This window comes from Oncorhynchus clarkii, chromosome 10 (genome assembly GCF_045791955.1).
Source record: "Oncorhynchus clarkii lewisi isolate Uvic-CL-2024 chromosome 10, UVic_Ocla_1.0, whole genome shotgun sequence".
NCBI classification, from domain to species: domain Eukaryota; kingdom Metazoa; phylum Chordata; class Actinopteri; order Salmoniformes; family Salmonidae; genus Oncorhynchus; species Oncorhynchus clarkii.
In genome coordinates this window covers 36,258,406-36,381,728 of record NC_092156.1, presented here as the reverse complement: position 1 = coordinate 36,381,728, position 123,323 = coordinate 36,258,406, and the positions used below count along the sequence as shown (strand labels likewise).

The 123,323-nt window shown below is 43.3% G+C and overlaps 3 protein-coding genes across 4 annotated transcripts; 1 reads left to right on the top strand and 2 right to left on the bottom strand.

The window, feature by feature from the left end:
- Positions 1-3,161: 3,161 nt before the first annotated feature.
- Positions 3,162-73,890, bottom strand: LOC139418391 (nectin cell adhesion molecule 3b). 2 transcript variants are annotated; one of them, XM_071167792.1, is made up of 8 exons: positions 73,773-73,890; positions 26,460-26,807; positions 24,660-24,959; positions 23,003-23,120; positions 22,741-22,892; positions 12,598-12,742; positions 5,626-5,728; positions 3,162-4,796 (listed from the first exon to the last, which is right to left on the bottom strand). In XM_071167792.1, the coding sequence occupies exons 1-8, from the start codon at positions 73,876-73,878 to the stop codon at positions 4,629-4,631; spliced, it is 1,440 nt and encodes a 479-aa protein (XP_071023893.1). In that variant the 5' UTR covers positions 73,879-73,890; the 3' UTR covers positions 3,162-4,628. The 2 variants fall into 2 exon arrangements, with proteins under 2 accessions (XP_071023893.1, XP_071023892.1); XM_071167791.1 differs by lacking the exons at positions 3,162-4,796; positions 5,626-5,728; positions 12,598-12,742 and adding an exon at positions 18,677-19,759 and having other exon boundaries at positions 73,773-73,889.
- Positions 73,891-77,346: 3,456 nt separating this feature from the next.
- Positions 77,347-86,191, bottom strand: LOC139418390 (diablo, IAP-binding mitochondrial protein b). The gene is made up of 6 exons (XM_071167790.1): positions 86,120-86,191; positions 85,676-85,808; positions 85,392-85,517; positions 81,086-81,196; positions 80,780-80,876; positions 77,347-78,442 (listed from the first exon to the last, which is right to left on the bottom strand). Exons 1-6 carry the CDS (start codon positions 86,158-86,160, stop codon positions 78,249-78,251), a joined length of 702 nt encoding a protein of 233 aa, XP_071023891.1. The 5' UTR covers positions 86,161-86,191; the 3' UTR covers positions 77,347-78,248.
- A 24,033-nt stretch (positions 86,192-110,224) lies between these two features.
- LOC139419223 (odorant receptor 131-2-like) lies at positions 110,225-111,196 on the top strand. Its single transcript, XM_071169200.1, has one exon. The coding sequence runs from the start codon at positions 110,225-110,227 to the stop codon at positions 111,194-111,196; it is 972 nt and encodes a 323-aa protein (XP_071025301.1).
- The last annotated feature ends 12,127 nt before the right edge of the window (positions 111,197-123,323 follow it).

The window sequence follows — 123,323 nt, the reverse complement described above, 5'->3', positions numbered from 1 at the left end:
TTCGGAGAATGTCATATGGTCAGATGAAACCAAAATATAACTTTTTGGTAAAACTCATCGTGTTTGGAGGACAAAGAATGCTGAGTTGCATCCAAAGAACACCATACCTACTGTGAAGCATGGGGGTGGAAACATCATGGTTTGGGGATATTTTTCTGCAAAGGGACCAGGACGACTGATCCGTGTAAAGGAAAGAATGAATGGGGCCATGTATCGTGAGATTTTGAGTGAAAACCTCCTTCCATCAGCAAGGGCATTGAAGATGAAACGTGGCTGGGTCTTTCAGCATGACAATGATCCCAAACACACCGCCCGGGCAACGAAGGAGTGGCTTCGTAAGAAGCATTTCAAGGTCCTGGAGTGGCCTAGCCAGTCTCCAGATCTCAACCCCATAGAAAATCTTTGGAGGGAGTTGAAAGTCCGTGTTGCCCAGCAACAGCCCCAAAACATCACTGCTCTAGAGGAGATCTGCATGGAGGAATGGGCCAAAATACCAACAAAAGTGTGTGAAAACCTTGTGAAGACTTACAGAAAACGTTTGACCTCCGTCATTTCCAACAAAGGGTATATAACAAAGTATTGAGATAAACTTTTGTTATTGACCAAATACTTATTTTCCACCATAATTTGCAAATAAATTCATTAAAAATCCTACAATGTGATTTTCTGTATTTTTTTTCTCATTTTGTCTGTCATAGTTGAAGTGTACCTATGATGAAAATTACAGGCCTCTCATCTTTTTAAGTGGGAGAACTTGCACAATTGCACAAATACATACATGCACAAATACACAAATACACACACACTGACTTCGGAATGTATTCAGACCCCTTGCCTTTTTCCACTTTGTTACGGCCTTATTCTAAAATTGTTTAAATAAATTACAATCCTCCTCAATCTACACACAATACCCCATAATGACAAAGCAAAAACAGGTTTTTACACATTTATACAAAAATAAAAAACAGAAATAGCTTATTTACATACGTCCTCAAACCCTTTGCTATGACACTCAAAATTGAGCTCAGGTGCATCCTGTTTCTATTGGAAATGCTTGAGATGTTTCTACAACTTGGTTGGAGTCTACCTCCGGTAAATTCAGTTGATTGGACATGATTTGGAAAGGCACACACCTGTCTATATAAGGTTCCACAGTTGACAGGGCATGTCAATTCCAAAAAAGCCATGAGAAAGAATTGTCCATAGAGCTCAGACAGGATTGTGTTTAGGCACAGATCTGGGGAAGGGTATCAACACATTTCTGCAGCAATGAAGGTCCCCAAGAACGCAGTGGCCTCCATCATTCTTAAATGGAAAACGTTTGGAACCACCAAGACTCTTCCTAGAGCTGGTTGCAAGCTTGAGTGTCATAATTATATAATTTATAAGTCCAAAAATGGATGTTTTAACTACAGATTGACCCTTTAAGTCTATCAAAAGTGTGCGAGTTTGAGCATGTGTCCATTAGGCCTATGGATGTTTATTTTTTATCAGCATGAATTAGATTGAGCAATAAAACCCCACTTTTCTTCCATGGGCTTAGATCCGCACTATGCAGCTGTTGCAAGAGGAGCATTTTTCACTGGCTGTCCACTGGTTTAAAAAACAAATGATTGATAGGCAATTTAAACTTCTTGAATTCAATCATTATTGGATTTATATACGCATTTAGATTTGTGAACAGCCAACCACAACCACCACTATCCTTATGGCAGAAATAGCTAAATGAGAGAGCAGCAGTGTGATTCACATCAATGCACTATATAGATATCAATAACAAGTGATATCCGTATCGCCGTAGACTACACCACTGCTGTCATCCTTACCTCCAAGCCTTTATTCAAGTTGGATAATCTTTGGATGCCGACAGCAGTCGCATCATTGGAAGACATAGCTTGGACTGTAGCCTACAAAAGCTATTTTCCCACGACCCATCAAACACGTTTGGTTTGTCATCGTAGTGGTCGCTCAGGTGGAACAAATTTAAACTTGCGCTTTTTTCAATGATGATTTGAATGTCATTGAGAAAACAGAGAAGTGTCAGATTCTTTTTTTTTAAACATCCTTTCTGAATTCAAATTGAATCCTCAAAGTAATCATCTAGCTTTTCAAAAGTATCTGTAATCTGATAACAATATTTGTGCTGGTAAAGTAACGGATTACAGTTACTGTTTTTTTGCAATAATTGACATGTAACAGATTACTTGTAATCCCTCTGTGAAGAAACTAAGTACACATTTATCCTCAAACTCTCAAATCACTCACATCCACAAACTCACAGTGCAAAAGGCATGTTTAACAACTAAGGCTTTCTTCTTTAGCCTCCATTCATAAACTCATATTTAATTTCTAAAATGTCTTGTCCTTTAAGACGTGAACCGTTATATTTAAGTATGAATGAGCTGAGGATGAGGTAGGCTTTTTAAAAATGTGCCGAGATCAGATCCCAAAACACCAATGCTACTCTACACATACAATCATGACGATACTTAAGTTGTACAGAAGAGCTACAAAAGTGTACTCCTCTCATCCCTCAACTTTGTTTTGCAGTCCAATCCCAAACCACCCTCCCTAACAAACCAATAGGCTACATGACATCCAAAACAGTCCATAATATTCAGCCCCTCAGGATGGCCTGGTAAAACTTACCCTGTACATACTCTACTTCCAGCAGGGCAGTTTGTTAGCTGATGGAAACTGACACATTTTTATATTTCAATAGTTAATGCATTCCTGAGAGCTTATTCACTAGTGGCAGGGAAACAAACAATGGCCTTATTGTGGGTTGGCTCAGCTAGAGCCCTGGTCCCCACCAGGACAGGAGAGGAGAGGCACGGAGGCCTAACTCATTAACACACTGCTATGTGGGGCTAACGTCCTTAGCAGATGCCTCTAAGGCTGCGACTGCTCTTCCGAACGTTTGCCCATATAAAAACGTTGTCATGTACACAGACTACCTATACTGTAGAAATATGATGGTTTAAAAAACTCCAACCCTGACCAATGTGTGAAAAACAAACACTGCATATATATTATCTACTCACAATGGAAGAATGAGAACACAAAATCATCAAGAGTTAAGATCCCCTTCAAATACATAAATGGCGCTAGAAAGACCTCTACGAAATTGCAGTGAAATAACACAAATAGGATTGTTCCACTGATGTATGAATGATTTATGTTTCAATTCCAAGTGCAAAAGTTTCCTTTTTCTAGGATTCAGTTAACTTCTCGAAGCATTAAACCACATTAATCTTTTCCCAACATTTAAATGACATGATAGTAACATATAATGAAATTCGCTGTACTCTATCTGGTATACTGTTGCTATCTGGTATGCTTGATCCTGATGTCCTGGTGCACGGTCCTTCAGACAATGTTACCATCTCTGTTCAGATCCTGATGTCCTGGTGCACGGTCCTTCAGACAATGTTACCATCTCTGTTCAGATCCTGATGTCCTGGTGCACGGTCCTTCAGACAATGTTACCATCTCTGTTCAGATCCTGATGTCCTGGTGCACGGTCCTTCAGACAATGTTACCATCTCTGTTCAGATCCTGATGTCCTGGTGCACGGTCCTTCAGACAATGTTACCATCTCTGTTCAGATCCTGATGTCCTGGTGCACGGTCCTTCAGACAATGTTACCATCTCTGTTCAGATCCTGATGTCCTGGTGCACGGTCCTTCAGACAATGTTACCATCTCTGTTCAGATCCTGATGTCCTGGTGCACGGTCCTTCAGACAATGTTACCATCTCTGTTCAGATCCTGATGTCCTGGTACACGGTCCTTCAGACAATGTTACCATCTCTGTTCAGATCCCGATGTCCTGGTGCACGGTCCTTCAGACAATGTTACCATCTCTGTTCAGATCCTGATGTCCTGGTGCACGGTCCTTCAGACAATGTTACCATCTCTGTTCAGATCCTGATGTCCTGGTGCACGGTCCTTCAGACAATGTTACTATTTCTGTTCTTATACCATGAAGTTAGAATCCTACCTAATTGGCTGTGTGTTTACCAGAACCGTACAAAGATATGCCTGGTGTTTACCACAATCCTAAAAAAAGTATTAGTTCTAACTAATTCAAAGAGCATAACTGTACACAGGATTATCACATAGCCACAGTGACATAGTAACACATTCAACTACTATACATAGAGCTTAGTATGGTGTTTTCATATTATTCCACTCCTATACAGTACACAGCAGAGCTTAGTGTTCCATTTTAAATAATTACTTTGTGGTACAGTACCAAATCTGTCTTCCTGCTCTTCCCTATGCTGTTATCCTCTGTTCATTGATGTGGTTGGGAACAGAACAGGTGTGTGTGCGGTGGTTCGGAGAAGGGGAGTGGAGGGGTGTTTGGGTTGTCGTTCCTCAGAGAAACTCAGCAGTTTATGCTTCGGCCTCATTAGTCTTGCTTCTTACAGGTGATAACTGCTGCTCTCAAATTATGTTAAATGTGGAGTAGACTCATCTATGAAGGCTTGGTCAAGTCATAAACTATTTCGTTGCCTGGGTTCTTCACATTGAAAAGGCTGGCATCTGTGAGCCTGCATGGCGATGGGTGGGGCAGGGTGAGTGATTGATTGACAGGTCCATTGAAGGTTTAGGACGTGTCCGTCACACATAGTGTTCCCGGTGGTTGATGTAGATACGATCCGCCCCGTTCTGGTGACACACCCACTCCTGATAGGACAGAGGCTGGTGGGAGGGGCTTCGGGGTTCCCGGGGTGTGAGCCTGGTAGGTGTTCTCTCTGCCATCTCAAACTGCCGCACAGCCCTGTGAGCCTGCAAAAATAGAGGATGGGATGACTCACTGTGTCGCTGTTGATACAAAATAAATACATATTCCGGAAATTAGTCATATCAACTTTCTAAAAAAACTCAAAACTTTTCATTTCAACCCTAAATATATGCAGTTGAAAAACACATCAAAGATGAGGGAGTGAGTTGAAGAGAATTGGCACTGAATCAGTAGAGGGTCTCAGAGGAGAGACGCTAGATGGATAGAAATGACTGTTCTCCCAGTAGTCCAGACAGACGACAGTCTTTATTGGGAATACTAGACTCTGTAGCTCTACATACACAGAAACACAGATAAACTCCATTTTACTGGTGCTGTTTGAATAGTGTGAGGTAGGGTTCAGGCCAAAGCCATTACATTCCTTTTATGGACCTGAATACTAATAACACTCTTAAATGAACCGGTAAACGAGGTAAAGATAGAAACAGAAGGGAGAAGGGTAGGATGAAAGAGCGAGAAAGAGAGAGCGAGCGAGCGAGCAAGAGAAATGCATGGTTGGAAACAGTGGACACTGAATCATTCAATGATCTTAAAATACTTGCTTTTGCATCTCACTGAGCTGAATGAATCTAACTCCATTTTAACCCCAATCTGGCACTTCTTCTTCCCCAGAGCTCAGTTTATTTAAGGTTTACTTGAATGAGAAGTTGACCGGTTAGGAGCAGTGTGGTGTAGTGCAACAACCCTAACCCTAGCTTCATGTCCACATCCCAGTTTAACCCCAAATCTGGCCCTAACCATAACCTGAACTCCAGATATAACCCCAACCTTAGCTCCACCTGCAACCCTACACACAATAATAGGAGTGTTTACCTGTGAAAGGGAAGCCACCTGTGGTGCGTGGACAACCAGAGGGATGACTGACGGTCTCTCTGTGTAGGGAGGAGGAGGCTTGTGCGTCGGAGGTAGATCAATCCTGCAGGGAGAGAGGAGAAAATAAAAAACATTGTCTGTCCCTAAAATAAAATGTAAACTGACAGTGACTATAACGCACACCTTAAGACATGTTACTGTGCGATGGCAAACCAGGTAATTGCAAAGTTGTAGAACCAGAGGAATTAAAATTGTGTTAGGAACGGTTTCCACTGTGAATTAAATCAATTACAGGCTAGAATCGACAGGCGCTAAGCCGAGTTAAATAGAGTGATTAGGTTAACAGCCGTCCCCTCATCAAGGTCCAGCTCAGGCCAATCAACTTAATCTCCTCCCACATCCTTCAAGTGTTGCCTACCCCTGCCCTACACTCTAATCCGGTTTTGGAGAGCTCTAGTATCATCTCTTTTGCTCTAACGCCAAATCTTTGTCCGTCACCCTCTCTCTGACCATATTTCCATGCTAGGGCATACACACAGGAACATGTCATATTAGGCTGTGGATGTACTTCCTATTATTATAGTGATCACCCTCACACATCAGAGTGAGAGAGCAGCTTGAGGTCATAGTTCATTATTGCAACTTTCCCCCAGTGGTCAAAAACATATACACTTTGACCTGTGTTAATTTATTATCTCATGTCATAATCATTGATTTCTAAAAACATTGATCACTCTAAAGCAGTGTGTCCCAACCCTGGTCCTCCAGTACCCTCAACAGTACACATTTTTATTGTAACCCTGGACAAGCAGACCTCATTCAACTTGTCAACTAATCATCAAGCCCTCAATGAGGTGAATGAGGTGTCAAGGGCTACAACAAAACTGTGTAGTGTTGGGGGTACTGCAGGAACAGGGTTAGGAAACACTGCTCTAAAGTGCAGCCCAGCATAGCCAGGCATAAGAACTCATAGGTCTCCTTTTCCTTCTATCTAACTTGGATGAGACATGGAGAGAACACATATCTGATGTATAGTTAATGACCTTGCATGTGTTTCCCACAGAAGGCTGTGGGACTGTAGAGTGCACCTGATCCATTAGAAGAAGAGCTGGGCTTTTATGTGTGTGTGATGACAGAGGGATGAGGCCTGTATCCATTCAGCCAGGCCCACAGGGTCCACAGGGATGCCCTCAGAGACACACAGCCAGGGCCACACTCAGGCCGACTGCCTTTCATTTGGCATCAGACACAAAACAGAAAGGCCCAGAGTAGAAAAGACACACCACTCTGGACCTGAGTAGTGGAGCTATGCATGCAGGCACAGAAAGTCTCTCTTCCACACAGCTGTTCACTACTGGGTTTCAGATCAGGGTTGTGTTTCTTTTGGCCAGACAGGCTGTATTAGAGTCCTCTCCAACAGTCAGTCTGAGAATCTGCTTTCACACTCGTCGGCTCCAAGGCAGCGGAGACAAACAGCTGTAGAATCCAAATGTGAATCTCCAGTGAAAGAGCGAGAGAGTCAAGGACATGGTCGAGGATTTAACAAAGTGACCAGACTGCTATCATAAATAAATAATACCTTGGATCAATGGCAAAACTAATTTAAAAAATCTAGGCTTATTATCACCATTATTGACAGGATTAACCCTAATGCTCTTTATCAGAAATGGGTAGAATGCATACATATACGCACATACACACACAGGCACAGACACACACCTAAATGCTTTCCACCTGATAGGGTTGTTTGGATTTATCTCCCACTAGCTGAGTCTCTCTCCATAGGCTGTATCCTAAACTGCTCCCATGACAGATAAACAAGATCCTTTAAGCAGAACTACAGTACCTGCACCCCAACAACTCCCATTATCTTCATCTGTAAAGTACACACATGCTCACATTTGTTGGTACCCTTACGTCTCATTGAAATACTTAATTCCTCCTGAAAAGTGATGAAATTAAAAGTTATTTTATCATCTATACTTGCATGCCTTTGGTATGTCATAGAATAATGCAAAGAAGCTGTGAAAAGAGATGAGTCACTGCTTATTTTACAAAGATATTCTAAAATGGCTGAACACATTTGTTGGTACCCCTTAGAAAAGAAAATCAATAATTGGATTATAGTGATATTTCAAACTAATTAGTTTCTTTAATTGGTATCACAAATGTCTCCAATCTTGTAATCAGTGATTCAGCCTATTTAAATGGAGTAAAGTAGTCACTGTGCTGTTTGGTATCATTGTGTGCACCACACTGAACATGGACCAGAGTAAAGTAGTCACTGTGCTGTTTGGTATCATTGTGTGAGCCACACTGAACATGGACCAGAGTAAAGTAGTCACTGTGCTGTTTGGTATCATTGTGGTCACCACACTGAACATGGACCAGAGTAAAGTAGTCACTGTGCTGTTTGGTATCATTGTGTGCACCACACTGAACATGGACCAGAGTAAAGTAGTCACTGAGCTGTTTGGTATCATTGTGTGAACCACACTGAACATGGACCAGAGTAAAGTAGTCACTGTGCTGTTTGGTATCATTGTGTGAACCACACTGAACATGGACCAGAGTAAAGTAGTCACTGTGCTGTTTGGTATCATTGTGTGCACCACACTGAACATGGACCAGAGTAAAGTAGTCACTGAGCTGTTTGGTATCATTGTGTGCACCACACTGAACATGGACCAGAGTAAAGTAGTCACTGTGCACCATTGTGTGCATCACACTGAACATGGACCAGAGTAAAGTAGTCACTGTGCTGTTTGGTATCATTGTGTGCATTGTGTGCACACTGAACATGGACCAGAGTAAAGTAGTCACTGTGCTGTTTGGTATCATTGTGTGAACCACACTGAACATGGACCAGAGTAAAGTAGTCACTGTGCTGTTTGTATCATTGTGTGCACCATACTGAACATGGACCAGAGTAAAGTAGTCACTGTGCTGTTTGGTATCATTGTGTGAACCACACTGAACATGGACCAGAGTAAAGTAGTCACTGTGCTGTTTGGTATCATTGTGGTCACCACACTGAACATGGACCAGAGTAAAGTAGTCACTGTGCTGTTTGGTATCATTGTGTGCACCACACTGAACATGGACCAGAGTAAAGTAGTCACTGTGCTGTTTGGTATCATTGTGTGCACCACACTGAACATGGACCAGAGTAAAGTAGTCACTGTGCTGTTTGGTATCATTGTGTGCATCACACTGAACATGGACCAGAGTAAAGTAGTCACTGAGCTGTTTGGTATCATTGTGTGCATCACACTGAACATGGACCAGAGTAAAGTAGTCACTGTGCTGTTTGGTATCATTGTGTGCACCACACTGAACATGGACCAGAGTAAAGTAGTCACTGTGCTGTTTGGTGTCATTGTGGTGCACCACACTGAACATGGACCAGAGTAAAGTAGTCACTGTGCTGTTTGGTATCATTGTGTGCACCACACTGAACATGGACCAGAGTAAAGTAGTCACTGTGCTGTTTGGTATCATTGTGTGAACCATACTGAACATGGACCAGAGTAAAGTAGTCACTGTGCTGTTTGGTATCATTGTGTGCACCACACTGAACATGGACCAGAGTAAAGTAGTCACTGTGCTGTTTGGTATCATTGTGGTCACCATACTGACCATGGACCAGAGTAAAGTAGTCACTGTGCTGTTTGGTATCATTGTGTGAACCATACTGAACATGGACCAGAGTAAAGTAGTCACTGTGCTGTTTGGTATCATTGTGGTCACCACACTGAACATGGACCAGAGAAAGCAAAGGAGAGAGATGTCTGAGGAGATCAGAAAGACAATAATAGACAAGCACGGTAAAGGTAAAGGCTACAAGACCATCTCCAAGCAGCTTGATGTTCCTGTGACAACAGTTGCAAATATTATTAAGAAGTTTAAGGTCCATGGAACTGTAGCCAACCTCCCTGGGCACGGCCACACGAGGAAAATCGACCCCAGGTTGAACAGAAGGATAGTGCGAATGGTAGAAAAAAACCCCAAGGATAACTGCCAGAAATACAAGCTGAACTCCAAGGTGAAGGTACGTCAGTTTCTGATCGCACCATCCGTTGCTTTCTGAGCGAAAGTGGGCTCCATGGAAGAAGACCCAGGAGGACTCCACTTGTAAAAGAAAAGCATAAAAAAGATAGACTGGAATTTGGATAGCATATTGACAAGCCACAATCCTTCTGGGAGAATGTCCTTTGGACAGCTGAGTCAAAACTGGCGCTTTTTGGCAAGTCACATCAGCTCTACGTTCACAGAGGGAAAAAGGGAGCTTTCAAAGAAAAGAACACCATACCTACAGTGAAACATGGAGGAGGCTCGGTTCTGTTTTGGGGATGCTTTGCTGCACCTGGCACAGGGTGCCTTGAATCTGTGCAGGGCACAATGAAATCTCAAGACTACCAAGGCATTCTGGAGCAAAACGTACTTCCCAGTGTCAGAAAGCTCTGTCTCAGTCTCAGGTCATGGGTCCTCCAATAGGATAATGACCCAAAACACACAGCTAAAATACACAGCTAAAAGCACACAGCCAAAACACACAGCTAAAACACACAGCCAAAACACACAAGAATGGATAAGAACAAAACATTGGACTATTCTGAAGTGGCCTTCTATGAGTCCTGATCTGAATCCTATCAAACATCTATGGAAAGAGCTGAAACTTGCAGTCTGGAGAAGGCACCAATCAAACCTGAGACAGCTGGAGCAGTTTGCTCAGGAAGAGTGGGCCAAACTACATGTTAACAGATGCAGAAGTCTCATTGAGAGCTATAGAAAACGTTTGATTGCAGTGATTGCCTCTAAAAGTTGTGCAACAAAATATTAAGGGTCCCATTTTTGTCCATGCCATTTTCATTTGTTTTATTATTTACAATATTATGTTGAATAAAAAAATTATATTAAATATGGAATAAATAAATGGTGGATTACAATTACTTTTGTAAGTTTCTTCAGAGAAAATTGTGCAATCTTCGTTTTTTATGAGGGGTACCAACAAATTTGAACACGTCTGTAACGGAACCCTACCCTGTTTGTTTAACAGTGTGTAATGTAACGGAACCCCATCCTGTTTAACAGTGTGTAATGTAACGGAACCCCGCCCTGTTTAACAGTGTGTAATGTAACGGAACCCCGCCCTGTTTAACAGTGTGTAATGTAACGGAACCCCGCCCTGTTTAACAGTGTGTAATGTAACGGAACCCCACCCTGTTTAACAGTGTGTAATGTAACGGAACCCCACCCTGTTTGTTTAACAGTGTGTAATGTAACGGAACCCCGCCCTGTTTAACAGTGTGTAATGTAAGGGAACCCCGCCCTGTTTAACAGTGTGTAATGTAACAGAACCCAACCCTGTTTGTTTAACAGTGTGTAATGTAACTGTTTAACAGTGTGTAATGTAACGGAACCCCGCCCTGTTTAACAGTGTGTAATGTAACGGAACCCCGCCCTGTTTAACAGTGTGTAATGTAACGGAACCCCGCCCTGTTTAACAGTGTGTAATGTAACGGAACCCCGCCCTGTTTAACAGTGTGTAATGTAACGGAACCCCGCCCTGTTTAACAGTGTGTAATGTAACGGAACCCCGCCCTGTTTAACAGTGTGTAATGTAACGGAACCCCGCCCTGTTTAACAGTGTGTAATGTAAGGGAACCCCGCCCTGTTTAACAGTGTGTAATGTAACAGAACCCTACCCTGTTTAACAGTGTGTAATGTAACAGAACCCTACCCTGTTTAACAGTGTGTAATGTAACGAAACCCTGCCCTGTTTAACAGTGTGTAATGTAAGGGAATCCTGCCCTGTTTAACAGTGTGTAATGTAACGGAACCCTACCCTGTTTAACAGTGTGTAATGTAACAGAACCCTACCCTGTTTAACAGTGTGTAATGTAACAGAACCCTACCCTGTTTAACAGTGTGTAATGTAACGGAACCCTGCCCTGTTTAACAGTGTGTAATGTATTAGGGTAATAAAGTCTGTAGCACCACAGACTGGCTGTTCCCACATCAGACACATCCTCCTCAGCTCACTGTGTCTCTCTCTGTCTCCCTCATGACGAACATCATCTGGGAGTGATGGTCCGCTAGGGGCCTCCCACCGCCATGGAACGGGAGTGGCTGATTGGCCAGCTTGTCCTGGTTGTCAGAAGCTGAATGTGTGAACGTACAGTGAGGAAATGCAGACAGACAGGGGAGGAATGGGATTGAAGAGGCCTTTCAAGAACAAAAGGAAAACAGAGATGATGTAATCCCTGTGGGGATATAGATGCCGGATGGAGCTCCATATCTATGGTGTAATAGGAGGATAGACCAATGAGAAACATATGCGATTGTTTTGCTTCACATCCTGTGTTGGAAAATGTTGTTTCAACTGGAGGGTAGACTGGTTAAAGCGCTCTGTTTTTATTGGGTCATATGTGTGTGTCTGACATGAAACTGCACCCTAAAGGAAGGACAGGAGGATACACATAAGAGTTGAGGAATATGTTAGCCACTTGCTTTGAGGCATCCCAATCACTTGAACCCACCCACCCACCCACACACAGGGCCAGATGTCAGTCACAGACCTCTTGGGCAGGGAGTGACCCAACTCTTATGTAAATAATTTACTCTAAAAGTTCCTTCCTTCTTTTTGCCCCAACGCTAACATGAGTGCAGGTCTAGCAATAGAAACTTACTCAGCAAAACAAGACAAGGGACTCGTGCCAAGACTGCAATTACTTGTCACCCCTCAACCTTGTACCACCACCTCTCTACCTCCCTGCACCAGACTCCATTTTATGGTACACTGCAGTGGAATGACTCCATGTGCAGTATGTATAGGAAAGCACTTTGGATTTGAGTTAGACTGTAACTCCATGATGATATGATAGTCACAACATATCAGTTGACGATATTAACTAATGGATGAATTGATCCAATACAGCTGCAGTATTCTGTGACAACACTTCCACTCACACTTTGTCTGTGTACGTTGGGGCCGAAGTCTTCCGTGCAGTGAGGATGACGATGGTGAAGACGGCTATGAGGAAGAGGGCAAGGACAGCCCCCATCACTGCCCCTGCCACAGCAACAGAGTTCGCCCTCTTTTCCTGAGACTGGTCTGGAACAGAACACAGACAGATGATATGAAACAGCAGACACAATCCCACATATCAGAGCAGTGTAGAAATCATGCGGCAAAACATTTGACTATACAAATCCAGGAGCATTCTAACAGTATACAGCCGCATTCACACAGGCAACCCAATTCTGATATTTGTTTCACTAATTGGTCTTTTGACCAATCAGATGCACTCTGAAAATGATCTGATGTGAAAAGATCTCAGTTTCGCTTGGTCAAATGATCTGTATTGGGCTGCCGGTGTAAACACAGCCTAAGTGTAAGAAGCTGTGTGTGTGTGTGTATGTGTGTGTGTGGGAGAGAGATAGAGAGATCTGCAGGCAGGTTGCTGACTGTCTCCCAGCAGTATGAACTACAGTAACTCAAGTGTGATTAGGGGCGCCATGCTGCTCCTCTTAAAGCCCTGCTTCTGTAGTCTCTCCCCTGCAGCTCCCCCATACTTCAATGGGCCTCATTCACTTTTCACCTCAGCCTCCCTCTATCCATCTCTCTCTCCCTCTCCCCATCTTTCTTCCTGCTCCTGCTCATGTTGTGTGTAATGTGGTCTCGTTATCCTCCATGTCGGGGGTCTGGAGAGGAGATTTGCAATGATCACGATTAATTAAGATGAATTAAAATCACAGAACCTTATACAACCTAGTGGCATACAACCTAGTGGACCTTATGGGTCCCGGTCAAACACAACGTTGTATTTGTTAATTAGTTAGTTGCATGGAAAGAAGCATCCTTAAGACACTGAGCGGAGAGGGGGGAGGAAGCGAGAGAGTGACAGACAAGTCAAGTTGCTTAGCTCTTGAGCGGTAGAAAAATCTATAATCTGCAGAGACGAGAATCCAAAATAACATGTCAATTACGATGCAGAACAAACAGCGTGGGACCTTGGGGTGACCCCCCCCCCTCTATCCCTTCTCTCTCCCTCAATACACACCTCACATGACCGACAATAGGGGGTATTGGATTTAGCAGTAGCGCAGGGAGAGATTACGCTTCACTACAGAGCAGTGAAGAACACAGCCTCTTGAGTGAGATGCGGAAGGTAAAATTAGAGGAGAGATTAGCCAGACGTTCCATGAAGGGCTACAGTAACTCCTTTTGATAACCATGACAGCAGATGATGAGTCAAGTACAATGACCTTAAGACTCTTGTTCTCTCTGCCCACTTCAGCTAACGTACATCTGACCAGACAAGGCAAGAGTGAATATACTGCTCCTATGAGTGGGGTGGTGGTAATGGCAGACAGACGTGTAGGTGAGAGGAGTGGTGTGTGTGTGGCTGTCAGGGTTGATCACAAGGATCCTGATTATCAAGCTCTAATGGCTCAGACACACCAATAGTGTTTGCTGGCGAGAGTACTCAGCACCTCTGAAAGTAATTTGTGAACCGAGTGCGCACCGATTTTACATGTAGAATCATGTCAGTCAGACTTCTGCAGTGGATGGTCCCTAAAACACAACACACTGATAAATCAGCAGACTAACGCTAGATCCACATTCGGTGTGATGTGCACAAGCCTTAAGGGTCCTGATTCTCTAGCTCTAAGGCTGCCATGGCCAACACCTTAGAGGATCTGATAGACTCTACATCCCGCCGCCACATTCCCAAACTGCAACCTGACCCAGGTAGAGGCTTAATCCTGTCTCAGGTTCTCAGTCTACTTATCCACTCCTCTCAGAACAGTGCTGACAGACAAAACCCAACTCAAACCCCTCTAAAAGGACAACGGGAATCAGAGGTGTATGACCACAACAGTTCCTAACCCAGGTCAGGGCAAACCTAAAACCCAGGTGAATGAACACCTCACTGACCTACAGAGGTCAAACTGAGAAAAAAAATCTCAACAGCAAGGTCAAGGGTCATGTGGTTACCGGGACATCAGCGAGCTCTGAGGAAGCAGATGCTTATGTAGTGGGCGGATCAGATGGGACGAGGCGGCGGGACAGGAAGTGTGTGGGTGGTCGTGGTCTGTCAATCTCTCAGGCATCTGTCCCAATTAGACACCAGCTAGCTGCACAGTGGGATAGAGTACTAGTGGTCCCCACTACTCTATTTGCTGTAGTCGAACTCCATCTTCATTTAAAACTGATTCCTAAATTAAACAATTTCACATTAATTTAGATTGTACACTACCCTGCAGTCTGTGTTGTGGGTCGACTCTGGTTCGTAAAGTATCCCTAGAATCTCTTCATATCTGCTGAAGGTGATAAGACAAATCAATGAATAGATTTTTGTATATGGGGGTTTCAACATAATTCAAGCATAACAGACTGAAAATCATTACTGCTGGAGAGCTGGTGCTAAATCAACAGCCCACTCTGTACAATAGAATCAGGCATGTTCCAGTCCAAGGTGAATGAGACCTTGAAAAACTTTCATGGACAGAATCTACTGAAATAAGAGCTGAGCAGAAAGAAGATGTGGTGATGACATACACTAACACAATGCCAAGGTCAAATGATTTCTTAACCCCGCAGAGCCCACTCTATGCAACTGTCAGCTTGTCATAAAGGACCATTTCATGTCTGATGGCCAAACCTCTCATTTTCCCATCCTTCAACAGCCCCTTTAACCTTGCTCCCTCCTCTCTCTCGGTCTGCAGGTACATGCGGTGGGGCCCTGATGGAGCCCGCCTGTCACCAGCTCCAGATGAGACTGTTGCCATGGGGACAGAGTCAATGGCCCGGAGAGGGGGAGCTCAGGGGCAGATATAAACACTAACCACTTGATTTCACCAGCTGTGAGATACTGGGAGAGAGGCACAGGGGAAATTCACAAAGGAGACAAGCTGTAGAGGGGAGCAGGGGGCAAATTCTGTTCTGTCACAAAGCCAGACGAGAGTTGACAAGAGAACCAGAGAGGGGAAAGAGACTAAAGACGACAGGTTTTTTTGATCTCTGCTGACTTCTACAGAAAGCATTTGGAGAGAGGCAGAGTAAGAGAGAGGGGAGAAGTGAAAGATGGGCAGCAGTCAAATAGAGAAAAAACCAAATGAAATCTCATATTGCAACGCTGGCTTGTGATAGTGGCAGTAACATGCAATGGATTTGTTTGGAAGTGTGTGATGCACCGGAGCACAGGCTGTATGATGAGTGAGGGAGCTAAAGATGACGTCACCTTGAAGAGCACAGGGAGGAGAATCATCACTTTGAGAGTACAGTAGCTACCCGAAGAAGCTTGTTTAGGAGCTCAGATCAGTCAGGAAATGCAAATCACAGAAAAAAAGGTGCTTTATTGAAAACAAAAGTATTTCAAAAAAAATATGTACAAAATAATGCTTGTTGTCATTGATGATACAACATGTGATTATTTTAAATGTTTTCTTGCATTATATATTTTTAAACTTACAGTAGCTCTTCTCTTATATACAAAACAAGCATGAACACAATGGGAAGGTGCTTGCAAGGAGAATGTGAAATACGGTTGGAGGTTGACCCTGGTGAGGTGGTGGGGTGTGCTCCACTCTCCATTCTCGCAGACTTTGTACAAGAACTAAACAAAACCATCTGGAAGTCCAAAAATCCCCACTTCATTTTCTTAAATACCATGCACACTTAAAGGGATAGTTCACCCAAATGACACATTGGTTTCCTTACCCTGTAAGCAGTCTATGGACAAGGTATGACAAAAAATCCATGCTTTCCCAGGCACTGTTTCCACAAGCTAATATTTTAGAATTTTGTGGGACAACTCCCATTCAAGTCATGGGAACGATATTAGCATTTTTCACGCATCATGTCCAAATCATCCAAAAGTATCTCAAATTGATTGTGAAGCTCAACAAAGTCACTTCTAGATGATCTGAATATAAACCAAAGCATGGATTTCTGTCATACCTTGTCTATAGACTGCTTACAGGGTAAGGAACCCAATCTATCCCTTTAACGCCGCTGCTCTGACAGAAAACTGCCATATAGGAACTGTACAATAACATAATCATTGTTTTAGCTTAGTTCAGCTTTGTTCAGGTGTTTTGCAACTCAGACTTTGCAAAATGTCATTCATTGTATGAGCAAAAATAATGCTATCGTCAGAGAATAGAGAAAAGAGGATATGCCACAAAAACAGAATGACTCGATCAAAACATTGTAAAAAAAACACACAAAAAAGGGGGGTAGGGGAAAGGAAAAAAACAAAGGCAACAAACACCTCACTCAACAGAGGATGAAACGGGCCTTGCACTTCTGTTTGTACACTTTACTTGACTACTTTACTGCTCTTCTGGGATAAGGCACCGGTCACATAACTGAACCCAGAGCAGTGAGTAACAGAGGAAATCTCACTAGACAGAACAACGATTCTCTATTTACTTCACAGTAGCACAGCTGAAATAACAACAGAAGTAGAAGTATTATGCCCATTTACTGTTTTCTAAACAGCCTTTAACATAGACAGTCTATACATCGTACTCTATTTCTATGAGCATTTCAGATTATATATAGAAAAGCACATACAAATCGAGAGGAAGAGGGTGCTGACAGAAAGCATGTAGCTCCTGAACATACAGACCCCCCCCCCTCCCATCTGTGAAAAGGGACCTCTAGTTGAAAATGTTTTAATTCTATTAAGGGCTGAACATCTCTGTATGAAGAGGTGATATACAACAAGTCAACTAATACTCAGTTGTAACTCGTTAGTTATCATTACTGTCCTGCTATCTGAGACGGACCATCACACTGATACAGAACATTGCAGGAAGTAGTTCTAACCTACGACATCCTGCTGCAATGACAGCATCTAACGCTATGTGACAATATTGACCAGGTTGGCACTGGTACTAATAATACACTCACACATACGCGTGTAACAGCACATAATGACAATAATGTTTTGTGATTTGTATCCGTGCTATCCACTTAGCAACTGCAACACATGTATGTGCCAGAAAGCTGTACATTCTTTTCCCTTTCTGTGGGTACCAAACCACAGACCAAGAAGAAATGAAATCTGGAATAACAAGTAAATACTGTCCACTTTTTCTTCTTTCCTTCCTCCAATACAGATTCCCGAAAAATGACTTCATTTCATTTAAAGAATCATGAAATGAAAAGAAGCAAGAGTTCTGCCTTTGTTTACAAAGTAATTAACATAAAAAGGAAAATTGCTGCAGGCTTGCAATCAAAACAATACCACAAGGCCTACCCAGTAGTGCATGTGTAGTGAACTGTGAGCCACATTAACTAGTTAACAGATTTGTCCTCTAGTTCAGAATGAAGGCAATCCACACACCTTCCATGATGAGGATCAGAATCAGAGGAAAACACCTCCCGTATGAGGATCAGAATCAGAGGAAAACACCTCCTGTATGAGGATCAGAATCAGAGGGAAACACCTCCTGTATGAGGATCAGAATCAGAGGGAAACACCTCCTGTATGAGGATCAGAATCAGAGGGAAACACCTCCTGTATGAGGATCAGAATCAGAGGGAAACACCTCCTGTATGAGGATCAGAATCAGAGGAAAACACCTCCAGAGGAAAACACCTCCTGTATGAGGATCAGAATCAGAGGAAAATAGCTCCTGTATGAGGATCAGAATCAGAGGAAAACACCTCCTGTATGAGGATCAGAGGAAAACACCTCCTGTATGAGGATCAGAGGAAAACACCTCCTGTATGAGGATCAGAGGAAAACACCTCCTGTATGAGGATCAGAGGAAAACACCTCCTGTATGAGGATCAGAATCAGAGGAAAACACCTCCTGTATGAGGATCAGAGGAAAACACCTCCTGTATGAGGATCAGAGGAAAACACCTCCTGTATGAGGATCAGAATCAGAGGAAAATAGCTCCTGTATCAGAATCAGAGGAAAATAGCTCCTGTATGAGGATCAGAATCAGAGGAAAATAGCTCCTGTATGAGGATCAGAATCAGAGGAAAATAGCTCCTGTATGAGGATCAGAATCAGAGGAAAACACCTCCTGTATGAGGATCAGAATCAGAGGAAAACACCTCCTGTATGAGGATCAGAATCAGAGGAAAATAGCTCCTGTATGAGGATCAGAGGAAAACACCTCCTGTATGAGGATCAGAATCAGAGGGAAACACCTCCTGTATGAGGATCAGAATCAGAGGAAAATAGCTCCTGTATGAGAAATGAAAAAGCATGTTGAAAGAGAAAACTACAGTATAAAGACAATGTCCAAACATGAGCTTGTGAGAGATAGAGAGAAAGAGATGTAGAGAGGCAGAACATGTGAGTATTCTCTTTTCTTAAATAATGTATGAAATCCTCCTGTGATTTCTGCGCTGTGGTCTCTCTTCTCTCTGGTGGCAGAGTCTGTTGGCAGGGTAGCGTGCCTGGTGGTGGTGGGATCAGACGTACCACTCCCTGCGTGAGATCACTGAGCCGTCCATATGGGAGACATAGTCCCCCTCAGCCCCGCTGTCATAGCAGTCATCCGACAGGTAGGGGGAGCCAGTGCTCAGTGGGTGTGACGGGGCAGCGTATCTAGCATGGCCTGTCTGGTGTGGGCTGGGGTAGCTACGCAGGTGGTCGTGGTGGTCTCCGTTCCTCATCGCCCTCGTGAGGCCGTTGGGCTGGTACTCCGGTTCTCTTTGGTTGTTTATGATGGTTGTTGATGTTGGATGCAGGTGGAGGCGTTCACGGTCCCGCACGTGGTTGCGTTCGCGGTCGCCCCACTCTTCGCGGTCCTTGTCTAGGTAGACGTTATTTTCAGGCTTAGTAGGGTGGAGCTCGTGCTGTGGAGGAGCCTTCTGCATGTCTGAAGGCCCTAGGTACTGCTTAGTGTAGTAGTCCCCACGGAAGGTCTGTCGTTGTCGTAGGTAACAGACCCCGCCCACTACCAGCAGCAGAAGGAGGAACAAGGCTCCGCCCACAGCCCCGCCCACAATGGTGCCCAGGTGGTTGTCGGGGGGCAGGGCTGCCAGGGTGGGAGAGGTGAAGACCCGTCGCTTGTCTCCCACAGAGGTGGATGAGGAGGCAGAGCCGGTTAGGACAGGCGCAGGGGTGGTGGAGGGCATGGAGGTGGTGGGAGGATCTAATGGAGGGAGGCAGGGAGGGAGGAGTAAATGGGAAAAGGAGGGTCAGGGAGGCAGGGAGGTAGGAGCAGAGGGGGAAAGGAGGGTCAGGGAGGCAGGGAGGGAGGAGTAAATGGGAAAAGGAGGGTCAGGGAGTGAGGTAGGAGCAGAGGGGGAAAGGAGGGTCAGGGAGGGAGGGAGGAGCAGAGGGGAAAAGGAGGGTCAGGGAGGGAGGTAGGAGCAGAGGGGGAAAGGAGGGTCAGTGGAGGGAGGTAGGAGCAGAGGGGGAAAGGAGGGTCAGTGGAGGGAGGTAGGAGCAGAGGGGGAAAGGAGGGTCAGGGAGGGAGTTAGGAGCAGAGGGGGAAAGGAGGGTCAGGGAGGGAGGTAGGAGCAGAGGGGGAAAGGAGGGTCAGGGAGGGAGGTAGGAGCAGAGGGGGAAAGGAGGGTCAGGGAGGGAGGTAGGAGCAGAGGGGAAAAGGAGGGTCAGGGAGGGAGGTAGGAGCAGAGGGGAAAAGGAGGGTCAGGGAGGGAGGTAGGAGCAGAGGGGGAAAGGAGGGTCAGGGAGGGAGGTAGGAGTAGAGGGAAAAGGAGGGTCAGGGAGGGAGGGATGGAAATACAGACAGAAAAGTAGAGAATGTCAATGCCAACTACATCAGCATATTACTGAAAGGGGATAGGTTGACATGAAAACACTACCAACATTTCTACATCTAAAATGACATGTTCATAACAGCCTCTGGCTTGCATTGGCATGTTGTCTGTACAAAGTATGTTGTTACGTCTTGACATACCACTTGAGGATAGAAGTTCCCTTTCAAAACGTATAGATGTGGTAAATTAAGTTGATGTCTTGGGATTGAGCTAATGTACCCAAAATGACATGCAGTCTATAGCAGCCAAGTGTGCTGTAGGCAGAGCTGTAGCAATCCAGAGACTGAGACGGTTTTGTGATTAGTGTCATAATGGTCAATGGAAAAGTAAGGTAAGGCAGAGGGATGTTGATGTTACTAGTCTAGGAACCAGAGATGAGTGATCAGGAAACTAAATCATCTACAAAGCAAAAACACATTTTTAAACAAATCATCAATTGAAGTGAATGTTGCCTGGCTTTTGTTAGTGTCTTATTTGAAGTAGTACTGTATAAGTGGTTAATAATGCTGACAACTAGAGGCAGCATGACATACACACAGTCAGTTACTATTTTCCTTGTCTGTAAATCTATGCAAGAGAAGATTTGTTCCGGATTGCACAGATCTACTGTTAGGTTTGAGGGACACTCACATGACGTGCTGTAGCTACTTCCATTAAAATCAGGTCGAATTAACTAACCGAATAACACTTTAATGCTGTGCCTGTTATGTGGGCTTATGGACGGCTTTATGAAGAGAGTATGTTGAGCATTTCAAATAAAGACAAACATGTCATTGCCAGTGATAATGTTGTGATAGGTAGGAGGGAGGGGATGTCTAGAATAGAGTCAGCACTAAATGTTAGGGGCTTGGAGATATGGGAAGGACTACTAAAATGGTAGGGACTGGTTCAGGGATGGATACTTGGATAAAGGGATAGGCAAAAAGGGCGAATCACTCCTTCACAATTCAGCCAATTTGAACAACTGTTTTGGGCATATGCGTTAATGACTTGATCCAGATCTTCAAATACTCCCTAGAATGTTCTTTGGGCCCTTCATCAACAGCTTAGTATCACAGATGGGACATGCTGTTACATCTCTGGTCAATCTGCTCTCCTTATTCCGTCTGCTAGTATTTCTGTCTGGACTTGCCGAGTCTGTATTGAACCATTGTGGTTATGGTTGGATTAGGACTGAGTGACGTGTCCACTGCTTCATGTGTGAACGGTTCCCTTTAAAAGTGTTGTTGTAAAGTTGTTCAAACAGGGACATAAGATGACACCGCAGTCTTAGTTCCTAGTTCCAGGTCAGATGTCTGTAGAAATATCGATCTCTGGCGTCATGGCCCTGTGAATTCCATTTGAATCATATGAATTATGCGACACCATGTGGAGACACTGCACGAATGTGTGGGCGCGCACACACACACACACACACACACCCCTCCCAGAGGCGTGCACACAGCGAAAACACACCACACACAAAACCACAGAGCTCCTCTCAAAGGGAAAAGCAAAAAAAAAGGTTTAATAAATAATGAATAGGAGTTGAAAAGAGCTGGTGAATGTTATGAATCTGGGACATCCTCATCTCTCAGTCAAGGCTACACGTTTCTGCCTTTCACTCCGTGACAAAGAGAGGGAGGAAAGACAGAAAGAGGTAGAGAGAGGAGAGGGGAAAAAGCAGAGAGAGAGGGAGAGAGATGGAGCATAGAGACAGAGAGATGTACAGTAGTCAACGTGATATTGAAATGAAAGCTCCATTAAGGAGGGGAAGAGAGGTTAACGGCCAAAAGGGTTCATATTGCACAGCAGAGAGACAGAGACACAGGCCAGGCCAGGGGAATGACAGAGGAGACATAGCAGAGGAGAGTGGAGGAGTGAGTTAATGGTCTGGGGGATGAGCAGACATGGGTTTGGCCAAAGAACCGGGGAGATCTCCTCTCCTGTTGAAAATCTGGAGACCTAATCAAGACTAATCAGGGCCTCATTAAGACTCGTACATCTGAGGGCCGGAGATAAATTGGCCCTAACACAGCATGGCACCTTGCTTCATTTCAAACACACCCTCAAGCTTAGACAGACTGGGGTCAAGAATGACGAAATGCTGGACGGATCATGTTTTTTTATTCCATTTTTTTGTAAATGCTGTTGTTACAAAATCATAACAATTAAAAAGTGTTTAGTAGCAGGAGCCACAAAGACAGCATTATATATTATAGAAATCATGACTCATCTCTATGCTATTATGTTGACACCGAAAGCTTCAAGGCCATAATATGTTTAAAGTTCTCCCTAAGAAAGACAGGAAGAATACGTGTGGAATAACAAGCTGTGTGCACATTCAGCAGCGTTTGTTTCCTCCGCTCACCTTGTATGCGTATCCTCAGGTCCCTGCTGCGTAGGTTGATGTCATTGGCAACCTCACACCTGTAGACTCCAGAGTCATTCCATTGGAGGGGCCTCAGAAACAGCAACGTGTTGTTCACTATCTCCACCCCTTCTGGCATTTTCCCGTCCAGTCTGAGATATCCACACACAATTACATTATACACTGGTTCAACGTTTAATCTGCAGTGGGAACAAATTTGTGCACATAAAAACACGAGTAGCGAGCGCACACGCTCACACACCTGATCCATGTGAAGTGGTGTGCTGGTGGGTTTGCGTTGGCTTTGCAGGTCAGTTGGATGTTCTCACGGCCCACATACCAGTCACCGTCATAACCTACGACCACGATGTCTGGGGCGTCTGCAGAGACACGACACAGAGAAGGGGCAACAGACAGAACCTGAAAAAGTGGAAAACTCAACCACCCCCAACCTTTTTTGTGTGGAATTACATGAATCAATCAAACCTGATGAAATTCCAGCATCAAAGACACTTACAGTACCAGTCTAAAGTTGACACACCTACTCATTCAAGGGTTTTTCTTTATTTTTTACTATTTTCTACATTGTAGAATAAAAGTGAAGACATCGAAACTATGAGATAACACATATGGAATCATCTATTATCCCAAAAAAGTGTTCAACAAATCAAAATATATTTTATATTTGAGATTCTTCAAAGTAGCCACCCTTTCTTTGCCTTGATGACAGCTTTGCACACTCTTGGCATTCTCTCGGCCAGCTTCATGAGGAAGTCACCTGGAAACCATTTCAATTAACAGGTGTGTCTTGTTAAAAGTTAATTTGTGGAATTTCCTTCCTTCTTTATGCATTTGAGCCAATCAGTTGTGTTGTGACGAGGTAGGGGTGGTATACAGAAGATGATATCAAATAGGGCTAAGTCCATGTTATGGCAAGAACAGCTCAAATAAGCAAAGAGAAATGAAAGTCCATCACTACTTTAAAACGTGAAGGTCAATCAATATGGAAAATGTCAAGAACTTTGAACGTTTCTTCAAGTGCAGTCGCAAAAACCATCAAGCGCTATGATGAAACTGCCTCTCATGAGGACCGCCACAGGAAAGGACGACCCAGAGTTCCCTCTGCTGCAAAGGATAAGTTCATCAGAGTTACCAGCCTCAGATTGCAGCCCAAATAAATGCTTCACGGAGTTAAAGTAACAGACACATCTCAACATCAACTGTTCAGAGGAGACTGTGTGAATCAGGCCTTCATGGTCGAATCGCTACAAAGAAACCACTACTAAAGGACACCAATAATAAGAGGAGACTTGCTTGGGCCAAGAAACACGAGCAATGGACATTAGACCAGTGGAAATCTGTGCTTTGGTCTGATGAGTCCAAATTTGAGATTTTTGGTTCCAACCTCTGTGTCTTTGTGAGACACAGAGTAGGTGAATGGATGATCTCTGCATGTGTGGTTCCCACCGTGAAGCATGGAGTAGGTGGTGTGATGGTGTGGGGCTGCTTTGCTGGTGACATTGTCAGTGATTTATTTAAAATTCAAGGCACACTTAACCAGCATGGCTACCACAGCATTCTGCAGCGATACGCCATCCCATCTGGTTTGAGCTTAGTGTTTTTCAACAGGGCAATGACCCAAAACACACCTTCAGGCTGCGTAAGGGCTATTTGACCAAGGAGAGTGATGGAGTGCTGCATCAGATGACCTGGCCTCTACAAACACAATGTGTTATTTCCTAGTTGAGGTCTTCACTAAAAATAGTACAAATTAAGAAAAACCCTTGAATGAGTAGGTGTGTCCAAACTTTTGACTAGTACTGTATGTGTGAATGATTTTGAACAGAAAAGGCAGTCTCATGGGTACTCTTATTTAATCACACACACACAGAGACAGAGACAGAGAGAGAGAGACTCACACTGCACGTTGAGCTGGTAGGGGATCCTGAAGTCTGTGTGCAGGGCAGGATGACGCACCACACAGGTGAGGGCGTGACCCTGGATGTGGCGGGTGGGCTGCCACAGGTAGCGGACCTGGGTGCTGGTCGTGCCGTTTGCCTCGTCCTGCAGCGACACCTCTGATTGGCCAAACAGGTCAGTCTCCCAGGAGACTTCGGCGGGGGGCCGGGCCCGCTCAGCGATGCAGGTGGCCACCACTGTTTCATTGCCCTCGTCGATCAGAGCTACCGAGCCAGCCGACACATACACCCTGGGCTCCACTGAGAGAGAGAGAGAAGGGGTGAGGAAATATGGATAGAAGGGGTTGTAGTGTGCAGTCAGTTTTCCAGTATCTTCTAGGGCAGGGGTCCCCAATTACATTCAGCCATGGGCCGATTTTTCCTTGAGTGGTTGGTCGAGGGGCTGGAAAATAATTAGAAATAATTTTTACACTACAAATTGACCACAAAAATCCCTAACAGATACTGTGTAGTATTTGACAAAAACAGAATAATTTCAAACCTGGATTACATTGGGATACGATCACGTTTTAATTTATGCGTGAGAATATTTGCAAACTGATTTCCTAAATTAACATCACTTTGAGATGATTTTCTGGTGATTTTACAGTCTTACATCCAAAAACGAAAATCCTAAATATACAAATATATATATATTCCGATTTTGTTGTTGTTGTCAGGGGCCAAATAAAATCACCAGCGGGCCGAATATGGCCCGTGGGCCACCTATTGGGGAACCCTGCTCTCGGGAAGTAGAGTTCCTGAGTAGGGTCTGGAAGTGGTTTAGTCATTCACCAAGCTCTTGTTTCCTTCTTTCCATCACTCTTTCTTTCAAACGCCGCCCCCCTTTCCATCTCCCTCCTTTCCCCTGTCCTACTACGCAGTAGCAGCTCAGAGACTTCCTGTAACCCTTCAAAAACAGTGTGTGTAAGCCATGGTCTTGCCTGGAATAATACATCTAACTAACCCCGACTAACTCCCCGGGATCCTTTAAAAGAGGGGCGTCTCAATTGCCCACCACATTCCTCTAGCTCCAATTATAGCACCCTGTTCCTGTACACCCCTCCCTCGCTCCCATTCCTTCACCCCTCCTCTCACGCAACTGTACCCATACCGTTCTCATTGCAATGCCCCTTCAACCAACCCTTATTCCAACCCCTCGTCCTCACTACCTTCCATCCTTTCTCTCCACACTTTGTCTTACCACTCTCCCTCTGGCCCAGTGACGTGAGTAGGATCCTCTCCCCACAATGGCCATGTGTAGTTCATACATTTTTACATGAGGCTCTTTACTAAGATGCAGGATTACGTTTCAGAATATTACAAGCACACCATCAGCCATACAAACACACACTTACACGAGGTGTGTTGCACAGAGACAGACACTAGCAGTGGGTCATATGGCCAAAAATCCATATTGTGATAAATTGCCTGAATTGATGAGATAATTATTATTTAAAATGATCTTTTAAACTACTACTACTGGCTGTAGCCATCAATTGTCCCATTAACAATCACCCATATTAGCAAACGTATTTAATTTCAAACTTCACATTTCTCTAGTATAGGTTACTTATAATATCAGCAAAATGCCTGCGATAAGTGATCGGTATAGACAGTGTCAATAACTTCCTGTTTATCGTCCCAGCTCTAATTGGCACACACACACACAAGCACACCCCCCAACACAAGCGCACCCCCCAACACAAGCGCACCCCCCAACACAAGCGCACCCCCCAACACAAGCGCACACACTCCTACCGAGCACGCTGACAGTGGTGGAGGCCTGTGTGTTGCCCAGGGGGAAGGTGGCCACCTTGCAGGTGTACACTCCAATGTCCTCAAAGCCCACATCCTCCAGTACGATGGTGGCGTCATGGGAGGAGGGCGAGCGGAAAGACAGGCGGCGCACATAGTTTGGGGGGATCGAGATGCCGAACACGGGATTGTACACCGCCACAGTCACCGAGCCTGTGGGGAGCCGGCGCTCCCAGGAACTCTGGGTAAGACTGAGGTTGGCCCCCACCTCCACGCTACAGCCCAACGTCACATTCTTCCCCAATACAGCACTCACCTTCTGGGGAACCAACACCTGACTGCACCCCACACCTGGAGCACAGAAAGGGAGAGAATGAAAGAGAAAATGATTAGTTTCACCATCAACAATCAGTTAATTCCATTTTTTTCTGAAGAACTACTGTAAGAATCAAAAGAAAATAATAACCACATTCCCTTGTGGTTAGTCACGAAGTATAATCAAAAGAGTTGTACTTATCTTGGGCAGTGAAACATAAGCCTGTGTGCAATGTGTATGGCTGTAAATGTAATAGGCCACTGATGACGGCAATAAAGGACTGTGGCAATAGCATACGGACTTCCCCTCGACACACTAAACCCTCCATCTGTCTCTCAGTTGGACATCATTTACCTAATAACATCACATTGGTCAGATGCACGTGGTTAGCAGACGTTATTGGTCACATGCACGTGGTTAGCAGACGTTATTGGTCACATGCACGTGGTTAGCAAACGTTATTGGTCACATGCACGTGGTTAGCAGATGTTATTCAAATCAAATCAAAGTTAATTTGTCACGTGCGCCGAATACAACAGGTAGACCTTACAGTGAAATGCTTACTTACAGGCTCTAACCAATAGTGCAAAAAAGGTATTAGGTGAACAATAGGTAGGTAAAGAAATAAAACAACTGTAAAAAGACAGGCTATATACAGTAGCGAGGCTATATACAGACACCGGTTAGTCAGGTTGATTGAGGTAGTATGTACATGTAGATATGGTTAAAGTGGCTATGCATATATGATGAACAAAGAGGGGTTGGCGGGTGGGACACAATGCAGATAGCCCGGTTAGCCACTGTGCGGGAGCACTGGTTGGTCAGCCCAATTGAGGTAGTATGTACATGAATGTATAGTTAAAGTGACTATGCATATATGATAAACAGAGAGTAGCGGCAGCATAAAAGGAGGGGTTGGGGTGGGGGGGGGGAAACACAATGCAAATAGTCCGGGTAGCCATTTGATTACCTGTTCAGGAGTCTTATGGCTTAGGGGTAAAAACTGTTGAGAAGCCTTTTTGTCCTCGACTTGACACTCCAGTACCGCTTGCCATGCGGTAGTAGAGAGAACAGTCTATGACTGGGGTGGCTGGGGTCTTTGACAATTTTCAGGGCCTTCCTCTGACACCGCCTGGTGTAGACGTCCTGGATGGCAGGACCTGGGCCGTACGCACTACCCTCTGAAGTGCCTTGCGGTCAGAGGCCGAGCAGTTGCCGTACCAGGTAATTGATGCAACCAGTCAGGCAGGATGCTCTCGATGTCGCAGCTGTATCACCTTTTGAGGATCTCAGGACCCATGCCAAATCTTTTTAGTTTCCTGAGGGGGAATAGGCTCTGTCCTGCCCTCTTCACAACTGTCTTGGTGTGTTTGGACCATTCTAGTTTGTTGTTGATGTGGACACCGAGGAACTTGAAGCTCTCAACCTGCTCCACAACAGCCCCGTCGATGAGAATGGGGGTGTGCTCGGTGCTCCTTTTCCTGTCTACAATGATCTCCTTAGTCTTGGTTACGTTGAGGGATAGGTTGTTATTCTGGCACCACCCGGCCAGGTCTCTGACTTCCTCCCTATAGGCTGTCTCGTCGTTGATCAGGCCTACCACTGTTGTGTCGTCGGCAAACTTAATGATGGTGTTGGAGTCGTGCCTGGCCATGCAGCCGTGGGTGAACAGGGAGTACAGGAGGGGACTGAGCACGCACCCCTGGGGAGCTCCAGTGTTAAGATGCAGCGTGGCAGATGTGTTGCTGCCTACCCTCACCACCTGGGGGCGGACCGTCAGGAAGACCAGGATCCAGTTGCAGAGGGAGGTGTTTAGTCCCAGGATCCTTAGCTTAGCAATGAGCTTTGAGGGCACTATGGTGTTGAACACTGAGCTGTAGTCAATGAAGAGCATTCTCTCACATAAGTGTTCCTTTGTCCAAGTGGGAAAGGGAAGTGCAATAGAGATTGCATCATCTGTGGATCTGTTTGGGCAGTATGCAAATTGGAGTGGAACTTGGGTTTCTGGGATAATGGTGTTGATGTGAGCCATTACCAACCTTTCAAAGCACTTCATGGCTACAGACGTGAGTGCTACGGGTCTGTAGTCATTTGGGCAGGTTACCTTTGCATTCTTGGGCACAGGGACTATGGTGGTCTGCTTGAAACATGTTGGTATTACAGACTTAATCAGGGACATGTTGAAAATGTCAGTGAAGACACCTGCCAGTTGTAAGACCTTTTAAACAGGTCAACATACGTCAGCTACGGAGAGGGTGATCACACCGTTGTCTGGAACAGCTGATGCTCTCATGCATGCCTCAGTGTTGCTTGCCTCGAGGGGGGGATAGAAGTGATTTAGCTCTTCTGGTAGGCTCGTGTCACTGGGCAGCTCGCGGCTGTGCTTCCCTTTGTAGTCTGTAATAGTTTGCAAGCCCTGCCACATAAGACGAGTGTCGGAGCCAGTGTAGTATGATTCAATCTTAGCCCTGTATTGACGCTTTGCCTGTTTGATGGTTCGTCGCAGGGCATAGCAGGATTTCTTGTAAGCTTCCGGTTTAGAGTCCCGCACCTTGAAAGCGGCAGCTCTACCCTTTAGCTCAGTGTGAATGTTGCCTGTAAACCATGGCTTCTGGTTGGGGTATGTATGTACAGTAACTGTGGGGAAGACGTCCTCAATGCACTTATTGATAAAGCCAGTGACTGATGTGGTGTACTCCTCAATGCCATTGGAAGAATCCCGGAACATGTCTAGATGTCTACATGTCCAGTCTGTGATAAAACAGTCCTGTAGTTTAGCATCTGCTTCATCTGACCACTTTTTTTATTGGTGACATACACGTGTTTAGCAGATGTTATTGTGGGTGTAGCGAAGTGCTTGTGTTTCTGGCTCTGACAGAGCAGCAATATCTAACAATTTCACAACATATGCCCAATACACACAAATATAAATCAAGGAATGGGTTTAAGAATATATAAATATATGGACGAGCAATGTCAGAGCGGCATAGACTAAGATACAGTAGGATAGAATACAGTATATACATATGAGATGAGTAATGCAAAGTATGTAAACATTATTAGTGACTAGTGTTCCATTTATTAAAGTGGCCAGTGATTTCAAGTCAATGTACATTTGAAGTCGGAAGTTTACATACACTTAGGTTGGAGTCATTAAAACTCGTTTTTCAACCACTCCACAAATTTCTTGTTAACAAACAATAGTTTTGGCAAGTCTGTTAGGACATCTACTTTGTGCATGACACAAGTAATTTTTCCAGCAATTGTTTACAGACAGATTATTTCACTGTATCACAATTCCAGTGGGTCAGAAGTTCAAACACTAAGTTGACTGACTTTCAACAGTTTGGAAATTCCAGAAAATTATGTCATGGCTCTAGAAGCTTCTAGAGTTGCGATACAGTGACATAATCTGTCAAGTAGCCCGAGTCAATTGGAGGTGTACCTGTGAATGTATTTCAAACTCAGTGCCTCTTTGCTTGACATCATGGAAAAATCAAAAGAAATCAGCCAAGACCTCAGAAAAACAATTGCAGACCTCCACAAGTCTGGTTCATCCTTGTTCATCTGTACAAACAATAGTACGCAAGTATAAACACCACGGGACCACGCAGCCGTCATACCGCTCAGGAAGGAGATGCGTTCTGTCTCCTAGAGATTAACGTACTTTGGTGCGAAAAACACAAATCAATCCAAGAACAACAGCAAAGGACCAAGTGAAGTTGCTGGAGGAAACAGTTACAAAATGATCTATATTCACAGTAAAACGAGTCCTATATCGACATAACCTGAAAGGCCGCTCAGCAAGGAAGAAGCCACTGCTCCAAAACCGCCATAAAAAAAAAAATCCAGGCTACGGTTTGCAACTGCACATTGGGACAAAGATCGTACTTTTTGGAGAAATGTCCTTTGGTCTAATGAAACAAAAATAGAACTATTTGGCCATAATGACCATCGTTATGTTTGGAGGAAAAAGGGGGAGGCTTGCAACCCGAAGAACACCATCCCAACCGTGAAGCATGGGGGTGGCAGCATCATGTTGTGGGGGTGCTTTGCTGCAGGAGGGACTGATACACTTCACAAAATAGATGGCTTCATGAGGCAGGAAAATTACGTGGATATATTGATGCAACATCTCAAGACATCAGTCATGAAGTTAAAGCTTGGTCGCAAATGGGTCTTCCAAATGGACAATGACCCCAAGCATACTTCCAAATTTGTGGCAAAATGGCTTAAGGACAATAAAGTCAAGGTATTGGAGTGGCCATCACAAAGCCCTGACCTCAATCCTATAGAAGATTTGTGGGCAGAACTGAAAAAGCATGTGCGAGCAAGGAGGCCTACAAACCTAACTCAGTTACACCAGCTCTGTCAGGAGGAATGGAGAAAAAAAATCATTGTGGGAAGCTTGTGGAAGGCTACCCAAAACGTTTGACCCAAGTTAAACAATTTAAAGGCAACGCTACAAAAAACCAATTGAGTGTATGTAAACTTCTGACCCACTGGGAATGTGATGAAAGAAATAAAAGCTGAAATAAATCACTCTACTATTATTCTGACATTTCACATTCTTAAATAAAGTGGTGATCGTAACTGACCTAAGACAGGGAATTTTTATTGAGTTGTGAAAAACTGAGTTGAAATGTATTTGGCTAAGGTGTATGTAAACTTCCAACTTCAACTGTATATAGCTATTTACAGTTTGATGGCTTTGAGATAGAAGACATTTTTCAGTCTCTCGGTCCCAGCTTTGAAGCACCTGTCTGACCTCGCCTTCTGGAGGATAGCGGTGTGAACAGGCAGTGGCTCAGGTGGTTGTTGTCTTTGATTATATTTTTGGCCTTCCTGTGACATTGGGTAATGTGAATGTCCTGGAGTGCAGGTAGTTAATCCCCAGTGATGCGTTGGGCAGACCGCACCACCCTCTGGAGAGCCCTACGGTTGGGGGCAGTGCAGTTGCCGTACCAGGTGGTGTTACAGCCCAACAGGACGCTCTCAATTGTGCATTTGTAAAAGTTTGTGGGTTTTATGTGCCTAGCCAAATTTCTTCAGCCTCCTGAGGTTGAATAGGCGCTGTTGAGCCTTCTTCACCACACTGTCTGTGTGGGTGGACCATTTCAGTTTGTCAGTGATGTGTACACCGAGGAACTTAAAGCTTTCCACCTTCGCCACTGTGGTCCCGTCGATGTGGATGGGGGGGGGGGGGGGGTGCTCCCTCTGCGGTTTCCTGAAGTCCACGATCATCTCCTTTGATTTGTTGACGTTGAGTGAGAGGTTATTTTCCTGGTTATTCCCAGAGCCCTCACCTCCTCCCCATAGACGGTCTCGTCATTGCTGTTAATCAAGCATGCTACTGTTGGGTTGTCTAAAATCTTGATGATTGCGTGGCCACGCAGTCATGGGTGAACAGGGAGGACAGGAGGGGCCTAAGCATGCACCCTTGTGGGGCCCCAGTGTTGAGGATCACCGAAGTGGAGGTGTTGTTTCCTACCTTCACCACCTGGGGGCGGCCCGTCCGGAAGTCCAGGACCCAGTTGTACAGGGCAGACCCAGGGCCTCGAGCTTAATGATGCGCTTGGACGTTACCATGTTGTTGAATGCTGAGCTAGTGTCAATGAACAGCATTTTTACATAGGTATTCCTCTTGTCCAGATGGGATAGGGCAGTGTGATTGCATCGTCTGTGGATCTATTGGGGCGGTAAGCAAATTGATGGGTCTAGGGTAACAGGTAAGGTAGATCCTTGAGTCTCTCAAAGCACTTCATGATGACAGAAGTGAGTGCAACGGGGCGATAATTTAGTTCAGTTACCTTTGCCTTCTTGGGTACAGGAAAAATGTTGGCCACCTTGAAGCATGTGGTGACAGCAGATTGGGATAAGGAGATATTGAATATGTCTGTAAACACACCAGCCAGTTGATCTGTGCATGCTGAGGATGCGGCAAGGGATGCCGTCTGGGTCAGCAGCCTTGCGAGGGTTAACACTTAAATGTCTTAGGCACGTCGGCCACGGAGAAGTAAAGCCCACAGTCCTTGGTAGCGTTATCCTCAAAGCAGCCGTAGAAGGTAGATGCTTGTCCAGAAGCAAGACGTTGGTGTCTGCGACGTGGCTTGTTTTCCTTTTGTAGTCTGATTGCCTGTAGACCCTGTCACAAACGTCTCATATCTGAGCCGTTGAATTGAGACTCCACTTTGTCTCTATACTGGCATTTTGCCTGTTTGATTTCCTTGGTGAGGGAATAGCTACACTTTGTATTCTGCCATATTCTCAGTCACCTTGACATGGTTAAATGTGGTGGTTCACGCTTTCAGTTTTGCATGAATGCTGCCCTCTATCCACAGTTTCTGGTTAGAATAGATTTTAATAGTCATAGTGGGTACAACATTTCCTATACACTTCCTGATAATCTCAGATTCCGATTGGTCAGACCAGCATTGCATAGTCCTTAGCACAGGTATTTCCTGTTTGAGTTTCTGCCTATAGGAAGGGAGCAGCAAAATGAAGTCGTGGTCAGATTTTCCAAAAGGAGGGTGGGGGAGGGCCTTGTAGGCATCCCGGAAGTTGGAGTAGCAGTGGTCGAGTGTTTAAGCAGCGCGAGTACTACAGTCAATGTGATGATAGAACTTCTGCAGCCTTTTTATCAAATTTGATTTGTTAAAATACCTAGCTCCAATAAATAAGGCCTCGGGGTATGTGGTTTCCAGTTTGCATAATGTCCAGTGAAATTCTTTGAGGGCTGTGGTGGTATTGGCTTGAATGGGGTGGATATACACGGCTGTGACTATAACCGAAGATAATTCTCTTGGGAGATAATGCGGTCGTCATTTGATGAGGTATTCTAGGTTGGGTGAACAAAAGGACTTGAGTTCCTGTACGTTATCACAATCACACCATGAGTCGTTAATCATGAAACATACACCACGCACTTCCTAAGTCAGACAGGAAGACCACTGAGTACCTCTCCTCCGTTTTGGGTTGGCATCTGGAATCAGTTAAATTGCCCTGGGGGGTGTGAACAAAGGATTCTGGAAAGTCATATTCCTGGTTGTAATACTGGTAGTGCTTGTGAGTTACCGCCGCTCTGATATCCCGGCTGTATGTAATAACACCCCAACAATTCTGGGCTAATAATGTAAGAAATAATACATTTAAAAAAACACTGCAGAGTTTCCTAAGAGCTAGAAGCACAGCAGCCATCTCTATTGGTGCCATTTTCACACATAAAAACACATGCAGAGCCTATGTACGTGTAGAAGTATGCTAACAGGTAAGGAGGACAATCCAAATCTAAAATTGTGTTTTACCAGAATGAAAGTAAGCTACTGGAGAGACACCTAATCTAGCTATAGGCTATCTGCTGAACAGGGCTTAGATTGTCCAGGTTCACCATCAGCAATAGTTTTCATAGTTTTTGCTTTAAACAATCAGTGTATATGGTAAATTTGAGATATTAAATTATTAATTTAATTCATTTTACCCTGTATACCGCGGAATCACGTTTCAGAGGAAATCCAAAGTTATGCTATATATTCATTGGCTGTCACAGCTAATTTGTAAATGATAAATATTGATGCATTACTAGCTCAAACACTTAATATGCCAGCTCAGAGAGAGCCAGCTCAGAGAGAACCAGCTCAGAGAGAACCAGCTCAGAGAGAGCCAGCTCAGAGAGAGCCAGCTCAGAGAGAGCCAGCTCCTGAGCTCCATTAGCAGATTATTTTAATTTAGAATGGAAAATTAATGTGTTCATGCAACCGAATCATTTCCCACTAAATCGTTCCGGTATCGTATCCAGCCCCTGTATACGTATCGAATCGTCTTGAAAGGGAAAGATGCACATCCCTACTAGCTAGCATATAGCCTAATCATGGATGCTATTTTCTAATTGATTAGGATCCCCGTTAGCTGTTGCGAAAGCAGGAGCTACTCTTCCCGGGGTCCACACAAAACATGACATAATACAGAACATTAATAAACAAGAACAGAAATACATTGAAAAATAAAAAAAATGTTTTTAAGGCACACGTAGCATACATATCAATACACACACTATCTAGGTCAAATAGGGGAGAGGCGTTGTGCCATGAGGTGCCGCTTTATCTGTTTTTTTAAAACCTGGTTTGCTGTTCATTTAAAAAACTCAAGTACCGATCGTTACCGCTGGACTCCCTGTTATACTCAAACTATATATATATATATATATATGTGTGTATATAATATGTAGATGTGTGTGTGTGCGTGTGTAATATATAGGTGTGTGTGTGTGTGTGTATATAATATATAGATGTGTGTGTGTGTGTGCGTGTGTAATATATAGGTGTGTGTGTATGTGTGTGTGTATACACTGCTCAAAAAAATAAAGGGAACACTTAAACAACACAATGTAACTCCAAATCAATCACACTTCTGTGAAATCAAACTGTCCACTTAGGAAGCAACACTGATTGACAATAAATTTCACATGCTGTTGTGCAAATGGAATAGACACCAGGTGGAAATTATAGGCTATTAGCAAGACACTCCCAATAAAGGAGTGGTTCTGCAGATGGTGACCTAAGACCACTTCTCAGTTCATATGCTTCCTGGCTGATGTTTTGGTCACTTTTGAATGCTGGCGGTGCTTTCACTCTAGTGGTAGCATGAGACGGAGTCTACAACCCACACAAGTGGCTCAGGTAGTGCAGCTCATCCAGGATGGCACATCAATGCGAGCTGTGGCAAGAAGGTTTGCTGTGTCTGTCAGCGTAGTGTCCAGAGCATGGAGGCGCTAACAGGAGACAGGCCAGTACATCAGGAGACGTGGAGGAGGCCGTAGGAGGGCAACAACCCAGCAGCAGGACCGCTAACTCCGCCTTTGTGCAAGGAGGAGCAGGAGGAGCACTGCCAGAGCCATGCAAAATGACCTCCAGCAGGCCACAAATGTGCATGTGTCTGCTCAAACGGTCAGAAGTAGACTCCATGAGGGTGGTATGAGGGCCCGACGTCCACAGGTGGGGGTTGTGCTTACAGCCCAACACCGTGCAGGACGTTTGGCAAATTTGCCACTGGCGCCCTGTGCTCTTCACAGATGAAAGCAGGTTCACACTGAGCACATGTGACGGACGTGACAGTCTGGAGATGCCGTGGAGAACGTTCTGCTGCCTGCAACAACCTCCAGCATGACCGGTTTGGCGGTGGGTCAGTCATGGTGTGGGGTGGCATTTCTTTGGGGGACCGCACAGCCCTCCATGTGCTCGCCAGAGGTAGCCTAACTGCCATTAGGTACCGAGATGAGATCCTCAGACCCCTTGTGAGACCATATGCTGGTGCGGTTGGCCCTGGGTTCCTCCTAATGCAAGACAATGCTAGACCTCATGTGGCTGGAGTGTGTCAGCAGTTCCTGCAAGATGAAGGCATTGATGCTATGGACTGGCCCGCCCGTTCCCCAGTCCTGAATCCAATTGAGCACATCTGGGACATCATGTCTCGCTCCATCCACCAACGCCACGTGGCACCACAGACTGTCCAGAAGTTGGCGGATGTTTTAGTCCAGGTCTGGGAGGAGATCCCTCAGGAGACCATCCGCCACCTCATCAGGAGCATGCCCAGGCATTGTAGGAAGGTCATACAGGCACGTGGAGGCCACACATACTACTGAGCCTCATTTTGACTTGTTTTAAGGACATTACATCAAAGTTGGATCAGCCTGTAGTGTGGTTTTCCACTTTAATTTTGAGTGTGACTCCAAATCCAGACCTCCATGGGTTGATACATTTGATTTCCATTGATAATGTGTGTGGGATTTTGTTGTCAGCACATTCAACTATGTAAAGAAAAAAGTATTTAATAAGAATATTTAATTCATTCAGATCTAGGATGTGTTATTTTAGTGTTCCCTTTATTTTTTTGAGCAGTATATATATATATATATATATATATATATATATATATATAATATTATACACACACATATACACTGTACATATATAATACACACACACACACACACACACACACACACTCCGTGTTCATGGATGACCTCAACTATACTGAACAAAAATAAAACGCAACATAAAAACAAAACAAAAGAATTTGTCCCATGTTTCAAGAGCTGAAATAAATGATCCCAGAAATTGTCCATACGCACAAAAAGCTAATTTCTCAAATTTGGCACACAAATTTGTCTACATCCCTGTCAGTGAGCATTTCTACTTTGCCAAGATAATCCATCCACCTGACAGGTGTGGAATATCAAGAAGCTGATTAAACAGCATGATCATTACACAGGTACCTCTTGTGCTGGGGACTCTAAAATGTGCAGTTGTGTCACACAACACAATGCCACAGATATCTCAAGTTGAGTGAGTATGCAATTGGCAGGATGACTGCAGGAATGTCCACCAGAGCTGTTGTCAGAGATCTGAATGTTAATTTCTCTACCATAAGCCATTTAGAGAATTTGGCAGTGTCCAACTGGCCTCAACTGCAAACCATGTGTAACCACGCCAGCCCAGGACCTCCACATCCAGACTCTTAACCTGCAGGATAGTCTGAGACCAGCCACCAGGACAGCTGATGAAACTGATGAGTATTTCTGTTTGTAATAAAGCCCTTCTGTGGGGAAAAACTCCTTCTGATTGGCTGGCCCAGTAGGTGGGCCTATGCCCTCCCAGGCCCACCCATGGCTGCACCCCTGCCAAGTCATGTGAAATCCATAGAATAGGGCCTAATTCATTTATTTACATTGACTGATTTCCTTATATGAACTTTAACTCTGTATTAAATTGTTGCATGTTGCGTTTATATTTTTGTTCAGTGTAGATATCTTAATTTCATGTGTGTGTCATCTGAAGATGATCATAGTCTTTCAAAACATGAATCGTGTCTGAAAATAGTGTGTGTGTGGTCGGGAGAGACCGAGACAGTTATATATATATATATATATTTAGTTGAAAGAGCATTGACGTCAGCTCCCGCTTAGACATTCCAAACAAAACACAAGCTTAGTCAGTGCCATCAAACTAAGCATTCACAGACATCTGTGTTGACCTGATCATGAATCCACAGCAACCGGCATTTGGTTTTCCATCATAATAATACACAGGCCAGTGTTTGCGTGTGTTCCCGAAGATCAGTGCATTCTGGTGCAATAGCCGCCTGCCCTACTTCTGACCTGAATCCAGGAATTAAAAGCATCCCTTTGTGAAAATGCTCGCTCTGTCCCGGTGTCCAATCAGAACTTCCCCCTAAAGCCATGTCATCCCCTCCAGTCATTTACATGTCCTGTCCACACACACAGCATTAAGATCAGCAGTGGCCCACAGACACAGACAAAGGGAGAGGCAACAGGAGAATACAGAGGGAGAGGCAACAGGAGAATACAGAGGGAGAGGCAACAGGAGAATACAGAGGGAGAGGCAACAAGAGAATACAGAGGGAGAGGCAACAGGAGAATACAGAGGGAGAGGCAACAGGAGAATACAGAGGGAGAGGCAACAGGAGAATACAGAGGGAGAGGCAACAGGAGAATACAGAGGGAGAGGCAACAGGAGAATACAGAGGGAGAGGCAACAGGAGAATACAGAGGGAGATGAAACAGGAGAATACAGAGGGAGATGAAACAGGAGAATACAGAGGGAGATGAAACAGGAGAATACAGAGGGAGATGAAACAGGAGAATACAGAGGGAGAGGCAACAGGAGAATACAGAGGGAGAGGCAACAGGAGAATACAGAGGGAGAGGCAACAGGAGAATACAGAGGGAGAGGAAACAAATGTATCACTAAGAGATTCTGGCGAAGAGGAAAAACAAGTGTAAGGAATGAGTCCCAGATAGAATACATGCAAAACATCATAATACCATCATGCTGCAAGCCGCCAGCCCCCTCAACGAAATCACTAATTGCAACAAGCTGCCAGTGGGAAGACGTCATTGTATAGCATTGCTTGGCAACTGACTCCAAACATTCCGCCTGTTTTTGTCGTGCCAACAACAATCCCAGCCCAATCTCCCAACCCCCCCGCCAACGGAAAACAGACGGTTTTTCCTGAGTGTCCCCCTAACAACACCAACCTTTGAACCTGGGGCGACCTGAGCACAGAGATAAGAGAGGGGGATGAGAGGAAAATCAACAGGAGGATGGCCATTCATTAAAGGACAGGATTTAATCAAAGAACACAACAATTCTCAGAACATTCTCTGAACATCCAAGGTCATGTCGTGCCCTGGAGATTAACGGTTGAGTTATGTGGCATTTTATAGGGGTGGGATAAGACCGAGAGGATGGGAAACGGTCAGAAACTCTTTGTAATCCCTCCCTGAATTCTCAGATATTTTACTAGCTTGCAGCGCAACGACTAGAGGTCTGAATTTTCCAAATTACTGCACGGCCCCGCATTGCCCACAGTTGACTTTGCAAGGCTCTTAGGTCAACAAGGAGGAAACACAGTATTGTGTTTACTGTTGGACATCTGTTGACTCTTGCTAGACATGTCAAAGATCACTGGCAGCTGTGTCACTTCCTGGTGGCTCATTTAGTTAGATCGTTACACACAGTGACTGTATTCTCAGACAGGAAATCCACAATAGAACAATTTACACTGCAACCCAGCAGAGGTCGAGCTTCATCCACAGAGGAGGACCTACAGGACGTGGGTTCTGATGAGGGAACTGTAGAACAGAACCATCCTGTTGTCCAGGAGAGGAGTGGCTGTATCGGTGCTCACTACTCAAAACTGGAACTTTAAGATGGAGATTTTTACAATGGGAGTCAGGTGGTTTAAATTGCAATAGATTGTTATATATCCTATTAATAACCAGACCACTAGAGATCTGCTCAATCAGAGCTTTCATCTTCTCTGTTGTTATTTTTAGGCTCCCCTCAAAAGCAGAGAGCCTCTTTCACCATGATCTTCAATGTAATCACCTAACCGTCAGGAGAAAGAGGAAAGGACAACAAATGCTTTCCTCCTCAACGCTCCTGTGATGACATGATCTTCCTTAATAAACGGGTGTGAAAACTACACTTTCAGAGAAACAAATGAAATGTCATTTTCTACTGTATCAAAATGAATCAGCCATGAAGAGAAGCACACACACTCATCACAGAGAAGAAGCACGACTGTAGCCTCTGTCACACGCACACACAGTCCTGGCAGCAAGGACAGATCGTTCCCAGAGGAGACTCAAGTGATCATTCTCCCTCCGTCAGCACTACTTTCACATGCACCACTCACGTGGCAGCAGGTGTGTGTTACTATACCTCTGTGTGCTACTGATAGGAAGGAACTATTGTTTGTGTTAGTGGCTTTGATAGTGTATTTGGGTATACGTGTCATGAACACATTATATTAAATGACATCAACTCATTGGGAGGTGTTCCTCTAGGTCGTGACGTGTGTTAGAGTTACTACAACAATGCCTGGGTGAAATCCGACTCCGTCATCACTGGAGGTCTCAGAGAACTAGAGCCAGGCGTCTAATCAGGATTGTACAATATTTGCTCATTTGTATTTAAAAAAAATATTATTCAAGCTCTGTCAAGTCAGTTGTTGATTATTGCTTGACAGCCATTTTCAAGTTTTGCCATTGATTTTCAAGTCGATTTAAGTCAAAACTAAGTAGGCCACTTGGGAACATTCAATGTCGTCTTGGTAAGCAACTCCAGTGTATATTTGGCCTTGTGTTTTAGATTATTGTCCTGCTGAAACATGAATTTGTCTCACAGTGTCTGTTAGAAAGCAGACCAGGTCTTCCTCTAGGACTTTGCCTGTACTTAGGTATATTCTGTTAATTTTTTATCCTAAAAAAATCCTTAGTCCTTGCTGATGACAAGCATACCCATAACATAATGCAACCACCACCATGCTTGAAAATATGAAGAGTGGCACTCTGTGATGTGTTGGATTTGCCCCAAACATAACGCTTTGTATACAGGACAGTTCATTTCTTTGCCATATTTTTTGCAGTTTTACTTTCGTGCCTTATTGCTAAAATGAATATTTTCTTTCTGTACAGACTTCCTTCTTTTGACTTTGTGATTTAGGCTAGTATTGTGAAGTAAGTACAATGTTGATACATCCTCCCATCAAAGCCATTAGTCTAACTGTTTTAAAGTCATCATTGGCCTCATGGTGAAATCCATGAGGGGTTTTCTTCCTCGCTGGCAACTGAGTTAGGAAGGACACCTGTATCTTTGTAGTGACTGGATGTACTGATACACCATCCCAAAGTGTAATTAATAACTTCACCATACTCAAAGTGATATACAATGTCTGTTTTTTATTTTATATATCTCCCAATAGGTGCCCTTCTTTGTGAGTCAATGAAAAACCTCCCTGGTCTTTGTAGTTGAATCTGTGTTTGTAATTCACTGATTGACTGAGGGACCTTACAGATCATTTTGTGTGGGGTACAGAGAGGACGTAGTCATTCATAAATCATGTTAAACACTATCATTGCACACACAAGTGAGTCCATGCAACTTATTATGTAACTTGTTAGACCGTTTTTTAAATAATAATACATTTCCACAGGGCCATGGAAATTGACGAGGGTTAAGCACATTTTTACTCCTGAACTTATTTAGGCTTTCCATAACACTTATTGACTCAAGACATTTCAGCATTTCATTTTCAATTAATTTGTAAAAATTTCGAAAGACGTAATTCCACTGACATTATGGGGTATTGTGTGTAGGCCAATGACACAACATCCATTTTAAATTCAGGCTGTAACACAAAATGTGGGAAAAGTCAAGGGGTGTGAATACTTCCTGAAGGCACTGAGAAAATACTGTAATATCCAAGTGTATTGATGGACATACTAAGGACAGATCCATTAGTACCAATATAAAAAATGGCTGTTATTAAGTTTGATCATTTAACTCAACTCCCTCCCTATGGTGGGGAAATTGGGAGAGTGAGCAGGGTGACTCTCTGTGTGGTGGATGATGCACGTTGTGGCGAAATCTGCACGGAGCCTTCACCGTGCACTGCCACTTTAAGAGCGCATGAGCAGTAAGGAAGGATAAAATAAAGAGAGCTCGTTCAGCTCTTCGGGGAGGAGCTCTTTGGTGGCGCAACAGTTTGATTGTGTGTGCTGTGCTGCAGAAGTGTTGTTTGTTTTCAGCGTGTGTAGTTTATAGAGTATTTAACTCAATCCTCGGTGTAATCGCTCTAGGTCGTGGTTGTTTTCGTTTGGGACCACGCCCGTTATGGATCGCATGGATTAGTAGCAACATTGTTGCGAAGCTTTAACATACAAACCATCGGACAGTCAGACAGTACACCTGCACGCCTGAAGACCACAGCTAAGATCTCTCTTTTTCTCTTTTTCTCTCCCCTCTATCGTTCCAGTGCTTTACCCTGCAACAGACTCTCTATTTTTCCAATGCACTTCCTATTGAAGTTCATTAGAGCTGGACTATTATTGCCCTGCCTGAAGTATTTGGACATTTTAGTTAAAAGGGAGGTTGCCTGCAAGTTGTGTATTGTTATGTGAACTGGATTGAGATGTACTAATGACATGTGGCCGAGAAGACTGGACATTTTTAAGGCCTTTGTTGTGTCGATGAACACCCCCCACATTCATACTCTCTGCACTCATCCACTAGAAAATAATACAGATTATTGCAAATCCTATGTTGATGACTGGGTTCATTCTTGTATGCAGTTGCTGTTGAATTGCTCTGCCATTATTAGTATTATTGTATGAGGTATTCTTGTTGGGGTTACCCCTGTGCTGTGATGCGGGTTTTATATGGTGTGTATTCTTTTTTCTCTCCACTGGCTCTATCTGGTAAACAGGCTACACTCTAGGCAGTCTCTTCTGCTGATGTGTGTGGGTCTGGTAGTGGTTCTCTCTATTCTACTCTTTTCCTTTCGGCATGGTTAATACCTGCCTGGCGCCCGAACAAAATCTTTCTTTACCCCTCTCTAATAAATACCGCTACAACGTGGTGACATGGTTGGAGAGCCACTTCAGCGAGCACAGACAGCAGGTGTTCTAGTCAGAGAGAACAGACTAGGAATTTAACACGGACTTCATCTGTCAAACACTGAACACACACAGATACATGAGCGCTGAACACAGGGACAGAAGGTTTAGTCATTACGTGTGTGTGTTTGCTTTTACACACAAGGTCACAGGTTAGATCATTACTTTGTGCACAGTAGCAGCTCTAGAGGCATCAGGTTTCCCCCCCCCCATCCCATTCTCTGACACACACACCTGAATTCTGAGCATTGGAATGCACAGGAGACTTGACATAAGTCCTCGCCAAAATAAAAAACATATGCCCCATCTCCAGGGATTCTGAACTCTCCAGAGGTGGTTAACTCTGTCTGGAAGAGGGGAAGGACTCATAACCCACAGGCCTCCTGTACCAGACAGCGGAGTACATCTCTGCTGGGTGATGGAGGAACCAGGCCTCCTGTACCAGACAGGGGAGTACATCTCTGCTGGGTGATGGAGGAACCAGGCCTCCTGTACCAGACAGGGGAGGACATCTCTGCTGGGTGATGGAGGAACCAGGCCTCCTGTACCAGACAGGGGAGTATATCTCTGCTGGGTGATGGAGGAACCAGGCCTCCTGTACCAGACAGGGGAGTACATCTCTGCTGGGTGATGGAGGAACCAGGCCTCCTGTACCAGACAGGGGAGTATATCTCTGCTGTGTGATGGAGGAACCAGGCCTCCTGTACCAGACAGGGGAGGACATCTCTGCTGGGTGATGGAGGAACCAGGCCTCCTGTACCAGACAGGGGAGGACATCTCTGCTGGGTGATGGAGGAACCAGGCCTCCTGTACCAGACAGGGGAGTACATCTCTGCTGGGTGATGGAGGAACCAGGCCTGCTAGGGTAATGCCATGGCCATGATAACACAGGGCTCATACTGTGGAAGCTAGTGCTTTGCTAATGGTGTCATAATGCCTTACTAATGCTGTAATAATGTTGTGGTAACACTGGCAAAACCATTCCAGAATGTTTATATAAAGGTTGGTCAATACGGGGGGAGAGCGGCTTGGGGGGAGTGACTCATGGAGTTCGATCATCTTAAACTACAGACAGAAGAGCGGCCTAATCCTTTACAAAGAGTAGGTCTCAACTCCATCCATCCTTCACATAAGCATACAGCCATGGCATTCACAGACCCTTATTCTGAGATGAATGAAAGAAATGTGGTGAAACCTAAATGGACCGTCACATTGAAGAGCACCACTCTCTCCCATATCATTCAGCGGCGTGACAGCGAAAACAAGGGTCCTCAACCAAGGAGGAAAGGTCCATGTGGATAGAGAATCAGAAGGATAGCTACAGACAGGCACCACCAGTGGCTTGGAGCCTATGACTGTGGGTTGACGCACTAGGACAGCCAGGGGAGCAGTCATGGATAGTGTACAGGCCCATGCTAATGAGGTAGGGAACACATCCTGTGTGTGTGAAACGGTGAACAATTCACACAGTCACCTCACTGAGGGAATGCCAGGAACGCACCAAGCCAACACGGCCTGCATGCCTAAAAACATATTGGACAATGGACTCCAAGGACACAAAACTGTCTAGCATATCTGGCCAGCCAGACTGTGGAGGGAAAATCCCCTTCAAAAGACCATTCCCAATTCCCATAAACTCTCTCTGACAGACACAAACACTGAACTTATGTGAACAAATCTGGTGCAAATGAGTCAGATAAGAGACATTGGATTGCTTAGTAATAGGAGTTTAAAGAGTGAGAAAGCAGAGGGAAGGCACTGCCTATCCGTAGAGGAAGAAAACAGAGCACCTCGTAGATTGATGATGACTCAATCTCAGGCAAAGGGGTCCACACTAATGTAGGCTTTTCACATATTTCTGCATCTCATTCTTGCATCAAAGAGCAGCAGAGGGTGTATAATGCCCAGGCGTGTGTGTGTGTGTGTGTGTGTGTGTGTGTGTGTGTGTGTGTAGGCACTCAAACTCACACAAACAGACCACACATTACTCAATGACTCTCACCTATTTCAGACACTTTGTTTGCATGCCAGCCAAAGCTGCTCTACATGTTCATTACTCGACTAGTAGTAGAACTACAGAGATGTGGCTGCTAGCTGCTGTACACAGATTGCCCTTCTGAGAAATCTCCAGGGAGAGAGCGAGAGAGAGTTGGGAAAAGAACGTAAGGGAGTAAAAACAAGGACAGCAACAGCCAGGCAAGAGGGAATGATGTCCGCTCAAATTTTGTAAGTGTTAAGGTAATTTGGCTGCATTTACACAGGCAGCCCAATTCTGATATTTTTTTCCACTAATTGGTCTTTTGACCAATCATATCAGATCTTTTCACATCACATCTTTTTCAGAGCAATTACAGAGATCAAAAAATAAATAAAACATCTGAATTTGTCTGCCTGTGTAAATGCAGCCTATGAGCCTCAGGCCTTGAGACTGGTTGATTGGTGGATTTGGGGATGAATGAGATGGTCTGATTGGCTGTGGTTTGAGCTAGTTTAAATAGAGGTTCCCTGTCGCCAGGAGTGCCACAGTAATTACGTGTGTGTATGTGTGTGTGTTTGAGAAAGAAAGACCAGAAGTGGGAGAGAGAGTGAATCCTATCCCCAAAGTGAAATGTAGTTATGAGGGATGTGGCACAACACCAGGCAGCATTCTGTGGATCACAGAGGTTTCTCCTTCCACAACCCTCCCGCTCTCTGACTCCTTTACTTTACAGAAAACCCCAACTAAAACAAGCTTTGTTGGCAATGCCACAAAGTACCAAGACAAGAGCGATTAGGAAAATAACTTGACATAGTAATAATAGCCTTAACGGTGGCTGCTGTGTATCTCGGTTCTGTGAAAACTAGGTTAGTCTTGAACTGTGGTTACTCCAGAGACATACTACCCACTAAGACATGTTTACATGCTACGTTTCAGTTAAGTCTCTGAAGAAAGTGATTGTTTGCAGAGTTGTTATAAAGTATTGTTTCCTATGGTTGTTGTGAGTCGTATTTACAGCCTTCCTCCTCTGGTAACCAATAGGCCTTGTGTTTAACTGTGTAACTCATAGAACCAACCACATGATCTGCAATAAGCCCTCAACATAGGCTAAGGTGCTCACACTCAATCACAAGGCCTGGAATGCCCTTACTCAGCCACCTCAAAGTAGAGGTTTCAAATCATCAAGAAAGTTACAGGAAAATAGCATACACCAGGTTTTTAAAAAGGATCAAAGAGTTTGGTTTGCTTAGTGTTTTCATTTTTGTCAGGAAATATATCACAATACTGGTATCGTCCCAGCCCTAAAAGACAAGACTAACTCTACCGAACAAAAATATAAAAACGCAACAATTTCAATGATTTTACAGAGTTACTGTTCTCCACCCACTTGGGAGCCAGGTCCAGCCAATCAGAATTTGTTTTCCCTCATAAAAGGCCTTTATTACAGACAGCAACACTACTCAATTTCATCAGCTATCCAGGTGGCTGGTCTCAGACGATCCTCCAGGTGAAGAAGCCAGATGTGGAGGTCCTGGGCTGGCATGGTTACACAAGGTCTGCAGTTGTGAGGCCAGTTGGATGTGAGGCCAGTTGGATGTGAGGCCAGTTGGATGTGAGGCCAGTTGGATGTGAGGCCAGTTGGATGTGAGGCCAGTTGGATGTGAGGCCAGTTGGATGTGAGGCCAAATTTTCTAAAACGACGTTGAATGCAGTTTATGGTAGAGAAATTACCATTCAAATCTCAGGCAACAAGCTCTGGTGGACATTCCTGCAGTCAAATCAAAATAAAATCCAATTTATTTGTCACATACACATGGTTAGCAGGTGTTAATGCGAGGGTAGTGAAATGCTTGTGCTTCTAGTTCCGACCATGCAGTAATATCTAACAAGTAATATAACCTAACAATTTCACAACAACTACCTTATACACACAAGTGTAAAGGAATGAATACGACGAATATGTACATAAAAATGAGTGATGGCCGAACGGCATAGGCAAGATGCAGTAGATGGTATAGAGTACAGTATATACTAGAGGTCGACCGATTATGATTTTAACGCCGATACCGATATCAATTAAACCGGCCAATTTAAAAAAATGTTTTACTCACACACACACACTTTTGTAATAATGACAATTGCAACAATACTGAATTAATTTTATATTAACTTAATATAATACATAAATAAAATCAATTTAGTCTCAAATAACATGAATGATGAATGTTGAAAACAAAAACTGTAATTTCTATATGCAGGAAATCCTATTTTAATAATGCACAAAACATTTATTTGAAGTAGATCAAGACATTCTCTATGGAAGACATGAACGGTAAAATAATGAAGGAACCCCTTTCAAGTTCAGCCGCAAGTTATTACAGGAATTATAACACGTCAACTCTCTCTCTCTAAACCATATACCTTTGACTATTACGAGCCTGCTGCTGCCTACCACCCCTCAGTCAGACTGCTCTATCAAATCATAGACTTTACTATAATAAACACACAGAAATATGAGCCTACGAGTTTATTCCGTTTCGTATTTTATCTAAAGGGTGGCATCCATGAGTCTAAATATTCCTGTTACATTGCACAACCTTCAATGTTTTGTCATAATTATGTAAAATTATTGCAAATTAGTTCGCAAAGAGCCAGGCGGCCCAAACTGTTGCATATACCCTGACTCTGCGTGCAATGAACGCAAGAGGTGACAATTTCACCTGGTTAATATTGCCTGCTAACCTGGATTTCTTTTAGCTAAATATGCAGGTTTAAAAAATATATACCTCGGTACTGATTTTAAGAAAGGCATTGATGGTTATGGTTAAGTACACATTGGAGCAACGACAGTCGTTGATTGATTGTTTTTTTTATAAGATAAGTTTAATGCTAGCTAGCAACTTACCTTGACTTACTGCATTCGCATAACAGGCAGGCTCCTTGTGGAGTGCAATGTAATCAGGTGGTTAGAGCGTTGGACTAGTTAACTGTAAGGTTGCAAGATTGGATCCCCTGAGCTAAATAGGTAAAATTCTGTCATTCTGCCCCTAAGCGAGGCAGAACGTTCCTAGACCGTCATTGAAAATAAGAATGTGTTCTGAACTGACTTGCCTAGTTAAATAAAAACGTTAAAAAATAAATAAATAAAATCGGCACCCAAAAATACCAATTTCCGATTGTTATGAAAACTTCAAATCGGCCCTAATTAATCGGCCATTCCGATTAAATCGGTCGACCTCTAGTATATACATATGAGATGAGTAATGTAGGGTATGAAAACAGTATATGAAGTGGTATTGTTTAAAGTGGCTAGTGATACATTACATCAAGATGGCAAGATGCAGTAGATGGTATAGCGTACAGTATATACATATGAGATGAGTAATGTAGAGTATGAGAACATTATATAATAAAGTGGCTAGTGATAAATTGATTACATAATTTTTCCAATATTAAAGTGGCTGGAGTTGAGTCAATATGTTGGCAGCAGCCACTCAATGCTAGTGATGGCTGTTTAACATTCTGATGGCCTTGAGATAGAAGCTGTTTTTCAGTCTCTCGGTCCCCGCTTGATGCACCTGTACTGACCTCGCCTTCTGGATTATAGCGGGGTGGACAGGCAGTGGCTCGGGTGGTTGTTGTCCTTGATGATATTTTTGGCCTTCCTGTGACATCAGGTGCTGTAGGTGTCTTGGAGGGCAGGTAGTTTTCCCCCGGTGATGCGTTGTGCAGACCTCACTACCCTCTGGAGAGCCTTACGGTTGTGGGCGGAGCAGCTGCCGTACCAGGCGGTGATACAGCCCGACAGGATGCTCTCGATTGTGCATCTGTAAAAATGTGTGAGTGTTATTGGCGACAAGCCAAATTTCTTTGGCCTCCTGAGGTTGAAGAGGCGCTGCTGTGCCTTCTTCACCACGCTGTCTGTGTGAGTGGACCATTTCAGTTTGTCCGTGATGTGTACGTCGAGGAACTTGAAACTCTCCACCCTCTCCACTACTGTCCCGTCAATGTAGATAGCAGAGGGAGCAGCCCCCTGTTTCCTGAAGTCCACGATCATCTCCTTTGTTTTGTTGACATTGAGTGTGAGGTTATTTTCCTGACACCACACTCCGAGGGCCCTCACCTCCTCCCTGTAGGCCGTCTCGTCGTTGTTGGTAATCAAGCCTACCACTGTAGTGTCGTCTGCAAACTTGATGATTGAGTTGGAGGCGTGCATGGCCACGCAGTCGTGGGTGAACAGGGAGTACAGGAGAGGGCTGAGAACGCACTGGGGACCCAGTGTTGAGGATCAGCGGGTGGAGATGTTGTTACCTACCCTCACCACCTGGGGGCGGCCCGTCAGGAAGTCCAGGACCCAGTTGCACAGGGCGGGGTCAAGACCCAGGGTCTCGAGCTTGATGACGAGTTTGGAGGGTACTATGGTGTTAAATGCTGAGCTGTAATCGATGAACAGCATTCTTACATAGGTATTCTTCTTGTCCAGATGGGTTAGGGCAGTGTGCAGTGGGATGGTGATTGCGTCGTCTGTGGACCTATTGAGGCGGTAAGCAAATTGGAGTGGGCTTAGGGTGTCAGGTAGGGTGGAGGTGATATGGTCCTTGACTAGTCTCTCAAAGCACGGAAGTGAGTGCTTCAGGGCGGTAGTCATTTAGCTCAGTTACCTTAGCTTTCTTGGGAACAGGAACAATGGTGGCCCTCTTGAAGCATGTGGGGACAGCAGACTGGGATAAGGATTGATTGAATATGTCTGTAAACACACCAGCCAGCTGGTCTGCGCATGCTCTGAGGATGCGGTTAACACATTTAAATGTTTTACGCACGTTGGCTCCAGTGAAGGATAGCCCGCAGGTTTGGGTAGCGGGCCGTGTCAGTGGCACTGTACTGTCCTCAAAGCGAGCAAAAAATGTAGTCTGTCTGGGAGCAAGACATCGTGATCCGTGACTGGGCTGGTTTTTCTTTTGTAGTCCGTGACTGACTAGACCCTGACACATACCCCTCATGTCTGAGCCGTTGAATTGCGACTCTACTTTGTCTCTGTACTGACGCTTAGCTTGTTTGATTGCCTTGCGGAGAGAATAGCTACACTGTTTGTATTCGGTCATGTTTCCGGTCACCTTGCCCTGATTAAAAGCAGTGGTTCGCACGTTCAGTTTTGTGCGAATGCTGCCATCAATCCACGGTTTCTGTTTGGGGAATGTTTTAATAGACGCTGTGGGTACGACATCACTGATGCACTTGTTAATAAACTCGCACACCGAATCAGCGTATTCCTCAATGTTGTTCGCCGCAATGCGGAACATATCCCAGTCCACGTGATCGAAGCAATCTTGAAGCGTGGAATCCGATTGGTTCCGACCAGCGATGAACAGACCTGAGCGCGGGAGCTTCCTGTTCTAGTTTCTGTCTATAGGCTGGGAGCAACAAAATGGAGTCGTGGTCAGCTTTTCCAAAGGGAGGGCGGGGGAGGGCCTTATATGCGTCGCGGAAGTTAGAATAACAGTTGTCTATGGTTTTGCCAGCCCTGGTAGCAAAATCGATATGCTGATAGCATTTAGGGAGCCTTGTTTTCAGATTAGCCTTGTTAAAATCCCCAGCTACAATAAATGCAGCCTCAGGATATATGTGGTTTCCAGTTTACATAGAGTCCAATGAAGTTCTTTCATGGCCGTCGATGTGTCTGCTTGGGGGGGGAATATACACGACTGTGATTATGATCGAAGAGAATTCTCTTAGTAGATAATGCAGTTGGCATTTGATTGTAAGGAATTCTAAGTCCATGCCAATTTCACACTCCCTCAACATGAGACATCTGTGGCATTGTGTAGTGGGACAACACTGCACATTTTAGAGTGGCCTTTTATTGTCCCCAGCACAAGGTGCATCTGTGTAATGATCATGCGGTTTAATCAGCTTCTTGATATGCCACACCTGTCAGTTGGATTTCTTGGTGAAGGAGAAATGCTCCCTAACAGGGATGTAAACAACTTTGAGAGAAATAAGCTTTTTGTGCTTACGGAACATTTTTGGGATCTTATATTTCAATTCATGCAACCATTTTTGTTCAGTATAACTTGAGACAGACTACCTTTTTATATCTCAGTTCAGGCATACGTGGTAAAACACACAAACACGCTGTGCACACAGATAAACATTAGGCTGGTCCTCCGGTGCCAACAAGAGCTCATTAAAGCCTTCCAGGTCCATGGGCTGACACAAAGACAGGGTGAGGGCTGACAGTGAACCCCACAGACCCACCACACAGTGGCCTGGTGGTTGGTCCCCGTCAGAGACTCAGTCACTGACTGACTGCCGAGGAACCACAGTTGGATGTAACAACCTCCACTAGCACTGGACAGGATGACATCACAGAGGAGCCTCATGCAATACCCATCTGAGTCCCCCAACAGGAAACAACATCCGAGCAGTTAGAGATTACACTGGGCCATAATGGCATTAAAACAATCTGTGAAAGGGTAACAAATGTTACCAAGTGCAGTGTATTCATAAATGATGGGCTGCTGTTATGGAACAGTGTGTTCACAACTCTGCACATGCTCGGCTACACAGCAGCATTCTGTCCTTAGCCTGTCAGCATTACTCTACTCATCTGACATGTCTTCTAGTGCACTGACAAATAGGTTGGATTATAAAGAATAAAAAGTGCTCATACTGCAGGGATTCTCTGAGTGAAGAGGAAACACTGTGTGCTTTTGGAGCTGTGTATGAACCCACCCATCCCTTTGGACACATTATCAAGGAGTGCCCTACTTTCTCACAGCGCCCCTCTCCTTTCTGCACTGTCTGTGGGTGGGAGTAACAGTAAGAGCAACTATAAAACAACCTCAATAGCGGAGGTTAAGTGATTCTGTTCTGGGGAAGAATGGATAGGCCTATAACTTCCCCAGAGGGACTCAAACCCCCCCCGACACAACCCTATGGTTACAAGTTCCCTGGCATTCCCACAGATTCCCTTAGTAGCGTCAACCCATACAGTAGACTGGGGGGATCTGAAGAAGCAGCGTCAACCCATACAGTAGACTGGGGGGGAACTGAAGAAGTAACCTATGTTCTAACTATAGCAAGAATGACACACCAGTTAGAGTGTTTCACAAGTCTGTCCACAAATCCACGTACAGTACAGTAGAGTGGCTCACAGTCGACTCCAGCTCTACCTGAAAACCCTGGAGGTATTTTAACCCCTACATCTGCTTTTCGGTTTCCGGAAATATAAATAATTTACCGCACAATTATAATTTAATGTGGGTCTACAGTAAGATTATCAAGATAAGTTCTGAGGGTAGGTGGGTGGAATAAAATGAGAAGGAGATGAAGTTGGTTGTCAGGTTTTCCCTCCTCCTCCTCGGCCTTCTATGCTGACTAGGAGTTTGTTGGCATAAAGAGGGAAAGCCTGCAAGAGCAGTCAGTGTCAACTCCCCTCTGTAGCATGACTCTGGGTGGAGAAGTCACTGCCTCCAGCTGGGCCTCATCAGACCTAACCAACCACCAATGATGAATAATAGATCACAAGTGCTGCTATCTGCATTGCAGGTCATGTACAAGGAAAGGAAGGAGGAAGAGAGAAGGAGGGGAACGGGTTAGAGATGGACAGAAGAAGAGTCAGTAGAGGAGCTAAAGATGAGGGGGTAGGAGACTAGGAGTGACCTCTTTCACCCAGGACTGGTTTTCTAGTATAATTACATTTGCATTAAAACATCTCCCAGTCCTAGATTTCCTCAACTGGCTGCACATTTTCTGCTGAGGTTAAAGACGTCATTTTCCAAGGCTGCTTTTCCTGTTAAAATGCCTTTGTGTGATCAAGAATGAGAATAGTCTAAGCCCACTTAAATACTGCCTTCTCTCTCTCCCGCTTATTAAAGCACAACGGCAAATCTCAGTTTTCATAACCACAAAATACAGCGGAAAGAGTGGAAAGGAGCATATATAATGCAAGTTAGACATGTTTAACCACCCATGCTCTGAACTTTAACAGCAGCAAAGACAGACTGTTCTGAGTATAACAGAAAAAGGGAAGGGAATATATTACAAGGGTATCACTGATAGGAACTCAAAGACAAAGTCTGCAACAAATTGATTCAATCAAGGCCAAATACAGAGTGGGAGGGAGAGGTACATTTCTCTCAGTTTTAGTCTCATTAGTTAAAGAGCCACTGACCATGCCGATGGGCACGTGTGTTTGTCTGTTGCTCATTAGAAAAGGAAGATTTCAGTCTTGGAGGTGCATTTCCTGATCGATTCCGTGTTTGGTTAATTATGTTGGTCTCCCATGAGACACTGAAAACGAGAAGCCTATTTCACTTCCTCAAAATCCCCAGAATCAATCTAAGCTAACTTCCAAATTAATTACAGATTTCTAGAGTTTTTGTCGAGGATGTTTTAGTTGCTCAATTTTACATCTAAAAAATCAAAACCAAATCTTAATTTACCCTTTGTGACGCACAGCAGTTCCAAACAAGACTGACTTCATGACCAAAATGATCCTATTTACAAACTGTTTCTGACTCATGCCACATAGGCCGTTCTCAAAAGGGATTAGTTGCCTTTTAAAGGCAGTTGCTCTTTAAAAATAACACAGTTAAAAACAACTGCATCTGGTAGTAGTACATCTCTTATACTAAATTCCTGTCAAGAGAGGGGGTGACGCATTAGAAAGAGATGGGCTAAGTCCGTCTGGGAGATCAGGCTCATCACATACATTGATATCAAATCCACACAAACAAAAACAAACAGCAACGTGGCCCCTGTCCAAGGCCGTAAACAGGATTTGAGTTTTAGTGAGGTCTGGAAGGAGTTTCCCCCCAGGATTTATTTTTTTAGGTTGAAACTCATTTACTGCATTTCTATACAATTAAACTTTAAAATGCTATTTGGAGCACATCAATAACAACAAATGACCCAGCCATTATCACCGTCGCTGCTGTAGGTTAATTCACATCAGTCGCTCTACAAAACACACAGCCTATTAGCTGTACAATTGTAATGTTATCTCTCTGAAATGGGGGGGGTGGAGAAATGATTCACACGGAGTCAGTTGCAACAATGAATTGCATAAAATCATCAACTCTTTACATAGATCCACTACATGACCAAAAGTATGTAGCCACCTGCTCTTAACCAAAATCATGGGCATTAATATGGTGTTGGTCCCCCCTTTGCTGCTATAACAGCCTCCAATCTTCTGGGAAGGCTTTCCTCTAGATGGTGGAACATCGCTGCAGGGACTTGCTTCCATTCAGCCAGCTTTGTGCATGGGGGCAATGTCATGCTGAAAACAGGAAAGGTCCTTCCCCAAACATTTGCCACAAAGTTGGAAGCACAGAATAATCTATAATGTCATTGTATGCTGTAGAGTTAAGAGTCCGAACCCTCCTCCACCAAACTTTACAGTTAGCACTATGCATTCGGGCAGGTAGCGTTCTCCTGGCATCCGCCAAGCAAAGATTCATCCGTTGGACTGCCAGATTGTGATGTGTGAATTGTCACTCCAGAGAACGGGTTTCCACTGCTCCAGAGTCCAATGGCGGTGAGCTTTACGCCACATCAGCCGACGCTTGGCATTGCGCATGGTGAATTTAGGCTTGTGTGCGGCTGCTCAGCCATGGAAACCCTTTTCATGAAGCTCCTGATGAACAGTTATTGTGCTAACATTGTTTACAGAGGCCGTTTGGAACTCGGTAGTGAGTGTTGCAACCGAGGACAGACGTTTATTTTAAGCGCTTCAGCACTCGGCAGTCCCGTTCTGTGAGTTCGTGTGGCCTACCACTTCGTGGCTGAGCCGTTGTTGCCACTTAACAATAACAGCCCTTACAAATGACTGGGGCAGCTGTAGCAGGGCAGAAATATGATGAACTGACTTGTTGGTAAGGTGGCATCCTATATCGGTCACACGTTGAAAGTCACTGAGCTCTTCAGTAAGGCCATTCTACTGCCAATTTTTGTCTATGGAAATTGCATGGCTGTGTGCCTGATTTAATAAAATCTGTCATAAACCGGTGACGAATCCACTAATTTGAAGGGGTGTCCACATACTTTTGTATATATTGTGCCTTCGGAAAGTATTCAGACCCCTGGACTTTTTCCACATTTTGTTACGTTACAGCCTTATTCTAAAATTGCTGAGAAAAACTAATGAATCAATCTACCCCACAATGACAAAGTAGTAGTTTGTTGAAGCACCTTTGTCATTGATTACAGCCTTAATTCTTCTTAGGTACGACGCTACAAGCTTGGCACACCTGTATTTAGGGAGTTTCTCACATTCTTCTCTGAAGACCCTCTCAATCTCTATCAGGTTAGATGGGGGGGGTGTCGCCGTACAGCTATTTTCAGGTCTCTCCAGAGATGTTCGATCGGGTTTAAGTCCGGGCTCCTGCCAGGCCACTCAAGGACATTCAGAGACTTGTCCTGAAGCCACTCCTGCGTTATCTTGGCTGTGTGCTTAGTGTCGTTGGCCTGTTGGAAGGTGAGGTCCTGAGCGCTCTGGAGCAGGTTCTCATCAAGGATCTTGCTGTACTTTGCTCCATTCATCTTTCCCTTGATCCAGACTAGCCAAAGGAGTTCAATCTTGGTTTCATCAGACCAGAAAATCTTGTTTCTCATGATCAGAGTCTTTAGGAGCCTTTTGACAAACTCAAAGCGGGCAGTCATGTGCCTTTCACTGGCCAGACGGGAAGCCACGTCTCACTCTACCATAAAGGCCTGATTGGTGGGAGTGCTGCAAAGATGGTCGCCCTTCTGGAAGGTTCTCCCATCTCCACAAACGAACTCTAGAGGTCTGTCAGAGTGACCATTGAGTTCTTGGTCACCTCCCTGACCAAGGCCCTTCTCCCCCGATTGGACAACTCCTTCGACCGCATGGCTTGGTTTTGCTCTGACATGCACTGTCAACTGTGGGATCTTACATAGACAGGTGCCTTTCCAAGTCATGTCCAATCAATTGAATATACCACAATTGGACTCCAATCAAGTTGCAGAAAAATCAAGGACGATCAATGTAAACAGAATACACCGGAGCTCAACTTCTAGTCTCATAGCAAAGGGTCTGAATACTAATGTAAATAAGGTATCCGTTTTATATTTTTGATAAATTTGCTAAAATTTCCAACAACCTGTTTTTGCTTTGTCATTATGGGGTACTGTGTGTAGATTGCTGATAATTTTTATTTAATCCATTTTATAATAAGGCTGTAACGTAAGAAGATGTGGAAAAAGGTCAAGGGTTCTGATTACACTCATTTTCTCAAATTAGATAGTGTTCACATTTGTAATCCTAGGCATAATTAAATCAAGCTCTGCACAAACACACATCAATGGAGCACACAGATGATTGTATTATCACATTCACATGAATTATTCAAATAATAATTACGATTCTGTATTAATATCAGTTGTGTAGTGGTAAAAAATAAATACAAAAATTAAATCAACCGCCAATAAATGGAAAACGTGTGACATTTTTAAAACGGTATTGTTTTCAATTTGATTACATTTTAAATGTAGGCCTATAGGGAAGATGGGCCATATGGACATGTTCATATGGCCTATTGAAAAATATCTTAGTTTTAATCTTATCTTGTTTGATAAGATTAGTACAGATTTTCTCAGTAGACCCCACTTTACTAATCTTTTTTCTCAGCTTGCTTCCTCTCTTCATCTCCTTTGCTTCCTCCTTCATGCTCTGCAGCCTGCCTCAGCCTCACCACGTCACTGTGTCTCAGTAGCCTACTCTCTGTAAAGCAAAGCTATTACGAGAACTTAGTAGCATATTTTTTTCTCCTGCTGAGGTAAGCATTGTATAACTTTAGTTTCTTATTTCATCCTTCTAGCTGGCTAAGTTATACTAGCCACAGCCCTTCAACAGTATTGCAATATAATTCACTGCCGGCAGTTGTGCAGTCAGTCATTCTCAGAGAGAGTCAGATTTTGTTTGTTTGGTGGATGTCTGTACACACGGCAGGAGTCGCGGGACGGTTTTAAAATTGCCTTTTGCCCGCCATCTCAACCACGTCTCTAATTGTCTACTTGAGTCGACTCCAAGCTGGGGTAGTTTGATTTACGTCGCAGGCCCCGGCCTGTGCGCGAGAGGGCAGAGTTAGCCATTTGAGAGAGTGGTGAATGTGCTGCTAAAAAAGGTAAACCTTTAGGCAAATCCGGGGGACAAAGGCGAGCATAATGAACAAACCACTGTAAATGATTCCACTCATTTGCAAAAAGCAGGATGATTTTCTTAGTGTACAAAACAATAGGAACACCTTCCTAATATTGAGTTGCACCCCCCTTTAGCCCTCAGAACCGCCTCAATTCTCTGGTGCATGGACTCTGCAAGGTGTCGAAAGCATTCCACCGGGATGCTGGCCCATGTTGACTCCAATGCTTCCCACAAGTTGTGTCAAGTTGGCTGGATATCCTTGGGGTGGAGGTCCATTCTTGATACACGCGGGAAACTGTTGTGTCAAAAACCCAGCAGCGTTGCAGTTCTTGACACACAAACCAGCGCACCTGACACCTACTACCATACCCCGTTCAAAGGCACTTCAATATTTTGTCTTGCCCATTCACTCTCTGAATGGCACACATACACAATTCATGTCTCAAGAATGAATCCTTCTTGAACCTGTCTCCTTCATCTAGGCTACACTGATTGAAGTGGATTTAACAGGCGACATCAATAAGGGATGATAGCTTTCACCTGGATTCACCTAGTTAGTCTATTTCATGGAAAATATGTCAAATGAAATTAGTAATTTTTTCTGAGGTCCAGACCTCTGTGTCCGCATATGTAGTTACGGCCCTGCCCCTGTCATTATCTTAACTCAGCCACAACAAAACACAGACATCAACAGAAAAGCACTTAAACCTAGCCCTTCCGTTATTGCTTGAATCTAATCCTCTAAAGAGCTAACAAAAAGACAGAACCTCCAAAGCTTGTGCTGTGCCACTGCATTAGTCTCCCCAGTGCACCCCAATACTCCTTAATATAGTGTTTTATTACCGGTACTATACTTGAGGACATTTTGGGGACCAGCAATTGTATCCCTTTCAAAATCCTATTTCTAACCCCAAACCTTAACTCTAAATATAACCCTAAAATAGCCTTTTTCATTTTTAGGACCAGTTAAATGTCCTCACTTGTCTGAATTTTCCTTGGTTTACTATTCTTGCGCGGAAATTTGGACCTCAAGTATAGTAAAACACACACACACAACCAGAATTTTGACTTCGGCACAGATGCCAGGTTTAGGATCACTATACTCAAAATGATAACACAGCAAATAAAGAAAGCGGAGGACAGATTTGGATTTATGCAAATAATCATGATCCTTTCAGGTAAGCATAGGCTACTTTGTACTTAACTTTTAATTGAGGTCTTTGGGAAAGCCTTTCCATTGCCTACTTATCACTGATGCATTCTGTTCATGTCTTTTGATAAGCCTGGGAAAATAATTTAAAATGTTCTAATAAGTCCAAAACATTTAGTTGATTTCCAAACATGTGACGAATGTTATTTTCGGTTCTTCTAATAGCGGACAGTTTTTCATGTTATATTTTCGAAAAAGTAGCCAATCGTCATACTTGAGTAAAACTAAAGATACTTTTATAGAAAATGACTAAAGTAAGTCACCCAGTAAAATACCACTTGAGTAAAAGTCTAAAAGTATTTGATTTTACATATATGTAAGTATCAAAAGTAGATGTAATTGCTAAAATATACTTAAGTATCAAAAGTAAAAGTATACAATGCCTTCAAAGTATTCACACCAATTGACTTGTCCATATTTTGTGTTAAAGCCTGAATTTCAAATGGATTCACACACACACACACACACACACGCATACATACACGTGTCAAACTGGAATCATGTTTTTAGAAATGTTAACAAAACAATTCAACCCCTTTGTTATGGCAAGCCAAATTCAGGAATAGAAATGTGCTTAACAAGTCACATACTAGGTTGCATGGACTCACTGTGTGAGAGTTGAATCCAGAACTAGGTGAATCCAGAGTTCCTCTGTGGAGATGGGAGAACCTTCCAGAAGCACAACCATCTTTACGGCACTCCACCAATCAGGTCTTTATGGTAGAGTGGCCAGACGGGAGCCACTCAGTAAAAGACACATGGCAGCCCGATTGGCAAACTCCAAAGGGCACCTGATGGACTCTCAGACAATGAGAAACAATATTCTCTGGTCTGATGAAACCAAGATTGAACTCTTTGGCCTGAATGCCAAGCGCCACGTCTGGAGGAAACCTGACACCATCCCTACGGTGAAGCATGGTGGTGACAGCATCAAGTGTGCCAAACTTGTAGGTGTACCAAGCTTGTAGTGTCATACCCAAGAAGACTCAAGGTTGTAATCGCTGCCAAAAGGTGCTTCAACAAAGTACCTGGTTAAGGGTCTGAATACTTTTGTGAATGTATATTTGCGTTTTACATTTTTTATACATTTGCAAAAATTCAAATTTTTGTCAATATGGGGTATTGTGTGTAAAATGAGGGGGAAAACAATTGAATACATTTTAGAACAGGGCTGTAACGTAACGAAATGTGGAAAAAGGGGTCTGAATACTTAACGAATCCACTGTAAAATTACCTGCAAGGTCCCTCAGTCGAGCAGTGAATTTCAAACACAGATTCAACCACCAAGACCTGGGAGGTTTTCCAATGACTCACATTGAATATTCCTTTGAACATGGTGAAGTTATTAATTGCACTTTGGATGGTGTATCAATACACCCAGTCACTACAAAGATACAAGTGTCCTTCCTAACACAGTTGCCAGAGAGGAAGGAAACCGCTCAGGGATTTCACCATGAGGCCAATAATGACTTTAAAACAGTTACAGAGTTTAATGGCTGTGACGGAAGAAAACTGAGGATGAATCAACAACATTGTAGTTACTCGACTAATTGACAGAGTGAAGGAAGCCTGTAGAGAACAAAAATATTCTAAAACATGCATCCTGTTTGCAATAAGGCCCTAAAGTAAAACTGAAAGAAATGTGGCAAAGAAATGAACTTTGTCTAAAAGTTACATTTGTGTTGTGTTGGCAAATCCAACAACACATCAATGAGTACCACTGTTCATAATTTCAAGCACGGACTAGGGAGTTATTTTGGTTAAAAAGAAACTTTGAGCTAAGCACAGACAAAATCCTAGAGGAAAACCTGGTTCAGTCAGAAAACCTGCTTTCCAACAGACAAATTCCCCTTTCAGCAGGACAATAACCTAAAATACACAAGGCAGAATATTCAACGGCAAAAAAAGTATGTGAACCCTTTGGAATTACCTGGATTTCTGCATCAATTTTACATAATTTTATCTGATCTTGATCTAAGTCACAACAAAAGACAAACAGTGTGCTATATATATATTGAATACATAATTTAAACATTCACAGTGCTGCATGTTGGAAGTTTGGACAAGTGCACCTGGATGTTCCACAGCACTACTGGCAAAATATTTTGTGGACAGATGAAACTAAAGTTGTGTTGTTTGGAAGGAACACACAACACTATGTGTGGAGAAAAAAAAGGCACAGTACACATCACGCTTTGGGGCTGCTTTGCTGCCTCAGGGCATGGACAGCTTGCTATCAGAGACAGAAAAATTAATTCCCAAGTTTATCAATACATTTTGCAGGAGAATGTAAGGCTATCTGTCCGGCAATTGAAGCTCAACAGACGTTCGGTGATGGAACAGGACAACAACTCAAAAGAGAAGTAAATAAACAACAGAATGGCTTGAACAGAAGAAAATATGCCTTCTGGAGTGGCCCAGTCAGTCCTGACCTCAACCGGATTGAGATGCTTTGGCATGACCTCAAGAGAGCAATTCACACCAAACATCCCAAGAACATTGTGGAACTGAAACAGTTTTGTAAATGGGAATGGTCCAAAATTCCTCCTGACCGTTGTGCAGGTCTGATCCGCAACTACAGAACACATTTGGTTGAGTTTATTGCTGCTAAAGGAGGGTCAACCTGTTATTAAATCCAAGGGTTCACATATTTTTTCCAATCTGCACTGAGAATGTTTACACGGCATCTTCAATAAAGATGAACTATTCATTGTTTGTGTTATTAGTTTAAGCAGACTGTATTTGTCTATTGTTGTGACAGATGAAGATCGAATACAAATCTAGGTCATTCTAAAGGGTTCACATACCTTTTCTTCCCACTGTACACTGGAGTTGCTTACCAAGACGACATTTAAATGTTCCTGAGTGGCCTAGTTACAGTTTTGACTTAAAATCAGCTTGAAAAGCTATGGCAAGACTTAAAAATGTCTGTCTAAAAATGATCAACTTGACAGAGCTTGAAGAATTTTAAAGAGAATAATGTGCAAATATTATACAATCCAAGTGTGTAAAGCTCTTAGGGACTTACCCAGAAAGACTCGTTTGGGTGCGATTACAACGAACATGCGTTGACTCACGGGGTGTGAATACTAATGTAAATTAGATACTTCTGTATTTTATTTTCAATAAATTAGCAAAAATGTCTAAAAACGTGTTTTCACTTTGTCATTATGGGGTATTGTGTGTGTTTCCATTTTGAATTCAAGATGCATCACAAAATGTGGAATAAGTCGAGTGAATACTTTCTGAAGGTATTAGTACCGAATCGATGTGCAGGGGTACAAGGTAATTGAGGTAGCTACTGTATGTACATATCGGTAGGGGTAAGATGACTAGCCAACAGGATAGATAGACTGAGCTGTAGCAACAGCGCATGTGGTGAATGTGAAAGCACGTGTGTGGCGTCAGTATGCATGTTTGCACATTTTGTGTGTGTGCGGGCGCATGAAGTGAGTGTGTGTTGGCGTGTCAGTGTAAGTATGTGTGAATGTGTGAGTAGAGTCCAGTGTGTGCATAGAGTGAGTGCAAGATAGTTAAAAAAAATAAAGTCAACGCAGGTAGTCCGGGTAACCATTTGATGATCTATTTAGCAGTCTTGGTTAGCAGTCTTGTGGCTTGGAGGTAGAAGCTGTTCAGGATCCTGTTGGTTCCAGACTTGGTGCACTGGTACCGCTTGCCATGCGGTAGCAGAGAAACACTCTATGGCTTGGGTGACTGAGTCAGAATTTATTTTAGGCCTTCCTCTCTCTGACACCGCCTGGTATAGAGGTCCTGGATGGCAGGGAGCTGGCCCCAGTGATGTACTGGGTCAGACTCACAACCCTCTGTAAGCGCCTTGCGGTCGGGTGACTTGCAGTTGTCGTACCAAGTGGTGATGCAGCCAGTCAAGGTTCCTCAATGGGGGAGGAGCAGACGGCAAGGAGAAAAACACAAGTAAATCAAAAGATAGAAGTGGCAGCTGTACAGATAACTCATCCAAAGGGCTTTGACAACTTGAACACGTCAGAAATCTAACAATATGATGCCCCGTCACCTTATTAATTCAGCCACTTACTTAGATAACTAGTAAATTAAATTTAGGGGTCACGTTAACACTGAAATCTTTATCATTTCTAATCCATAAGAAATCTCTTGCTGCGTTTTGTAAAAGCAGATCTAAAATTATTCGCATTTTCTGCTCGGCATCAGACTAATTTAGTGCTTCAGTTGCACTTCTCCACTCAGATGATAATTCACAAACGGACATTCTATCAGCAGAGCGCTCTGACTGATATGTAGCTACTTTTCTCCTGTACTTTTCTTGGTGTAGCCAGATTATTTTTCTCCTGTAAAATGCAAAATTACCTCTTTTTTTTAAACATTGGGAAATTAATGTTGGCTATATTTCTATGATAAACAGTTTTTGCAAAAAGTACCTTGCTTTTATATTGTAAGCTCATTTTGCCATATTGTGTGGCTGCCAGGCAAATAGCGTCCCACTTCTGTTTTCATCTAATGAAAATGAATGTATTTTCTGTGAAGGAAAACTATAGTTGCAAATCGCTGATCACTCTATTGAAGCAAAAAAAATGAGCACACTTGACTTTCAATATAAAACGTGACCCGTCAATACACAGCTGGACTCACCTGCTTTCTCCAGTTGTGCTATTTACAAACAAACACGTGATTGGCTCAACTGTTCTGGGGAACTATGGTAAGTGTCGTAATGTAAAATAATGTGACAGGTGAAATGAAGAAATAAAGCAATCTGCTTTATCTTCTAACAAGTTGCACAAGTTGACTGCAGGTATTTACTTAAAAAGTAGCTACAAATACTAAAATGAATAGAAAAACTTCAAATAAATAGTTTCAACAGTATTGACGGTACTGAAAAACCATCCCGTGATGATTTCCAAATAGCCTGGTATACAGTTATGACAAACTTAGCGGGAGTGTTTTTTGTGCTCTCCTGCCAACTTCGGCTACATTTATTTTAAGATCTTATTTTAAATCCTCGTAACACAAACAGCAATTTTCTTGGACAATTTCATCCATTATGAATCGACTCAAACATCCTCCTAAAACAAGGTACAGGCTAGGCCAGTTAGCCCTGCAAATTCAGCTAGCTCTACTAACCCCATTAGCCAGGCAAGCTCAGCTAGCTCCTTACACCATGAGTCCGACACGACAACCAACGATGTCGACAACCTAAACCAGAGCAAAGGGGTTTTAGCAATCTCTGCCATGAGGGTTGACTTTTCAACCTAACAGGGATTAGTGAGGTTAAACGTGACCTTCAAGCCTATTCCACACGCTTGGGCGAAGCAGAGGAACGATTTAGCATGGTGGATACTGTCGTCACTGTAAAAACAACAACCAAAAAGTTGGAAAAACAGTTGGCGGACCTTACCTCAAAACTAAGCTCGCCCGAGAACCACCACAGGAGGTCTAATTTGACACTGGTTAATCTACCTGAAAAAGGGGGAAATGGTGATGCAGCTGCATTTCGAGAGATGGCTGCCCAAGGCATTGGGGACAGAAAACTTTCCAGACCGAGGGCCTCCCGATTAGCGCAGTGGTTAAGGGCGCTGTACTGCAGCGCCAGCTGTGCCATCAGAGAGACTGGGTTCGTGCCCAGGCTCTGCCGTAACCGGCCGCGACCGGGAGGTCCGTGGGGCGACGCACAATTGGCCTAGCGTCGTCCGGGTTAGGGAGGGCTTGGCCGGTAGGGATGTCCTTGTCTCATCGCGCACCAGCGACTCCTGTGGCGGGCCGGGCGCAGTGCGTGCTAACCAAGGTTGCCACGTGCACGGTGTTTCCTCCGACACATTGGTGCGGCTAGCTTCCGGGTTGGATGCATGCTGTGTTAAGAAGCAGTTAGGTTGTGTATCGGAGGACGCATGACTTTCAACCTTAGTCTCTCCAGTGCCCGTACGGGAGTTGTAGCGATGAGACAAGATAGTAGCTACTAAAACAATTGGATACCACGAAATTGGGGAGAAAAGGGGGTATAAAATAAAATAAACTTTCCAGACCGCCTACACATTGAAAGAGCCCATCGGCTTCCAGCTCATACAGGTCCAAGAAGCCACCCCTCTCCTTGAATCCTTATCATTACATTTCTCAACTTTCAAGACAGTGAGTGATGCGAAAAACGGGGACCAAGAGATCATGTTCTTTCCTGACTTATCCACAGACCTGCACCGAAAAAGAAACAGCTACGACGGGGTCAAATACCAGCATAGATCCCTCAACACTGCCTTTGGAATAGCCTTCCTGGCTAAACTACGTCTGACTTACAATGGACGGTCACATGAGTTTGAATCTCCCACAAGTCGAGGTGTTCATCTGTGACATACAACGTGAATCTTCTTCCTAGTCATGTTGCCGCGTGAAGTTTACCACCACTTTGGTCTATGGAGAATTAAACCAGATTGGATTATGTGACTGTTGGCAAGCTAACTAACATTAGCCAATTTATTTGCTGCTACTCTACCTAGCATAACAGTTAAGTGAATAATATGGTGAGCTAGCCCACTCAAAGTTCCCTTATATTATTTGTAACCTGTACGTGCTTATCAGTTAGCTGCGTTTCTTCCAGACGACAGGCGCGATAGCTGTCAATTGAACGTTGGACGCCAAATTTAAGTTTTTATTTTTGTTATGTTACAATTCTCTTCCATTGGATTACATGAGACACTGTAAAATGCCGGCGAATATGTTTAGGACTCAAAATGGCTAACTTTACCGCACTTATTTAGCCAGTGAGCCAGCCATAACGAAACTGGAACCTTATTCATTCATTCTGCACCCCTGACAAACATTGGGACTACTTTACATAAAGACTTAAGTTTCATTCATATCCTTGGACGAAAATGATTGACACTCATGTGCCTGTTCATTTCTGATCTTTGATCATTTTTTAGGTTTATAAACTTATCATGGAATACTATGTTAACGCTACATGTATGGGCCATTTTGTTACTTGGTAGCTATTAGCTTGGTAGCTTGTGTTGTGGATCTACAACTATTTTGGACTGTCCATACTGTAATGTTAATGTAACGTTAGTCTCAAGCTTCACTAACGTTACTGTTTTAGGTAGAGTTATACTTAGCTACCTTTCAAACGAAGACATGATATTTCACATAACATCTTGCTTGATAGGCCTTTTCTTTTGTTTGTGAGGAGTAATAGCCGAGAGTAGGCAGGGGACACTTTGTTTGGTTTAGCGTCACTTTGGTCAGACTGCTCCCTTTAATGGATCAGTTGTCCACCCGCGTATACTTTATGATTAAGGGGAGGTTTGAATTTGAACCACATTCCCCTAATTCCCTAACCAAGACACCCAACGCTGGGTGTCTTGGTTAGGGAATTAGGGGAATGTGGTTCAGTGTTTTACTGTTAGGATAGATTTGTTTGTTTCAACAGATCTTTACATATTTTCCTCACTAAAAAAATACTCACGCGATGCAAAACATATTTAGATATGCTTTTATGCTATAGCTTATTCCATGTTTACATCTTTGGTTAAATGACATCAAATGCAAAACTTTAATTTACTTAGTGGAATGTCCGTAGAGTTGGTAAACTATCCAAGCCTAAAACAGGTTATTACTAGGCCTAAACAACTCTATTCAACTTCCTACAAGAAACTCACTTGTTGAAAGATGAGCTACTTAAAGTACGCAGGAGATGGCAAGAGCAAGTAATAGCATCCCGTTTCTCCTCTCATTCTCGTGGTGTTATGGTTTTAAATTCACAAATTAGTTCCGTTTCAAGTGGATAATATTATAACTGATTAATATTAATATTATAACTGGTGGATACATCTTGATACATGGAACTCTTTCAAATGAGCGCATTAATCTGGTTAATGTTTATGGTCCTAATGCTGATAATCCAAAATTATTTGAGAATGTATTTATATTGATATGACTTTACCAGGAAGGGAGGCTAATGGCAGGGGATTTTAATTGCACTCTTGATCCTCATCTAGATCGCTCCTCTGGTTTAGACACTTCCCAGAAAGTGTCTAAAGAAATTACAGCATTTCATTAAGGACTTAAATCTATGTGATCCTTGGAGGACTCAGAACCCGAGTAAAAGGGAGTATTCACGTTCCTCGACGACATTTAAATCATATTCTCATATAGACTACTTTTTAGTTTTTTGCTTATTGCTTCCCAATGTAGCAGGGCGTGGAAATGATAGTATTGTTCTGAGTGACCATTCCCCTGTGTCATTATTCTATAGGGATACAAAACTAGTAAAAGGATACTCTAGATGGCGTTTGCATCCCAGATGGTTACAGGACCCAGACTTCTTACATTTATTTTACATTGAACACTGACCAAATATCAGCGAGTACCAGAAGGGAGCCTTTCAAAGCATATATTTGGGAGCAAATGATACGTTTTACCAGTTTCAAATCAAATCAATAAAATCTGAAAATGAGAGAGCTGGACAGCAAAATCAGAGGATTGGAGAGGGAAGCATTTTGGATAACTCAGTAGAAGTAAACCAATAATTATTTGCTTGTAAAGCTCAGTATGAAGAACTTTCCACCTCAATGGCTGCAAACAGCTTAATGAGGCTGAAACAGTCCTTCTATAACCAAGGTGAAAAACCTGGTAAATTGCCTGCTTGGCGCATTAAGAAGTTAAATTCAGACAATTTATGAATTGCATTAATAGCTAAGGACAATTATAAATGGATCCTGTAGCAATAAACCAAACATTTTCTTTATACTACAACTCTGAATCTCCTGAGAACTTAACTAATCATTTTTGGATGGTCTTGATTTTCCCTCTATTTCAGAAGATGCAGAATTTGATCTGGAAAAGGAATGGGATGGTGTTGAAATTTCTGATGCCATTTTCAATATGAAGGGAGGTGAAGAGGCAGGTCCAGATGGGCTCCCAATAGATGTTTAAGGAACAACTTCTAGGGCCACTTTTGGAAATGTATGCTGAATCTTTTCATCAAGGTTGTTTCCCCTCCTCTGTAAGGAGTGCTTTAATCACTCTTATTCTGAAGCCTGATAAATTCCCAACAAAATGGGAAAGTTACAGACCGATATCTCTTTTGAACTCGGACAAAAAACATGTTGGTAAAGCCTTAGCCAGGAGATTGGATAGAGTGCTCCCATATTTAATACACGAAGACCAAAAATACTTCATGAAAAACCAAGATTTTCATAATGTGAGGAGAGTACTAAACATAGTGCACATGTGTGAAGGGTCCCCTGATACTCCCATACTCTCACTTGATGCAGAGAAGGCATTCGATACAGTTGAGTGGTCTTTTTTGAAGTGCTTAAGAGATTTGGGTTTGGGAACTACTTCTGTAAATAGATTAAGATATTATATACCGACCCCACTGCAGAAGTTGCCACTAACAACTTGATTTCACAAGCTATTAATTTTTTGGGGGGCACAAGACAAGGATGTCCGGCCAGCCCAGGACTCTTGCTTTTAGCTATAGAACCCTTTGTCATTGCAGTAAAGGCCCACCTGTCAAATAGTGGAATTAAAACATACGATTTTGAACATTGAGTGGCCCTGTATGCCAATGATACCTTCTTATTCCTAAGATATCTAAATAATTCTCTTCCCTCTCCAATTTAATGAACAACTTGTCAGTTTTCTATAGTTTTAAAATTAATAAAACCAATTATTCCATCCTTTTCCTGAACAAGCAAGCAAGACAAGACACAGACAGAATCCAGTTGTACAGCATCCATTTGTGAATGCAGAACAAGGTTTCACATATATTGGTATTCAAATCACCAGAAATTTGATTCTTGAGTTGAACAAATTATGAACCCATAGTAACAATTAACAGAATCCATCAACAGATGGACATCATTGCCTATATCTATTATTGGTAGAATAAATATCATTAAGATTAATATTCTGCCCAGATTTCTTAATCTATTGCAATCAATTCCTCTGGCTCCAACACCTTTATTTTTCCCAACGATCCTCTCAAATTGTATCTGGAGCAACAGAAAACCAATGCTTAGAATTTCTCTTCCTTATTTGCCCTACGACGGGGGGGCAAACCTACAGTGGTATCACTGGGCTGCAATATTTGGTTCTCCAAGAAACCATACTTACCCTAGCTGCTGACTGAAATGTCCACAAAAGGCTTAACTTTAGATGGATATTTGTACTCTGCTCCCTTTAAAACACTAAAAGAAGAATACTACTAATCCCTTTGTTAAAAACACCCAAATTATATTTCATGAAATATCTGGGCAAATCCCCTGTACTATCCAGTTTTGCACCAAATTGGGGCAATGACAATTTCACACCTGGTAAAAATGACATGGGGGTTAAAGAATGGGCTAGAAAAGGTATTGTTAGCGTAATGGACTAACTGGGCTCATGTTGTTTGAATGAACTAAAGGGAAAATGTAACTTAACACAAAAGCATTTTTTCAAATACTTACAATTGAGAATCTTTCTTTTTTCCAGTCTAAAACAATCTGCCCTACAACGTCTTTTGACCACTTTAGAAACGCTCTCTGTTAATGTGTTATTTATTTATCCTTTATTTAACTAGGCAAGTCAGTTAAGAACAAATTCTGCCAGATGTGATACAGCGTGGATTCGAACCAGGGACTGTAATGATGCCTAAAGCTCTGAGATGCAGTGCCTTGGGCCACTCGGGAGTACACTCAAATATGGGAGGTCCAATTACGTCACTATGGGAAAATAGTAGCTACTCTTAAAGACAACTCTGATAGTAAGATACTTCAGTGGATATAAGATATGCAGGAAAATATTTCAGCAGAGGACTGGGGTATGATATGCACTAGAGGTCAGATACAGACGATAAATGCCCGCCTGAGATCGTTGCAATACAATTGGATAACGAGAACACATATCACCCCTATTAAGCTTTAAGCCAGACTTGTGTGTTAAATGTAACACACATCTAGGCACCTTGTATTATTGCTTATGGGAGTGTGCTGAGATCAAGTTTAGGAGCTCAGTACTGCGCTATATCTCAGAGATTACCCCTACCCCAATGCCACTAATCGCTAGACTTTGCATCCTAAATATTTACCTACAGAATATCTCTTTACATAGGAGAGAAAATAAAATGGTTGACCTGTCTATTATAAGCTAGATGTTTAATTGCTCTCCACTGGAAGTATGTCAGTTCCCCCTCACTTGGTCATTGGTTAAAATAATGAACATCAAGACTAGCTCTTGAAAAATGTATTTATATAGTGAAAAAGAAAGCCCCAGACTGTCATGATATTTGGGATCCATCTGTTTAATTTTGGCAAACGGGTGATATTGTAGAAGCATTGGAAGTGGAAACAAGAACATTCTCTCTGTAATTGTTGAATGCCTTATTTGGAACTAATACATGTGTAAAAAAAATCTAAAAGGATACTTGAGATATATTTTAAATGTTTAATAAATGTGACAAATATGATTTTTCTTCTCACAGAATCTAGTATACTCTATATTTTACAACACACTATAAGGAGTATAATATCACCACGGGTAAACATGTAAAGGTATAAAAAGGGCCTTGAACAAATTGCCACTTTGCCACAATTTTTTTCCAAATATCGTTTGTGATACAAAGCATGTCAAATATCCTTCCTCCCAATTAAGATTCTGTAAGAATTGCCAGAACAATTAGATATGTTCAGGCTATCCTGGCGTGGAATCTCCCACCTGCCTATTAAAAGCCAACCGGCAGCAGTAGGAACGGGGACGAGGGGGGGGTCTGCTTGTGGGAACATTGACACCTAAGTAGATGAAAGGCTCCATGTGAAGAGAACATGATTTATTCAGCTTCCCCTCTTTCTCCTTAGAAGCCCCTGGCCTGCCCTTCACAGCGCAACAGCCACAACATGCTGTCTTAATGTTACTACAGGTCAAACAATAAAATTCCATCTAACATTGTGTCTGTTGTCTTGTAATGCCTACCATCAATGACATACAAATACTTTAGAGACAACAGTGATGCATTGAGAGGGTGGGTGTGGGGTCAGTAAAAGGATTGGGCTACTAATGTTTCAATTCCCAAGTCACATCAGTGCCCTCATCGATCCAAGGCAATAAGCAGGCAGACATACTGACAAAAGGGGAAGGAGACAGAGGCTGACTATATAATTAAGAATAGAGGAGGAAAGGAAGAGAGGATTCTCCTAGAACAGAGGGAACAGAGACACAGCAGTCACCAGTGATATTAGAGAAGGAATGCCGGCAGTAATCCCCCGCTCCCCTGTGGTATTTTAACAGTTCCTCCCCTTCCCCTGTTGCCATCAGTCAGTCTGAACACAGCAGCTAATGGCCTTGCCTGGGCCACCTGGGGAAGCTGTCCCACCTCATCGGACCCAAGGTCACATGCTGGCTGGAGACACCTCTGTGTGTGTGTGTGTGTGCGAGAGAGAGAGATCGAGTGAGTCAATAGGGATCTTGAACAGGAACATCTGCACCAAATTCACATAGAAATGTGAGTTAAAGATCTGTTGTTCTCATTAAAAGCAAGTCTAAAAAGTAGTAGATAATGTTCTATGTGCGCTATTTTTATGCTTCCCATTCTTAAAAGAAAACTCCACCCAAAACCACTCATAACTATAATTTACAGTGCTACATAACACTAATATGTGAGAACAATATTTTGTTAAAAAAATCATTTTATCATTATAATAAGGTTGGCAACAATATATGAAAATCATTGTGGTAATCTGTTGCAGCTCAAGTTGACTCCAAAACCATCAATGCACTGCTCGTTATCTAGGTAGCAAATGTAGCTACACACAATAATACCAAAGTCAATATCAGCATGTGAAGTAGCTAGTTGGTGCAATTTGTTTAAGCAATTTTACAGCTATCAATTTAGGAATACAAACACACCATTTTCAACCTGCAGCTCGATGTGCATCACAGAGTTGAGTCTGACATTTGCAACAGCACCATGCAATGCACTCTGGACTGAAGAGGCAGACAAATAGGATAAATGTGTTAGACCCTCTGTTAAATGACATTCCTTGAGGTATAAATATTGCAAAAATATGATCAATGGCTCATTCGAGAGAAGACATGATATTGGCCAGTATTGAAATCTGACACGTATGATGGACATTTCCGCGATCTAAAAGTCGTATTCCTATTCACTTCTAGTGTAGTGAGAGTGGCTTTATCTCAATGCTACGTCATACCAGACACATTTCTGCCTGCTCCAACTGCAATAGCTCATCTCAGATACACGTGAAAGCATGAATTGAGCCAGGGAATTAATAGAACATCGCTCAGAGATGCACAAAAACAAAATAAAATGGGTGAATATTTACTTTAAGTTTCATTTTTTGCATGTTACTAATGGTTTTTTACATCAGCTTCAAACAGCTGAAAATACAATATTTTTGGTTATGGAAAATATATTTCACAGCGATTTAGATGGTACAACGATTCTTTACACAAACTCATTCCATGAAGGGCAGAGTGTCTGCAGATTTTTGTTTTTTCCTTTGAATTAAGACCTAGACAATCAGGTGAGGGGAGTATCTTACTAATTATTGACCTTAATTCATCAATCAAGTACAAATGTGGAGTGTAAACCCGCAGAAATTCAGCCCTCTGTGGAATGAGTTTGACACGTGCACTACACTATACTTGCATGTTTTATCACAAACTGCCATTTTTGCAACCAGGAAATGGAAGAGCGATTCTGCATAGGGCATCCTTAATCATTACTAAATACATTGACTATTAACCAGACAGACAACAGAAACGGGTCTCTAGCTCATGAAAAACCAGGAAAAAATATGTCCCACCATTTATCATGTAAGAGGTGAGTTCAATGATCACAGAACTACCTACCATACGGTCCATATTGGGGCATCATTGATTCTCAAATATTATTGGAAAGTCATCTTTAGGGCAGGCTGCACAACAACAAAATAATATCACCCAAAATAAAGAACTGAAAACAACCAAAAGTGCATATCAATAATTCCAGGAGAGGAGAAACTGAACAAACTTCACACATACCCTAAATCAAATCAGCTTATGTCCCCTTGCTTGACAGCAACCGTTTCAACACTGGTGACAGGTGCTGCCTATTGCAGACCAATTGGACCAATTTGCCACACGTTTATTTCATCTTCTGTCATGGGGGACCATTGTTTGATATTTGTCAGTCTAGTAAATGGAGACAGGTGTCCACAAATAAACTTTATAGATCATCTTTGTAAGTTATATCAAGCACTGTATTACCCACAATTGACTATAACCAGCAAAAGGCTACCAAGTCAAATTCTCTGACTTGGATGATAAAAGCTCAACAGATTGTCCCCAAATCAAACAGATGGAGGATAATAACAGCTCATATTGATTTGTTCTGGCCCGTTCCTCAAATCCTACATATATCAGAGAATACCTAGTTCCTACTTCTAGGACATAAGACACCACTGATGACTGACAATGTTATATTCTGGAATTTATGCAAGGAGCAGCAATGGGTCTCCACTCTCCAAAACGAGTCATAGTTTGGAGCACTTAAAAATACAAAAATGATGATAACTTCAATTAAATAACAAAATGTAAGGATTGGCTGTTTGGTCAGACATCTTCAGGTAAGATAAAGGACTAAGGGTCGGCTCTAGGCCGGCTGGTTGCCTACGGGGTCTCAACTGACGGTTGAGAGATCGAATGGTAGAATGCACAAGGTGCAAGTTCAAAATTTGGTTGTGGATCAGCAACTTTCCTCGTTATATCAGTCACTAACAGTCACTCAATTAGCCATTTCAGATAATGTTTTGATTGGTAAGTTAGTTTAGCTACCTAAACTAGTAGTAATCATGAACGAATACCAACTGGCACATGCTTGACCTCCAGGGGGCTCCCATTTACCTTGTTACTCACTCAGAAATATTTAATACAGCAAAATGTGTGGAATTGCAGGAAATTTGCGGTAAAACTGCAATTTTTTCTAAGTCTGCCCCATAGCAAAATGTGTAGAACACAGGAGGTTGGTGGCACCTTAATTGAGAACAGGCTTGTGGTAATGGCTGGAGCGGAATTCCATGTTTTTGATTCCATTTGCACCGTTCTGGCTGTTATTATAAGCTGTTCTCTCCTCAGCAGCTTCCTATGGTGTAGAACTGAAAAATCTTGCTTTAAAACTGCAAAATGTTTACTCCACCCCATGGCAAAATGTGTAGAATTGCAGGATATTAACTTTCAAACTTTTATGTTTTGCCTGCAAGGTGGGGAGGCCCAACCAAATATCGTTTAAGGGCCCCAAAATGTACTGATGAGAGCAACATATGTGCTACCGTGCGGCTCTTCAAATTGCCCCACCACTTATTAAGAGCATCTACCTCAACGTTGCTCCTCGGTGGTTTCCTATGGCAATGTTTCCATGGCAGCCGCGAATCACACCATCGGGCAGCGGCACCATACCAGCACTAAACTTCTCAACAAAAGTTCCCCTACCTTGCACAGTCGTTAATGGCAATCAAAAAACAAGTCAACCTTTCGTATAGAAACAATTACAGTCCAAATCTCAAATGAACTACTACAACAAATGTTTTGTAGACTGTGTAAGACGAGACCCAAGTCGGCTTGCTGCCGCGCTCTCACTGAATGCACTCAGAACTTCTCAAAATCTTTTACATTGGCTAATGTTACCGAGCGTTCACAATGTATAGCATACCTGTCAAGATGTACAGAAGAACAATAAATACAGCATGCTGTCCTTTGTAAAGCGGGTAATTCCTTAGGCAAGGCAGGAACATTTTGAAAGTAGAGCCGTCTTCCATCGAACACGTTTGTCTGTCCGCCGGACTACGAAACCTCCTCAGCAACAACTCCAAACTGCGATTGGACTGTACCACTAGAGCACCCAATAGGGGGGCTCACCTGATTCCAGCGATACAGTCAAATGAGAAGCAATCCTCCAGCACGCCATCCCTGAAAAAATTGTGTCATATATAGATTACGTCATCCATATTGTAAATAAAGATTTATACATTTATGCTACAGTTGAAGTACACATTTACTGAGTAGGCCTATGAAATAAGATGTGTTTCTGAACGGGGGTCATTTCCCCGTGGTAATTGGTAAGTAAAAACACATTACCTATCATTAATTAACTGAAGAATTAATAAAGATTTTCTGAATGAGATCAATATAAGAGACATGAGTAACAATATGGCCTGAATTTTGATCAACCGCTGATTAGACATATTTTGCGGTTTGCAACAAATCTTTAGTTAAAGGGATATTACACAAATATGTATTCTAAGCAAGTGGAGGTTGTAACCAGACACATTGTTATATACAGCATGGAGAACGCAGCACATTGAGCATGGCACATGTGCCAGTGTGGTCCACATCCATTGCTGTAAGCCTATCTCTGCTCCCCATGTCCGAATTCCTTCCTGTTCCCATGCATGTTTGGCCCAGTCACCTCTCTCTGAAGGCAAGTTAACTCAGGACCAGCATCAGCCTTAATCCCCTGTTCCCCACTGGTAATCCCCCCACTATAACCTCACTCCAAAAACCCAATCTGTGCATCCGTCCCCCTGCCGTTCTTCAACAACTAGGACACACAACCCCAAGTCTAATTGGGGCGTTCAGAAATTAGCTAGCTAATCCTTGCAAACAGCAATTGTGGGGGGCACCCCTCCTTTTGGCTGGAACCTAACCAGGTCAGTGCTTTAATTTGAGTCTCATATTCTGTCTTCTCAAGAGCCACCAGGGACACAATTACTCTCCTGACACCCTATTCATCCATGTGTGTGTGTGTGTGTGTGTGTGTGTGTGTGTGTGTGTGTTGGGATGTGTTCTGAATTTCTTTCCATCTGATTTATGAGATGGGGAAGAATCTATCTTAAAGTGCCCTAGACATTGTGAAGGATGCTAAGAATACTTTTCCGACTACAACAAAAGAAGACTGTTTTTTTAAAAGCACAATGTCCTGGTATTGGATTCTAAGAGATACATTGCCAGATTAGTAATGAAATTCCATTAATAATGGGGTTATAAAGTGCTCAGACACTGATATCCTACTGTTTGAAAAAAGAGAGAATGTTTATAGGCTACTAGGCTAGATACCAGTCAGCCAGAGCCATTATTACTTGCACAGATGCAGGCTTACAGTTGGTACAGTCTTATTGTTAGGGAGTCTGTCAGAGTTTTGATGGTGAGAAAAAGTGGAACCGATACATGCTTCATTTGTTTCATTTTATGATCTATGGTTACACCACACTCATGGCCTCATCAAAATACAATGACTTCAAAGTTTGACCAAACTCTCCCACAACCCCTCTTCACGGGGTAGCGAGTGGCTGTCATTACAGAAACATTGTGCCTGCCTGTCAGTAGCCCCAGCAGCAGAGCCCAGAGAGCTTTCACCTCGATGTGCCTGAGAGCAGAGGCACTCATTCAGCTCAAGACCTTCTCATCTGCCATGGATTAGATCAACTGAGACCTGAAACTCGACACCGTGTTCTATTTCAATCTATTTCCCCCTCTAGCTGTCTCAAACTTCAATGTTTTTTTTTTTTAAACTTTCACATCCCTCAGGTGTCTTCACTTTTTCCATCACAACCTTTCCCACTGATGCAATACCTTAATTCATGCAATGAGGACATATATTAGGATTTCATAAAGCAGTCAAGTGAATATGAAATAAAACATATTTCATTATTGTGTTCACAGTGCAGTGTGTTTATTGCTTCACCAACAGAAAATATAAAAATAAGCTGGTCTTGCAAGTGACTCTTAATCTCAAATCTACCATATTAACTCAATTTTTAAGTCTATGGAACTTGTTTGTGTGTGACTTAAAATCAATAATGTGTCTTATCTGCTTGCATGTTCCCCTCTATATCATTATAGAGACATACATCTGTTGCTATGCAAATAATCTAGAAACAGACTGCAGAATCCTCTTCTCCCGATCACCCCATTTCACAAGTTCTACCCTTAAGAACAACAAACACACCCACCAGACTTTACACCAGACATAGGTCATACAAACACGCAAGCACACACACACAAACAAATGGAAACAGCACCGGCAGTTAATGTCCTCTCCTGTTAATCTTAGATTAATACTTTGCACTCTGATCCATGTTAGTCTGATGAATGCTGTGCATGTTCTTGTCATCACCTTACCCACATGGTTTGCTAATGAAAGAACACATCTGCATATCTTTAGCAGGAACATGGATGGTTTGTTTTGAGAGAGGCAGCATTATTAAAAGGTAGAGAAGTAAAACAATTGCACTACCATTGTCAGACACCAGAGCACATTTGTTACACAAATTCTCTGGTGGGACCATAATACACCTGTTATAAAGCATAACTGATGAAATGAAGCAATAAATTGAAGCCGACGGCGATAGAGGAAAAGGAACTGTGTAACAGCATAACTTTCACTTTGAACAGGAACTATGACGACATTTTTGATGGTGGATTTGTGGTCTCTTTAAAACTGTTGTCCTGTGGCTGGGATAACAAACATCCCGTCGTGCAATCCGTGTTCACATTGTTGCCTTTCACAGAGCACTTTGTCTCTCTGAGGAATGTTGAGTAAGCCTCAAGGGCTCTTCAGTGAGTGCCAGGGGGATTGGAGGGGCTGGTGGAAGTGAAGCTCAGTGTAATAAGTGCAAGTCCCCCTTTATCCTTTTATTCTGTGGGTCTCCTCCCCCCATACATCTATCCATCTTTCCAGCCCTCTTAAACACGTGTCTGTCTTGGCCATGGGCAGGTCTGAGACTGTTTAGCATAATAAGTCATTTAGAAAACAGAGGGAACAAACTGAACACTATCAAGTGTCCAGTTTCCCAGGCCAGGGGATGGATGGACGAATGTTCATCTGCAGCTCCTTAGGTGCCCCTTGATAACGCTCTCTGTATCCCTACAAGGTTTTCATTGGACAACATGTTTTCCCATGGACAGTTATACTCTATTCAGGCTGAGTTACTTTTAGAGTTCTAGACCATTTCACTCAGCTTTTCACATGAAGGCTAAATCCTTAAAGAATCACAGTGAAAAAAATACCATGGATTTTGTGCCTTAAAGTGATTGAACCTGGGGTATACTAAGGGCCTGACATTTTAAACCTCAGCACTCTAATATCAAGACCATCAAGTTGTACGCGTCAATGAAGGGGAAAGATAGACACCATTTGAAAGAGAGAACTTCTGAGAGATCTGTAAAGTGAGTGCATTATAATAATACCACTATAAAGTGTTGCATTCATTCACTAGAACCTAGTCTGAATTTCCACTCACATTGAGTATCTTTATTCCTCCCAAGCTTGCACCTCATCATGCATGAGTAGATTGAGTTGAGAGCTGCACAGCATAGACATATGAACCTACAGCGACATCTGCTGGCCATAAATCAATCAAAAAGGCGGTGACACTGGGAACACAGCATGCTGCTACTCATTTGGGACCCCGGTTCAGACTTGAGATAAGAATACTTAACATGGACTTAAGGAAACATTTGACTCTAGTTCATATTAAGTCAACTTAAGACAGAAAGTGCATAAGAAATGTAAGTGTTTCTGCCCAGACCAAATGCTCTGCTATTGGCATGTTACATACTAGTAACAATAGAATCAGAAAGCAACCTTTTTTTACTTGCATTTAAAAGTGACAACTGATAGATACAAACAAGATCAGACAGCAAAAAAAAAAAAAAAAAAGTCACCTTTTGGCTACCTTTAGAGTCACAACAATACTTGTATTTTCAGCACTTAACTCCTAAAAGTATTTAATACATTATCTAAAAACACAGCAGTGAAAGCTGTAATCTCAAATTGCACTTCTCTGCTTAAATGCACACAAACACAACAGCAGTATATTCACATTAGCAACAAAATAACAATATTTAATTTGTAGAGCTTATATCCCACACTCACTGCAAAGTATTGGACACACAAATTGGTTCCCATGATGAGTCAAAACGTATCAATAACTGATCAGCGGTCATAACAAGAAAATCCCCTCCACTCTAAATTCCATTCATCAAGAGGCGTATCAGCACTAGGCTGCCATACAGGCAGCATCAATGTACAGTCCATGTGGCCTAGTAGTCACATCATACAAACAGAATCAGGTGGACAAGACTGTAAATGGTTCAAAGCTGTGGGAATGGATGTAATAAAGTAGAGTTAGTCCTCTCGCAGATATGCCTCAGGGATGTCTTCTTCCTCCATGGAGGCAGGTAGCTTGATCCTTTGACTGTCCTCTGCTTTGGACTCCTTTAGTTTCTTCTCTGCCTCCATAAAGAGCTGTCTGATCTGATTGACATGAGACTGCGCCACCTGGAGGCTGGTCTGTGCTGTCACAGACGCCTGGTCAGCACCTGAAAAAAAAAAAAAACAGTCTACAACCAAGGACCAAAACAGACACAGGTGGACACTCATTGTCTAGGTTCTCTATTCCCACCCCCAATGAAATGATGAACTTTCATCTTAATTATTATTATTTATTTATTAAATCACAAAATAATGTGTGCCATTTGAAATAATTAAACTCAGCAAAAAAAATAAAAAACATCCCTTTTTCAGGACCCGGTCTTTCAAAGATAATTTGTAAAAATCCAAATAACTTCACAGATCTTCATTGTAAAGGGTTTAAACACTGTTTCCCATGCTTGTTCAATAAATCATAAACAATTAATGAACATGCACCTGTAGAACGGTCGTTAAGACTAACAGCTTACAGACGGTAGGCAATTAAGGTCACAGTTATGAAAACTTAGGACAAGAGGCCTTTCTACCGACTCTGAAGAACACCAAAAGAAAGATGCCCAGGGTCCCTGCTCATCTGCATGAACGTGCCTCAGGCATGCTGCAAGGAGGCATGAGGACTGCAGATGTGGCCAGGGCAATACATTGCAATGTCCGTACTGTGAGATGCCTAAGACAGCACTACAGGGAGACAGGACGGACAGCTAATCGGCCTCGCAGTGACAGACCACGTGTAACAACACCTGCACAGGATTGGTACATCTGAACATCACACCTGCGGGACAGGTACAGAATGGCAACAACAACTGCCCAAGTTACACCAGAAACGCACAATCCCAACATCAGTGCTCATACTGTCCGCAATAGGCTGAGAGAGGCTGGACTGAGGGCTTGTAGGCCTGTTGTAAGGCAGGTCCTCACCAGACATCACCGGCAACAATGTCGCCTATGGGCACAAACCCACCGTCGCTGGACCAGACAGGACTTGCAAAATGTTCTCTTCACAGATGAGTCGCCGTTTTGTCTCACCATGGGTGATGGTCGGACTCGCGTTTATTGTTGAAAGAATGAGCGTTACACCGAGGCCTGTACTCTGGAGCGGGATCGATTTAGAGGTGGAGGGTCCGTCACAGTCTGGGGCGGTGTGTCACAGCATCGGACTGAGCTTGTTGTCATTGCAGGTAATCACCGCTGTGCGTTACAGGGAAGACATCCTCCTCCCTCAAGTGGTACCCTTCCTGCAGGCTCATCCTGACATGACCCTCCAGCATGACAATTCCACCAGCCATACTGCTCGTTCTGTGTGTGATTTCCTGCAAGACAGGAATGTCAGTGTTCTGCCATGGCCAGCGAAGAGCCCGGATCTCAATCCCATTGAGCACGTCTGGGACCTGTTGGATCGGAGGGTGAGGGCTAGGGCCATTCCCCCCAGAAATGTCCAGGAACTTGCAGGTGCCTTGTTGGAAGAGTGGGGTAACATCTCACAGCAAGAACTGGCAAATCTGGTGCAGTCCATGAGGAGATGATGCTGCATTAAGTACTGCAGTGCTGGTGGCCACACCAGATACTGACTGTTACTTTTGACCCCCCCTTTGTTCAGGGAAAAATTATTCTATTTCCGTTAGTCACATGTCTGTGGAACTTGTTCAGTTTATGTCTCAGTTGTTGAATTGTATGTTCATACAAATATTTACACGTTAAGTTTGCTGAAAATAACGCAGCTGACAGTGAGAGGTCATTTCTTTTTTTGCTGAGTTTTAGACTACATTTCATTTGATAAAATGATACAATGATACAATTGACTAAGAAATTATGCTTTAATGATAAATTGTAATTAAAATTACATTAATTGGAAACTAAATTAATGAGGCTGCACAAACATGAGTTTTCCATTCATACAACATGTAGGGTAAATTATCACAGTAGATTACCCATGGTAAAATAGTAAATACTTTATTTCAGTTGTACGGAATGATTGTCAAATAGATCAAGTCGCCCTTAGTCTGTTTAAAAAGTAGGATTCATTTGTTCTGATTATTATACCCACAAGAGCGCAAAATCTTGAAAAATGTTGGCAGCAATCAGAACTAAAAGAACCTGGAAATCCACTTTAGGGAGTGGTAAATCAGTGGCCAAAGGTTGCAATTGATATCAGCTGTGCGGGTAATTTTAGAACGTATTGATGGTTTAACCAGAGATTACCTTGTTAGTACACTGGCAAATGTTCCTTGCAATAGACCCAGAAGCACTGGTAGGTTGCAAAGGTCCCAGATCTGTTTGTGCCATCATATCATGTTTGGCATGACAAGGAGTGGAATGATAGCACAAACAGGCTGGTATGCAGGCTAACTGGTAGGGGTATAGGCGGTTCAACCTGAAGTGAACATAAAAATCCTAACAAATCTACTTTCTACCATCCAATGTGGGAGTAGGTGCATAGTATACAATACCCGCGTTGTATGCTGTTTCAGCTGCCAGTTTAGAGAGGTTGATGGCCATCATCCAGTTAGACTCAAACCTCTTACAGTCCTCCCTCAAATCACTCACCTAGACAAAGACAGCAAGAGATGGGACAAGGACAGGACTTGAGTTACTCATCCGGTAAAAACATACATACAAAACTATCTTGTTTTACATTTCTGTGACGTTAAATTAACAAATACAGCGGGTGAATGTTGACAGGGAATAGTCTAAGCTAACAAGGCAGCCTGAGTAGTGCATGACCTTTGACCTCTTAAACCACTGATGACACCTACCTCCTGGCGCTGGCGAACAATCACTTGCCAAACAGAGTCCTCCTCCGAAGGGGTCAGCTTGCTGCCTGAGGCAACATAGTGCTTGTGTAGGGTCACCAGTGTATGTATAGTCTAGAGAGAAAATGCAGACATTAGCTAGCTGGCTAAGACAGACGCACAAACTTACAAACCAAAACGTGCAAGTACATACTGTGTGTACACAAGTGGAGTGTCCTAAATTGAACGGTGCTATGATGTCATAGCCCTACTGTAGCTGCACGAGCAGTGTATGTTTGTGTCAAACCTAAGATAAAGCCACATTACTGGAGAGTGCAGACTTCCACTGTCACAGACAAATATATTTCAGAGTTTATGAATGGACAGTAGAATGAATCCACAGTAAAAGCTGAGTAGAGGAGAGTGGGGTCTGTTGAGCCAACCCTTGCTTCTAGGAAACAATACACAAAATCAATCATGTGACCACATTTAGGAAGAGTTATTTAATTTATGAAGGAAGAAACCACATGGAACAAACTGGTAAGCCAGTTTAATATACAGTATGTGGACACCCCTTCAAATGAGGTGTATATATTTATTTTTTAAAATATATTTAAACAAATTAGGCACACAGCCATGCAACCCCCCATAGACAAACATTGGCAGTACAATGGCCTTACTGAAGAGCTCCAGTGACTTACAACATCACAGAATGCCACCTTTCCAACAAGTCAGTCCATCAAATCCCTGCCCTGCTAGAGCTGCCCCAGTCAACTGTAAGTGCTGTAATTGTGAAGTGGAAATGTCTAGGAGCAACAACTCAGCCGCAAAGTGTACATTCTTTGTGTTGTGTATGGTCCGCCATCTTATGTTCCGTGATTCTAGAAGCATAAGCACTAGTTTAGAACACCTACATATACTGAAACTGGACAATATTAGAAGTTCAGATTCATAAGCTACAGGCAGAGTGGGACTGGCGAGTGCTATTTTTTTAAATAAATAGGTCTTCGGGTGCAACAATCACTACAGAGTTCCAAACTGCCTCTGGAAGCACTGTCAGCAGGTTTCCATAGCCAAGCAGCAACACACAAACCTAAGATCACCATGCTCAGTGCCAAGCGCCGACTGGAATGGTGTAAAGCTCGCCGCCATTGGGCTCCGGGGCAGTGGAAACACATTCCTTTGGCGTAATGAATCACGCTTCACCCACTGGCAGTCCGACGGACGAATCTGTTTTTGGCGGATGCCAGGAGAATGCTACCTACCCCAATGCATAGTGACAACTGTAAAGTTTGGTGGAGGAGGAATAATGGTCTGGGCTGTTTCATTGGGTCAGGCTAGGCCCCTTAGTTCAAGTGAAGGGAAATCTTAATGCTACAGCATACAATTCCATTCTAGGCAATTCTGTGCTTTAACTTTGTGGCAAAAGTTTGGGGAAGGCTCTTTCCTATTTCAGCATGACAATGCCCCTGTGCACAAAGCAAGGTCCATACATAAATGGTTTGTCGAGATCGGTGTGGAAGAACTTGCCTGGGCTGCACAGAGCCCTGACCTCAACCCCATCGAACAGCTTTGGGATGAATTGGAACGCAGACTGTGAGCCAGGCCTAATCACCAAACATCACCGACCTCACTAATGTGCGTGGCTGAATGGAAGCAAGCCCCCGCAGCAATGTTCTAACATCTAGTGGAAAGCCCTCCCAAAAGAGTGGAAGCTGTTATAGCAGCATGGGGGGGAACCAACTCCATTAATAATGCCCATGATTTTGAAATGAAATGTCCGACGAGCAGGTGTCTGCATACTTTTTGTCATGTAGCGCATGTCAAAAAAATTAAAAAGGATTTTCACAAAGTCAAACAAATGTACTGTGTTGTAGATACAAGCAATCAAGAAACTATACCAAAGTAGATAGTTTTCTACATCAGTTGGGGTCTTTATAAGCCACAATATGAGGTCCTGAACCTATCATGAAAGTGCATCCTGGTAGCTGTATGGGCTAATAGTAAAAATGCTTGCCTGGGGGTAAGTTGAGCCAAAGGCCACCATACAAATTATGATTATATTTGGTCTGTTTTACACATAATATGTATAGTATTTTTTCAATGAACTCAAGATTTGCATTGTTAGAGCCAACATCCCACCCCATGTATACTGAAGTAAATCAAGACCCCCTCGAGGTTATTGAGAGAGCAGCCAAGGAAGTGCGAGAAGTCAATTTGAGCAGCAGCAAGATCCTATTTACTGAATAACACTGAAGAGAAATTGACAAAAATAAAACCTGTACTTTGCAAAAGAGAGGTTATGACAGAGTAGCAGAAGTGCACAAGGTCTTATCCGATGCCATGGAGTCTGAGCTTGCTAATCCTATCAAGAATTTCACGTGGGCTTAGAAACCTCAAATGTAGAGAAATTTCCTATGAATTGGCACATCCCTGTCCCAGACAACTGGTCAAGAAATGTAAGGGTAAATGATATTGAACAGAGAGATCTATATCTGAATGTAGGCATACATTTAAGATATTGTATATCACACCGACATTGCATTAATTAAACTGACCTACCAGCACCATCACCCACTTATCCCAAGGCGGCTCAATTTACCCTGTCCCTATGCTTAACTTACCCATTAAGGGTAGGTTGTGCCAAGAGACCACTTTTTTTTGGACAAGCTATGTTTTCAGAAACATGTGTTTCTAAAGGGATACACAACATCCTGAAATATATGTCGATAGCTTTGTTAGAACTAATTCTATATTTCCCTGACGTAGTGATGCTGAATGTAATTGGCTAAACATACCCCACTCTCCCCTAATACAGTGAAGTATGCTGAACACTGGCCTAGGATAATCACTTTTGTGACATATGAAGGATGTTAGGTGACAAACAATGGACAATATGAAAGAACTTTACAAAAATGGTAAATGTCAATGTGATAGTTAAGACAAAAACATATTTTGAAAACATTGTGGCAGTTGTTACCCATGACAAAAAAAAAAAATCCCAATACTGTACATTATGATATTTACACGATATGAGCCCAAATGTAAAGCAAGTGCCGTGCTAAGGACTTTCTAATCTGTTTTGTGAAACCCGCGAAATTGGTGAGTTAATATTTGTGATGTGTATTCCTCAACCTGTCAGATTAAGATCAATGTAACATTGTATGGCCAAGAAGTGCAGGAATATCCTGAGGGTGTTTCACAGTCATCGGATGCCTTTTGACTGAAATATAAGGTACATTTTTTTTTCTTCGCTTCTGTCATTCCGATGTTTTCAGAGATGGGTTGTCAGGAATTGGTCCAAATTCACCTTTAGCCACCCACATTTCTATGACAAGTGGTAACTGCTAGCTGTGTGGGAGTGCCTGACACCGTTGGCTGAGGCAACGTTGCGTGGCATTGGCTGTATTGTGATGTTTTATTCTTTAAAGTAAAAACTACCAGAATTCAGTAGCTACAGCCCTACAGTCGATAAAAACATAGCTGAATACCAGTGAATTGAAAATGTGTTCCATCTACATTATCTTACTGTGAAGCTGGATAGGAGGCAGCTCACTGTCTCGTCTGTGCATAGGCAAATTATTTGCTTCAGTTAAACCTCCCATGGCCAAGAGTAACTAGTCAACACCAAAAATAACATTACAATGTAACCTAACAGGTAGGCCTACCTTAGAAGTAAGCTTTTACACTAGTAGCCTTCTGCGTTGAAGTTCAGACTTAGTGAGAAGTGTGCGTCTGTTAGGCTGTGTGTCAGATGGTGTTTGTGTAGGTGCTGTGTGTATTAACTAATTTCCATAAATGTGTACAAAAAGTTGTATTCTAATTTCATAAATTGTTACAAACTCAGGTTTGCATAAAGCAGTCATATTTGTTAATATCACCACCCTACTTTAAATTATTGAGCTTAAATGACAGTAAATACATATTCCATACAGACTAATTTGTATATTACATGTCTATCTTGAATAAAATACAATTTTAATAAATTATACTTTCATTTGAATCATCCCTGCTCTACATCAGCCCTGAAAATGTCATTACAATATGACCATGCTATATTGAAATACTAAACTAAATGTGTTGAATTTAAGAATCCAAACAGGTGATTTGGAGCCACAATTGACTAAGGATTAACATTGACCTGGCCGTGACTTTACTGAACTTTTCCGATAACTTGAAAATAAGATCTCAGCTATGGTAAGTCCTATCCTAATGAATCAACGTGTTTTATGTTCCTGCAAAGCTTCTATATAGCATGGGATACAAAGTATAACATCAAAACCCAAGTTTAATTGTCTCCTAACACACGGTAATGTGAAAAAGCGGTTACCTTAACGTACTGTGTGAATGAGTCTACGAGTGCCAGGGTGGTCTGAGAGAGGAAGGTGTTGGTGCTATCTGTGACCAAAGAGGATGCCCTGCGGACCAAGGCTTCATGAGATAGGTTGTCTTGTTTCTAGAAGAGGGCATAGAGATGGATGGTTAGCTTAGCTAGTCTTATTTTTGGTTTAGTTTTCGACTGAATTGAAACATGAAACTGATGAAGGAATCTACAACTGGCTTACAAGTATGCATGACTAGCTAACTGTATATCGTTTAAATGTGTAAAACAACCTGTGAGAAGGGCACTGCACATAGGCCACCAATAGCAGACAGCGATATCCAGTTCTTCCGGATCACCGTGGGGATTTTCATGGCTTGTCGGCGCACCAACGCCCCACTGAGTCTCCCCAGGTTTGAGGCATAGCTATAGGACAGAGAGGGAAAAAAATGTAAATCACGAAGTGAATTGCCATTTCAAGATACCACAACCTACGTGTAATGAAGTAGCCACGACAAGACTAACGTTAGTTAGCTAGCTAAGAACAGTAACATTAGCTAAACAATCATATCTAGCTAATGTTAGCTAGCTCGCATAGCTAGTTTTGTTTCGACATATCCAAACGCTAATTAACGTTAACCCTTTGGAAATACATCGGCCTTACATAGCCTAGCTGTTAATATTAGGTCAAACTTGACACACTTATAATTTAGTACGTGAATTAGCTGATAACTTACCTCAAGCCAATACAAAAAAAAACTCTCCTGAACGCCGACATATTAGTCTGACGTAAGAGGAAGTTATTCTTCGTCTATGGTATTTTGACGATTGCACAATTGAATGTGCATTTGCCACCTACTGTGCGGGAAGGAAACAGGATTCCCCGAAATACCAACCAAAACTATAAAAACAACCGACCAAAAAATAAACTTAACTAAATAAGAAAATATTTATACAATTTTTTAAAATCTGATCCCTACACAACCTCAAGGAAACCAGGAAGGGCGGGTCTTCCGGGGCCATTATCCCTTGCAAGTCTTCAGGTGTAAAATCCCCAAAACTGTTCTGCTGAAGACACAATAATGTCCAGTTTCTTAGATTTCTTTGAGACTTGTGCCGTACAGTTCATAACTGTGGCAATGAACGCCACAAAATCCACCTTTTTAACACAGAGGGTATCTTTTGACTGGCAGCAAACATTTACTACAGACTCTGGTGCGTCCACTACCAAATCTTCACTAGTTATCACAATTATTTTAAATCAACTCCGCATAGGAGATTCAATTGACGGCTCTAACTTTTGCCACCTCAATCTCCTTCACTCTTACAGGGCACTCCAGGAAACTTAGGAATTTGTATAAGATGGAGCCAGAGGGGATGGCTGCCATTTTATGGGCTCTTAACCAACCGTGTTATTTTGTTTGTAACTTATTTTGTACATAATATTGCTGCTACTGTCTCTTATGACCGGAAAGAGCTTCTGGACATCAGAACAACGATTACTCACCTTGAACTGGACAAATTTTTCTTTAATGAGTCAGACGAGGGGGATTTACTCCAGTCACCCAACAAGGCCCTCATCCCCGTCATTCACAGGAGAAAGAGACAGAGATATCGCGGAAGGAGATCGGGGTGAGTGGCTAATCTGCCTGTGCCATCGGTATTATTCAGAGGTGTGGACTCGAGTCACATGACTTGGACTCGAGTCAGACTCGAATCACAAATACGATGACTTGCAACTCAACTTTGACTTTAACACCAATGACTTGTGACTTGACTTGGACTTGAGCCTTATGACTCGACCTGACTTGATACCCTCCCCAAGCCCAAATATTAAAAATGATGCTATTAAAAAAAGTGTGCAGTGCATCAACTCTTCATTTAACGGATTACAGTTTGAATCGGACAGCAGCCAATCAAATTGTGCCAGCTGAGAAAAAGTTATGTGGCAGTGCAGAGGAACGTCGGCGGGTGAATCCAGATGGAACCCTCAGAAGATGATACCCCAAATGATTATTTTCGGATATGACGGTGCTAGTTCAACAAAAAACAGATTGCAGTGGGCCTCCCGGGTGGCGCAGTGGTTAAGGCCGCTGTGCAGTGCAGCCCCAGCAGTGCCACCAGAGACCCTGGGTTCGCGCTCAGGCTATGTCGTAACCGGACGCAACCGGGAGGTCCGTGGGGCGTCGTCCGGGTTAGGGAGGGTTTGGCCGGTAGGGAAATCCTTGTCTCATCACTCACCAGTGACTCCTGTGGCGGGCCGGGCGCAGTGCGCTAACCAAGGTTGCCAGGTGGCTGGCTTCTGGGTTGGATGGCGCTGTGTTAAGAAGCAGCTTGGTTGGGTTGTGCATCGGAGGACGCATGACTTTCATGTCTCTCCCGAGCCCGTACGGGAGAGACATGTAGTAGCTACATATTGGATAGTAGCTAAAACAATTGGATACCAAGAAATTGGTGAGAAAAAGGGGTAAAAAAAAACAGATTGCAAAATATGCGGGAAGAAAATTACGTAATTTCGCTTCCCGAAGTTGTAACAAACGGACCCGTAGCTGGATTCTTCACCGATCTTTTTATACTTTCTCCGGAACATGAAATTAGTTCGTACCTCAAGTTCTGTGAGGTGGAAGAAATTCCTTTGTTCTCTATGAAAATTTACTCTGCCTCTTATACTGTGTGGCAGGGTCTTCTCCTCGGGAATTTACGACCTCTCTCTGACCACAGCAGCCTAGTTGAAGGAGGCAAGGAGGAGGCAGGGAGAGGGGGATGGGGCTTGCTATACCCAAAGAGGGCAACGTCATGACATACACCCCCCCCCCCCCCCCCCCTGGTGGTTTGGATCTTGTTTGTCCTGCAAGTTACAAATCAACATAAAATCATGAACACGTGATGTCCTGTTTGTAGATCATCGTTGCAGTCCCTTCTGGTGGTTGAACTTGGTAGGCTTCTCTGAAAGCGGAGCAGTCCACCTCAAGGATGGCAGTTGATGTCCCTTCTAGTGATGTACCTTGGTAGGTTCCCTGGAAGCTGCAAAGTACCCCAGGGGGGGCAAGGGGATGTCCTGGTTGGTGATCGCCGTTGCGCCCCCCCCTCTGGTGGTTTACCTTGGTAGGCTCTCTGACAGCGGGGCATGCCGCCACAAGGATGGGCCGTGGGTGTCCGGATTTAGGGTCGCCGTTCCGGACCCGTCGTCTGGTCGTCGTCCAGACTGGAAGATCTGAGCAGTAACTTAGGCAGATGTTAACAACGCACACACACTCATGAAATATATATAATTACATTCATTCCCCAATGAGCAGCGTTGTGGCACTAAGTGATGGTTGTATGGGGACTTTGTTTATGGCTCTATCACTTCCTAAGTGTCAAAGGAACTGAACCGAAAAGGAATGAAAGCATAAGCAAAAGATATACAAAATATAGTTCTCACACAAAAATCATCTAATTGGACTATATTCTATGTCATGACGTTGGCCTGGGGGGTAGGTTTATGACAGTCATAAATACCTCTTCCCCACCTTTTTCCTCTGTCTACCCTACTGATGTTACATTTGCAAAAACCTTGGTTAACATAGATATTCTGGGAACATCAGAAGGTGGGGGGAAATTATCTATATTCTGGTAATCCGAAGAATTGAACATATGCGGTGGTACTTAATGAATATGATGTCAGTTCGGTTATCATCTGAGACATTCTCATCAATGATAAGATGACAAACTCTACAGTGGAAAGTCTACACATCAGAGTTATCGGATTCACATGGTATTGTTGTTCAATTTAAATATTTGAATATGAAATTATTTGTGATGGGATGAAATATGATTTTAGCTTCTAAAATGTGAGATTTGGGTTTTCATAGGATAGGGCTGCTCAATCAGTGGCCCGCCCCTGTGAAGGGACATGGGCTATAAAACTTTTCAAACACGCCCTACTCTCCCTTCCTATATAAGCCCTTGATGACAATATAACTTCCTGTTCCGATGATGTGAGGACGACGGTCCAATGTCAGAATGGTTCAAATAATAACTACAGAACGAAGCCAACATCAGCGTGAGCTTGGTTGCGAATGGTATGAACTTTGAACTCTTATCCACTACAAAAGTGATACCTCCTAGCCGTTGAGTTAGCAACAGCAGATGCAACGAGGGTTAGGAAGGAACAGACAAGAGTATCCCGTCTATCACCCAACGACATTACTACAACGCATCCAATTGACCACCAGAGACATTCTTCAAAGGACTCGGTTTGGCAACATGGCCTTCCATCTACCACCAACCTACCGAAGCGCAGCTCAGAGTAAATATTTATTGCATTTTTATTTTCCAAATGGGCGGTAATTTAGAATGCATCACATACTGTATTTACGATAGCACAGCTTCTCCCTGTGTCCCTTAGTCTTCCCGCTCTTTCACTCAAACCCAGCCCTTTTCCTTTGTGTAACAAGCTGTCATATCTGTTCCGCCCACTAGGGACGTTTTCCTTTATGACGTAATTTGTAGTCAAGTTATGATTTAATTATGTGTATGTGTAATTCTGTGTGATTAGTTAGGTATTTAGGGTTTATTCGGATGATAACAGCTCTATAAATATTATTTTGTGCTGCCCGACTCTATAGCTAATTACATTTACATGATTAGCTCAATCAGGTGATATTAATTACGGAGAAATTATTTTATAGAATAGCATGTCATCACTTAATCCGGCATAGCCAAAGACACGACATCTATATACGTCCAATGTTCTGGCAAAATGACTATCATGGCATTGTCTCTAATGCCATATCTAGGTGTGTTGCTTAGGCACTATCCTAAGTTGATAACTACATGATACGTTTACAGCTGTAAGGCACTAGTTTTGGGCAGTCTACAGGGATGACCTATGGACTTCTGGGAAGAAAACTGGTGAGTGCTGTAGAGTCAAAGGCCCAGAAGTAAATGTTCAACTTTACTAAGGCTGGTATTTTGCTTGGACCCTTAAGTGATCCTTGCATAAATCCTAATTGGATGTTCCATTGTACATGTGTGTTTATGCTTACACAAGCGCACATGTCAAGGGAAGAAAACCAAGTATCCTGGCAGATTACAACTTGTACAGAATGAGTCTGACGTAGTCAGGTAATTTTCAAGTCAATGCCTGGAGGTCAGTCAGAATTGGTGTTGAGGGAGTCTGTAGTAGTTTTTACTACAAGTCACTGTGTCTTCCACTATTGTAGTGGTGATAGGTATGAAGTCTATTTCATAGCTATGTTATCACGGAGGAGCTAACCTCACGACGGAAGTACTCTTCAAGTCTTGGACCAGTCGTACGTGGTGTGATCATGGTTAACGATTCTAATAACTTTCCTCCTGAATTGAGGATTCTATTTATTAGTGACGTGTGTTAACCATTGGAAGAGTGCATTGGAGATTCCCTTCCACGCGTTGCACTCTGAGTGACTCCTATGTCGCTATTGTCAAGGGTAATTTGATTGGTGAGGTCTCTAACCTTCTTACTGATTGTAGCTGGACTGACTGTTGCTGGTATTGGTACTGGTGCTCAAAGGGACCAGTTATCCTACCGATTTATTCTGAAATATTATACTACCGGAACACATGATTGGAGCATTTTACTAGTTGTGTTGTAGTTGAACCTACACATGGCAAGGAATGATTATTGTTGCCATTTGTTTTGGAGGTGGACAGGTCCACTGGACTTCCTTTACGACCAATGTGGTACACCTTAGAACACATCTAAGATAGTACTAAGATAATCCCCGTCTAGGAGCCTGTCTGCTCCTCACTGTTCTCATACGGGAGTTTACAACTAGATTTGATTTATACTCTGACGGCCTCGTACGGTGTTGTCCGTAGTCTCGACCCCCCCACCGGCCTCGATGAGGCTCATCATGGGTCTGGGCTACTATTTCCCCCCTTTGTGTCTCCGGACCCCCCCACCAGCGGGTTGTGTTGGTGTCTGAGGCACAAACGAAAAGGTCGGACCCTATGTACGAGTTGTCAGCGACCGCTTTGTTATGAGAATGGCTGTAACCTTTCAACAAAATCTCCTGGTGTTTGTGCTTCAAAACGCTCAGTGGCTGTCGAGGCATGTCAGTCACCACCGCGTCCGTGTGTGGCAACTTCTTCAGTACCTGCGAACTGAGACATATCGGTCTGTGATATCGCAAAGTGTTTCACCAGTGGGAGTCATCGGGTCAGTTGCTGGACTAACGCCATTAGTGTCATTGTAAGGGGTGACAGTCACCAACAAAGCGGAAGGTGTATCATCGGAAGCAGAGTATACTCTGTGCATCCATGTTTTTCTTGCAGAGACTGCCGCAGTGCTTGCGGAAGTGTCCGAAGGGGAAGAGGATTTCATCTCAACTACCGTATTGCACGACTGCAAGGAGGAGGGAAGTTGCTTATTCACAGAGACAGCTGGCTCGAAATCATGAAAAGAATGGTCAAACAAGTTGGCTGATGGAATGTGTCGAGATATCGCAATATCTCCTTGGATCGGATTCTGCCCCAAAAGGTTTCTAAACGTCTTTTTCCCAAGTGGTGCTTTCGACAGATACCCCTCGTGAATGACTGCGTTGCAGCTAGTGTTAGGGGAAGACAGTGTGGTCAGTGGAGAAGGCACGGTGGCCTGTGACCATACCTGGTTGGTTTTCCAATCCATCAATGGGAGTAACCGATCCATCAAGTCTGCTCCAAGTAGAAGGGTTACAGTTTCGAGGCTGGTAACATACACAGGGTGAACGAGCGATATGTCCTTGAAGTGTAGTTTCAGCATGACTCTCAATGTGAGAGGCGAGGAAGTCTGAGTGACCCCTCGAAGTGTAGTGTTGCATCGTTCCACTTTTAACCAATGTTTAGTTGGCTTCAAAGCCATTTTGAGATCATCAAACAATGTTTGAGAGATGAGTGTTATTGTCGCACCCGAATCAATTAGCGCATGACAAGTTAAGCAGTCCTCCAGGACTGTTTTAAGGTATGGCCGTTTAGATTTGTGGTTAGTGGACATATTCCCCACAAAGTGGAGTGGTCGTTCACAACGACGTGATGTGTAATTTCTGTTCAAGGTGGAAGCAGATTGACTTTTCCGATTTTGAGTGGGCTTGGCTTTAACGAAGCGTTTGACCTTTTTCTTCGCAACCTTTGTATCAGAGTGTATAGATAAAGCCCGGGGGCTTGTTTCTTGATCAAGCGGGCCCTGGATAGGGTCTCGAGTGAGAGCGGGAGAAATTTGAACTTTAACGTCCTTGCTATGGGTGTTAATTCCTGCGGACCTGGTGTCCGGTAATTCCTCATCTAGTCCTTGTGACTTATCTTTTACCCTTTTCTCAAATTGTTCTCGCTTTAGTTCTTCACATAGTGGAACTTCTGGAGAGCATTGGTCTACGTTTTGATCGTCCTTTAACCCTTTGTTACCCTTGTGCTCTGACACTTTGTGTGGGTTGGGTGAAGGAACGTAGTGAACAGGCCAATTGTAGCGGTAGTCATGTTGATGGCGACGTACTTTACAGTTATTTCGACCGCGGAGGTTATTGGAATCATGGTTTCGTGGTAGAAACTGTTGTTGTGCGTCATCTCTCAACGCTCCAATACCTCAAAATGCACCCTCTAACTAGAGTGAGTGCTCCTGGTCAAACTTCAAAACCGAGTGGTCAGGGCTCTTAACTTTTGATGCCGCAAAAGCTGTGCTTGCAAGCTCTCTGAGTTGTAAGATAGGCAAGCCAACGTGGGCGGCAGGGCCCAAGTAGGTAATGAAGGTAGGACACTACAAAGTTGATAAATATAACAATTGAAATACTAATCCTTTGCACATGAACGCTCACTCATTCGGGAACAATTGCAATCAAGATATATATTTACACTCAGTGTGTCGTCGGGATCTTTGTTGAAAAGTTTGTTTCTGTTGGAGAGTTTTGTTCTCTATGAAAATTACTTTGTTCTCTATGAAAATTTACTCTGCCTCTTATACTGTGTGGCCATGTGGCAGGGTCTTCTCCTCTGCAATTTATGACCTCTCTCTGACCACAGCAGCCTCGTTGAAAGAGGCAAGGGGGAGGCAAGGAGAGGGGGATGGGGCTTTCTATACCCAAAGAGAGCAACGTCATGACAAATAACATACAGCTGGCGGGTTATACACTGTATCGGCAGGATAGAACAGCAGCCTCTGGTAAGACAAAGGGTGGCGGTCTATTTATATTTGTTTACAAAAGCTGGTGCACGATATCTAAGGAAGTCTCAAGGTTTTGCTCACCTGAGGTAGAGTATCTCATGACAATCTGTAGACCACACTATCTCCAAGAGAGTTTTCATCTAAACTCTTCGTAGATGTCTATTTACCACCACAAACCGATGCTGGCACTAAGACCGCATTCAATGAGCTGTATACGGCCATAAGCAAACAGGAAAACTCTCATCCAGAGGCGCCGCTCCTAGTGGCCGGGGACTTTAATGCAGGGAAACTTAAATCTGTTTTTCCACATTTCTACCAGCATGTTGAATGTGCAACCAAAGGGGAAAGAAACTCTAGACCATCTTTACTCCACACACAGAGTACAAAACTCTCCCTCGCCCTCCATTTGGCAAATCTGACCATAATTATATCCTCCTGATTCCTGCTTACAAGCAAAAAATAAAGCAGGAAGCATCAGTGGGAAAAAAATGGTTAGATGAAGCGGATGTTAAGTTACAGGACTGTTTTGCTAGCACAGACTGGAATATGTTCTGGGATTCTTCTGATGGCATTGAGGAGTACACCACATCCGTCACTGGCTCAATTAATACGTGCATCAAGGACATCGTCCCTCACAGTGACTGTACATACATGCCCGAACCAGAAGCCATGGATTACAGGCAACATCCGCACTGAGATAAAGGGTAGAGCTGCCGCTATCAAGGAGTTGGACTATAACCCGGAAGCTTACAAGAAATCCCGCTATGCCCTCCGATGAACCATCAAACAGGCAAATCGTCAATACAGGACTAAGAACGAATCTGTAACGCTTGTCGTTGGGAGAGAGAGAGGAGGACCAAGGTGCAGCGTGGTAAGTATTCATATTCTCTTTTAATGAAAACGAATACTCAAACAAAAACAACAAAACACGAGAATGAAACGAAAATAGTCCTGAACGGTGAAATACAAACACAGAACAGACAATAAACACCCACGAAACACAAGTGGGAAAAGGCTACCTAAGTATGATTCTCAATCAGAGACGACTAACGACACCTTCCTCTGATTGAGAACCATACCAGGCCAAACGCAAACACAACATAGAAAACGGAACATAGACAACCCACCCAACTCACTCCCTGACCATACTAAAACAAAGACATAATAAAAGAACTAAGGTCAGAACGTGACAGAATCGTAGTACAGCGGCTCCGAAGTGGCAGGGCTTGCAAACTATTGGACTACTGACACGAGAATTTTCAATCCCAATGATGATAACTAACAATTATTTAAACTTGGACTAATCCCCGAGGTTTGTAAGACCCTGGGTTTAATAATAGTTAGGCAAAGACTCTTATGCAAAAGGTCTGTAAAGTTTATTCACGAGAACGTTCTAAAGTCCATAATACAAAGACATGCTGTTTTATAACTCACCCCCTCCCTACCTACTACACGCACATACAGACACACAAACAGTAGGTGGGATGTATCATTCCCCATAGTTCTCACCACTGGCAGTTCCATCCTCCCAAGATTAGAGGGACCTTGACGGGACTTCGAGTTCTAACCAGGTCAGGTCATGCACAGTTTAATTGTTCTCTGTATTTTCTTAGTCACACACACATTTCTACTTGTCTCGACCAAACCTTATTAGACTGAAGTTTATCGTTCTAATTCTGTAATGGTTTTCCTCCTCTTCGTCTGAAGAGGAGAGGCGAGAAGGATCGGAGGACCAATATGCGGCGTGGTAAGTGTCCATGGTTGGCCTCCCGGGTGGCGCAGTGTGGCGCAGGTGGCGCAGCAGCTGTACTGCAGCGCCAGCTGTGCCATCAGAGTCCCTGGGTTCGCGCCCGGGCTCTGTCGTAACCGGCCGCGACCGGGAGGTCCGTGGGGCGACGCACAATTGGCCTAGCGTCGTCCGGGTTAGGGAGGGATTGGTCGGTAGGAATCTCCTTGTCTCATCGCGCACCAGCAACTCCTGTGGCGGGCCGGGCGCAGTGCGCGCTAGCCAAGGTGGCCAGGTGCACGGTGCGGCACATTGGTGCGGCACATTGGTGCGGCTGGCTTCCGGGTTGGATGCGCGCTGTGTTAAGAAGCAGTGGTTGGGTTGGTTGGGTTGTGTATCGGAGGACGCATGACAAGGACTAAGAACGAATCTGTAACGCTTGTCGTTGGGAGAGAGAGAGCCTTCGTCTCTCCCGAGCCCGTACGGGAGTTGTAGCAATGAGACAAGATAGTATAGATACTACAACAATTGGATATTACAAAATTGGGGAGAAAAAGGGGAATATTTTTTTTTTTAAAACACAAAAAAAAGTGTCCATGGTTGTTTATTAAACACATAAACTGAACACTCTATACAAAACAATAAACGTACCGTGAATAACGAAAACCGAAAACAGTACCGTGTGGTGTAAAACACAGACACGGAAAAAATCACCCACAAACAAACAGTGAAACCCAGGCTACCTAAGTATGATTCTCAATCGGAGACAACTAACTGCCTCTGATTGAGAACCATACTAGGCCGAACACAGAAAAACAACCTAGACACACAAAACATAGAATGTGAGGGAGATATGAGGCTCCAGCTTCAGTGATTTTTGCAATTAATTCCAGTCATTGGCAGCAGAGAACTGGAAGGAAAGGCAGCCAAAGGAGTAAATGGCTTTGGGGGTGACCAGTGAAACATACCTGCTGGAGTGCCTGCTACGGGTGGGTGCTGCTATGGTGACCAGTGAGCTGAAATAAGGCGGGGCTTAACCTAGCAAATACTTATAGATGACCTGGAGCCAGTGGGTTTGGCGACGAATATGAAGCGAGGGCCAGCCAACGAGAGCATATAGGTCGCAATGGTGGGTAGTATACGGGGCTTTGGTGACAAAACAGATAGCACTGTGATAGACTGCATCCAATTTGCTGAGTAAAGTGTTGGAGGCTATTTTGTAAATGACATCGCCAAAGTCAAGGATCAGGAGGATAGTTTTACGATGGTATGTTTGGCAGCATGAGTGAAGGATGCTTTGTTGCAAAATAGGAAGCCGATTCTAGATTTCATTTTGGATTGGAGATGCTTAATGTGAGTCTGGAAGGAGAGTTTACAATCTAATCCGACACCTAGGTATTTGTAGTTGTCCATATTTTTTAAGTCAGAAACGTCCAGAGTAGTGACGCTGGACGGGCAGGCAGGTGCAGGCAACAATCGGTTGAAAAGCATGCATTTAGTTTTACTTGCATTTAAGAGCAGTTGGAGGCCACAGAAGGAGAGTTGTATGTCATTGAATCTCGTCTGGAGGTTAGTTAACACAGTGTCCAAAGAAGAGCCAGAAATATACAGAATGGTGTTGTCTACGTAGAGCTGGATCAGAGAATCACCAGTAGCAAGAGCGACATCATTGATGTATACAGAAAAAAAGAGTCGGACAGAGAATTGAACATTGTGGCACCCCATAGAGACTGCCAGAGGTCCGGACAACAGGCCCTCCGATTTGACACACTGAACTCTGTCTGAGAAATAGTTGGTGAACCAGGCGAGGCAGTCATTTGAGAAACCAAGGCTGTTGAGTCTGCCGATAAGAATGTGGTGATTGACAGAGTTGAAAGCCTTGGCCAGGTCAATGAATACAGCTGCACAGTACTGTCTCTTATCAATGGCGGTTATGATATTGTTTAGGACCTTGAGCGTGGCTGAGGTGCACCCATGACCAGCTCTGAAACCAGATTGCATAGCGGAGAAGGTACGGTGGGATTCAAAATGGTCGGTGATCTGTTTGTTAACTTGTCTTTCGAAGACCTTTGAAAGGCAGGGTAGGATAGATATAGGTAGCAGTTTGGGTCTAGAGTGTCACCCCCTTTGAAGAGGATGATGACCGCGGCAGCTTTCCAATCTTTGGGGGATCTCAGACGATACGAAAGAGGTTGAACAGACTAGTAATAGTGATTGCAACAATTGCGGTGGATCATTTTAGAAAGAGAGGGTCCAGACTGTCTAGCTTGGCTGATTTGTAGTGGTCCAGATTTTGCAGCTCTTTCAGAGCATCGGCTATCTGCATATGGGTGAAGGAGAAATGGGAGAGGCCTGGGCAAGTTGCTGAGGGGTAGGGGTAGCTAGGTGGAAAGCATGGCCAGCTGTAGAAAAATGCTTATTGAAATTCTCAATTATCGTAGATTTATCGGTGCTGACAGTCTTTCCTAGCCTCAGTGCAGTGGGCAGCTGGTAGGAGGTGCTCTTATTCTCCATGGAATTTACAGTGTGGGGATGAGAACCTTTTGGAGTTTGTGCTACAGAATGCAAATTTCTGTTTGAAAAAGCTAGCATTGGCTTTCCTAACTGCCTGTGTATATTGGTTCCTAACTTCCCTGAAAAGTTGCAAATTGCAGGGGCTATTCGATGCTAATGCAGTACGCCACAGGATGTTTTTGGGTTGGTCAAGGGCAATCAGGGCTGGAGTGAACCATGGGCTATATCTGTTCCTGGTTCTAAATTCTTTTGAAAGGGGCATGCTTATTTAAGATGGTGAGGAAAGCACTTTTAAAGAATAACCAGGCATCCTCTACTGACGGAATGAGGTCAATATCCTTCCAGGATACTCAGGCCAGGTCGATTAGAAAGGCCTGCTAGCTGAAGTGTTTTAGGGAGCGTTTGACAGTGATGAGGGGTGGTCATTTGACCGCAGACCCATTACGGACACAGGCAATGAGACAGTGATCGCTGAGATCCTAGTTGAAGACAGCAGAGGTGTATTTGGAGGGCAGGTTGGTTAGGATGATATCTATGAGGGTGCCCGTGCTTACAGATTTGGGGTTGTACCTGGTAGGTTCATTGCTAATTTGTGTGAGATTGAGGGCATCTAGCTTAGATTGAAGGACGGCCACTGTGTCTCTCGACCCCTCCTGTCTCAGCCTCCAGTATCTATTCTGCAGTAGTTTATGTGTCAGGGGGCTAGGGTCAGTCTGTTATATCTGGAGTATTTCTCCTGTCTTATCCGTTGTCCTTTGTGAATTTAAGTATTTTGTCTTTCTTTCTTTCTCTCTTTCTCTCTCTCTCTCTCTCTCTCTCTGAGGACCTGGGCCCAAGGACCATGCCTCAGGACTACCTGGCTTGATGACTCCTTGCTGTCCCCAGTCCACCTGGCCATGCTGCTGCTCCAGTTTCAACTGTTCTGCCTGTTGCTATGGAACCCTGTTCACCGGATGTGCTACCTGTCACAGACCTGCTGTTTTCAACTCTCTAGAGACAGCAGGAGCTGTAGAGATACTCTGAATGATCAGCTATGAAAAGCCAACTGACATTTACCCCTGAGGTGCTGACCTGTTGCACCTTCGACAACCACTGTGATTATTATTATTTGACCCTGCTAGTCATCTATGAACATTTGAACATCTTGGCCATGTTCTGTTATAATCTCCACCCGGCACAGCCAGAAGAGGACTGGCCACCCCCCATAGCCTGGTTTCTCTCTAGGTTTCTTCCTAGGATCTTGCCTTTCTAGGGAGTTTTTCCTAGCCAACGTGCTTCTACACCTGCATTGCTTGCTGTTTGGGGTTTTAGGCTGGGTTTCTGTACAGCACTTTGTGACATCGGCTGATGTACATTTGATTTGATTTGATATGGCAGACTATTTCTGCAGTAGATTGCAACTACTGCAGAGGTGTTATAGTTAGGGATGGAAATGTCAGGGTTTTTGGTGGCCTTCCTAAGCCAGGAATCAGACACGGCTAGGACATCCGGGTTGGCAGAGTGTGCTAAAGCAGTGAATAAAACAAACTTAGGGAGGAGGCTTCTAATGTTAACATGCATGAAACCAAGGCTTTTACGGTTACAGAAGTCAACAAATGAGAGTGCCAGGGGAATGGGAGTGGAGCTAGGCACTGCAGGGCCTGGATTAACCTCTACATCACCAGATGAACAGAGGAGGAGTAGGGTAAGGGTACGGCTAAAGGCTATAAGAACTGGTTGTCTAGTGCGTTCGGCACAGAGAGTTAAAGGAGCAGGTTTCTGGGCATGGAAGAATAGGTTTAAGGCATAATGTACATACAAGGGTATGGTAGGATGTGAATATAGTGGAGGTAAACCTAGGCATTGAGCGACGATGAGAGAGGTAATGTCTCTAGAGACACCATTTAAAGCAGGAGAGGTCACTGCATGTGTGGGAGTTGGAACAAAAGTGTTAGCTAAGGCATATTGAGCAGGGTTGGAAGCTCTACAGTGAAATAAGACAATAATCGCTAACCAAAACAGCAATGAACAAGGCATATTGACATTAGGGAGAGGCATGCATAGCCGAGTGATCATGGGGTCTAGTGAGTAGCTAGGCGAGCTGGAGACACGGCGATTCAGACAGCTAGCGGGCCAGGGATAGCAGAAGGGCCTTAGGTGGACATCACGACAGAAGAGTCAGTTGTAGCCCCCTCGGGCGGTTACATCGGCAGACCAGTCGGGATGGATCGGCAGGGCTCCGTGTAGTTAAAGGGTCCAGGCCAATTAGCAAAATATGTATAGTAGACCAAGAAAATTGGCTTATGGACCTCTTCAGCTAACAGTCCGATATGCTCTAGACAGCTAGCGGGCCTCGGATAGCAGGTTATCAGATGGGCATTCAGGGGATGTCGCGATGTCGCCTGTTGAAAACCCCCTCAGGCGGATTACGTCGGTACACCAGTCGTGAAGGATTGGCGGGGCTCTGTATCGGCAGTAAAAAGGGGTCCTGACCAAATGACAAAATAGGTATTGTAGCCCAAGGAGTGGCTGATGGACCTTTTCAGCTAGTCGGAAGATGGGCCTAGCATATGCTACCTCCAGGCTAATTGGTGCTTGCTTCAGGACAGAGACGTTAGCCAGGGAGTAGCCACTCGGATAGCAGCTAGCTAGCTGCGAAGATCCATGTGAAAAGGTTGATCTTACAGTAGGAATCCGGAAATGTGGGGCAAAAGAGTCTGGTATGCTCTGGGTTGAATTGCGCTGTGCAGACTGGCAGGAGTTGTCCAGGTTAGCTGATGACCGCTAGCTAGTAGCTAGTTAGCTGGGGGGGTTCTGGTTCTAAAGTAAAGAAAGTAGCAGATCCATACCACTTTGGGTAAGGTAGGTTGCAGGAGAGTATGTTGGAATTGAGGTTAAAAAAACATTTTAAAAAAAATATATGAAATATATGCGAAGAAAAAAGATATATACACGGGACACGACAAGACAAAGACGCCTGACTGCTACACCATCTTGGATTCACATCACTAAGCTAAGGATCCTGGGACTAAACCCCTTCCTCTGCAACTGGATCCTGGACTTCCTGACGGGCCGCCCCCAGGTGGTAAGGGTAGGTAACAACACATCCTCAAAGACTCCAGCCATCCTAGTCAGACTGTTCTCTCTGCTACTGCATGGCAAGCGGTACCAGAGCATCAGGTCTAGGTCCAAGAGCCTTCTAAACAGCTTCTACCCCCAAGCCATAAGACTCCTGACCATCAAATGGCTACCCAGACTATTTGCATTGCCCTCCTTTTGCGCTGCTGCTACTCTCTGTTTATCATCTATGCATATTCACTTTAATAACTCTACCTACATGTACATACAGTTGAAGTCAGAAGTTTACATATACCTCAGCAAATACATTTAAACTCAGTTTTTCACAATTCCTGACATTTAATCCTAGTAAAAATCCCCTGTTTTAGGTCAATTAGGATCACCACTTAATTTTAAGAATGTGAAATGTCAGAATAATAGTAGAGAGAATAATTTATTTCAGCTTTTATTTCTTTCATCTCATTCCCAGTGGGTCAGAAGTTAACATACACTCAATTAGTATTTGGTAACATTGCCTTTAAATTGTTTAACTTGGGTCAAATATTTTGGGTAGCCTACAGTGAATTATAAGTGAAATAATCTGTAAACAATTGTTGGAAAAATGACTTGTGTCATGCACAAAGTAGATGTCCTAACCGACTTGCCAAAACTATAGTTTAACAAGACATTTGTGGAGTGGTTGAAAAAGGATTTTAATGACTCCAACCGAAGTGTATGTAAACTTCCAACTTTAACTGTATTACCTCAATTACCTCGACTAACTGGTGCCCCCGCACATTGACTCTGTACAGGTACCCCCTGTATATAGCCTCGCTATTGTCTATTTACTGCTGCTCTTTAATTATGTTACTTTTATTTATTTTCTTTAATTTTTTGTTTTGTTTAACTGAATTGTTGGTTAGGTGCTTGTAAGTAAGCCCTGTTGTATTCGGCGCATGTGACAAATAATAATTCACCCCAATTTCGTGGTATCCAATTGGTAGTAGTTACAGTCTTGTCTCATCGCTGCAACTCCCGTACGGACTCGGGAGAGGCAAGGGTTGAGAGCCATGCGTCCTCCGAAACACAACCCAACCAAGCCCCACTGTTTCTTGACACAATGCCCCCATCCAACCCGGAATCCAGCCGCACCAATGTGTCAGAGGAAACACCGTACACCTTGCGACCGTGTCAGCGTGCACTGCGCCCGGCCCGCCACAGGAGTCGCTAGTGCGCGATGAGACAAGGATATCCCTTCCGGCCAAACCCTCCCTAACCTGTGCCGCCCCATGGGCCTCCCGGTCTCGGCCTGCTGTCACAGAGCCTGGACTCGAACCCAGAATCTCTAGTGGCAGTGCCTTAGACCACTGCGCCACTCAGGAGGCCCGTGACAAATACATTTTGATTTGATCACGATCCCTACCACAATTGCAACACCGTCTTCCTTCTACACACCGTTCTTCAACATACTCTGTCCGTCAGAACATACTTGAAACATGGCCAAATCCTTTACAATTCTTATACTGCAATGGCTTAGGGACGAAAGCTCTTACAACGTATCTTACATAACCAAGCTTCACATGCGTAGGTATTTGCTCTTTATCAAAAAACAACAGGACCGACAGACTTTCTTCTTTTCTCCATTCACCCAGTGGGACAGACGCCGGGCACCAACCACACCAGGAACTCTCTTCAGGGATTCAACCTGAATATTCTTTATCACCCCTTAGATGACTCCTTTGATGGCTGCTCAGTTCCGAAGTTCAAAACACAAAACTTCTGTTGTCCGGATTCTTTTGAGGATCACTGCAATCTTCCTCTGTTCTTCAGAAATACAATTAATCAAAGTAAGACCACTGCTGGCCACTCTGACAGACTCCACTTTGACACCTCAAACGGGTATCCTACATATGCATCCTTCGAACGGAATTGACATGTTTTTAAATAACATTACTTAGAATTTTTTTTGGAACGTTAATGTTTTTATGGAAAGTTTTCTTAATTGTCTGAGAACATGACTTTAAATATAACCACGAGGAAACCTGCATAAAATGTTATGCTGAAGTACTGAAAAACAATGTTTCTTAACGTTCTCTGAACAATTTGAGAACATTACTTTAAATATAACCACGAGGAAACCTGCAGAAAATGTTATGCTGAAGTACTGAAATACAATGTTTCTTAACGTTCTCTGAACAATTTGAGAACATTACTTTAAATATAACCACGAGGAAACCTGCAGAAAATGTTATGCTGAAGTACTGAAATACAATGTTTCTTAACGTTCTCTGAACAATTTGAGAACATTACTTTAAATATAACCACGAGGAAACCTGCAGAAAATGTTATGCTGAAGTACTGAAATACAATGTTTCTTAACGTTCTCTGAACAATTTGAGAACATTACTTTAAATAAAACCACAAGGAAAAATGTAGGAAACGTTATGCAGAAATACTGAAATTCCCATCTAAGAAATGTATGGTTCTCAGAAAGTTATGTGCTAGCTGGGTATCCTGCAACATTCCCAGAATTTGTAGGAAGGTTGTATGCAAAATAACCATAGGACAACCACGCTCTCACCAAGATCTAAGAAACATATGGTTCTCCAAATGTTATGTGCTGACTGGGTTGTCTGTTTTCTGTTTGTGGGCTCTCTCTTCCCCTCAGGAGTAATGTGGTCCCTGGGATATGCTGCACTTTTATTTTCTGTTGTGAATTATTGATGACCCTTTTGTAATGCCTTAGGCCTATACTTAATGACTTGGGCTACTCTTCAGTAATGACACATCCTAATTGCCTTTACAGTATGTGAGAAAACAAGTGCCAAAGGTTAAAGAAAATGGAAAAGCATTTTTTTTTCTGATATCAAATAGCCCCTTATTAATCATCAATGGCCTGGTTTGGTAAATTGACGTGTATTACAGTTATGACCACGCCTGTATTTCTGTGAAGGAAACAGGGGTTTGTAGTGTTTTTTTCTCCTTGCTCGTCAGGGATCAGGGGTCAAATGTTAAATGATTTATCCACTGGGAAATGTAGAGTTGTCTAGCATATCCTGTCTTTCACCTGACCTCCTAAATGTCCTTTGCTGTCATCCAAAATTGACAAGGCTTGTAAATAATCCTACAGCCATGTTGTGGACAATACACACAAGGGGTGGGGAATGTTACAGCATGAGACGCAAGAAGGCAGGGTAGGAGGTAGTGCAGGCTTCTGAGGCAGGCAGGTAGTAGGAATAATAGAAACATGTTTTAATTTTTTTTTAAATGGTTAGACACAGCAAATTAGCTATGTAGGAGAAAGCTCTGTCACCACCAGCTCTGCAACAACAAGAAATCCAACATTTTGTGATCAGAGCCAACATAAGATATACTATAGAATACTACAGTACTTACTATAGAATTCTGTAGCATACTGTAGAATATTAAACACTGTAGTGTCCCTCGATCATGTGTAGTAGTTGGTATGTCATTTTGTAATATACTGTAGTAAATACTACAGCATTATACACAAAAAACAATAGTTAATACAGAAATGTCTGCAAAAAAACTTTACCATAGTAAATACTACAGTATTTAATTGGCATACAGTACCAGTCAGTTGACGCACTTATTCCATATTTTCTTGATTTGTACTATTTTCTACATTGTAGAATAATAGTGAAGACATCAAAACTATGAAATATATGGAATCATGTAGTAACCAAAAAAAGTGTTAAACAAATCAAAATATATTTTATATTTGAGATTCTTCAAATTAGCCACCCTTTGCATTTGACAGTTTTGCACACTCTTGGCATCAAACTCATATCATATCTTCAGTCCACATTACGGGATGTATTTTGAGTCTGTGTACAGTTTCACACAAACCTGTCCCTTCCTATAAATCATTACATACATGCATCTTATCCATGTCTCTACCAAAACACCCAATAGTTGTTGGTAGCTGGCTCAGTATTCTTCACTTTTCCATTTCGCCACATATACAGTCAACAAGGTCTTATATGGTTGTTTATTTGAATTTCAGATACAAATCCACTTCCATAACATTATATCCAAAGAGTTAAAGACAATACTGAGGATATTTTGCAGTGACTCTGATGTATGTGACCGAGGCCTATCTGTCATTTGTCTCTCTCTCTGGGCCCTATCAGAGGACAGCATCCACACTGCCACAGATGAGATCTGGCTTCTAGTAAACACAAACATAGCAGACATTAATGATGTAAATATTGACTGAGAGCATTAATGATGGCATAAAGGATTAGAAGTCAAATCATCACATTAAATATGTATGTGTGTATTAATGAGGGGGCAGGGGAGAGGGTCAGAGGGGATGTTTCTGATTGGCACCCTGGAGGTCTGCAATAGCAGCTCCCTCCCTCCCTCTCACAGCACAGACAGACACCAGGGCCTGCTGCAATACAGCCGCTCATGTGGCATCTCTCACTAATGATGAGGACGACAACTTCTTGAACTTTCACCTGCTCAGATGAAAGAGTGTTGTGAACATTTACTTAGATGGAATGAAGTCTCATCTTTGTATCTATGCCATTGTGGTGTATGTGACAGCATGGGCAGTGCCATTGACATTGGGGATGTCATTCGAAAACATAATGTTAACTTTCACTGCTATGCGGATGACACACAGCTGTACATTTCAATGAAACATGGTGAAGCCCCAAAATTGCCCTCGCTAGAAGCATGTGTTTCAGACATAAGGAAGTGGATGGCTGCAAACTTTCTACTTTTAAACTCGGACAAAACAGAGATGCTTGTTCTAGGTCCCAAGAAACAAAGAGATCTTCTGTTGAATCTAACAATTAATCTTAATGGTTGTACAGTCGTCTCAAATAAAACTGTGAAGGACCTCGGCGTTACTCTGGACCCTGATCTCTCTTTTGAAGAACATATCAAGACTATTTCAAGGACAGCTTTTTTCCATCTACGTAACATTGCAAAAATCAGAAACTTTCTGTCCAAAAATGATGCAGAAAAATTAATCCATGCTTTTGTCACTTCTAGGTTAGACTACTGCAATGCTCTACTTTCCGGCTACCCGGATAAAGCACTAAATCAACTTAGTTAGTGCTAAGTATGGCTGCTAGAATCATGACTAGAACCAAACAATGTGATCATATTACTCCAGTGCTAGCCTCCCTACACTGGCTTCCTGTCAAAGCAAGGGCTGATCAAGGTTTTACTGCTAACCTACAAAGCATTACATTGGTTTGCTCCTACCTATCTCTCTGATTTGGTCCTGCCGTACATACCTACACGTACGCTACGGTCACAAGACGCAGGCCTCCTAATTGTCCCTAGAATTTCTAAGCAAACAGCTGGAGGCAGGGCTTTCTCCTATAGAGCTCCATTTTTATGGAACGGTCTGCCTACCCATGTCAGAGACGCAAACTCGGTCTCAACCTTTAAGTCTTTACTGAAGACTCATCTCTTCAGTGGGTCATATGATTGAGTGTAGTCTGGCCCAGGAGTGGGAAGGTGAACGGAAAGGCTCTGGAGCAACAAACCACCCTTGCTGTCTCTGCCTGGCCGGTTCCCCTCTTTCCACTGGGATTCTCTGCCTCTAACCCTATTACAGGGGCTGAGTCACTGGCTTACTGGGGCTCTCTCATACCGTCCCTGGGAGGGGTGCATCACCTGAGTGGGTTGAGTCACTGATGTGATCGTCTTGTCTGGGTTGGCGCCCCCCCTTGGGTTGTGCCGTGGCGGAAATCTTTGTGGGCTATACTCAGCCTTGTCTCAGGATGGTAAGTTGGTGGTTGAAGATATCCCTCTAGTGGTGTGGGGGCTGTGCTTTGGCAAAGTGGGTGGGGTTATATCCTTCCTGTTTGGCCCTGTCCGGGGGTGTCCTCAGATGGGGCCACAGTGTCTCCTGACCCCTCCTGCCTCAGCCTCCAGTATTTATGCTGCAGTAGTTTGTGTCGGGGGGCTAGGGTCAGTTTGTTATATCTGGAGTACTTCTCCTGTGTGAATTTAAGTGTGCTCTCTCTAATTCCCTCTTTCTTTCTCTCTCTCGGAGGACCTGAGCCCTAGGACCATGCCTCAGGACTACCTGACATGATGACTCCTTGCTGTCCCCAGTCCACCTGGCCGTGCTGCTGCTCCAGTTTCAACTGTTCTGCCTTATTATTGGACCATGCTGGTCATTTATGAACATTTGAACATCTTGGCCATGTTCTGTTATAATCTCCAACAGGCACAGCCAGAAGAGGACTGGCCACCCCACATAGCCTGGTTCCTCTCTAGGTTTCGGGAGTTTTTCCTGCCACCGTGCTTCTACACCTGCATTGCGTGCTGTTTGGGGTTTTAGGCTGAGTTTCTGTACAGCACTTTGAGATATCAGCTGATGTACAAAGGGCTATATAAATACATTTGATTTGATTGAGGATATCTCCATTTTAAAATAGTACATTTCCTTGTTTTGCATTTGAAAAATGTGTTAATCTAATATGGGTGATTTACCACTCCCTGCAGTGCTGGAGTCCTGAACCAAATTGTCATTAATTGATTGTGGCCACTAGATGGCAGTGATATAGCTAAATGTAATTTACAAACCCTAGCCCTCAATTTGAAGACAATGCTCTGATCATTGGCTGATCACTACCAACATAAGAATCGCCACCCAGTGGACTACTTTAAAAATGGTGGAAGCCCTCATTGGCAATCTCCATGTTAAAATGTATTATTTCCAAGTTGAGTCCTCTAGCTAGCTCTATGGTTGTGACCCATCAAACACGAAAGGTTCCTATGGAGCATTGAATAAGGTCAATCCTAGGATCCACCATGTGGAGTAAATCAAGTCCATCTTGATAACCATTAGTCCATACAGTATATCATACCAGAAAACACAACACAAAGGATCAGACAGATATCTCTGCTTACAGGCCTGCCAACAAAAGGGAATAAAATCAGCCATTTCCATAGAACAAGGCAGTAGAATCACTTTACTCATCCACTCAAACTAGCACCAGGGGAGCTGATGATTAAATAGTTTGAATAATTATCTACTAATTCACACAATTCAGACAGAGGCTTTACAATTTTACCTCTGAGAATCTAAGTAGTGTCTCAAGCAGATAATTCATATTTTAACAAATAACGGTGTTAATTAAAATTAAGATTGAATAGATAAAAGGATTGATGAATGATTACTGTGGTTAGAGGGGAACTCACATCCTCCACACAGTGGGCCTCTGAAGATTGTTACAGGAAAGGAGCATTGAATAAAATACTGTCAAACAAACACAAACTATACATTTTACTAACCCAACATTTAACTTCCCACTTAAATAGAGTCATCAATAATTATTCTCCGTATTTTAGACTAGTACCTGCTCGTCTTTTCCAGAACAGCAGCAGTGAGCTTTGGCCCAGAGCTGAGGAGAGTGGTAGTGTAATTATGTACACTGAGAAAGTTCAAGGCGTGAATAAATGTAGTAAGTAAATGAATGAATGAATGAATGAATGAATGAATGAATGAATGAATGAATGAATGAATGAATGAAGACCCACAAACAGCACACTGACATGAAACAGCAACAATGACGACTGGGTAAGAAATTAAAGGGAGTGACATATAAAGGGCAGGTAATCAAGGAGGTGATGGAGTCCAGGTGAGTGTCATTATGCGCCTAACGCTGTTGACAGGTGTGTGCCCTGACAAGCAGCCTGGTGACCTAGAGGCCAGAGAGGGAGCACACGTGACAGGTAGGGGAGGCCTGCTTTAGAAGTACAGAGAGACACACTGAGGGCGTTTTAGACCTTCTGGTCATCTCTCCCCATAACGTCAAATCAAATCACATTTTATTGGTCACATACACAAGGTTAGCAGATGTTAATGCGAGTGTCCTTGTGCTTCTAGTTCTGACAGTGCAGTAATATGTAACAATTAATCTAACAATTTTCCAACAAATACATAATACACACAAATCTAAAGGGGTGAATGAGAATATGTACATATAAATATATGGATGGGCGATGGCCGAGCGGCATAGGCAAGTTGCAAGAGATGGTATAAAATACAGTATATACATATGATATGAGCAATGTAAGATATGTAAACATTATTTAAGTGGCATTATTTAAAGTGGCATTGTTTAAAGTGACTAGTGATCCATTTATTAAAGTGACTAGTGATTGGGTCTCAATGTAGGCAGCAGCCTCTCTGTGTTAGTGATGGCTGTTTAGCAGTCTGATGGCCTTGAGATAGAAGCTGTTTTTCAGTCTCTTCGTCCCAGCTTTTACACCTGTACTGGCCTCATCTTCTGGATGGTAGCGGTCTGCACAGGCTGTGGCTCGGGTGGTTGTTGTCCTTCATGATCTTTTTGGCCTTCCTGTGACATCGGGTGCTGTAGGTGTCATGGAGGGCAGGTAGTTTGCGCCGGTGATGCGTTGTGCAGACCGCACCACCCTCTGGGGAGCCTTGCGGTTGAGATCGCTGCAGTTGCCGTACCAGGCGGTGATTCAGCACCTATTCAATCTCCTTAGTGAAGTAGTAGTGAGCTCAATTCCCTTAGCGCAGGAGTTATCTGGGGGTCATTAGTCGTGTTTTTACTCATGGCCCAGTCTCTGGGTGCATTGGGTGATGTCAACGTCAGCGAGTGACACTATAGTAGCTAACATATTAAAAGGGATGCACCTTTTAGACCTTAAGATGTGGACCTGGCACCTCAGAGAGAGACAGAGTATCAGTGGAAGCTTCAAGGTTTGGATACAGAGGGATTTAAATGATTTTGCATAGTCTAATGTTTTAATAACCAGTTTTCAAAATGCTTTTAACATGTTGTGTTCAATGTTGTTCATTTTTGTTGATTTTTTTTTATTTTACTAGCTTTTGCAATACATAGCTTTAAATTGAATCAGATTAGTTCCTGAGACATGATCAGCAGATAATATTTCCACTCAACTGGCCACCCTCCAGTGAGATTGGGAAGCATTGCAGTGTCACAGCTGGATATAAAGGACACACATTATCATCAGGTATAGATGCTTTGTTAGGGATTGAAAAGGCAGTTTAGGTCAACTCCATTTACCCATGACATGTTGTGCACTTTACTGTAAACTTAATCTACAGTCAGCCTGAACATCACACAGTCAGCCTGAGCATCACACAGTCAGCCTGAGCATCACACAGTCAGACTGAACATCACACAGTCAGCCTGAACATCACACAGTTAGCCTGAGCATCACACAGTCAGACTGAACATCACACAGTTAGCCTGAACATCACACTGTTAGCTTGAACATCACACAGTCAGCCTGAACATCACACAGTCAGCCTGAACATCACACAGTTAACCTGAACATCAGTGTGAATGTGACTGTAAATACTGTACAGTCTCAGCTCCCTCCTCACCCTGGTTGTATATTCCTCCAACAGGAGCCTAAATGGCCAACGTGTCTGGGCCTCTGAGTCTGACTCATCTGCAGCTGCAGGTCATGCGGCTGGCCACCACAGAGGAGCGTATCTTCAAGACGTTCCTGGTGCTGGGGATCCACGTGGTCTTTATCTACATCAACCTGGCCATGCTGTTCACCCTGTGGAGCAAACCCTCATTCCGCCACACCGCCCGCTACATCCTGTTTGCCCACATGCTGTTCAACGACACCATCCACCTGACCATCGCCCTGACTCTATACATGCTGGGGAACTTCCATCTGTTTGTGGTCCGCGTTGCCTGCGCCTTCATGGTGCTGCTGTCTTCCTGCACTTTCGTCAATGCCCCCCTCAACCTGGCTGTTATGTCCCTGGAGAGGTACACAGCCGTCTGCTTCCCGCTGCGGCACAGTGAGCTGGCCACGCCCGGGAGAACCCAGCTGGCTGTGGGGCTGGTGTGGGCGCTGGGCGCCATCAACGTGCTAATCGATGTGTGTGCTCTCTTCCTCACAGAGCCGTCCTTCTTCTTGTCACCTGCGCTGTGTACCATCGAGCATCTGCAGACAGCTGGATGGCAGCAGGAGAAGGGAGTGGCCCTGAATACACTGCTGTTTGTGACAGTAACAGCTGTGCTGGTTTACACCTACGTGGCCATCATGCTGGAGGCCCGGTCTGCCTCATCCTCTGAACCTGGGTCGGCACAAAGAGCCATGCGTACCGTACTGCTGCACGCGCTCCAGTTGGGCCTGTCCATCATGTCCTTCATGTATGTGGTGCTGGAGTCCCTGCTGGCCAAACTGCCCCCAGCCATCTACACACAGATGCGCTTTATCAATTTCATGGTAGTGCTGATCCTGCCGCGCTGCCTGAGCTCCCTCATCTATGGCCTGAGGGACGAGGCCTTCAGATCAGCCTTCAGACAACACTTAATCTGCTGCTCTGTTAGGAGGGTGGAGCCCCCACATAGATCCACTAAACACTAACATATAGGAACACACACTTTTATATTTAATTTGTTTTGAACCAGCATGAACCAATGAGGCCTAGATTCAATCCGGACTGAGGAAGATCAGAGTTATAGCACGCTTGACATTTAAAGGTAATTTCCGGTTGAGCTTACATATGCAGCATTTACCGTGAATGCAAACTCAGAGAACGCATTTAACATTGCCTTTAAATGTAAATTGCGCTATAACGTGGATTTTCCGTGGTCCGGATTCTCTGTAAAATATATATGTTAAGGGATTGTGTGAATGTGCGTGTTTTCTTGTACAAACACCACTATTGTTTTTAAATTTCCTTTTAATAAAAACCAACCATGCATTTTGTGTTTCTCCTTCACATCATGACTGCTGGGCAAGCTAAATCATAGGGGCATACTTTTTTATTTCCACAGAATGAACACAACAATGTCAACCTTTATTGCCCCCCAATAATATGAATAAAAAGTGAATCAAGATATTCTCAACGTAATATTAATACATTGTTAAATGAAAGGTGTAGAATTATGTTTCTGCTCATAGAGGGGACCTGTGCTTTGGCTGATCTTACACTGTGGTCCAAGCCTGGTATGGTAAGTAGTCAAGTTCATGTGTCTGTACAAATGCATTGTCTGTGTGTTTTCAGGACTCAGACACCTGGGGAGGATAGTGATGAGTGGAACAGAGCATATCAAGTCTTTATAGATGTGATTCTCTCAACGTGACTGTCAATGAAATCCTGTAGTACGCTATGGAGGGTTGAGGAGAGAAACAGGCCCAGTTGAACCAGGTGTAGCAGTACTATGTAGTGGGCCCTACTGGTGGAAGATTTCTCAGAGGAGGCTGACCTGGCAACCATCATTATAGCGAAGTAGGAGTAAATGATTATGAAACGAACTGATGTAGATGGTAGTGAAGGCTTTGTATATGTCCTCATACACCTTCAGTGCAAAAACACTGTGGAAAGAAGTCCTGCATATACTGTTTAGGAGAGGTAGGGTCAATAGTGGTGAACACAAGCAGCTCAACGACAGTTTTCAGGATCCACAACATGGCGATGGCACAACCAACCTGTGTTTATGCTGTTGACAAGCAGAGTGTGTCTCAGTGGGAAGCAGATGGTCACGTTTCTCTCCAGTGACATCACTGCCAAGCTGAGAGGGGAAGCACGGGTTAAGACTAGCCCCAAAATGGCAAAAATGACACAATAACAGCAAACCATTTAAAAATGGCCTGCGACAAATATGTAAAACAACACGTTTAACATCAGCTGAAAGGTGTCAATACAGAGGACATTGAGGCGATACACAAAAGACTGGCTTGCTCCTCAGGGTCAAATCAAATCAAAGTTTGTCACGTGTGCCAAATATAACAGGTGTTTACCTTACAGTGAAATGCTAACTTACAAGCCTTAACAAATGTTTGCAGTTTTTAAGTAAGTTAATAGGTATTAGGTAAACAATAGATAAGTAAAGACATTTTTTATTTAAACTGTAAAAAATAACAGTAGCGAGGCCATATACAGGTGGAACCGGTACAGAGTCAATGTGTGGGTGCACCGGTTAGCCGGGCTATTTGAGGTAATATGGGGCAGCAGGGTAGCCTAGTGGCTAGAGCGTTGGACTAGTAACCGTAAAGGTTGCAAGTTCAAATCCCTGAGCTGACAAGGTACAAATCTGTCGTTCTGCCCCTGAACAGGCAGGTAACCTACTTTTCCTAGGCTGTCATTGAAAATAAGAATTTGTTCTTAACTGACTTGCCTAGTTAAATAAAGGTTAAAAAAATATGTACAGTTGAAGTGGGAAGTTTACTACACCTTAGCCAAATACATTTACACTCAGTTTTTCACAGTTCCTGACATTTTATCTCAGTAAAAAATCAGTTTTAGGTCACCGCTTTATTTGAAGAATGTGAAATGTCAGAATAATAGTAGAGAGAATGATTAATTTCAGCTTTTATTTCTTTCATCACATTCCCAGTGGGTCAGAAGATTACATACACTCAATTAGTATTTGGTAACATTGCCTTTAAATTGTTTAACTTGGGTCAAACGTTTTGGGTAGCCTTCCACAAGCTTCTCACAATAAGTATGGGTGAATTTTGGCCATTCCTCCTGACAGAGCTGGTGTAACTGAGTCAGGTTTGTAGGCATCCTTGCTCGCACACACTTTTTCAGTTCTGCCCACAAATTTTCTATGGGATTTAGGTCAGGGCTTTGTGATGGCCACTCCAATACCTTGACATTGTTGTCCTTAAGCCATTTTGCCACAACTTTGGAAGTATGCTTGGGGTCATTGTCCATTTGGAAGACCCATTTGTGACCAAACTTTAAACTGATGTCTTGAGATGTTGCTTCAATATATCCACATCACTTGTCTTCTATTTTGTGAAATGCACCAGTCCCTCCAGCAGCAAAGCACCCCCACAGCATGATGCTGCCACCCCCGTGCTTCACGGTTGGGATGGTGTTCTTCGGCTCCCCTTTTTCCTCCAAACATAACAATGGTCATTATGGTCAAACAGTTCTATTTTTGTTTTCATCAGACCGGGGGACATTTCTCCAAAAAGTACGAACTTTGTCCCCATGTGCAGTTGCAAACCGTAGTCTGACTTTTTTATGGCGGTTTTGGAGCAGTGGCTTCTTCTTTGCTGAGCGGCCTTTCAGGTTATGTCGATATAGGACTCGTTTTACTGTGGATATAGATACTTTTGTACCGGTTTCCTCCAAAATCTTCACAATGTCCTTTGCTGTTGTTCTGGGATTGATTTGCACTTTTAGCACCAAAGTACGTTCATCTCTAGGAGACAGAACCTGTCTCTTTCCTGAGCGGTGTGACGGCTGCATGGTCCCATTGTGTTTATACTTGCGTACTATTGTTTGTACAGATGAAGTGGTACCTTCAGGCATTTGGAAATTGCTCCCAACGATGAACCAGACTTGCGGAGGTCTCCCAAAAAAATTCTGAGGTCTTGGCAGATTTATTTTGATTTTCCCATGATATCAAGCAAAGAGGCAATGAGTTTGAAGGTAGACCTTGAAATGCATCCACAGGTCCACCTCCAATTGACTCAAATGATGTCAATTAGCCTATCAGAAGTTTCTAAAGCCATGACATTATTTTCTGGAATTTTCCAAGCTGTTTAAAGGCACAGTCAACTTAGTGTATGTAAACTTCTGACCCACTGGAATTGTGATACAGTGAATTATAAGTGAAATAAGTCTGTAAACAATTGTTGGAAAAATTACTTGTGTCATGCACAAAGTAGATGTCCTAACCGACTTGCCAAACTATAGTTTGCTATCAAGAAATGTTGGACTCCAACCTAAGTGTATGTAAACTTCTGACTTCAACTGTACATGTAAGATTAGTTCAAGTGAGCATAGATGATAAACAGAGAGTAGCAACAGTGTAAAAGAGTGGTTGGCCGGTTCTCTCTCACTCACACACACACACACACACACACACACACACACACACACACACACACACACACACACACACACACACACACACACACACACACACACACACACACACACACACACACACACACACACACACACACAAAATGCATAGTCTGGGTAGCCATTTGATTAGCTGTTCAGGAGTCTTATGGCTTGGGGGTAAAAGCTTTTTGGTCCTAGATCAGTTTGCGCTGTTCTGTGAAGGGAGTAATACACAGCGTTGTACGAGATCTTCAGTTTCTTGTCAATTTCTCTCATGGAATAGCCTTCATTTCTCAGAACAAGAATAGACCGACGAGTAGCAGAAGAAAGGATTTTGTTTCTGGCCATTTTGAGCCTGTAATCGAACTCACAAATGCTGATGATCCAGATACTCAACTAGTCTAAAGGCCAGTTTTATTGCTTCTTTAATCAGGACAACAGTTTTCAGCTGTTCTAACATAATTGCAAAAGGGTTTTCTAATGATCAATTAGTCTTTTAAAATTATAAACTTGGATTAGCTAACACAACGTGCCTTTGGAACACAGGAGTGATGGTTGCTGATAATGGGCCTCTGTACGCCTATGTAGATATTCCATTAAAAATCTGCCATTTCCTGCTACAATAGTCATTTACAACATTAACAATGTCTACACTGTATTTCTGATCAATTTCATGTTATTTTAATGGACAAAAATGTGCTTTTCTTTCAAAAACGAGGACATTTCTAAGTGACTCCAAACGTTTGAATGGTCGTGTATATTGGCTTTTTCAAAAGCTTTAGAGCTTGCAGTGCTCCTGTTCAATGTTTCCAGACCAACAGAAAAAAACGGCAGAACACTTTTTCTTGCTATGACTGTGATATGTGGTTGTTTACCTTAGTTGAATCTCTGGATAACAGCGTCTGCTAAAAGCTCCAAATTTAAATGTAAAAAGGAACACTTGGAAAACATGCTGGGTAATATTCCAATGAGTTCCGCCCCCAAAACAAGACCACATTTGCTTTGTCCAGACAGGACATCTATGTCTCACAAGATTGGACAGCACAGTACAGTACAGCAGAGAACACTACAGTAGAGTACAGCACAGTTTAGTTCGGTACAGTAGAGAACAGTAAAGTACAGTAGAATAAAGTACATTCTACTGTACTTTACCGCACTCTACTGTTCTGTACTCACTGCACTCTACTGTTCTGTACGGAACTGTACTCTGCGGTGCTCTAATGTGCTATACTGTGCTGTCCAAACTTGTGAAACATAGACATCTATTATTGGTTCATATTTGGTCCGGACCTACAGTGGGGAGAACAAGTATTTGATAACCTGCAAAATCGGCAGTGTTTCTTACTTACAAAGCATGTAGAGGTCTGTCATTTTTATCATAGGTACACTTCAACTGTGAGAGACGGAATCTAAAACAAAAATCCAGAAAATCACATTGTATGATTTGTAAGTAATTAATTTGCATTTTATTGCATGACATAAGTATTTGATACATCAGAAAGCAGAACTTAATAGTTGGTACAGAAAACTTTGTTTGCAATTACAGAGATCATACATTTCCTGTAGTTCTTGACCAGGTTTGCACACACTGCAGCAGGGATTTTGGTCCACTCTTCCATACAGACCTTCTCCAGATCCTTCAGGTTTCGGGGCTGTCGCTGGGCAATACGGACTTTCAGCTCCCTCCAAAGATTTTCTATTAGGTTCAGGTCTGGAGACTGGCTAGGCCACTCCAGGACCTTGAGATGCTTCTTACGGAGCCACTCCTTAGTTGCCCTGGCTATGTGTTTCGGGTCGTTGTCATGCTGGAAGAGCCAGCCACGAGCCATCTTCAATGCTCTTACTGAGGGAAGGAGGTTGTTGGCCAAGATCTCGCAATACATGGCCCCATCCATCCTCCCCTCAATACGGTGTAGTCGTCCTGTCCCCTTTGCAGAAAAGCATCCACATAGAATGATGTTTCCACCTCCATGCTTCACGGTTGGGATGGTGTTATTGGGGTTGTACTCATCCTTCTTCTTCCTCCAAACACGACGAGTGGAGTTTAGACCAAAAAGCTAAATTTTTGTCTCATCAGACCATATGACCTTCTCCCATTCCTCCTCTGGATCATCCAGATGGTCATTGGCAAACTTCAGATGGGCCTGGACATGTGCTGGCTTGAGCAGGGGGACTTTGCGTGCAGGGGGACCTTGGATTTAAATCCATGACGGCATAGTGTGTTACTAATGGTTTTCTTTGAGACTGTGGTCCCAGCTCTCTTCAGGTCATTGAGCAGGTCCTGCCGTGTAGTTCTGGGCTGATCCCTCACCTTCCTCATGATCATTGATGCCCCACGAGGTGAGATCTTGCATGGAGCCCCAGACCGAGGGTCATCTTGAACTTCTTCCATTTTCGAATAATTGTGCCAACAGTTGTTGCCTTCTCACCAAGCTGCTTGCCTATTGTCCTGTAGCCCATCCCAGCCTTGTGCAGGTCTACAATTTTACCCCTGATGTCCTTACACAGCTCTCTGGTCTTGGCCATTGTGGAGAGGTTGGAGTCTGTTTGATTGAGTGTCTGGACAGGTGTCTTTTATACAGATAACGAGTTCAAACAGGTGCAGTTAATACAGGTAATGAGTGGAGAACAGGAGGGTTTCTTAAAGAAAAACTAACAGGTCAGTGAGAGCCGGAATTCTTACTGGTTGGTAGGTGATCAAATACTTTAGTTGATTACTTAAAAATCCTATGTGATTTTCTGGATTTTTGTTTTAGATTCCGTCTCTCACAGTTGAATCAAATCAAAATCAAATAATATTTATTTGTCACATACACATGGTTAGCAGATGTTAATGCGAGTGTAGCGAAATGCTTGTGCTTCTAGTTCCAACAATGCAGTAATAACCAACGAGTAATCTAACCTAACAATTCCAAAACGACTACCTTACACACACAAGTGTAAAGGAATAAAGAATATGTACATAAAGATATATGAATGAGTGATGGTACAGAACGGCATAGGCAAGATGCAGTAGATGGTATCGAGTACAGTATATACATATGAGATGAGTAATGTAGGGTATGTAAACAAAGTGGCATAGTTTAAAGTGGCTAGTGATACATGTATTACATAAAGATGCAGTAGATGATATAGAGTACAGTATATACATATACATATGAGATGAGTAATGTAGGGTATGTAAACATTATATTAAGTAGCATTGTTTAAAGTGGCTAGTGAGACATTTTACATCAATTTCTATCAATTCCCATTATTAAAGTGGCTGGAGTTGAGTCAGTGTGTTGGCAGCAGCCACTCAATGTTAGTGGTGGCTGTTTAACAGTCTGATGGCCTTGAGATAGAAGCTGTTTTTCAGTCTCTCGGTCCCTGCTTTGATGCACCTGTACTGACCTCGCCTTCTGGATGATAGCGGGGTGAACAGGCAGTGGCTTGGGTGGTTGTTGTCCTTGATGATCTTTATGGCCTTCCTGTGACATCAGGTGGTGTAGGTGTCCTGGAGGGCAGGTAGTTTGCCCCCGGTGATGCGTTGTACAGACCTCACTACCCTCTGGAGAGCCTTACGGTAGTGGGCGGAGCAGTTGCCGTACCAGGCAGTGATACAGCCCGACAGGATGCTCTCGATTGTGCATCTGTAAAAGTTTGTGAGTGCTTTTGGTGACAAGCCACATTTCTTCAGCCTCCTGCGGTTGAAGAGGCGCTGCTGCGCCTTCTTCACCATGCTGTCTGTGTGGGTGGACCATTTCAGTTTGTCTGTGATGTGTACGCCGAGGAACTTAAAACTTACTACCCTCTCCACTACTGTCCCATCGATGTGGATAGGGGGGTGCTCCCTCTGCTGTTTCCTGAAGTCCACAATCATCTCCTTAGTTTTGTTGATGTTGTGTGTGAGGTTATTTTCCTGACACCACACTCCGAGGGCCCTCACCTCCTCCCTGTAGGCCGTCTCGTCGTTGTTGGTAATCAAGCCTACCACTGTAGTGTCGTCCGCAAACTTGATGATTGACTTGGAGGCGTGCATGGCCACGCAGTCGTGGGTGAACAGGGAGTAAAGGAGAGGGCTCAGAACGCACCCTTGTGGGGCCCCAGTGTTGAGGATCTGTGGGGTGAAGATGTTGTTACCTACCCTCACCACCTGGGGGGCAGGGCGGGCACAGGGCGGGGTCGAGACCCAGGGTCTCGAGCTTGATGACGAGTTTGGAGGGGTACTATGGTGTTAAATGCTGAGCTGTAGTCGATGAACAGCATTCTCACATAGGTAATCCTCTTGTCCAGATGGGTTAGGGCAGTGTGCAGTGTGGTTGAGATTGCATCGTCTGTGGACCTATTTAGGCGGTAAGCAAATTGGAATGGGTCTAGGGTGTCAGGTAGGGTGGAGGTGATATGGTCCTTGACTAGTCTCTCAAAGCACTTCATGATGACGGAAGTGAGTGCTACGGGGCGGTAGTCATTTAGCTCAGTTACCTTAGCTTTCTTGGGAACAGGGACAATGGTGGCCCTCTTGAAGCATGTGGGAACAGCAGACTGGGATAAGGATTGATTGAATATGTCCGTAAACACACAAGCCAGCTGGTCTGCGCATGCTCTGAGGACGCGGCTGGGGATGCCGTCTGGGCCGGCAGCCTTGTGAGGGTTAACACGTTTAAATGTTTTACTCATCTCGGCTGCAGTGAAGGAGAGTCCGCATGTTTTGGTTGCGGGCCGTGTCAGTGGCACTGTATTGTCCTCAGAGCAGGCAAAAAAGTTATTTAGTCTGCCTGGGAGCAAGACATCCTGGTCCGTGACGGGGCTGGTTTTCTTTTTGTAATCCGTGATTGACTGTAGACCCTGCCACATAACTCTTGTGTCTGAGCCGTTGAATTGCGACTCTACTTTATCTCTATACTGACGCTTAGCTTGTTTGATTGCCTTGCGGAGGAAATAGCTACACTGTTTGTATTCGGTCATGTTTCCGGTCACCTTGCCCTGGTTAAAAGCAGTGGTTCGCGCTTTCAGTTTCACACGAATGCTGCCATCAAGCCAAGGTTTCTAGTTTGGGAATGTTTTAATCGTTGCTGTGGGAACGACATCTTCAATGCACTTTCTAATGAACTCGCTCACCGAATCAGCGTATTCGTCAATGTTGTTGTTGGACGCGTACCTATGATAAAAATTACAGACCTCTACATGCTTTGTTTGTAGGAAAACCTGCAAAATCGGCAGTGTATCAAATACTTGTTCTCCCCACTGTATGTTTGGGCCTTGACAGGCCTTGATTTCAACGTCCACAGACGTCTGTGATTTACTTTTTTATTTGAACGTCTTTTCAACGTCCATGGATATCGGCGTCAGACAGTGCTCACTGGGAGAGCATTTGGACTGACTGAATAAACACCTGATACTGCAACTTTAAGCAAAGATTACCACTGTCATCATGGCCATCAATGCAAAAGTTTTAGTTATGCAGGGATTTCTTGAATGGGAATTTGGCCTAAATCATTTCGGAGGCTTCCCAAACTGTGACAGCAAACAAAGAATGTTGATTCTAATACTAATGTAAAACAGCAAGCCTTTGTTGGACCTTTACCTGTATAATGCATTCTGGTGCATTATAATGCATTTTAAGACTTTATGCCCAACTATAATGTTTAATCATATCTTAATGATCCTGACTTGAGTCTGTTGAAATGTTCATACAAAGAGACAGACATTACTAAGGCTTATACTTATATCAAGTTATAAAGCAGTATAACTGCAGACTTTAAGTGGGAACCTTAAGGAGTCTGGTCGATGTGTGGTACTGTAGATTGTTCCAGTCAATAATATTATAGGAACATGAGGGAAATGTGCAGAGAAGATGGAATTCATTCATTTGGTAGCGTCCTCTTTTAGGCCACAAGTAGAGAAATCCTTGGAAAAGGTATCGTAAAACCATTTATAATCCAGAGGAGTGGATACCTTGCAGAAATCCTCGCAGTCAATTCAGGGCTTATGTTTTGTTGGGCTTTGTTTGCAGTATAAAATAAACAGCCACCACAAAAGTTGGGATCCGTGAAAGGTGAAACAGCGCCCCCTGTCGCCCCAGGAGCATTTGTTATAGTCATTATATTTTTTTTATGGAGGCGGTCATGGTGTTCTGCTCCTCTGCTTTTCTATCGCGCGTGCAATGACGTCCAAAATGATGTCCAAAATGATGTGCAAAATGATGTCCAAAATGATGTGCAAAATTATGTCCAAAATGACGTGCAAGATGATGTGCAAAATGATGTCCCAAAATGATGTGCAAAATGATGTGCAAAAACAATGTTCGTCGTTTGAAGTAATGTCAAATATGGTTTAGTATGAAGTTGTCTAGAAACTGCTTCCTCAATTGACATCCCTGATAACTCTTGTTGTCATGGCTACGTTAGCTAGCTAAGCTCATGCGCAGAAACCGGCCGTCGGGTCTAATGGTCGTGTTGCACCGAACTGCACGTGCCTGCCATCAAATCAAATGCACTTATTTGGTATAAAGTTGTTTTTGACAACTGAAAACGTGTCAATTTGTCACTTTCAAAAGGTTGGAGTAATAACATGTTCAGCTACTAAAAACATTGTCTCGGATCTAGGTTGTGCCTTTAAGAAATCAAGAAAAAAAGAAGAACATCTCATTGACTTCACAAACCCCAAACCTCTTGTTCTCATTGACCTTCAAAGGTAGCTGGCTTGCTACTTGGCTTGGCTACACATATGAATGGGAAAATCTCACTAGTTTTTCACTCAAAACACTTCAATTATACATGACCAAATGACCAAAAACACTCATCACAGTGTAGATAAACATGTCATATCTACATTTTGAAAACAAAACCATGCCTTTTAATTTTACAGAACTGAAATCAGGATAAATAGACACAGAATAGCTTCTTTCAATGGTCACGGACCAAGGGGCAATGGTATGCCTCCTCCTAGTGGTAGTTCTAAGTATACATGTATATTAATGCAAAACCATGGAGTACTAGCTAGTATAATAATGTTGTGCACAAGAAAACTGATTTCATTTGATCACAAAATATTGACATTTTAGAAACTACCTGTGCAGATGAGTGTATAAAACGTAAGAGTTTTGTCCCAATATTTTGCTTACATTTCCAGGAAATTGTGTTTTTTTTTTTTTACCTTTATTTAACTAGGCAAGTCAGTTAAGAACAAATTCTTATTTTCAATGACAGCCTAGGAACAGTGGGTTAACTGCCTGTTCAGGGGCAGAACGACAGATTTGTACCTTGTCAGCTCGGGCATTTGAACTTGCAACCTTCCGGTTACTAGTCCAACGCTCTAACCACTAGGCTACCCTGCCGCCCCCTTATGTTTTAATATTTATTTTTATTCCACGATCCAAGGCCAGCCGGCCCATTAGGCAAGATTAGGCCTTTAGCGGCAGATTGACAAGGGTAGCATTTTCCAAGCTAAACTGACCAAGTCCATTCCCAGCGCGCCTCTCCATGGTGCTGTTGGAGAGACACATCGCTGTGGCGCTCCACCAACATACCTTCAAAAAAACATCTAACATAAATCATGTAGCAGATATAGGATACGGTAGAAAGAGTGTGTGGTCTTTTCTGTAGCCTACCGGCTGGAGATAAAATGTGTGACATTGTAATGAGACGGACACTTTTTACATCATGCACGTTTCTCCGATCAAATAGCCTAACCTAAATGGAGCCAAATAAAATAAAACATGTGCTGACATGTTAAAAAATACCATATCCTAAAAACAGGACAGGCCAAAGCAAAGTGGATCATACTGTATGAAATGGACAATCAGGCTACTCACGACTGCTGTCCAGTAGTTTTAACCCGTGGGCTAAATTGTCATGATCAATGGTTTACTTGTTTGACGAGCTGATCATAGCGAAACATAAAATATTTCTGATATTCAGAGCTTAAATAGCCAAAATGATTAGTCAGAGGAATCAGGTTTAAAGTCAAATCAACAGCCTGTTTTACAAATGGTAGGCCTACCACATGGATGGGCATTCCTAACATTCCATTAGAGGGCCTACACTGTAGGCTACACCCCAGTAAGTACGGACCGACAACGTTTTTTTGACATATTTTTTGGGGTCCAATCCGGACCAGCCTTGATTTGGTCCAAACATAGACGTCTATAAATGCAACTTTAATTCAGAACCTAAAATTAACCTGATTTCAACATCTGGAAAATATGTATTTTTCAATGTCTGGAAAAAACTTATTTTCTCCATTCATTCAGAACCTAAAATTAACCTAACTTCAAAGTCTGAAAAATATGTATTTTAAACTACATTTTATGTACTGGGACTATTTTAGATTTGCAGGGGTATAGGAGGAGGCCGCCAATTTTCTTTGTGTCGCCTAGGGCGGCAGAACGGCCAGGACCGGGCCTGCCATGATCTATTGTATTGAATTGATGCCTAGCTATGCCTTTTAAAGTAATAACATTTGACAACTGGACTCCAGACAAAGAGTAAAACAAACAATAAACTTGTTAAAGAACAAATTGCTGCCAGGGAGGAGGAAATAAAAGTACAATAGAGAAAATATTGTATTTGTAAAGTAAATGTAAACAAACACTATATATTATAATTTTTTACCTTTATTTATACAGGATTTTCTCATTGCGATAATATCTCTTTATTACAAGTACTTGGGAGTATGGCTAGACGATGCAATGTCCTTCTC

Bases quoted from the DNA above. Each gene is read 5' to 3' on its own strand.
- LOC139418391 (XM_071167791.1), bottom strand. From the start codon at position 73,878: ATGGAAGACGGCTCTACTTTCAAAATGTTCCTGCCTTGCCTAAGGAAT. The intron at 23,121-24,659 runs GTGAGTCTCTCT...GTGTCTCTGCAG, and splicing joins CTACCAGCTCAACGTGCAGT to ACGCCCCAGACATCGTGGTC. The intron at 19,760-22,740 runs GTGAGCGGAGGA...TCCCTCCATTAG, and splicing joins CCTGAGGATACGCATACAAG to ATCCTCCCACCACCTCCATG.
- LOC139418390 (XM_071167790.1), bottom strand. From the start codon at position 86,160: ATGTCGGCGTTCAGGAGAGTTTTTTTTTGTATTGGCTTGAG. The intron at 85,809-86,119 runs GTAAGTTATCAG...TCTGTCCTATAG, and splicing joins TTTTTTTGTATTGGCTTGAG to CTATGCCTCAAACCTGGGGA. The intron at 80,877-81,085 runs GTAGGTGTCATC...GTCTTTGTCTAG, and splicing joins TTGTTCGCCAGCGCCAGGAG to GTGAGTGATTTGAGGGAGGA.
- LOC139419223 (XM_071169200.1), top strand. From the start codon at position 110,225: ATGGCCAACGTGTCTGGGCCTCTGAGTCTGACTCATCTGCAGCTGCAG.